Here is a 135,000-nt window from a genome sequence, read left to right as displayed (position 1 = left end):
TTCTTCCCCAGTAAATGAGAGAGAGAGCCAATTAGTCCACCCCAACGAACACAATGATTTGGAAACTCAAAATAATGTTGCCAGACTGAATTCAAGAAGTAAGCCCAGTCCAGATTTCAATGCCTATGAACTTGTCATGGGGTACGTTGTCAGACCCGTGCAGAAATTCGTGATGAGTATGGTTAATAGGTTTTTGGCACTTTTTTCTGGTTAACCTACATTTTGCTGATGTTTTAAGTGATTTTATGTATATTTATCCCTAGTTTTCAAGAGTTATTATTCCTCTCAAGTTAATTTCTCATTCAGTATTCAGATCTAGATCATTCTAATTCGATTTATTCAAGATATTTGTTACGGTATTCAATCTTACTTAATTTTAAATCTCACAGAAATTTCGTGATGAGTATGGTACAGTTAATAAGTTTTTGGCACTTTTCTCTGGTTAACCTACACTTTGCTAATGTTTTAAGTGATTTTATGTATATTTATCCCAAGTTTTCTAGAGTGATTATTCGATCCTCTCAAGTTCATTTCTCATTCAGTATTTAGATCTAGTTCATTCTAATTCTATTCATTTAAGATATTTTTTACGGTATTCAGTCTTACTTATAATTTTCAATCTTACAGAAATTCGTGATTAGTATGGTAAATAGGTTTTTGGCACTTTTTTCTGGTTGACCTACACTTTGCTAATGTTTTAAGTGATTTTATGTATATTTATCCCTAGTTTTTTAGAGTGATTATTCGATCCACGGTATATAGATGAAAAACGGTAGGGGTCATGAAATGTGTGCGCTGTGGCCAGCCAGCTAGATTGCATCATCGCCACCAACCGAGGCTTTTAACACCTTTTGGCAATTTATTAAACTTATTTGTGAAAACAGATGATTGGATATAAAATGACGTCAGCTACACCGGAAATTTAGCACAAACATGCGCGTGACACCTACCGTCTTCTTCTATTTACCGTGATTCGATCCTCTCAAGTTCATTTCTCATTCAGTATTTGGATCTAGTTCATTCTAATTCTATTTATTCAAGATATTTTTTACGGTATTCAGTCTTACTTATAATTTTCAATCTTACAGAAATTCGTGATTAGTATGGTAAATAGGTTTTTGGCACTTTTTTCTGGTTGACCTATACTTTGCTAATGTTTTAAGTGAGTTTATGTATATTTATACATAGTTTTCTAGAGTGATTATTCCTCTCAAGTTAATTCCTAATTCATTATTCAGATCTAGTTCATCCCAATTCTAATTTATTCAAAATATTTGTTGAGAGGTTTGTTCAATCTGAATCTCACTTAATTTGAGGAATTTTTCTTAGGTTGATTGTAATTTATTCTGATTCTATTCTGATTCATTCAGGATATTTATTATGATACGGAATTCGATCTAGCTCAATTTCAATCAATTTATTTATTTATTCGACTTCCAAATTTGATTCATTCAAATTTATTTATTCAACGACTTCCGACTTGACAACACCAATTTTACATAAAAATAAAATAGAAAAACAGATACCAGCAAAAATATATAAATAATATAGGCTACAATATTAGAAAATCGCAGAAAAATAACATAGAAAAAAGATACAAGCAAAAAATAAATACCTAAAAAAATAATATACCATGGGCCTAACATATTTGAAGAATTCCTCAGGTTAATAATTGTGATTAATTCCAGATCTGGTTCATTCTTCTCCTATTTATTCAAGATATTTTTTAAGAGATTCAATCTCACTTTATTTTACTCAATTTGATATTTGATGAATTACTCTTAGATTGATTTTAATTCATTTTAGATCTAGTTTATTCAAATTCTATTCATTCAGAATATACGGTAGGCCCTATTCAGTCTTACTTAATTTTACCATAGAGTTAGGTACCGTTGAATTATTGTCTCTACTTGTATCTCATTTCACTCTATTTTTGAAGAATCCCTCTTAGCATGATTTTAATTCATTCTAGATCTACTTCATTTTAGTTCTATCTATTCAAGATATTTGTCACGGTACTGAATCTTACTTAATTTCACCATAGAGTAAAGATTTATTGTCTCTGATTACTCATTGTCATTATTTCTCTCTGATTTCACTCAATTTGAAGAATTCCTCTTAGGTTAATTGTAATTCATTTCAAATCTAGTTCATTCTAATTTTATTCATTCAATATATTTGTAAAGATATCCAATCTTACTTAATTTCACCATATAGCAAATATACTGTTGAATTATCTGCTCTCATAAGGCCTACTTGTCATTATTTGTCTCCGATTTCACTCAATTTGAAGAATTTTCTCCTTGTTTTTATTGTAGCTCATTATAGATCTTATTAATTCATCCTCACTCTATTCATTTAAGATATTGTAACAGTACTCAATCTTATATGATTATAATCATCTTGTTCACTTTTACACAAGTTACGGTTTTTACTTCATGAGCTAAGTATGATACTATATGAATGAATACTATTGACTGTAGGCTATTTTCATCTGTTATTGTATTCTATTGTTTTCTATCAGGACTTCCTAAACAACTTCCAGGTAGTATATGGGAGGTCCTGGTTCTATTATAATTATGATAGTTATTTATCAAGCTTCGATAGCTTTGAAGCAAACAATCAATCGTTGTTTATTTTTTAACAGAGTTGGTACAACATATTGTTCATCTTAGACTAGTGTCTACCTCAAATTTGTAATGTTCTATGAATATTTTGTCGAATAAATTCCAATTTTGTACGGTACCTACCGTGAATTGTAATTGGTTTGTACAGAGCAAAAGAAGTTTGAGAAATTAAATTTCATCAGAGAGGGCACAATATATCTATTATGAATATTTTCTTCTACTTGAATTCAGAAAAGCTGTATACTATTTTTTTTATGAGTACATATTGTCCTTATTATCCTGTCTATACAAGTTTCATGTTTGGATTTTCTTTTTAAGTTGAGAATAAAATGTAGATATGTTTTGAATCGAATTATTTGTTTTTTATTTCATAAAACCTTTTAATCCGCATTTAGCAATAGAATTAGAAAATGAATACCTATTACAACATATTCGTATTTGTCATGAGAATATTGATGGATATGAATTTGAGAAAAATCCAAATATAAATAATTAAAAACGGATCTCAGTGGAAGAATGTTTTCATGACTCATAACGTAACATCATATGAATTAATAATTACCAATGAGAACATTGCTGAGGATTATGATGAATCTGCGTTTTGAAGAATCTTTCTGTTGTTCTTTCCCGATTATATTCATATGATTTGTAATAATTGTATCAAGAGAGAGATACAGATGGCAATTACTGAGATATTGCAATCATTCAAATGCAAATGAATTATTTATTATTATTAAACAAAAATCCAAATTAAATGCTGTAATTCACCCCGAAGACTTCTGCTACTGCAAATATTGACAATAGGGTAAACAGCTAGATGGAAATTCGATGAGCGCTACTATTCAAAAATTAATTGTCAGCCCGGGAATGACAAATAATTTTTGAATAGTAGCGCTCATCGAATTTCCATCTAGCTGCTCACCCTGTTGTCAATATTTGCAGTAGCAGAAGTCTTCGGGGTGAATTACAGCATTTAATTAGGATTTTCGTTTAATAATAACAAATGAATAAATAACTTAGGTGATCGATCATGAATTTACCGTATCTTTTCAAAAACTAACGAGCTGCATGTCATTTCAATATTTGGTTCTGAATATTTTGGATAATAGCGCTGAATTCCTTGAGAATTAACAGTTGAATATTGGTCATCACAAACTGAAAAAATAGCACATACTAACTCCTCCTTTGTTTTAGTAGATAAGGAGAATATTATGAATAGAATAGAATGTGTTGTTTCTCATGAACAAAAGTACAATATTACAAGAAAAAACACCACAAAGATATTAATTTATTAGCAAAAAGTGAGCTTGTCTTCTCGCTTGCCCTCTTGCAAGAGGATATACAAGCTGATATTTTAGTAGTTTCCTATTTTAATACCACTAATATTATTAGTTTTTAAAGATGGAAATTACTGATACATTGCAATTATTCAAATGCTAGGTAATGAATTAAAGTAGCGCTCATCGAATTTTCATCTAGCTGTTTATCCTGTTGTCAATATTTGCAGTAGCAGAAGGCTTCGGGGTGAATGACAGCTTTAATTTGGATTTTCATTTAATAATATAATATTATTAGTTTTTACTTTCTCCTGCAATATAAGCCTATTGATTGTGAGTTTCATGGTAGAAGGTAATCCATAAAAATAATATGAAAAACTCATTTTCTGGAATATAGCTTTATTTGATATCTTAAAAGTATTGAGATCAAAATTTTAATACGATCTATTCTGAACAAAATATTCTAAATGAGCTGGATTCATCTAATTAGATTTGAAATACACTATGACACCAACACTCTTGAACTCTAAACCTAGACATGAAAATGAAAATCTAATGATGTGCAATGAAATATCACAGGCATATCTTTAATCACGTAGTTTAGAAGTTTATTTAAGAAATAGAAAATTATACAGATGGAAATTAATGAGATATTGCAATTAATCAAATGCTAATGAATTAATTATATTATTAATCGAAAATGCAAATAAAATGCTGTAATTCACCCCGAAGACTTCTGCTACTGGAAATATTGACAACAGGGCAAACAGCTAGATGAAAATTCGATGAGCGCTACTATCCAAAAATTATTTGAAAAATATTATAATTATTTGGAAAAAATATTTTCCCGGGCTGACAAATAATTTTTGAATGGTAGCGCTCATCGAATTTCAATCTAGCTGTTTGGTCTGCTCCCTGTTGTCAATATTTGTAGTAGCAGAAGTCTTCGGGGTGAATTACAGCAATATTTGGATTTTCGTTTAATAATAATCAAGATAGAAAATTATTCTGATGCTACTCTATTATTTTACTGTAGTACCACGGTATGTGATGTATACAATCAACTTCCTAGGTAGGAATAAAAATAAATATCTAATTCTAAAGGGGTATCTAATTCCCCTTTTTTGTAAATTGTGAGTAAACAATTTTAAAAAAGGATACCTACTTAGATTTTTATTCTTATTTTATATACAAGAGTAGCCCTTACGAAAAAAGACAAACTATCTAGACCTATGTATTACAATTACGGTAGGCTGAAGGAAGATGTACATCCAAAACATAAATATTAATAAAATCAATAATAATTATTCAACGAATGCGTAGGTAGGTAGTTAGTCTGACTATACAGGTTCTTCATTTGAGTTGTTCAGGTATTCAGATAGGCTATCATTACAGCTCTGCATTATATTAGACAGACAGGTATAACCGGAAATGTAAATTTAAAAAAAATCTATTATTAGTTAGTTATTCAGTCATTCAGTGAAATGTAATCAGAAATAGAATGTAGTACTAAATTGATTGAGTTCTAGAGACGAATATTCATCATCTGTCACAATTCAGCCAGAACTTTGAAGCGGTTTGTCCATGTAGATTCTCAACTCGTTTCCATGTATTGTTCAAGCTCCAGAATTTGTTATCCTTGAAGAAGTATGTGGTATCTGAAAAACAATTATCGATATTAATAATCTATAACAAAATCAGATGAAAATTATTACTGTTCTGCAAAGATAAGAATATTATAAACATTCGCCCAACAAGAGACTATATATTGTATGATATATTTTATCTCTGATAAGGTTAACGTTTTTTCTCACACATTGGCCAGTAATAGTTAATTGAACTCCTCATGATCACTCATGGCAATAAAATAAACTGAAACACTATTAAATATAATATAGAAATAACTCAATATAAATGTATATCAGATTATACATGAAATCATTATTTTGTAAATATTCATAACAGTAGGAAAACAGCTTCATCTTAGCAATTATAGAAAATATATTGGAATATAGGCACAACAAATTTCAAAATTTTACTCTAATAGTAACATTGGATTAATGAGATAAAACATAAATATGCCTAAATCAAAGAAATCACATTGTGGAAAATTTACATAATTTGGAACCCTGATCCTTCTATAAATAGTTCAACTTTATTCAGTATTCAACATACAGGACTACAGTCTAGATTCCTTTTGAAACCACTCAGTGAAGCTGAAGATGTGTTAGTTTCAACATAGAATAATCTTCATCCTGTGAGTAAAATACTGAATTTAGTGGAATTGACAATAGAATCAGGGCTATCGATTAATAATACATGTATTCATTTAAAGCTGAGCTCTCTTGAAGTTCATGTCTTTTTGAAAAAGAATATACTACTACTAGATCAATATATCAATTTATTCCTCATTGATAATAACAGAGCTCTCAAAAAATTATTTAAATATTTCGTGTCATTTAAAACTGAGCTCTCATGAAGTTCATGCCTCTTTGAAAAAGAATATTCTACTAGATCAGTATATTTATTTATTCCTCATTGATAATATTCTATCAGAAAAGTAGGTACCATTGGCTTGAACACAAGACGGTTCCCATTCCAAGTTCTACAACAGTCTAGTTCACAAAGTATGGTATAACTTGGATTGGAATGTTGTATTACTTTCCTTGCCCTATTACCATAGGTAAGGAAAGTATATTGCTTTCCGAAAAAAAAATAAGGTACCCCAATTTCTAAATTTCTATACGTTTCAAGGCCCCTGAGTCAAAAAAGTGTTTTTTGGATTGATCTGTATGTGTGTGTGTGTGTGTGTGTGTGTGTGTGTGTGTGTGTGTGTGTGTGTGTTGGTTGTGTGTGTGTGTGTGTGTGTGTGTGTGTGTGTGTGGTGTGTGTGTGTGGTGTGGGTGTGTGTGTTGGTATGTGTGTGTGTGTGTGTGTGTGTGTGTGTGTGGGTGGGTGTGTGGTGTGTGTGTGTGTGTGGTGTGGTGGTGTGTGGTGTGGGTGTGTGTGTGTGGTGTGGGTGTGTGGTGTGTGTGTGTGTGGTGTGTGTGGGTGTGTGTGTGGTGTGTGTGTGTGGTGTGTGTGTGTGTTGGTGTGTGTGTGTGTGTGTGGTGTGTGTGTGTGGTGGTGTGTGTGTGTGTGTGTATGAGTGTATGTGCGTCTGTGTACACGAATCTCATCTCCCAGTTAACGAATGACTTGAAATTTGGAACGTAGGTCCTTACACTATAAGGATCCGACACGAACATTTTCGATCAAAGCAATTCAATATGGCTGCGAAAATGGAGAAAATGTTGTCAAAAAAGGGTTTTTCGCGGTTTTTCGAAAACGGCTCCAACGATTTGATTAAATTCATACCTAGATAGTCATTGATAAGCTCTATCAACTCCCACAAGTTCCATATCTGTAAAAATTTCAGGAGCTCCGCCTCATCTATGCAAAGTTTGATTTTAGATTCCAATATCAGGCTTCAGATACAATTAAACAAAAAATTTTGAGTTGAATATTGAGCATTAGAATCTCTACAAATAATGTCCAGTAACATTTTCACCTAAAATTGAAAATAAGCTCGAAATTTGGAAAATGTGATTATCCAATTGCAAACTGTTGGCAACTGTTGATTCTATTAAATGATTCATTATGATGAGATAGCAGACCTCTCGTACGGTATGTCTCCAGCATTATTGTTCTGTCACAACTGGCTCAAATCTTTGTTTATAAGTAGACTTGAGATGCGCGTGAACACTAGCGTCAGGTGATCAATTTTCATAACGACAAGGAAAGTTGTGTGAGTGCGCCACTCAAAAAAAATTTTTTTTTATTGAAAAGTGAATAGTTTCGTGTATAAGCCTGTAGGGCAATTTTGAAAGTGATAATAACACTGTACAATACAAGATGCTTTAAATGAATAAATGATTAAGTTTGTAGAATGAATAATGATGTTGTGGAATTTTTCCTTAATTGAAGATACTTGAGAACTTAAGGTATTGTCAAAAAAAATGTTTTTAAGTTTCTTCATTATGAATAAATGATGCTAATATGCTGTAGATTACTTGAGAAAGTCTAGGAATTTTTCAAATTTTAATAGTTTTTCAACTTACTGTCGTTCCATGTGAAAGCAGCATCAATTTTGGTTGGGAGTCCAAGAAAGAAAGAGATGGGACGCGGGTAGCCTTCATCCATCTTCCTCTTCTCATCGTTGTAACGCCAGTATCTGTCTTCCACGAACAGATACGTTTTGCCTTCCTTCACCATAGCTGCGTTGATTTTGGTCACGTACTGTGGTAGACCGTACTTTGTTATAGGCTGAGGACTATTCTCCAGCATATTCATGAAATCGTCGAAAACCCAGTACCAAGTTCCTGTAATGAAAAATGATATCTTCCTACAGTTACGTTGAAAAGTGGCCATTGCTGAACTGATTACAGAACGCAAAGAATCACTTTTCCGCTCTAGTGCGGGAAAAATTTTCTGCACTCCAGATTTGCAACATGGCAACGCAAAATACTTAGAGAGGTTATATGGAGCAACAGTGCAGCAAATGAAAATGAAGTTTGGTAACAGTGACTGCTGTGGCTGCTATAGTGAGCAGAGGTGCAACGAAGCACAACGCGCAAATTATTATATTAGATATTATAACCAAGGACAACATTTTTATTCATTTGACAATAAATTAAGGTTTTTATCAATAATAAAATTACACAGAAAAACATTTGATGCATTTCAGGCAATTTTTACCCCATAATTTACCCACTTTTCATATTCAATGGTAACAGTAGGAAAAACTTAATGTGAAATACGTGCGCAAAGTTCCTCTGCTGCACTCAAGAAACCATTCCGCCCTCGCCTACGGCTCGGGCGTAAACGTTTCTTTCGGTGCAGCAAACTGTCACTTTGCGCACTAGTTCACAAAAACTATTTGAGATTGATGGGATAAATTTTCTAGATTGGATTTATAATCTATTTAATAGAGTAACTGGTGTTTAGCATTTTCTAACAGTACTGAGAGATGCAAGACAATAGTAGAAGAGATAGAGAAAGCACAAGATACAGGTAAATCCTATTAAGAAAAGATAAAGAAGAAGAAGAAGAAGAAGAAGAAGAAGAAGAAGAATAAGAATAAAAGAAGAAGAAGAAGAAGAAGAAGAAGAGAAGAAGAAGAAGAAGAAGAAGAAGAGAGAAAGAAAAGAAGAAGAAGAAGAAAAGAGAAGAAAAAGAAGAAAAAGAAGAAGAAGAGAGAAGAAGAAGAAGAAGAAGAAGAAGAAGAAGAAGAAGAAGAAGAAGAAGAAGAAGAAGAAGAAGAAGAGAAAAGAAGAGAAGAAGAGAAGAAGAAGAAAAAGAAGAAGAAGAAGAAGAAGAAGAGAGAAGAAGAAGAAGAAGAAGAAGAAGAAGAAGAAGAAGAAAAAGAAGAAGAAGAAGAACAAGAAATGTTAAATTCCATGCCGAAAAATTTGATTTGACCAATCATTTTAGTTCTCCGATGTGCATCCAGTTTCTTTAAACGGCAGCCTTATCTATTCCATCCTTATTGCAGTCTCCATCAGAATCTGTAGACCCTATTTGTATTCTATTGCTTTGCAATGAAGTTGATCTATCAGTTTTGCAATTCAATTGACGAATCAATTCTATCCCATTTATTATTATCATCACATTCATCAGGGCAGCCCAATTTCAGCATGAAGCTTGTCTAGAGTGCGATTTGCATCTGATTCTTCAATGCTAATATGATTGAAGAGAAAGAGTAGTAGGCCCTATGTTTTCTCTTTCTATTTCAAATTAAAATTGTTCAGACACAATAGATAGAATAAAATGAAGTTTTGAATAATATTTTCACATAATATCTTCCTTTCGTTCATGAGTAATGGAATCGTCAAAAGCAAATAGAAATGTATGGTTAAGTACAAGACAGAATAAATTAAAATTTTGACAATTTATCACATAGAAACATTCTAAATATCTTACACAATTTGATACTACATTAATCATTATAATACTATTAGAACAATTGATTGTTCAACACTATGAAATGTCTCACAATCAGCTGTTGGTTCTATCTAAATCTATCGCTTGGTTATATACATTTATATTCTTGTAATACTATACATAACAGCAATACAACATATTAGCTCCTATACAATTATGTAGATGAGGGACCATCAGTTTAACAAAATAAACTATATCTACAAATCAACATACTTCTCTACAAAGTTTAGAGGTAACTTGAATTTTCAATGGGTGCATTATTTTGTCGACATATTTTTTTTTATAATTTACTTTCAAATGATACTGTACGTAAAAAAACATTTTGAACAATTTTTAGCCTATGATAACTGGAAATATTCGTGAATTATCATCCATAACACAATCTGAGCGATGAGGATTCAAGTAGAAGAAGAACTCAATTAATTTTTTTTCATTTATCTAAACTCATTACTAGTTTATGATAGGTACCTAAAAAGTCTAAATTTTCTAAGGATATATAGTTATAGTTGGGTGAAGAGATAGTAGAGCAACTCAATCCCATTATTTGCCAATTAATGGATATCCTGATTCACCCAAGTGATGGATTATTATCAGGAATATTAATATTGATTGTTTCATGACTTTAAAATAACGTGATAACTTGAATAAATTCGTCAATCTTGTTTTCTTAATTATTAGGGATAGGCTTCCAACAATAACAATAATTTATTGAAAATACACACCACCCCTAATAATGTATTTATAGAATCAAAACTTTATTTTCCTTTCGGATTGTTGGATTTTGATTATATGGTTTAAGGGTCGATGGTCAATATTTTAAACGTTGATAATGTATACAGTTCAACTTTGTCATTTGCAGGGATTGACTCTCTATTTCATTCAGATAAAAAATGGATTAATACATTTCTGGGTAGGTTACATTGAGGAGTTACCTGATTTATTACTTGTGAATACCTGTTACAGTTAACTAAAAAACGATAAATTACAAAATTATACAATTAAGCATAAAATAATATAACCGTTAATTATTATAGATCCCCATGCGATCTTATTATTCAAGAAATTGTTGTTAGAGTTAATAAGATTTGAACGATCAGACAACACACAAATGCAACATTAAAAATATCTTGTTACCTCCAAAGTCTTTCCATCAACATTACTAAGTAATTTAACTATAAAAATATAATAGCTATCAAACAACTATGATATAATATTTTTAATACTTCCACTGAATTAGAAATAGATTGGATAAGTACGATGCAAAATACTCCACTTGAATCAACAAAGCATCCAAGGAAAAATGCAAAATACTAATAAAAATCACATTTTGAGAAACTAATCGAATACATTCATTTCTCTACATTATTATTTTATTTTATACCCTGAAGATTTTGTAGCTTATTACAATCCAACAGTGAAATTTTCCAACTGAGATCATCTATTGGTTGGACAATCAACAATATTATTATTAACCAATTATACTCTAATTATCAACATTCCAATAAAAACTTTACTAGTCCGAAACATAATCAGAGTTCAACTCTGATCCATGCCCATCAACGAATTATTAGAAGTATTAGTTTGAAAACGGCAGATAGATTTGTTCACAACGAGAGTAAAATATGGGTAAGTTCAAATTGGAACAGTCGATCTTGTTTTAAAAAATTAGAATTTGGCAGCAATGTAATTATAAAAAGATGTTGATACACATGGAGCAGTCTTTGCAATTTATTTCCAAAACTGAATCATTCATACATTCATGATACCGTAATCGAGAGGTAATGAGTTTTTATGGTGATAAAATTTTATCTATTTTGTGAATTTTGTGCATTGTTATCACCATTGGTTTTTTATATAAAGTTTGTTGAACATGAATAATTGAAATGAAACTTTTCTTGTCCAATATTCAAGTGCTTGAACGATTCAAGGGATCGGATATAAATTGAAAGGCATGCTCAACGATATTCGCAATAAAAATTTGTCAACAATTAAAATATATGAAATAGCTAACAGAATGAGAATTATTGATTAAAATTCAAACATTGTGCGATGGTTGATGATTCGTGAAGCCCTGGTTACTTCATGAACAATATTTTCAGCTTAAAGAATAATTTATGAGTATTATTTCTATGTGATGTAATATGTGGTCTATTACAGGTACCGTATTATAATATAATATACGGTAATATTATATCATCACCTAGTTTATTAAAACGATCATATAATAATTTTACTCTGAAAATACCAAAAGCAGAAAGCTCCAGCCCACTACATCAATTTTTTGAAACAGAAAGAAATTATACCTCTCCAACAGAACTAGAGGATGAGATTCAATTTTACCATCAAAAAAGGGTAATTGTTTTAGAAAAGTGTAAACCTTATCTGAATTTGGGATAGGAACAGCAAGGGCTCACCTTATTTTTTCTCTCCCTATCATTTTTATGATGTACTTATTGTATACATCAATAGAGAATAAAGAAAGAAACAAATTAGCTCAATCCTATGTGTTGTCTTTCTTTACTCTTGTTACTTGTTTCTTATTTTATTTTGTTTCTTGTTCATTTGAATACTGTTGTATCTTGTTCACTTGTTTTGTATTGTACTGTTGTTTAGTGCAACGGGTCTATCGAGACCTAGCACGTCATAATAAAAATCAATCAATCAATCAATCAATCTTACTCGCTGATTTACTCATCAACTATCAAATTAGAAACAAGGAGGAAGGTGATTTTATTGTTCATGGAGTACACAGCAGTTTCAAGAAGTGAAAGTGTAACTATAACCAGAAACCTACCTGTTCCAAAAAATAGAAGTCTTGTGAGACAGGATCATGAACAGCGGTCAGTAGGATGTTTTCACACTGAATATAGCCATAGAGAAACAATAGCATACGTAGACATCCCATGGTATAGGGCGTTTATGTCGCAACTTTTACTGTTATCTCAAGCCGATAGTCCATGTAGCTCTCTCCCTTGAAGTTGTGTGGCACTGGTAGTCTCTCATATTGTGCCGTTCATACACTCTCACCCCAACAAAACAGTAAAAATCGACAATAATCAACAGTAATCGGCTTGAGATAGCAGTAAAAGTTGCGACATAGATTCCCTATACCATGGGCTATCTACTTACGCTATTGTTTCTCTATGATATAGCCTACTTATTGAATATGCACATTTCTATGCTAAGTAGCATGGATAAATGGTAGCATATATGTATACTATATTTCCTCTATGATAGTAGAGTATGCCTACGGTATGCGTGTAGCCTATGTATCTCAGCAGTGCTTGTCTAGCGTATTACATCCTCCTGTCAATATTATTACTCCTATTTTGAAAGTAGTTGTGCTTTAGAATGTTTTTGGCCCATACACTTAATGGCTTAACAGAGAAGTTTGTCAAAAATTGACAGGTTTTTTTTAGAAAAAGTTTCACGGAACAGACTCCTGATTATAGTTATGTTTCTGAAGCAGACCCCAGGATCTTCGATCAACCATCATAGCTCCCTCATTGAATATAAAGTGAATAGATATAGGTATAATACTCATTACACCACCATAAAATTATGAACTGATGATGAGTATTCTACCTTCTATGGTGTGGAAGGTGCCTTTCCAATAAATTCTCCACAGTCGGACAAGAGAAGTAACATTATTTCCTATAAGAGTGTTCACACATCGACAGAAGTTTGGAAGGAGAAATGAACCTTTTGAAACATGAAGGAATTAGAAATTTGTCGTTCTTCTAAAGCGTATCAAAACAGTAGTTCATTTTTAAACAATTCTTTTTGCAAACTATTTTGAACCTGTCTACAATTGAAACCTTGTCATATCCTAGTAATAACCTTGTCCATTTCATATTCGTGTAGGCTAAGTTATGCTTTTAATAGAAATAAAAATAAAAATCTTAGTACCCTTTTTGAATTATTTTATCACAACATGTTTCAACATTAATGCCATTTTCAAGTCAAAATGAATTTTTTCAATTGAAAATGGCATCAATGTTGAAACATGTTGTGATATAATAATTTAATAATTCAAAAAGGGTACTGAGATTTTTATTTTTATTTCTATTTATATCACAAGTAGCCCCATACAGAGAAGAGATAAGTTATGCTGATTTAGAAGCCATCTATGTACAACCTGAAACCCTTGTTTTTTTGCTTAGGCTTGCTATTGGCTATTTAGTTATGTGGAGGTGATTTTATCATTGACTGATAAGTGGCGTTGGATTTTGAAGGCGTATAAAAATTATATTACTGTAAAGTAATACATTGAAATGAATATTCCACTGTGAGAATAACTTTTTGGATCTCCTTCTTTTCTCTGCTTGGTTCTTGTGGAAATCATCTATGAGAACCAATCATAGAACCCTTCTTGCAGCAATAGCCTTCTCTAACTGCTTCTTGTGAAATTAATTACGATTAAAATTCAGCCGGCTTTCGTGCAACCGGCACATGGAAGAATTCAATTGGAATTTTCTTGTCACAGAATTAAGTGTTTTTGTCATTTTAATATCTTAATATTTTTATCACAATGTAATGTACCAATGTGAATGCGACTATTTATTTGATTTGTGTCAATATTTTATAATTTATTGTACAATGCATGACATCAATAAAATTGAAATTGAAATTGAAAATTTAGTCTCTTCTAGATTCAAACTATTCATTGACAAGAACAAACACTCAAGGTCCCGCTAACCATGCAAGCTTAATTTTATATTAAAATTATCATAGAATTGTTGAATACTACTCGGAAAATCATACTCACGGTACATTTCATAAAGTCCTCTGATGATATCTTCAGTGAATTGGAAAGTTCGCTTATCATGGAGTTGATAAGAACTAAACATCACACTGTTCTTATTTTGAGTGTGAGAAAATCCTAGACTATGGCCTATCTCATGGATGGCAACAGAGAAAAAGTCGGTGATATCTAAAACAAGAAATGGGGATTTAAGGTGAGATTTCAGTATTTAACATTGGAGAAATGGAATTGTACGTGTATGGAGTGCTAAAATGTTAAGTTCATCGATTACTTTGGATTCCATCATTAGCTGCATTTATTTATCAATACACTTGAATTTTAATGGGTTATTTACAATAATAGACTGTTGCTAGTTTTAAAAATGAATCAAGTTTCGAGTGTGTATGGAGTGCTAAAGTGATCAGTTCACCGATTGTTTTGGATTCCATCACGAACTACATCTATCAATTCACTTGAAATTTGATTGAGTCATTTACAATAATAGACTGCTGTTAGTCTTTAAAATAAATAAAATTTCGAGTGTGTATGGAGTGCTAAAGTGATCAGTTCACCGATTGTTTTGGATTCCATCACGAACTACATCTATCAATTCACTTGAAATTTGATTGATTCATTTACAATAATAGACTGCTGTTAGTCTTTAAAATAAATAAAATTTCGAGTGTGTATGGAGTGCTAAAGAGATCAGTTCACCGATTGTTTTGGATTCCATCACGAACTACATCTATCAATTCACTTGAAATTTGATTGAGTCATTTACAATAATAGACTGCTGCTAGTTTTTAAAATGAATCAAATTCCGAGTGGAACAATAACAGAAAGCAGAACAAAGAGAGATTAGCGTCTACATTATGCGTTAACCAATCAGAATTGAGAATGAGCGTGTACTGCATGCATCGTTCTCGCTTGTGATTGGTCCGAGCTGTTTGACACAGTAGTCGGTAGGTGGCAGCACTTACAATGTGACGATTCACACAAAACAAGAAAAACTTTCGCTTGAAGAAGACAAGATAAAAAAAGAAGAGGAAGGAGGAGTAGGAGGAGGAAGATGGAGAAGAAGACAAGAGAAATATAAGAAGAAGAAAAAAAAATAAAAAAGACGGGTGGAGAAGAAGAAGAAGAAGAAGTCGAAGGATTCACAATATGCGGATCAACACAAAACAAGAGAAAATTTCGCTTGACGAAGGAGAAGAAGACAGGTGAAGAGTAAAGAGGAGAAGAAGAAGATGAAGCAAAGAAGAAGAAGAAGAAGAAGAAGAAGAGAGAAGAAGAAGAAGAGAGAAGAAGAAGAAGAAGAAGAAGAGAAGAAGAAGAAGAAGAAAGAAGAAGAAGAAGAAGAAGAAGAAGAAGAAGAAAGAAGAAGAAGAAGAAGAAGAAGAAGAACAACAACAACAACAACAACAACAACAAGAGGAAGAAAATTTGTCATAGCTGATCAGTTGATAGTATTGTTCTTGAGGACTTACCATGCCGATTAGAGTCTATTGCCCAATTTTCATCGTTATCAAAATGAATATCGCCACTGATTCCATGATAATCGCTTGGTCCGAAAGCATGGGCGAGGATATAACCTTTTCCATCAAATGGATTCCTGTGCAGGTGAGGAGGAAAAATTTGGTACATGAAATTGGAATTTAAAGAACCATAGAATAATTTTTGATACAGTGAGATCCACTAATGGCAGAATTTGATTAACAGTGGTGTTGCTATCATTGGAAAAAGTAGATAGTGCTATCCTTTTTCACCTCCACAACGTTGCCAGGTCGTTCTTCAATGATGTGGATATATCATTCATTAACAAAGTGCTCAATCTCAAATAATTGTGAAAAGGGAGAGATTTTTAAACTTCGCTCCCGCGGTGGTAACGAAGTCAGTGTGGGCCTTACTGAATTTCCAACAAATTGCTGGAATTTGTAGCTAATTTCTAAAGGTGCGTAAAGATTTACGCGCCGCGAACATGAGCAATTCACTTTTAATAAGCTGATGCCAAGCTTTTTATACCTGTATCTTACCGTTTCTGTAAAAATACAGATATAATCAGCTGATTAAAAGTGAATTGCTCATGTTTGCGGCGCGTATATCTGTACGCACCTTAGAAAGCACAGCAACATTTTGTCGTCAACTTAAAAGATTTGATAGAGAAACAAACACTCACCCATCTCCATGACTCCCCGATTTGAAAAGGATAACGATATCTGCTTTTTCTTTGTCCGATGTCTCTATGAACTTCAACCTCGAATATTTCTCCCATTTTTCAAATGCATCCTTTATTTCAATTCTTGCCAAGTCTCTTGAGATTTTGAATGTTTCGCCAACACTGAAACAGATTAGAATGAGCGGAAAATGCAATAAAGCTTATTGTTATATCATAATTATAAGTTCTGAATTAGCCTATTCTCATTTGGAAAGTTTGAATGTTCATTCATGAAAATAATAAATCCAATAATAGAATGATATAACATGAATGGAATGAAACCCTCTCATTTTCCAGTAGCTGTATGTAGGCCTAAAGCCTAGTTTATACGATGCCAATTGGCGAGACAATTGTCTCCTCATAAGGCAACTTATTGTCTTCGTATAAACACTTCAGGCCAATTGTCTTGCCAACTGTCCCGACAATTGGCCCGAAATTCAAATGTCTCCGGGAGCCGGGAGTAGACTGAGGACAGTCAATTGGGTCCAGCGAGCCCCCCACCACTCGGAATCTCAGTTGTCGCGACAATTGGCGCCGTGTGAATGGTGTAGGCCAGTAGCGCTGTCTTGGTTTTGCCAGTTCAGTCACAACAGATGACGAGAGCTCGGACATGTTTAGCTGTCAACTGACGTGCCAATAGTTGGCACGTATAAACATCTTCTCGTTTAACTGGCCTGGCCTCCCTGGCCTCCAACAATCCGCAACCAAGTGATAACAATAATTATTGTCCAAAGACAACAGTCTCGCCAATTGGCATCGTATAAACTAGGCTATGTCTATGAACATTCGCCTGAGAATGAACTGTTGAATCAAGAGATATTGTTGAATTGAGCGCTCAAATTCTTAACGACTTTATTGTTAAACTAGTACGTTTATTCATCTTGAATTTCTGGAATTCATAAAGTTCAATTAACAGCAGCAACATAATTATTCCATTTCGAATATCAATGATGTATTCAGCATGACAAGCAGCGTCGTTTCCTTGAGAATATTCTCTTCTTTGTTATTATTTATTAATAACAATAATTATTTATAATTCAATAATTCGCATTGAATTCATTGTACTGCGGATACCTTCAATTGAGTGCCATTTAATGTATGTTACACTCCGAATGGAGTAAAACTGATCAAACTGAGGATAATCCTAAAAGTGATTCAAGTGAATAATCCTGAAACTTCAAATGGTCTAATATTCAGCTCACAAATCCTATAAGTTACTATTGAACGAGCAATTTCTGTTTTTATGTTCAGATGTTTAGACGTTTATATGTTTGTATTTCACCGGATCTCGAATACGGCTCTAACGATTCTCACGAAATTCAGAACATAGTAGGTTTATAATATAAAGATTCGATTGCACTATGTCTCATCCCTGGGAAAACTCGCTGAAGGACATTAAAAGGATAATAATTCATCCTTGGAAGAACAGTTTTCGTCGTCTGTCGATAACAGAAGATGCTGTGCCTGTGTGGGAGATCAGCTGTGTAATCATTCAAACAGCTTACCGTATTTCGCGAGAAATATTATCTAGGAACCTTAAATAGACTCTATCAAAATAATCTGATCTGTTGACATGACATGGTTTATCACTCTAAATCAGAGTATATCATAATATTCAAAGTTAATCATTATTTTACAGTTTAAAGTGATTAGTGAGTGTTGTTTTGCTATTCAATTTGGTTTGTAAACAATCTAAATTAGAACTCTCCTGTTTTTAAATATTTTGACTGAAAATTGGACCTGGATTCAAGTGTATGAAACATAACCTACTTTTTGGACCATTTATAATGTATAAATCAAAATTCGGGGAAGAAACAGTTTTGGGCTGTGCCTGTTTGTCCTTCCCCAATCATTTTGAAAAATTGTGCTCTGTTTATCAATAAATAAATAACGAGCGAGGCTCGGTGCCCCGATATTACTTAGTTATCTGAGATATCAAAAAATGAGACAAGTGTTTACTTATCTGGACTACAAATCTTAGTTAAAAATAATGTGAGCTCATATTGAAGCATGTGGCCCTATGAAGGTGATAGGCTTTATATCACTTCAGGCTACATGTAATCCTATTCCATAAGATGAAAAGGGTATTATCTTGCTGTATAGGCTGTATGGCTCAATACAGTGATATGAAACTGATTTGCAAACTTACAAATAGGTGATGAAAGCTTTGTTCCAGCCATATGACCAAGGAATTTCTCGCTTTTTACGGTTGCTCGGTAGGATGTCTGGTACACCACACCGTGGTCTTTGCATCAACTGAAAACCATGTTGAGTAATGTGTTTTAAAGTATCACTCACATACATTGAATTTTATATTAAATTTATATACAATATTTCAATTCCATCAATGAAATTCTATATTCAAAAAAGAGTTATGAATGAAGCTAGTAAGATAGATTAACATTCCCAACAATACATTCCATGCAAATGATTGTAATATTAAGCTTGTGAATCGGCTAATTATATCTCCAGAGTGTAATTTCAAAATGGATAGGCAATGTAATAATCTGATTGATTGGAATGAACTTTTAATAAAATCATCAAGTTCAAAAGACTTTATAGATTTCATAAAAGCTAGTAGTAGTCTCTCATACTAGACCGTTCTTACACTCTCACCCGGCCAATAATACACAGTAGTCGACAGTATTCAGATTGAGTGAACAAAGAATCGGCTTGAAATTTGGTTCATAAAAAGGGATATCTTCTTATGCTATATTTTCTCTTTGGTATCACCACAAAATGATACAGTATCACCACACATGGTACAGTATCAACACAATATGATCATTTTGATGAATGTGATCACTTTAAATTATCAACATAATAATATGATACAGTATAATTGCAACTTGATACACATCACCAACATTTGACACAAAACTTTCAAATAATATGATACAGTATAATTGCAACTTGATACACATCACCAACATTTGACACAAAACTTTCAAACTTTGAATGAATTCTACAAACCATGGGATATCTTCTTATGCTATCTTTTCTCTACGGTATCACCAAGAATGATACAGTATCACCACACATGGTACAGTATCAACAGAATATGATCTTGACTTTATACATAACACCAAAATTTGATACAAAACTTCCAAACTTTGAATGAATTTTATAAATCATGGGATATCTTTTAATGCTTTTTTTTCTCTATGGCATAACCACGGAATGATACTGTATCACCACACATGGCACAGTATCAACAGAATATGATACAGTATCATCTCAACTAGATACACCAACATTTGATAAAAAACTTCCAAACTTTGAATGAATTCTACAAACCATGGGATATCTTCTTATGATATCTTTTCATGATGGTATCACCAAGAATGATACAGTATCACCATCCATGATGCAGTATCAACATAATATGATCACTTCAAATGATCAACATAATATGATACAGTATCATCTCAACTAGATACACCAACATTTGATAAAAAACTTCCAAACTTTGAATGAATTCTACAAACGTTGGGATATCTTCTTATGCTATCTTTTCTCTATTGTATCATCATGAATGATGTCACCACACATGATACAGTATCAACAGGATATGTTACAGTATCATCTCGACTTGATACACGACACCAAAGTTTGATACAAAACTTTGAATGAATTCTACAAACCAATATCTTCTTATTCTTTCTTTTCGCTATCATGGGTACCGTTTATAGCCTACCTCGATAGTGGCTTCATCCAATAGGCCAGTTTGAGAGATGCCTCCAAAACTTTGCACAGTTTTCAGCGCATCTGACATGGAATTCGGATCGATAAGCGCCTGTGGTCCATCGCCACTGTCAATTTGAAGGTAGCCGAATTTCGTCATGAAATCAACCTGAAAATTACATCGAAAATGCCTATAGTCTTCCTTGTTTTTGTGATAAATGAATGAACAAATAGATAAAATTCGACTCCAGCTAACTCTCTTAGTCTCTTCATCGATATTTAGCCTTCTCTGATTGGTTCTCTTGGATTTGATCATGGTTAAAATTCAACAGGCTTTTGCGCATCCGGAATGAGAATTTAAATTTTACTGTCTATGTTGAGTGCGAATACAGCTTCAATTGTAGTATTTACTGAGAAATACGAATTGTAGTCTATCTTCAATAGAAAACTAATTATTATTTGGAGTAGGTATATCAAACGTTTTTCGAGATCCCAATTGAAGGTTTTCTGTGTGGTAGAAAGAGGAGAAGGAGAAAATTGCGTCTTCATTGTGCATCTACCAAAGAAGGTATGCCCAACGTTTTTCAAGATGCTCATTGAAGATTTTCTGTGTGGTGGGAAAAGGAGGAGGGGAAAATGGCGTCCACATTGTTCGTCGACCAATCAGAATCAAGAATAGGCGTGAACGAAATTCATCGTTTTGGCTTGTGATTGGTCAAAGCTGTTGGCGTTTGACACAGTAGTTCGGTACTCGGTAGGTGGCAGCACTTACAACGACAAACAACGCTCACCGAGAGAGAAGAAGACAGGAGAAGACGGAAGAAGAAGAAGAAGAAAAAGAAGAAGAATGATTCACAATGTGCGGATCAACTCAAAACAAGAGAAAATTTCGCTTGACCAAGGAGAAGACAGGTGAAGAGAAAAAAGGAGAAGAAGGAGAAGTAGAAGAAGGAGAAGAAGTATAAGAAAGAGAAGTAGAAGAAGGAGAAGTAGAAGAAAAAGAAAAAGAAGAATAAAACAAGAAAAAAGGAGAAGAAGAAGAAGAAGAAGAAGAAGATAAAACTATAAAAAATCTGGTGTGGCGCACTCACACAACTTTCCTTGCCGTTATGAAAATTGATCACCTGACGCTAGTGTTCCCGCGCATATCAAATATACTATTCTAAGATCTGAGACAGCTGGTGACAGGACAATAGCGCTGCAGACACACGAAGTCTGCTATCTCTTCATAGTTAATGATTTAATAGAATCAACAGTTGCCAACATTTGCAATTGAAATAATAACATTTTCTCTAATTTCAAACTTATTTTCAATTTTAGGTGAAAATGTTACTGAACATTAATTGTAGAGATTTTCATGATGAATATTTCCATTTAATTTTTTTGTTTAAATTGTATTTGAGATATTTAATCTGTAGATAACACACTCTCTACAGATGAAATATCTCGACTATGAATGTGTTCTTTTTATAAACCTGTCTACCTACCTACCTCATGCACCAGAAGGAGGTTACAAAGTCCATTACTCAAAGATGGGGTGGACCCCACATTAGTTTCTCAGGAAAAAGACTCATGCCAGTTGATAGAGCTGATGAATAACTATACAGGGTATGAATATGAAAAAAATCGGTCAAGTATTTTTGAGAAATCGTGAAAAACATGGTTTTTTGGTAATTATCTGCCATTTTTCTCAAGAATATTACGGAGCTCCTGCAATTTTCCCAGAAATGAGACTAATGTCAGTTGATAGGGCTCATGAATAGCTAGCTATCTATGGTATGAATTTGAAGGAAATCGTTGAAGCCGTTTTCGAGAAAACCGTGAAAAACATGGTTTTTTAGTCATTATCCGCCATTTTTCTCAAGAATATTACGGAGCTCCTGGAATTTTCCCAGAAATGAGACTCATGTCCATTTATAGGGATTATAAATAGCTATCCATGGTATAAATTTGAAGAAAATCGTTAAGCCGTTTTTGAGAAAAAACGTGAAAAACATGGTTTTTTAGTAATTATCCGCCATTTTTTCCGCCATCTTGAATTGAATTTTATTGAATTTCTTTTGTCGGATCCTTATGGTAAAGGACCTTAAGTTTGAAATTTCAAGTCAATCGGTTAATTAGGAATGGAGTTATCGTGTTCACAGACATTCACACATACACACACACACATACACACACATAGACCAACACCCAAAAATCATGTTTTTGGACTCAGGGGACCTTGAAACGTATAGAAAACTTGAAATTAGGGTACCTTAATTTTTTTTGGAAAGCAATACTTCCCTTACCTATTGTAATAGGGCAAGGAAAGTAAAAAGGAGAAGAATAATGCGTGAGGTAGAAGAAGAAGAAGAAGAAACAAAGAAGAAGAAGAAGAAGAAGAAGAAGAAGAAGAAGAAGAAGAAGAAGAAGAAGAAGAAGAAGAAGAGAAAAAAAAAAGAAAAGAAGAAGGAGGAAAAAGAAGAAGAAGAGAAAATTAGAAGAAGAAGAAGGGAAAAGAGAAGTAGAATGAATTTAGTTGGAATAGAATTTATGAATTAGTCTTACTTGAAGAATAATCATTATTAGTACTGTATGAGTATCATGAAAAACTACGAGAACTAGTGGAAGTGGCAGTACAATACTATGAATCCCTTACATTCAAAATTTCATACACTTGACAATTTTTTCTCTTTCTTGGGATAATTCTGACACATCATCTGACATTCAACTACATTAAATAATAACATTAGTCAACAATATCAAAATTATTTAAAAATTAACTCACATAAAAAATGAAACAAAATATAACTTACCGCATCTTTTGTAGAAAATCCACTATCCTTGTCTATCGCGATTTGTGCTTCCGTGAAAAAGTTCGCACACACCAAGCAAACAAACAGAGACACGTGTGAGAGAGAGACAACCGTCTTCACCACTTCCATACCGTACTCTCTCCAATAAACCTGACAAATTAATAGTAATCACTGACAATGAGCCTGACAAATCAGTATAATAAGCCTGGAATAAGCCTGAAATAAGCCTCGAATAAGCCTGAAATAAGTCTAGAATAAGCCTGACAAATCAGTATAATAAGCCTGAAATAAGCCTAGAATAAGCCTGACAAATCAGTATAATAAGCCTGATATAAGCCTAGAATAAGCCTGACAAATCAGTATAATAAGCCTGAAATAAGCCTAGAATAAGCCTAAAAAATCAGTATAATAAGCCTGAAATAAGCCTAGGATAAGCCTGACGAATCTGTATTATAAACCTGAAATAAGCCTGACAAATTGATAGTATCTGCTGACTATAAGCTTGACATTAAGCCTTCAAAGATGAGAATAAGCCATTCTCCCAATAAGGAGTCTGACAAACAAAACCTGACTTATTGACCGAGCTTGTATTTATAAGAATGTCGTTCTGACTCACTCTGGTCTCAAAGCATTGATCTTCCTTTCTCTCTCTCTCTTTCCCATAAGAACTTCCACTAAAGCACACTCATACGTGATTCCCCTGCGTAAAACTCAACGGATATATCTATTTTTACATTCACCTATATAAATAATATTCTTCTATATATTTATATTCAACTATATATCCACTCATAAATGCATCTATATTATCACTTCTATATTCACCTGTAGTGAGGTCCACGTTATAATGGCAGTGGAGAAAGATAGAAGAACAGCTTTGCCGATTCTCTGCCTTGCCACTGCCTTATATAGAAGATAACTGATACTGGTGTATCTGGAGTAATATTGAATGTTGATTCTTGTTGAGAATAATCAATTATATGTTATTCGCCATGAAATTATATTTCTCAACCATTGAATAATATATTTTCATGATTGGGTTTGAATATTTTGTCAATGAATTATACTCCTACATTGATAAGGAACTATCTGGCAACGTTTCAGAGCTAGAAAATGATAGCGCTATCTGCCTTGTTGAATAGAAGACAAGGATAGCAACACTAATGGCAATCAAATACTGCTATTATAATGTGAACCTCACTATATATTTAGTAATCTATAGCTTCACCTACATATTCACCTATATATTCACCTCCTACATTAATAAGGAACTATCAGGCAACGTTTCAGAGCTAGAAAATGATAGCGCTATCTGCTTCGTTGAATAGAAGACAAGGATAGCAACACTAATGTTAATCAAATACTGCCATTATAACGTGGACCTTACTATATATTTAGTAATCTATAGCTTCACCTACATATTCACCTATATATTCACCTTATTTGCCTATATATCCACCTATTTATGCACCTATATTCACACACACACACGCGATTGATCAAGCAGGATCAAAATATAATCAATTCGACTTCAATCCACTAAGAGCGAAAACTTTTTGATACTGGTACTTATATGTGAAGCACTTTATCTGACAAATTAATTCATTATTCTAAACAATGTTCCTATTGAGGAAAATTAAGATATCAGATAAATTCATTCATTATTCCGAACAATGTTCCTATCGAGGAAAATAGCCTACTTGTTCCAATCATTGGACGTCAACAGAAAGAGCGAAAAAGAGAGAGAGAGCGAGAAGAGAGTGAAGAGTGAGAAAGTGTCATAAGTTTCAATCAGATTCAAAGAACGTCAATGTAGAAACTGTCTGAAAATGTCGCACAAACTCGACGAGATTGAACGAACGTCAATAGAAACTCTGAAATTTTCACAAATTCGAGGAGATTGAACGAACGTCAATATAGAAACACTGAAATTTTCAGGAATACCATCAGATTCAACGAACGTTAATTTATGAAAAGGGGAAATAATGTCATAGGTTCACAAAGATTCTATCCTGCACAATGATGTGATCAAGGAAAAGGTTGGCTGTGAACTATGTTGGTACAAATACTTCGAAGCAGATAGGCCTAGTTTACATTCCATTATTGGAACATAATTATCATTATCACACAATTTATGAAACATTATTAGTTTATCATTATAGGAATGAAACATCATTAGCATTACCATAGAGAAACAATAGCGTAAATAGATATCCCATGGTATAGGGAATTTATGTCGCAACTTTTACTGTTATCTCAAGCCGATTACTGTCGATTATTGTCAATTTTTACTGTTTTGTTGGGGTGAGAGTGTATGAACGGCACAATTTGAGAGACTACCAGCGTCACACAGCTGCATGGGAAAGAACTGCGTGAACTATCGGCTTGAGATAACAGTAAAAGTTGCGACATAAACGCCCTATACCATGGGATATCTACTTATGCTATCGTTTCTCTATGGCATTACTATGAGAGCTGTGGTAAACTTAAGCCCTGCACTCACACATCGATTTTTGTTCGTACGATATTTTGCCGTCCTTGTGATTTCTATCAGATTAAACGGAGCATGACATACATCTGTTTAATCTAATAGAATTTATGAAGACGGCAAAATACCGTACGAGAAAAACTCGATATGTGTCTGCAGGGCTTTACACTCTACACTTCAGCTTCACACTCTACTCTTCAAACTAATGTAGTTTACAAGCCTTAACTTTTGAATAACTGAAAAACGTTATTGATAAAATCAATCTGTAAGTTACAGTTACTTTTGAATGACATTGACAAGAGTATGCTGACGACGCAATGATAAAAAGAAGAAAAATAGATAATGAATAGGTGAAAGTGAGAGAATGAGATGAGGGCAATGGAAACGAAAAGAATATCTCAGGGTAGAATGAGTGAAAAGTAATCTCTGTAAATAACCAAGACGATATTTTGTGAAACTTAAAAAATTTTCATTGAATCATAGAGGGAGTGAGAGGGAAAATTTTCCTTGATATGGTAGGGAGTGAGTAACCTACAGGGAGAAGGGAGAAGAACATTGCAAATTAAAAAAATCGGTTGTCATTTTTGAGAAAATGCTTTTTTAGTAATTATCCGCCATTTTTCTCAAGAAATTACGGAGCTCCTGCAATTTTCCCAGAAATGAGACTCATATCCAGTTGATTGGGCTTATAAATAGCTATCCATGGTATAAATTTGAGAAAAAATTGTTAGAGCTGTTTTCGAGAAAACCGTGAAAAACATGGTTTTTTAGTAATTATCCGTCATTTTTTCTGCCATTTTGAATTCAATTTTATTGAATTTCTTATTGTCGAATTCTCATGGTATAAGGACCTTAAGTTTAAAATTTCAAGTTCATTAGGAATGGAGTTATCGTGTTCACAGACATACACACACACACACAACACACACACACACACACACACACACCACACACACACACACACCACACACACACACACACACCACCACACACACACACACACACACACACACACACACAACACACACACCACACACACAACACACACACACACACACACACACACACACACACACACACACACACACAACACACACACACACAACACACACACACACACAACACACACACACACACCACACACACACACACACCACACACACACACACACACACACAGGCCAACACCCAAAAATCATGTTTTTGGACTCAGGGGACCTTGAAACGTATAGAAAACTTGAAATTAGTGTACCTTAATTTTTTTTTGGAAAGCAATACTTTCCTTACCTATGGTAATAGGGCAAGGAAAGTAAAAATATTAATGTATCATTAGTGACCCAAGTTAGTAAGTGAAAAATTAGATAGATTAGACGAGATAGATCCTTCGAAATTACTCAGTGATAACTCGAAAATTGAGTAGAATCAGGATTTCCCAATGCTTCTCTCTCTTCAATGATTCCAGCCAATTTACTGCAGTTAATGGCAGAAAATTCCTAAGAAAATCCGCGAGTCATAGATCGGTGACACGATTAGATTTTTAATGATACAGCCTACTCGTTATTATGACACATAATAAGGAAGCTATGGGAATTAATTATAGACTGAGAACGTAATCAACTTGATAGTCATGTCGTGGAGATGATAACTATCTCTCTAACCATAGAGAAAAGATAGCATAATAAGATATCCCATGGTTTGTAGAATTCAAACTTTGAAAGTTTTGTATCATACTGTGTCATATTGTGTTGATACTGTATCATGTGCGGCAATCAATCTAGCTCTGCACTAATCAGAGCAGAGTTCTATCATATTTTGGTGTTGTGTATTAATTTGAGATGATACTGTATCATTGACCGAACCAAGTGAGGTCTAAGATTCAAGTCGACGGTTTGGCATTTCTCTTAATGTTTAAATGTTTATATATTTATATGTTGCGCATTTACGGCGAAACGCGGTAATAGATTTTCATGAAATTTGACGGTATGGTTACTTTTTAAATTGCGCGTCGACGTATATACAAGGTTTTTGGAAATTTTGCATTTCAAGGATAATATAAAAGGAAAAAGGAGCATCCTTCATAAGCCAATATTAGAGTAAAATCAGACTATAGAATTATTCATCATAATCAGCTGACAAGTGATTACACAGATGTGTGGAGAAGCCAGTCTATTACTGTATTTGTATAAGGCTATAGTTTCAATCAAAGACATTAAAGAGGTATGCATCTTTAAGCTGGGTTTACACCATAGTTATTAACAAAATAGTTATAACTTAATCCTTATAGATTATATTAGATTGAACGGAAGTTGACAAACACATATGCTCATCATGTGTATGATAAGTTATGTTCAATCTAATATGATCTAAAAGGATTGAGCTATTAACATTTTTCAAATAAATTTGGTCTAATCGCAGCTTTAAGGTCTTTGGTTTCAATAATATTTTGTTTTGCAGTCATGGTTTTATTATGCGTGCCCATCAGTATCAATATTCTCACATTCGAAAAAACTAATTTAATAGGTGAATAAAATAATCAAATGAACTAAATAATGCTGGAGAAATTATAATATTTTTGATTCCGAAAAAATAATTTTCATCAGATAGAAAGATCATCACGGAACTGGATTAAATTATATCATATATGAAATTAAAATTCAAACGTGAACTGAGTTTGTTAACATTAAAACAGTTGACATCTGGTACTTGTGGAGATAAACTGCGTGAGGTCTACTGTTCACAGAACTACTAGTATTGTGTTGATACTGTATCATGTGCGGCAATCAATCTAGCTCTGCACCAATCAGAGCAGAGTTCTATCATATTTTGGTGTTGTGTATTAATTTGAGATGATACTGTATCATTGACCGAACGAAGTGAGGTCTAAGATTCAAGTCGACGGTTTGGCATTTCTCTTAATGTTTAAATGTTTATATATTTATATGTTGTGCATTTACGGCGAAACGCGGTAATAGATTTTCATGAAATTTGACAGGTATGTTACTTTTTAAATTGCGCGTCGACGTATATACAAGGTTTTTGGAAATTTTGCATTTCAAGGATAATATAAAAGGAAAAAGGAGCATCCTTCATAAGCCAATATTAGAGTAAAATCAGACTATAGAATTATTCATCATAATCAGCTGACAAGTGATTACACAGATGTGTGGAGAAGCCAGTCTATTACTGTATTTGTATAAGGTCTATAGTTTCAATCAAAGACATTAAAGAGGTATGCATCTTTAAGCTGGGTTTACACCATAGTTATTAACAAAATAGTTATAACTTAATCCTTATAGATTATATTAGATTGAACGGAAGTTGACAAACACATATGCTCATCATGTGTATGATAAGTTATGTTCAATCTAATATGATCTAAAAGGATTGAGCTATTAACATTTTTCAAATAAATTTGGTCTAATCGCAGCTTTAAGGTCTTTGGTTTCAATAATATTTTGTTTTGCAGTCATGGTATTATTATGCGTGCCCATCAGTATCAATATTCTCAACATTCGAAAAAAACTAATTTAATAGGTGAATAAAATAAACAAATGACTAAATAATGCTGGAGAAATTATAATATTTTTGATTCTGAAAAAATAATTTTCATCAGATAGAAAGATCATCACGGAACTGGATTAATTATATCATATATGAAATTAAAATTCAAACTTGAACTGAGTTTGTTACCATTTAAAACAGTTGACATCTGGTACTTGTGGAGATAAACTGCGTGAGGTCTACTGTTCACAGAACTACTAGTATTGTGTTGATACTGTATCATGTGCGGCAATCAATCTAGCTCTGCACCAATCAGGGTGACTCAAGCACATAATATGAACGTCATTAACAAACTATTCTTAGTTATAAGGCAGAAAGCAGAATTGTTATAAGGCAGAAGACAGATATAAGGCAGAATATTGTTAACTTTGGAACAAGATAGAAATAATCGGAGAAAGGAAGTGAGCATTGACAGGCTTGAAGACCTGAAAGCTTACCGATCGAATCATCATCGTTTGGGATTTTCCAAACAAGTTTCATTCATTCACTTGGCGCCTCTTTAACTGTAGAATCGTGTTCCAGTAGTAGGCCTAAATACCGTACATTCCGTTCGTCGTCTTTCTCTCTAAAAACCATCATGAATTTTTCTCTCTTCAATTCACTTTTCTCTTCTATTTTTTGTCTCTTCACTTTTAAGAAGGAAGAGCATTTTCAATGAGCGTCTCTCTCCGTCTCTCTCTCTCTTCAACCACACTGTTGAATTAAGTAGTTCTTGTTCTGGTAGCTTGATACACGCGATATTCCTGTCTTTTTCGTTTAAACCTAACAAATACAAAATATATTCTTTTTCTTTCTCTTCATACTCTATCTATTTTTTACTGTTGAATCAAGTTCTTGTTCTGGTAGCTTAATACACGTGATATTCCTGTCTTTTTCGTTTAAACCTAAAAAATACAAAAATATATATTCTTTTTCTTTCTCTTCATCCTCTATTTTATTTCACAAAGACATAATATTTTCTCTTTAATTTGCACATATCGAAGCAAGGGCTCCTCAATGAACGCCTCTCTCTACTTGTTAAATCAACTTCTATTAATTTAGTAATACACGCAATATCCTTTTCTTTTTCTCTTTATCCTCCATTTATCTCCCACACGGACAAAATATTATATTCTCTCCAATGTTATACTCCCTCAAAGCAAACGAGTTCCCAATTCACCTCTCTACCTGTTGAATCAACTCCATGTACTAGTTGTAGTGATGGATTTTCTTTCACTCTCTCTCAAACCTCTATTTCTCTCCCACAAATGCAAAACTATACGATATTCTCTCGAATTGAGCCCAAACCTCACTCAGAGCAAGAGCCTCTTCATCACATATCGCTCTGTCTCTCTCTGTTCATTCTCTATTCACTACCTCAGAGTTAAGAAGTATGTTGTCTTCAATTCATACCTCTCTCAAAACAAGGACTCCTTCATTACATATAGCTCTCCCTCACCCTCTCTCTCTCTCTTTTGGCTGCGAGAAGGTTGTGTGACAGAGAGGACTTGACCTACAGTCCTAACTTCGCCCTTTAGGTTTAGCATATAATTAATCAAACCTTCTTTTCATCCTACATTTCTTTACCAAAAAGACAAAATATAAACTTTTCAATCTAACTCTCTTTCTCTCTTGAGGTTTAAGTGTAAGAGTGGGCCGACTGCGCCCTAACTTCACCCTCCCAGGTATAAAATAAAGGCAGTCATTCTATTCTATTCTATTCTATTCTATTCTATTCTATTCTATCCTATTCTATTCTATTCTCTCTCTCTCAAAGCAAGTTCTTTTTGACATATCGCTTTCGTTTTCTTCATCCTTATTTTCCCCCCCCCACAAAAACAACATACATATTCTCCCAAGTTCATTTCTCTCTGCTCTCTCAGTGCAAGATCCTCTTTCATCATATTTAGCTGTCTTTCTCTCAATCTCCTTTCTTACTTCCTCATAGACAAAATATACTCTCACCTCTCTCAAAGCTTGTAAGAGCTTCTCCAATGAACATGCGTGAGCTTGTAACCAATAATCGGCAGGAAAGGATTAGTCACCTTGTGAAGAAACAGCTGTAAGTCGGCATTCCCAATCCAATAGTCAAGTTTCCGGTGTAGTGAAAGCTTTGTGAAGCTGTTAGACAAAAAATTCTTTCTAGTATAAGATTCTGATATTATTCTTAGAATGTATAAATTTAGGGCTTGAATAATTTAGTGATTAGGGTACTGAGATTTTTATTTTTCTTTCTATTTCTATAAAAAGTATCCCTATACAGAAAAGAGATAAATTTAGGGATATTTATATTTATTTATTATAAATTATTAATATTAATAAACTAGCCGTCAGGCTCGCTTCGCTCGCCATATCCGTCTAGCTAGGGGGCTCCGCCCCCTGGACCCCTGACTGGATCGTCCAAAAATGAGATCAGCGGGCTCGCTTCGCTCGCCTGCATGTAGACCTCAGCGGAACCTCTGTACCGAATTTGAACATATTATGTCAATTTGATCTCGAAAAACACCTGTTACTATATCGGCGTATCTTTTAATTTAACAAATTATTCCACCTCAGCTAAACCTGTGTACTGAATTTTTTTAAATATATTTCCATCAATTATTGAAAAAGGTGAGGAAACGCAGAAAAGCTGAGAAAACACTAATTTTGGCTAACTGGATAAATTGGTATTTAGGAGGTCCTGGATAAATGCATTTCAATCTTCAACTTGGTGCAACCTAACAAAGTCAACTCAACTTGATGTCAACCTGACAAAATTTTTAATTTAGTTACCAGAACAACTGTTTCGAAGAGGTACTCTCTCTAGATTATAGTTCTATATTAACATATGGTATGACATTTAATAAAATTATAATTTCAAGATATTGGAATAAGAAGAATATTCATGCTAAAAGAACTTAAACCCTTAAAAACCACCCTTAGAGTTAAAATATCGCTAAAAGATTTCTCAGTGCGCATCTAAAGGGCCAACTGAACAATATGTTCAGTGAACATACCTACCAAATTTGAACGTTTGTGGTACGGTAGATTTTTAGTTCTGCGAGTGAGTGAGTCAGTCAGTGAGTGAGTGCCATTTCGCTTTTATATATATAGAAGAAGAAGATATATATTTTAATTATGATAGTCCCTTTTTCAAAAATTGATAAAATAATTGAAAATACAAATTATAACTTGTTATAATATAAACATATGAATATTGAAAAAGGGTACTATAATTCTATTTTATGAAGAAAAGAAGATATCATTCATAGCAATTAACTCGACTTATGTTCATCTGAATTAAAAAGACAAAGCATTGATATTCAGCTGGCACTTGTAGTGAATATTTTTGTCGAAATATCTTAAAACTGAATCGAGAATGGGCGTGTACTGCATGCATCGTTCTCGCTTGTGATTGGTCGAAGCTGTTTGACACAGTAGTCGGTAGGTGGCAGCACTTACAATGACAATCAACACAAAACAAGAGGAAGTTTCGCTCGACGAAGCAGAAGAAGAAGAAGAAGAAGAAGAAGAAGAAGAAGAAGGAGAAGAAGAAGAAGAAGGAGAAGAAGAAGAAGAAGGAGAAAAAGAAGAAGAATGAATCATAATGTGCCAGTGAACACAAAACAAGAGAAACTTTCGCTTGACGAATATGAAGAAGTAGACAGGAGAAGAAAAAAAGGAGAAGAAGAAGAAGGAGAAAAAGAAGAAGACACGAGAAGAAGAAGAAGAAGAGAAGAAGAAGAAGAGAAGAAGAAGAAAAGAAGAAGAAGAAGAACTGGGTGGATCTTTGAAGTTCAAGCGATTTCTAGTTATTGAAGAATCATCTTCAGCAATAAGCCTTATTAGAATACAGTGAATCTTGTTGAATTCTATTGAAGACTGAAGGACTTTTCAAAGACAGAATAAAAAATCACACATCCATGTTAAATAATTTATTAAAAAACTAATGTTGTCTCTTATAAAGTCTTATCAATATAATATGAGCTTTGAAAGTTTTATCGATAGAAAATACATGAAAATACTTTTAAGAATAGAATATCCAAGTTAAGTTAATCTAAAGAAAATAAGATTCAATGAGTTTATCATAAACAAGAGTAATAAAATGACAAAAGTAGAAGAAAGATAACATTGCAATCCTGGATAATAATGATAGAATATTGTCTGAAATGATGTTTCATTGCTAATGAGATTTCAATTCTAGAGCAGTTCAAATGGAGATTCCAAATCCATATATTTATTTTATTCTATATTTTTTTTATTGGAAAACTAGTCTCATACAGATATTTTCGAAGTGTAAAGGGAAATACAAAAATTTAAACATGAAGATTAAATTTTAAGATTGTGGTTGAGAGGACTTGGAAGTCCTAACTCCGCCTTATAGAGAATATCCAAGTTGCGTCCCATAAAATTGGTTTACACAAGAATTTCAAGAAAATTCATCACAGAATTGAACTATCAACAAGTAGAAGAAGAAGATATGAACTGTTTCTTTTCAATACATTTTATGTTATCATTCCATGTATTCTGGGGACATCTTCACTATACAGAGCACTTCATCTGTTTGATAAAATAGATGAAGGCGAATCAATTGTCACAATACTAGTTTTGTTTATGTCGACTTCAATAATTAAAAGCTGTATCGAAGATATATATACTTTTAGGTCCTCTATAGATCGGAGACTCGTTCATTGATTAATCTAAGGTCCTCTATAGATCGAGAACACGTTCATTGATTAATCTATGTTCCTCTATAGAACGAGAACGTCTTCATTGATTACTCTAAGTTCCTCTATAGATCGAGAACACGTTCATTGATTAATCTAAGTTCCTCTTTAGATCGAGAACACGTTCATTGATTACTCTAAGGTCCTCTATAGATCGAGAACACGTTCATTGATTACTCTATAGATTGAGAAGACGTCCATTCATTATTAAACGATGTTCAGAATGAGTTAAATCGATGTTAGATACTTTTTTATGAATGAATTTCTAATAATAGTAACGGGATCGGGAGTAAGCAGAACGGGAAGAGGATGTGTCCCTGTAGCAGCGATTAAGGGCGTTTCCTGAGTATCCAGGTGGACAGGTGCAAACTGCAACGTGGTTCCTTGCGTTGCAAATGGCGTCGACTCCGCATTGGCTTACACACACTGGCTTGCACTCGTAGTTGATACAGTTCTGGTCGGATCTGCAACGCAATGACACGGTGTGTTACAAATTTGATACATTTGTTTCAACTTTTTCCGTCTCCAATGCTGAGTTGGTAAAGTGTGACACAGTGTAAAACTTAATGAGAGAATAGCTTGAAAAATTGCTCCCTCTTTACTTCTATCAGAACACCCTGAGTCCAGTAGAGTCTGTCCTGAAAATCTTACTAAATTGAGTTGGATCTTCTTGATTCTCAAATGCGAAGCAAAGAAAAATAGGTAGAAACATCTTGAAGCCAAGCCTGTACATTTTCTTAGAGCACTTCGATTGTATATACCGCGAAACTCCTCCCTACATGTTGGTAAGACTTATGAGGGGATTCCATGTACTTTTCAGTGTAATTTTTTATTCATTTATTACAATATTACATATTCATAGTAACATTACTTATATGCAAGCTCTTTCTAGCATGGCCGTATATGGGAGTACTGAATACACAACTTATGAATTATGAACAAAATGAGACACAGATGTTGTCAATACCATTTCAATTTTGTTTTACAAAAGGTCCATGGTTTCGGGGCTACACCTGCCCCATCCTCAGCTAAACTGGTGTTTTGAATAGGCTACATAATTATGAATTACACAACATGATACTGAATAAAAAACTATGAAATTCAACAAGAAAGGAGTGATAGTGTTTTTACTATTACTTATACTATATTTCTATTACTGAGTTGTATTTTTTTTTTTTTGAAGAAGTACGACCATGATTATTGATTTCATTAAATAATCATGAATTGTTTAAATAAATTGGGTACCTTGCTATTATTGATATTGATACATAAATTGTTTGATAATTATAATATGTCAGTTGGAAAAGTGAATCGATTTTTTATTCACGTATTCATTTGCAATGTGTATAGAGTGTAAAATGAAGACATTCATCTATCAATCTATTTAATCGAAATCTGCCGGGCTGGATGTGAATAGTCCCATTTGAACTCATGGGAATCATAGCTTACCGGCATTCAGAGTCAGATTGGCACTCTCCCCTCTGACATCCACTGAGAGCATTTCCAAGATATCCTGGCAGACAGGGAAATATACAAGTGTTTCAATGGGACTATTCATACTCGTTTAGCCCAGCTCAGTGTGAATAGTCCCATTTGAACTCATGGAATCATAGCTTACCGGCATTCAGAGTCAGATTGGCACTCTCCCCTCTGACATCCACTGAGAGCATTAAATAAATAATAGAATAAATAGATGTTTATTTCCCCAAAAAACTTAAACTACTACCTACATCAATTACAGAGAATATAAGATAGTTTACAATTACATACAATAGTTAGTTTCAAAAGAAATTGTTATCAATGTTGGTTTGAGACAGGGTTGTCCTCTCTCACCAACTCTCTTCAATATTTATGGGAACGACCTTTGTAGGAAGTGGAAGCAACAAATTCACCCAGGTATACAACTAACACACAATATTGCTGTCAATTCATTATGGTTTGCAGATGATCAAGTAATATTGCAGGAATCAGAAGACAATCTGCAAAGAGCAATATACCAACGCCATCTCCTCAGCTCAGAATATAATATGAAGATTTCCTTGCACAAAACAAAAGTGATGGCGTTTCTGGGGAAGTCTCCAATACGTTCTAAAATAGTTCTCAACAACAGAATACTGAAACAGGTATCACATTTCAAATATTTGGGATGTGATATTACATACGAGGAAGACCACAACTTGAATGCAAAAATTAACAGATTCCAGTACATATGCGGAACTATTAACAGAACTCTCAAAAATAAAGCCCGAAAAGAGACGAAACTCGAATTTTATAAAGTAATGGCCGTCCCTACACTTTTGTATGGCTCTGAAACCTGGGTACCAAAGATAAGGGAGTGGAGCAGGTTACAGGCGGCCGAAATGAGATTTTTAAGGTCAGTGAAGGGATGCACCAGAGAGGACAGGCTTTATAATATCGATATCCGTAGAGAGCTCAATGTGATCTCTATACCTCAACAAGTTGACGAGAATCGACAACAGTGGAGAGAACACGTTGAGAGAATGGGAAACGGAAGAATCCCGACAGCTGTCATTGCTTACAAGCCAGAAGGGAGGAGAAGTATTGGCAGACCAAGAAAAAGGTGGGAGAATGTTTGAAGGCGGAACAGCTATCAATGCCTACCCCTGTAAGAAGACGACAAGACGACGAGTTAGTTTCAGAAATTTCTTATAATGTGTCTTCTACATCTTTAGTGTTTTATGTGCGGAAATTGACCCACTCTACCATGGCGTACCATGTTCTTTCTCGGATGATGGACATTCAGATATAGTGTCGTTCATGGTGTTGTTGCATAGTCTGAGTTTCACAGGTTCATCTGTTTGGTGTGGTTCATAGTGGTTCAACTGTCTGACATGAAAAGCAATATTGAAGTCATCCAATAGGTGTTTTTTACTCACTGAGATGAGCTCTGTCTTCATAAATCAGTGCTACTTTGTAAAAATTATAAATAAATAATTCATTTGTGTTGGCTTCACTCCAGTCATTGAGTCTACATACTGAAACTTCCTCGATTTGAGGCGTCTTCGCGAATTTTAGAGGAAACCCTGGATGTTGTGAGACTCCTCTGATGTATTCATTTCGATCACTGATTCTATTTACTATGTCTAGTAAGGGGAGAACCGTAAGCATTATATTGCACAGTACTGGAGACATTCAGTCATTGTTGGTCTCAAAAATCAACTTAATTTTCCTTGTATACTCATTTTGAACTACGTCCATCTTGAATAAGACTATAAGCAGAGAAACAAATCTATTTATTTTGTATAAGGCTATAAGCACTACAAGCCCGAACGGAGGAACACCTCTTACCAGAGTCCTACAATAGTTCCAGTCCAGGCTTGATGTTCTGAGAGCCTTGATTTGGCACCCCAGGATCTACAGATTGAAGAACTGTCAATCAAAAACAGTTCTATTCTACTATTTTAGAATATATAGAACGAGCTGTAGTCATCTAAGTAGTCTACTGTAACAGTAGGTTATTGGTTAACATCAAAGATTAAGGTTTAAGGTCTAAGGTTAATATGATATTGAGGCAACTGACGTTTCTCGAAGGGCCGACAGTAGACGAAGGGATCGCCCGTCATGTCCTTAGGGCAGCTGCAGATGGCTCGTGTGCGGTCTCGCACATTGCAGTCTGCGTTCTGGCCGCACTGTCCGGCGCAAGGGTTCACACAGCGCGAGGCCGAACACATCGGCTTGTTGTAGGGACAGTCCTCGTGCACCACACACTCGGCCGAGCATGACACGAATGGGTCGCCGAAATAGCCCTAGACACAAAACAGTAATGGATAAATATCGATCTGATGTAGCTCTAGGCACAATTCAAAACAGTGGTGGAAAACTATTGATTTGAAATAGCCCCAGGGAAAAAATACTGGTGAAGATTAATTTTCAATTTACGTTATTTACACAACTACAAAATCAAATAAATGATAGGGAGAGAAGGAAAAGATTGTAACAAAACTGTTTCCCTCACATAACAGTGATGAAAAACTATTTATTTGAAATAGCTCTGGCAATCAAATACTGCGATAGTAAAGATTTATTGATCTACTTTAATTCCACAAAAACAATATCAAATAAATGATAGGGAGAAAACCAAATGATTGTAACAAAACTGTTTCCCTCACAAAACAGTGATGGAAAGCACTATTAATTTGAAATAACCCTGGCAAAAAATACTGTGATAGTAAAGATTTATTGATTCACTTCATTTTCACAACCACAATATCAAATAAATGATAGGGAGAGAACCAAATGATTGTAACAGAACTGTGTCCCTCACAAAACAGTGATGGAAACCCATTGATTTGAAATAGCCCTAGGGAGGAAATACTTGTGGAGATATATTGAATTACATCATTTTTTCAAACATCACACAATCAAATCACTAGCAAACAGTAAGACAGTCCGGTCCCACAAGATGTCAAATTATGAAATGATAGCTCAATAATGAAATTAATGACTTAGGCGTTATACGAGCGCTAACGCGGCGTTGGCAACGTTGAACCGAGTTCTACACAGCGTTCTTAGTGCGTACTATGGAAGTACTATTGCCCAGTTAACGCGACATAACGACAGCGAAAACGCTGCGTTTTTAACATGGGCCTAAGTCACGATCTGCACAGAGACGAGTAACACTTTGGTGCTCATTATGTCGAAGAATATCGTGCATGAATGTCGTTCAAATTACAATGAATTGCGTTTGTACTTATTCCCGGTTTCACCAAGCTTGGTCAATACATTTGTACAACATTTTTATGGTTGAGAAGTGTGCACTGGAATCTACGATACAAACTATATTATCAGCATGGAATTATAATATGTTACAGTGCGCTCGTTATAAAGTGTACTGTACCTGATTAGATCATGTTCAAATGTCTTGACCGAGCTTGGTGAAACCGGATATCAACAGTGTCGTGTCGTGTCATGTCGTGTCGTGTCGTGTCGTGAACCATGAGCCACTAGTGTCGAGAGCTTCATGACACAGTTATGGCAGTAAAGGAGAGAAGAAGTGCAAATAAAATGTAAGATATGCAAAGTGTCTTCAGCCCTAATGGTTTAATTTTATTTCAATTCATTCTTCAGAATCCTTCTGACCGTCTACATGAGGTGTATAAGGATTTGTCAATGATTTCTTGTGATTGATTGGTGAATGATTTGTTGAGATTGTTATCAACGTTCTACCTTGCCAGGGTTATCATACTGTCTGACAACTAATTCTCATTCAACAAACCAGAGATCTGAACCAGCATATTCTCGAATTTTATTTTAATTTTTCTATTTTATTCATTGTGGATGATGCCCACATGAGCTTTTTGCTTGTGCATGCGTTGAATGTGTGTAGGTAAATTGAGATGTTGTAACTTCCATGCAATCGGCGATATTCGAACCCACGAACCAGGTGGTGCTGGCAGACCGAAGTTTACAATGCTCCTTACCACAAGACCACCCTGGCCGGAATAATAGAATAGAATAGAATAGAATAGAATGACTGCCTTTATTTTATACCTGGGAGGGCGAAGTTAGGGCGCAGTCGGCCCTCTCTTACACTTAACCCTAATGGGGTTTTCTGTACGATGACCGATCTTATTTCTATTTCAATTCCAGTAGCAACTTATTTGTGAATGAAGATATTTAAATTTATATTGTTGAACTAACCGGTGGACAGGAGCATATAGCACGATGATTGCGCACTTCACAGTTGGCAGTAGGTGCGCATGCGCCCGAGGCACAGGGCGAGGTGCACTTGAAGTTGGAGCAAGCCTGGCTGGGACCACAGTCTGCGTCAGAGTCACATTCGTGACGACATCCTTGCAGGGGCGAACCGAAGTAGCCCGGAAGACAGGTGCACACTGGACGATCGTTCACCACCTTGCACTGTGTGTTTGCGCCGCATGGGCTGGGGTGGCATAGCTCCTCTAGAATAGAAAACCAATTATACTAGTAGTTCTGCGAACAGTAGACCTCGCTCATGATTACAACTCTCAATCTAATGAGAAGGGCCAGTAAGTACACTATATTATTGTGTAGATTTAGCCATGTCATCTATTATTTTCTCCATTGAAAGTGCTAGAGACACTGTTTGCAGGGATACCGGCCTTATCAAGGAGGTACCTTTATATCGTCTCCATATTCACAATATAAACATATATTACAACTTTTCTAATAATTAATTATAAGAAATCGGTCAACTGACGGAAAAATGGAATATGCAGTAGGCAATTTAGATGATGAATCGTCTCACAGACGATGGTGAGATGGAAAATGATTCTAAATAAGATGGGTTCGTTGATGACAGACAGGAGGTTACTAATGATGTTTTTCATGAAAAGTGGATTCAATGTTATGGCTTGTTATGGCTTGTTATGCCTATGCAGAATGTTAATGCTCACAAATCGGTCTCCGATCTCATACCAAAAGGAAAACAAAAGACTTGACACTGTAGAGCGACACAAAAATGCACAAATGCGAAAAAGTAGGAACATGAGTTGCTGTATCTTCAAAGATACTTTTGAGATTATTCTACGGTTTTTTAAATATTACAAAAAAACCGGAGGTCTTACCAAAAATCGCTACACATACGTATCTGTGCCTTTTTTCAAAGTAATTGCATACCAAATTTCATCCAAATCGGACAATAACTGCGACTGTAACTGCGGTACAAACAAACAAACAAACAGACAAAAGCCGATCGAGTCGAAACTAAGACATCAGCTTCGCTTCGGTCAATAAATTCAGTTTATTTGCCAAAAAATATAAGCAACCTCACAAAGTAAGTGAATACATAGGTAAATAAATTGTTCAGTTACTAGATAGCAAAGTTTACCTAGTAACTGCTTATCAGTAAAACCTGGTTTCAATTAGTGGAGTTAATGGTAGAGTTCCCTGGGCAAGTACTAACTGTCTTGTGAACTCTCCCAATAAAAAAACATTCATAGTGGAGTACTAGTTTTGAGGAGAGTAGAGTGGTATAGCACCTTGGGATAGTACTCTACCACCGCTTCTCACTCTACTGTACCACTACTATTCTAATGAAACAGTCTCGAGCTAGTAGAGTAGAGTCACTCTAGAGTAGAGTACATAAAAGAGATTAGTACATTATTACATTTCAAGATTAGTTCTGTTCACTAGACAACACACTTTACCTACTATTCTCAATCGAAGTGAAAACGACCAAGTAAGTAGAGTGGAGTTAGCTCGGTAGAGTTAGCATGCCAGTCACTCGACCACTAACTCTACTAGTGAAAACCAGGATTAAGAGACAATCACACATGCTACTGTGTTGAATGAATGTATATCATCATAGAGAAACAATAGCGTGAGTAGATAACCCATGATATAGGGCGTTTATGTCGCAACTTTTACTGTTATCTCAAGCCGATTACTGTTGATTATTGTCGAATTCTTCTGTGTTGTTGTTGCGGTGAGAGTGTATGAACGGCACAATATGAGAGACTACCAGTGTCACACAGCTTCACGGGAAAGAATTACATGAAATATCGGCTTGAGATAACAGTAAAAGTTGCGACATGAACGCCCTATACCATGGGATATCTACTTATGCTATTGTTTCTCTATGATATCATAATTATTATCTTATCTAGTTGTGCTAGGGTTCCTATGATTATGCAATCAAATAAACAATCATAATTTTCTCAAATCTTTTTTCAAAAACCTTCGAGATTTCATATCAATGACATCTTTGATAACAGGAATCAACATGGAAAATACAAGGAATTCGATAATTCATAGAATTTAATCGATATATCACACGAAATAATGATCAAATATTCGGCTATTTAATGAAGCCCATAGCCAAGTTTTCGTTTCATAGTCGTTTGAAATAACGGCTCCGGTAGTATTCCCTACAGTTTGGAGCAGTCACAACTCTTATTTATTTATTTATTTATTCACATGTAAATACAATTCAGGTAAAAACAACAGGCATTTGCCCAAAACTGCTTCAAACCTTAATTTGGAATACACAGTCTAAAGGTTATGCTACTTACGTAACTTAAATCATAATTCGTACACAATTTTAAGTCCAAAAAATGTATCTACTACAATTTTGAATTTATTAGATTGATCAATCTCCAAATACGAATCCAAACAAAACTCTTCCTTCACAATTCCTTATGACCTTCTTCCTGTTGAATGACTTCTTACTACAAATAATTTTCTCTAATTCTCTACAAATAATCCTCTACACAGGTGATTGGATAAAATATTTGATAGAAACATTACCACATTGAAAATTATGAATGATAAAAATGAATTATGGTGATAATCTGATAATAGCCTAGCTGATTCCCGAACGGCAACCCAATCAGCCAATCGTAGAGCTTCCTGCCTTGCCGACTCGTCCGCCGCCAGTGCAAGAACGCCTGTGTAAACGTTTCATGTGGCTTGGCCCTAAGAGATAGCATAAGCTGTCTACAACTTCATAATCTTAATGGTTGGAGAATGAGACTATAGAAGCTGTTGGAGCACAACCATTATAAGGCCTCTTCAAACATAAGGTGTGTTTTGGTTTGTGCATAAATGCCGTCGTCGACCACCACAGGGTGAATATCAGACAACAATGCCTGTCGTCTTCGACTGCAGAAGTTTACGCACAAACGAAAACCCACCTTACGCTACGCTGAAATCCGTGTTCGAGAGATTGAGTACTTTATTTATGTAGATTGCAATATATATACTGGCTTATACACTTATATACAATAGCTTACAATACAGCAAAATTATAGATGAATTTACGAAATATAGACTAAGAAAATAATTATTGAACTGTATATGATATGAAAAAGCAATTTGTAATATAATAACTATAGATAATTATCTTATAATACAGCAAAATTATAGATGAATTTACGAAATATAGACTAGAAAATAATTATTGAACTGTATATGATATGAAAAAGCAATTTGTAATATAATAACTGTAGATAATTATATTGTTATGCATCTACATAAATTGGCGGAGCTTTGGACATATCAATGTCCATTCTTCGGAAAGAATATTAAAAATATCCTTCCCACTAACTCTCTACCAAAGATGTAGCCGTCCAATCTCCCAATATTGAAAGCTACGCTGAGCTGACGTGAACAATACACATTCGTGTCTTGGATTTAGAATTTGGAGATAGGAGGTATTTCAGTGTAGCGTAGAGTGAGAAGAAACTCATAAAAGTATCATTCTTTCTTTTCTCTATGATAATGCATACCTGGATCCCTCTGACGACACGACACGAGCGGATCGCCAGTGTAACGGGCCGGACACGTGCAGACGGGAATATGATTGCGTGCATAGCACTCTGCATTCACACCACACTGGCCGGCGCATACGTCAACGCAACGGTAGTCACGGCAAGTGCGGGAGCCTGGGCAGTCATTGCTGTCTGCAAGCACATCAATCAATCAATCAATCAATAGATCTTTTCATTCAAGACACATTACTCAAGGCTAAATCATATTATAATCATTCATCATAGACTAAGTTGAATCATTTTCTATTCAGCCCATAATTGAACGAGCGTTAGCGAGATCTCACTTTTGACTTACTGAAGGCCAAAGTCGTTGTCCGTCTGTTTGTATGTTCTACAATGATAACTTAAGAAAGGATTGATCAATCAGCTTCAAATTTTGAACACATATTCCTCGAACCTTTTTACAGGTCAAGTTCGTTGGATAACAGAATTGACTCACTCCTTCGTCCTTTTTCAGGATATGAAAAAAAAATTGAAATTGCAAGAGAAAAAACTGTGTTGTGATTTATCATTCAGTCAACTGAAGGATTGATTGCATGCAATTATGCAATTACAACAGTTTTCTCATTCATTATATGCGCTGACACATATTATGATTTTAGCTGGTTAATTTACAACTTTTATATCAACAAAACTGATGCAGGTTGAGATGAGATATCAATGTGCGGCTTTCGCCATTAATTTTCTCTTGGAATTCTGTATTGAAATCATTTATCATGAATTTGGATTCATTTGAGGGACAAAGATGTTGAAGCGACAGAGTAATTTTTGAAGAGTAATTATTTCAAACAATATGAAACCTACTGTCAAATCATTCTTGTAGAAGAAATGTTAAGCTGTTACTATAATTTACACCAACTCTATATAGTTGAAAGTTCGCGTTTCAAAGATTACAATACAACAGTTCTTGGGCGAGTTCTCCAACCCAGAGGGTCACTAGTAATACAATAAATGTAACATTGGCTGGGTTATCAAAAATGTAGGCGAACTCACACAGCAGCAGACAAACAAAGTTGAAAAGAACAAGGAGAAGAACAACAAGAGCTATCAGTATTACACAAATAAGTGTAGAATTTCAGTAGAATTGGACCCGCAAAATGGTGTCTACTTATGCGTCGACCAATCAGAATCGAGACTGGGCGTGTAGGCCTACTGCTTGCATCGTTCTCGCTTGTGATTGGTCAAAGCTGTTAGACACAGTAGTCGGTAGGTGGCAGCACTTACAATGTGACGATTAACACAGAACAAGATAAACTTTCGCTTGAAGAAGAAGAAGGAAAAAAGAAGAAGAAGAAGAGAAGAAGAAGAAGAAGAAGAAGAAGAAGAAGAAGAAGAAGAAGAAGACGAAGAAGAGAAGAAAAAGGAGAATCATTAAATTAATACTGGAGCTAGAGATATACTAGCTCTTTGTCTAATAGTATCCTGGTTTCCTTCAATTAATAATTAATTCTTTAATATTAACTTATTGATTCATCCAATTGGAAAATTGTAGATGGAATTTACATAATATAGACTAAGAAAATAATTATTGAACTGTATATGATATGTAAAAAGCAGTTTGTAATATAATAACTATAGATAATAATCATATTGCATCTACATAAATTGGCGGAGCTTTGGACATATCAATGTCCATTCTTCGGAAAGAATATTAAAAATATCCTCCCCACTAACTCTCTACCAAAAGAGAGAGGGAGAAGGAGAGAAAGATGTCTTGTAGGTGTCAAGAGTAGGCGTTCCTACATACATACTTGGTCATGCTGAAATAATAGTTATGGACAATTCAGAAAATTGATATCTTCCTTCATAAACTGGAGCCAACAATAAAGGGAAGACCAGTTATTGGAAGTGTATGAGCTTCACCTATTATGCTAATTCAATATTAAATGCTGCGTACATATAATTTAAAAAATCTACATACAGTACATAATAATGATCGGATGAAAATAGTGTTATAACATTCCAAACGCGTAATCAATTTGATTATCCTCTACTTGATAATCACTAACATTAGCTTATAAGAACTAGCCGTCAGGCTCGCTTCGCTCGCAATCCGTCTAGCAAGGGGGCTCCGCCCCCTGGACCCCCGACTGGGTTGTCCAAGAATGATATCAGCAGGCTCGCTTCGCTCGCCTGCATTTTTCATTATTTGAGCATTTTTATCATATGTTAGGACGATCCAGTCGGGGTCCAGACTAAACGTCTGGCCAACGGATATGGCGAGCGAAGCGAGCCTGACAGCTAGTAATATAATTTCCCAGGATTGAAGTAGCAGTGCCCAATAAATTTTTTCGCGATAAATGCATTTAAATCTTCAACTTGGTGCGAACCTAACAAAGTCAACTCAACTTAATGCCAACCTGACAAAATTATTAATTTAGTTGCCAGTTAAACAACTGTTTCGAAGAGGTACTCTATCTAGATTATAGTTCTATAGTAACATGTGATATGGAAATTTCAATTATAATTAAGAGATTGGGAGAAGAAGAATATACATGCTAAAAGACGAACTTTAAACCTTTAAAAACAACCCTTAGAGTTAAAATTTTGCCAAAGATTTCTTAGTGCGCCTCTAAAGGGCCAACTGAACATACCTACCAAATTTGAACGTTTTTGGTCCGGTAGATTTTTAGTTATGCGAGTGAGTGGGTGAGTGAGTGAGTGAGTGAGTCAATCAGTCAGTGAGTGAGTGCCATATCGCTTTTATATATATAGATGAACGCACTAAAGTGAGATGTAATTCACATTGTCAGAATTCCTTGTTACATTTCTAAAGCCACGATTACACCAAAGTTATTAACAAAATGTTTATTTTTCTGTCCTCATAGATCCTATTAGATTGAACATAGCTTATCATACACATGATGTGCATATGTGTTTGTCAAGATCCGTTCAATCTAATAGAATCTATGAGGACGGAAAAATGAACATTTTGTTGATAACTTTGTGTAACGCAGCTTAGGCCTGCATTTTCCAGTTATTTCATTCTATTCCTATAAATTACAATAATCACAACACTGTATCATCTACATCTTTTATTGATTCTGTTCTATAATATGTGATTGATTCGACATTGAATCTTCTATTTTCTTATTTTTTTCAATTTGGATTCCGATTGTTTCTCCACTTGGCGTAATAATAACAGTGAAGAATAAATAAACTATCGCACTATTCTGTTGTTTTAGTCAATTATTTCTATGAAATTAAACTATCTAGTTCACAGACTGCCTGGAGTACTTTCGGGTGTCAGGCACCCATTTTCAATGGTAAGTCTCTGAGACTAGTAATTTTTATTGATAATCAACATAAGAATGAATCAATATCAATTCATATTTGAAAACACAAATTTAAATATTTCAACCACTTTTTATTATTATAATAATATTTAAATTTGTGTTTTCATTTTGTGAGGTGGGAAAAAAGAAAAATGTAATAGTTTTGGTCGTTCAGGGTTTTGATAATAACGAATCAATAAATTATTCATTGCGAATTAGAATTAGAAAATAATTATTGAACTGTATATGATATGAAAAGTAATTTGTAATATAATAACTATGGATGATTAGATTTGTTTTTGCATCTACATAAATTGGCGGAGCTTTGGACATATCACTGTCCATTCTTCGGAAAGAATATTAAAAATATCCTCCCCACTAACTCTCTCTAGAGAGAGAGAAGGAGAGAGAGATGTCTTGTAGGTGGCAAGAGTAGGCGTTCCTACATACATACTTGGTCATGCTGAAATCACTAGTTACTGGACAATTCAGAAAATTGATATCTTCCTTCATAAACTGGAGCCAACAATAAAGGGAAGACCAGTTATTGGAAGTGTATGAGCTTCACCTATTATGCTAATTCAATATTAAATTGCTGCGTACAATATAATTTACAAAAATCTACATACAGTACATAATAATGATCGGATGAAAATAGTGTTATTACATTCCAAACGCGTAATCAATTTGATTATCCTCTACTATTGATAATCACTAACATTAGCTTATTAAGAACTAGCCGTCAGGCTCGCTTCGCTCGCCATATCCGTCTAGCCAGGGGGCTCCGCCCCCTGGACCCCCGACTGGGTTGTCCAAGAATGATATCAGCAGGCTCGCTTCGCTCGCCTGCATTTTTCATTATTTGAGCATTTTTATCATATGTTAGGACGATCCAGTCGGGGGTCCAGACTAAACGTCTGGCCAAACGGATATGGCGAGCGAAGCGAGCCTGACTGCTAGTAATATAATATTCCCAGGATTGAAGTAGCAGTGCCCAATCAATTTTTTCGCGATAAATGCATTTAAATCTTCAACTTGGTGCCAACCTAACAAAGTCAACTCAACTTAATGCCAACCTGACAAAATTATTAATTTAGTTGCCAGTTAAACAACTGTTTCGAAGAGGTACTCTATCTAGATTATAGTTCTATAGTAACATGTGATATGGAAATTTCAATTATAATTAAGAGATTGGGAGAAGAAGAATATACATGCTAAAAGACGAACTTTAAACCCTTAAAAACAACCCTTAGAGTTAAAATTTTGCCAAAAGATTTCTTAGTGCGCCTCTAAAGGGCCAACTGAACATACCTACCAAATTTGAACGTTTTTGGTCCGGTAGATTTTTAGTTATGCGAGTGAGTGAGTGAGTGAGTGAGTCAATCAGTCAGTGAGTGAGTGCCATTTCGTTTTTATATATATAGATGAACGCACTAGAGTGAGATGTAATTCACACTGTCACAATTCCTTGTTACATTTCTAAAGCCACGATTACACCAAAGTTATTAACAAAATGTTTATTTTTCCGTCCTCATAGATTCTATTAGATTGAACATAGCTTATCATACACATGATGTTCATATGTGTTTGTCAAGATCCGTTCAATCTAATAGAATCTATGAGGACGGAAAAATGAACATTTTGTTGATAACTTTGGTGTAAACGCAGCTTTAGGCCTGCATTTTCCAGTTATTTCATTCTATTCCTATAAATTACAATAACTACAACACTGTATCATCTACATCTTTTATTGATTCTGTTCTATAATATGTGATTGATTCGACATTGAATCTTCTATTTTCTTATTTTTTTCAATTTGGATTCCGATTGTTTCTCCACTTGGCGTAATAATAACAGTGAAGAATAAATAAACTATCGCACTATTCTGTTGTTTTAGTCAATTATTTCTATGAAATTAAACTATCTAGTTCACAGACTGCCTGGAGTACTTTCGGGTGTCAGGCACCCATTTTCAATGGTAAGTCTCTGAGACTAGTAATTTTTATTGATGTATTTATGTATTAAGTTAGCACAAACAATACAATGATCGGAAATAGTTATTTGTGCAACTAGTGCGCAAAGTGACAGTTTGCTGCACCGAAATAAATGGTTACGGAATAGCTTCTTGAGTGCAGCAGAGGAACTTTGCGCACGTATTTCACATTAAATTTTTCCTACAGTTACCATTGAATATGAAAAGTGGGTAATTATGGATAAAATGATGGCTGAAATCCAACAAATGTTTGTGTGTGTGATGCTGTTATTAATAACAACCTTAATTCATTTAAAAATTAATAATCCAATTGAAGTTGAAAATTCTCAGCCGAAGTTCTCATTTTTATTCATTCAAGAATCAGAAAAATACAGATAAAACAAAAAATTCGCATTCAAATACACGCCAACGCAAATACACGCTGGTTGAGATGACTGCAAAATGACTGAACCGACAAGCGCGCGACCTAGCGGGAAGAATCGTACCTAACTTCGTTTCATCCAGCTAAAAACAGTATTCAGATATTTAGAATAATATGATTAACTAGAATTACCGAAAAATACTATAAAAAAATTGCAATACAGTGTTACAGAGTATGAAACGCTTTACTCTCAAGGCTTACATCTTTTTACAAAGAATGTTCAACTCCAAAAAAAGGTTTCTATTATTTTGATTGCCATATAGACTACTATATACGATAGATATACTACAGATATTCTGTTACACCATATATACTACAGACAGGTAACAGATTATTGATTGACAAATAAATAGAATAAGGAAAATATGGAATGAATTTTAGGACTTATGGAAAACCTCTACCAACAAAGTTATTAGCTTGTCTGCCCTTAGAGTTTTTTACAAGCTGCGTTTCAAATTTCAAGTTCATATAGGAAGAGTGAGTTGAATTTAAAACTCAATGGCAGGGAATGAAACGAGATTTACGAATCAGATTTTACATCTCATCATAGAGAAGAGAAATGATGGCATAGAAATTATCATCGTTTATGCTATCTTTTCTCTATGATCATATATAAGTTTCCCTAGGAAAAATATGTTAGCATCGTCTAATAATTCTGATAATAGAACACATCTAATCATCTCTTCATCATATAATCAACATATCTCAGAGTTGACTCTAATATAGTAAGGTCCACGTTATAATGGCAGTATTTGATTAACATTGGTGTTGCTATCCTTGTCTATCATTCCACAAAGCAGATAGCGCTAACCTTTTCTGGCTCTGCAATGTTGCCAAGTCTGTCTTCAACGATGTAGAATTATAACTACTCAAGGCAGAGACTCGGCAACGCTGTTCTCCTATCTTTATCCTCTTCCATTATAACGTGGACCCCACTATAGTAGCTATAGTGAGGTCCACGTTATAATGACAGTATTTGATGAACTTTGGTCTTGCTATCCTTGTCTATCATTCGACAAAGCCGGTGGTACTATCCTTTTCTAGGTCCACAACATGCCAATTATGTTTTTGACAGTGTAGAAATAAAATTAATTAATGCAGAGAATCGGCATCGCTATTCTTCTATCTTTATCCACTGCCATTATAACGTGGACCTAACTATAGTTACAATATTAAAAATTAAAAATAAAAACACATATTTCTTTTGTTAAGACGCTTTTTTTTGTTATATAATTTATTTTGTTCTTATTTTATTTTACTCTTGTTTTTTTCTCAGCTTTATGTTTATTTTAAATCTAATTTTTTGAATGAAGAACGTTGTAATGTTTCAAGGAGACATATAAGGGTTTAACCTGTTGTCTCCATGTATGTATTTATGTAAATAAATAAATATTGTAGATATCTGATCAGTTGAAGAAGCATCACTGATACAATATTGTTAAGTGGTGTAGTATCATCTAATATAATAAGAAAATAAAACATGAATAACTGAAGAATACGGATATGGGTACTAAAAATACCTGATGGATGACAGTTGACTAATGAGTCTGCTTAAAAAGGTAAGGCAAGTTCCAGGGTCACGTATTACGCAGATTATCTCAATCTTTGCAAGTGAGAAAACAAACATCTGTTGTGCCTGCATTCTTTTCCATTAATGGGTCTAAGGTTATCAGTTACCAAATTCCAGGAAACATATCGAGTAGTTTTTGGCCCGGTCGCACAAAAGCCGGTTAAATTTCAGAGAAAAAGAATTTCAGAGAAGGCCTTTTTGATAAGACGGATTCTCTGATTGGTTCTCGTAAAATTAATTACGGTTAAAATTTAACCGGCTTTTGTGCAACCGGGCCTTAGTGATATGTATCATTGAATGTTTTGTTCAGCTTCAAGCCATATCAATTTGAAAAAAAATATCAATTTTAAACACGATTAAAATTCAACCCGCTTTTGTGCAACCGGCACATTGAGTTTGAATTTAAAATAAATAACTGTGAGGAATGTTTTCGAAGCTACGATATCGTAGCCTACCAGTCAACAGTTTAGAGAAGTTTGTATGAAAAAGGAGGATTTTCGAAATATTATATCATATTGGTCTAAGAATTCAAACAGGGACTTTGTAGAATATCTAAAAGAAAACTTGATTGTGGAATTGCTGGATCAACATGAAGTACAAAAAGTCTCATAAATTTTTCTAAAATTCTTAACAAAATATAAGAATTAAATCGTACAAGCCTATTAATCTTCTGCCTGTCTAGTCTAAATTCAACTTGTATCATTCATCAAAAACTGGAATATGATGTTTTAATATAGTTATTTGTGCAACTAGTGCGCAAAGTGACAGTTTGCTGCACCGAAAGAAACGTTTACGCCCGAGCCGTAGGCGAGGGCGGAATGGTTTCTTGAGTGCAGCAGAGGAACTTTGCGCACGTATTTCACATTAAGTTTTTCCTACAGTTACCATTGAATATGAAAAGTGGGTAATTATGGGTAAAATTGCCTGAAATCCATCAAATGTTTTTCTGTGTAATTTTATTATTGATAAAAACCTTAACTTATTGTCAAATTGAATAAAAATGTTGTCCTTGGTTATAATATCTACTTAATAAGGTGCTCGTTGTGCTTCGTTGCACCTCTGCTCACTATAGCAGCCCAGTCACTGTTACCAACTTCATTTTGATTTTGCTGCACTGGTGCTCCATATAACCTACTAAGTATTTTGCGTTGCCATGTTGCAAATCTGGAGTGCAGAAAAAATTTTCCCGCACTAGAGCGGAAAAGTGATTCTTTGCGTTCTGTAATCAGTGCAGCAATGGCCACTTTTCAACGTAACTGTAGGAAAAAAGAATTTCAGAGAAGGCCTTTTTGATAAGACGGATTCTCTGATTGGTTCTCGTAAAATTAATTACGGTTAAAATTTAACCGGCTTTTGTGCAACTTAGTGATAAGTATCATTGAATGTTTTGTTCAGCTTCAAGCCATATCAATTTTAAACACGATTAAAATTCAACCCGCTTTTGTGCAACCGGCACATTGCTTCAAAAAAAATTATCAATTTTAAACACGATTAAAATTCAACCCGCTTTTGTGCAACCGGCACATTGAGTTTGAATTTAAAATGAATAACTGTGAGGAATGTTTTCGAAGCTACGATATCGTAGCCCACCAATCAACAGTTTAGAGAAGTTTGTATGAAAAAGGAGGATTTTTGGAATATTATATCATATTGGTCTAAGAATTCAAACAGGGACTTTGTAGAATATCTAAAAGAAAACCTGATTGTGGAATTGCTGGATCAACATGAAGTACAAAAAGTCTCATAAATTTTTCTAAAATTTTTAACAAAATATAAGAATTAAATCGTACAAGCCTATTAATCTTCTGCCTGTCTAGTCTAAATTCAACTTGTATCATTCACTAAAAACTGGAATATGATGTTTTAATAAAAATATAACAGTATTAATACGGATAACTAGTAACGGAAATAATACAAATACTTATAAGTAGTTGCGGTCACCATTGTTTATCCATAAAGACTCACCTTCAAAGTACCTTTCCATCCACTGCTATTTGAAAGAATCATCAAATTACAAAAAGAACAATAAATTAGTTTTCTATTATTGGTTTAGTTTGAAAATTAATATGAAAAACAAGAAGCATATCATTTGTTATTTCGGTATTATTATTCGTCAATTTTATTGGATCTTACAATAATTTATTTTAGTTCGCTTGATAGATTTTTGTTACAATTTAACACAAGTTATATGAGTTCATTCTGAACTCCTGAGAGTTATTCATCGAATAAACTGGAACTTTATCATATTATTGAGTATTGGCAATTAAAATTAAGTTATTCGAGATTTTTTGGCTTTCAGAGATTCATTTGTTCCACAAATAAGCAAATCGAGAAATGAATCATCAATAAAGAGATTTACAAAATCTATTGGCGTTTCTCCATGAGATTCAACATTCAGTTGACAAGATAAGATGGAAAATAGAATAACCTGTAATAGCCAACATATTTTTCAATTATCAGAATAAGACGATAATCTTGCATGAGTTAGTAAAAACATGAGATCTTTCAAGATTATTTTTCCAGTCTGTTCATCGATTGTAACAATTTGGAGAACTTTTCAATCACGATTGATGATATTCAGCATTAGTTAAGATTCTGTAAGATGACAACCAGATATTATATTTATATTATATTACATTGAAAAGATAGATCCACTTGATAGGAACTGTTAGAGAGTGTGAGTAAACATAAGTTTCGTTTGTTGTTATCCTCAGTTTTTTTCTTCCATGAGCTTAGTCTGTCGATAGTAATATTGATAATAGATTGAAAGATTGTCTAAATCATCCGATTAGTGTCTTATCTTCAGTTTACTTACTATATTTTAATGACAGTAAATATTGATAATTGGTTAACGGATTGTTTAATGTGAACAGTTTTGTTGTTTCGTTTGTTATCCTCAGTTTCCTGACAATTATTTAGTCAGTCATTTTTTATTGATAAGTTTTTAATGAGTCAGTAGTTATTATTCCAATCTGTAAGTATATTGTCAATAGTTGAATGATTGTTTGGAGTCTAAGCTTAAAGGCCGGTTTCCAAGCTCGGAATTTTAGCTAAGTTCTAGACTTTAAACAGCTGGAGTTAGAAAATTATTGGCTTTCCGAAACGGGGCGTAGTCGTACTTTTTTACTTTCCTCGCCCTACTACCATAGGTAAGGAAAGTATTGCTTTCCAAAAAAAATTAAGGAACCGTAATTTCAAGTTTTCTATACGTTTCAAGGTCCCCTGAGTCCAAAAACATGATTTTTGGTTGTTGGTCTGTGCGTATGTGTGTGTGTGTGGTGTGTGTGTGTGTGTGTGTGTGTGTGTGTGTGTGTGTGTGTGTGTGTGTGTCTGTGAACACGATAACTCCATTCCTAATCAACCAATTGACTTGAAATTTTAAACTTAAGGTCCTTATACCATGAGGATCCAACAATAAGAAATTCAATAAAATTCAATTCAAGATGGCGGAAAAAATGGCGGATAATTACTAAAAACCCATGTTTTTCACGTTTTTCTCAAAAACGGCTCTAACGATTTTCTTCAAATTTATACCATGGATAGCTATCCATAAGCCCTATCAACTGACATGAGTCTCATTTCTGGGAAATTGCAGGAGCTCCGTAATATTCTTGAGAAAAATGACAGTTACTAAAAAAACATGTTTTTCACGATTTTCTCAAAAACGGTTCTAACGATTTTTTTCAAATTCATACCCTGTATAGTTATTTATCAGCTCTATCAACTGGCATGAGTCTTTTTCCTGGGAAACTAATGGGGGGTCCACCCCATCCTTGAGAAATGGACTTTGTAACCTCCTTCTTGTGCATAAGGTAGGTAGAGCAGTTTATAAAAAGAACACAGTCATAGTCAAGATATTTCATCTGTAGAACAGCTGTTTTGACGACTTCTAAAAATCATCGAATTTCACAATTTACACAAAGGAAAAAGTACTCTGAAAACAATTATAATAAAAACATTATAGTAGTCTGATCGTAGTTGCAAATATGTTGCCGCCAATCGTCATTATGTTATTCCCCTAAATTATGCTCGTTTGAGAATGAGGCTTGCAGTTCAATGAGCAAGGAAAGTTGTGTGAGTCATCCGATTAGTGTCTTATCTTCAGTTTACTTACTATATTTTAATGACAGTAAATATTGATAATTGGTTAACTGTTTAATGTGAACAGTTTTGTTGTTTCGTTTGTTATCCTCAGTTTCCTGACAATTATTTAGTCAGTCATTTTTTATTGATAAGTTTTTTAATGAGTCAGTAGTTATTATTCCAATCTGTAAGTATATTGTCAATAGTTGAATGATTGTTTGGAGTCTAAGCTTAAAGGCCGGTTTCCAAGCTCGGGATTTTAGCTAAGTTCTAGACTTTAAACAGCTGGAGTTAGAAAATTATTGGCTTTCCGAAACGGGGCGTAGTCGTACTTTTTTACTTTCCTCGCCCTACTACCATAGGTAAGGAAAGTATTGCTTTCCAAAAAAAATTAAGGAACCGTAATTTCAAGTTTTCTATACGTTTCAAGGTCCCCTGAGTCCAAAAACATGATTTTTGGTTGTTGGTCTGTGCGTATGTGTGTGTGTGTGGTGTGTGTGTGTGTGTGTGTGTGTGTGTGTGTGTGTTGTGTGTGTGTGTGTGTGTCTGTGAACACGATAACTCCATTCCTAATCAACCAATTGACTTGAAATTTTAAACTTAAGGTCCTTATACCATGAGGATCCACAATAAGAAATTCAATAAAATTCAATTCAAGATGGCGGAAAAAATGGCGGATAATTACTAAAAACCCATGTTTTTCACGTTTTTCTCAAAAACGGCTCTAACGATTTTCTTCAAATTTATACCATGGATAGCTATCCATAAGCCCTATCAACTGACATGAGTCTCATTTCTGGGAAATTGCAGGAGCTCCGTAATATTCTTGAGAAAAATGACAGTTACTAAAAAAACATGTTTTTCACGATTTTCTCAAAAACGGTTCTAACGATTTTTTTCAAATTCATACCCTGTATAGTTATTTATCAGCTCTATCAACTGGCATGAGTCTTTTTCCTGGGAAACTAATGGGGGGTCCACCCATCCTTGAGAAATGGACTTTGTAACCTCCTTCTTGTGCATAAGGTAGGTAGAGCAGTTTATAAAAAGAACACAGTCATAGTCAAGATATTTCATCTGTAGAACAGCTGTTTTGACGACTTCTAAAAATCATCGAATTTCACAATTTACACAAGGAAAAAGTACTCTGAAAACAATTATAATAAAAACATTATAGTAGTCTGATCGTAGTTGCAAATATGTTGCCGCCAATCGTCATTATGTTATTCCCCTAAATTATGCTCGTTTGAGAATGAGGCTTGCAGTTCAATGAGCAAGGAAAGTTGTGTGAGTGCGCCACACCAGATTTTTATGATAATCTTTATTATCTCATTTCTATAATTGGAAACGTTTTTACTTGACGAAATAAAAAATCCTTAAACAATTCAAAATAGCTGAACCTTTACAATATTTCCTCTTTATTTTATTTTGTGTTCAATTTTCTAGTTTTTTTGAAATTTAATTTAAACATGGACTACGACTACGCCCCGTTTCGGAAAGCAAATTTTCTGACTCCAGCTGTTTACAGTCTAGAACTTAGCTAGATCCCGAGCTCGGAAACCGGCTCTTAATGTCAGTAAATGTTCATAATTGGTTAACGGATTGTTTAAAGTAAACAGTTCGTTTGACTCGTTTGATATCCTCAGTTTTCTAACAATTATTGAGTTGGTCATTCTTGATAGATAATTTATTTTAATGAGTCATTAACTATTATTCCAATCTGCAAGTGTATTGTCAGTAGTTTAATTGAGTTTAATAGTTATATTACCATATTTAATCTCTTGTTTCTAATTGATAGTTTTTCAATTCAAATTTATTCATTCAAGTAAGTCACAATACATTCTGGTCTATACACGAATCCATAATAAATTTTCAATGAGTTAGTAGTTTTTATTCAAATCTGTGTAGTTAATTGATTGTTTAAAGTCTAAGTTTAATAATGTAAGTTCATTTATGAGAGTAGTCTGAGTTTATGTGAGTTAATTTAATCTCTCATTTTTAATGGATAAATAATTAAACTTGAATTTTAAAAAAGACTTTTGAAGTGAAAATACACTTACTTTACGATAGATGATCTTACTACGATATATGATGACCAACAACAGGTCGAAACGATCGTCACTACAAAAGTAAGTGTATTTTCACTTCAAAAGTGTTTTTTAAAATTCAAGTTTAATTTCAACAGTGAAAAAGTATGGATATACAACAGAGTAATCACGCCGATAAATAATTGTTCTAATGAGTCTGTAGTTAAATCTACAGAGTCTCATTTAAATCTGTGAGTTCATTGTCAGTAATTCAATGATTGTTTAGAGTTCAAGTTTAATAACTTCATAATTTATTCTCTCATTATTTATTGATTATTGTTTTAATAAGTCATTAGTTATTATTCAAATCTGTAAGTTTATTGTCAGTAGTTAAATGATAGTTAAGTGTGTTCTGTGATTTGATTGCGTGATAGATTTATCTTAAGCTTTTCACTTTTGTTTGTTTTCGAGGACTAACCAGAGTCGTCACGGTAGTAAGGCTGTCTTAGCCGGTTGGAATAGATTGAATAATAGTTCTGAGGACTTCTGACGGGTCTTGGACTGGTAGGTGTATCAGAGGTGCTATTTTCGTTCGAAGCCGCTAGAGTTGAGTTGTCTACCGCTGAAAAAATCCTGACATGTATCGATTGTGGATTGTGTTGATAGAATTTGTTATAAAAATGTGTTGTACAAAATATAAAAGAGTTGAAGAATCGAAGATGTATACATTAAAGAATATCTCCACATTTCTTGTGCACCTGGAGTGTTGATAGAATGTGTTTGACAAAATGTAAGGAAATTCAGAAATGTCTTCAAATTGGTTGTGAATATGGAGTGTTATGAGTGCCAATAAGAGAAAATGTAGATTGATGAGACGGTATATTTGGAAAAAAATAAGATTGAATTAATTCTCGAACAGATTCTCACATTATCGTAATTCCCTATCAAAAAACTTCACCAAGAGCTAAACATTTCAATTTTTTATCTTACTTGAAGCTTGAATTATACCATAGAGAAGAGATATAGTGAGGTTCACATTATAATGGCAGTGTACGATTGACAATACTGTTGCTGTCCTTTTCTATCATACGACAAAACAGAGAGCACTATCTCTCTCTCGCTTTGCAATGTTGTCTATTTGCCAGAATATTTTGTATTCACTTTTGACAGTGACTGTACAAAAGTGACCAAACAATTCTCAGCCGCCATTTTTTTTTCTTCATTCTATCAAAATACTTGAGTACACAAGTCGTATAATTGATTTAAAATGTATTTTTGAAACAATGAGATAATTTTTAAACATTACCGTATGATAAACACAAATTAAAATACCTGAAATGACATTTTAAAAGTTGATAACTAACCATCCTAGACTTCATCCATGCTTCAGTTAGCCCACCCATATAGATTAGACCTACTCGTACCGGTATAAATAATATTGAAAAGTTATTTAAGAATTAATCCATTGAAATTACTTATTTTTGAATAGGATTTATATTTTTCTATTATTCTTAAAAGAAATTGGAGTAGAATATCTACCAAATAACTTAATTTCTGTTGTTTTGAAATTCAGATTGTTGTGTCACAGCTTTTCAAATTAGCCGCCATTTCAGGTTTGTATAAAAATAAAAATCTGATCTCAATTATGAAAGCAAATTTTTGAATCAAATTATGAAAAAATATATTTCCTTGATTAATTTGACATTAAATTAGTTATTTTATCAAGGAAATGATAATTCTTATTAGATCAAATTTAATGGGATGAATTGAGTAACAGCTGTGTACAGTCAGTGGCAAAATGGAGAGACTTGGCAACGTTTTTCTCCTATCTTTCTTCACTGCCATTATAACGTGGACCTCACTATAGCACAAGAAGATATTCCATGGAATAGGAAGTATATGTTTCAAATTTCACTGTTAACTCAAGTCGACTACTGTCTATTATTGATGTTTTGGCCGGGTGAGAGTGTGAGAACGGAACAGCATGAGAGACTACCAGCGTCACATAGCTTAACCAAAAACAAATAATATATGACTATCGGCTTGAGTTAACAGTGAATTTTGAAACATAAACGCCCTATACCATGATATATCTTCTTATGCTATCTTTTCTCTACGGTTATACTAAGTATTCTTGGAAGTCTTAAAAGTGTAATCACATAAAATATCCAAAAATACATCATACAGATATCTGTTGTAGGAACAGATTTTTGGGTATCCATTGACTGAAAGTCATCCAAACTTAGTGCCGGTTGCACAAAAGCCGGTTGTATTTTAACCGAGATTAATTTCACGAGAACCAATCAGAGAAGGCCTTCTAGAAAAGACCTTCCCTGATTGGTTCTCGTGAAATTAATCACGGTTAAAATACAACCGGCTTGTGTGCAACCGGGCCTTAGTGATAAATATCATTGAATGTTTTGTTCAGCTTCAAGTCGTGACAATTTGAGAAAATCTATCAACTTTGAACAACTGAGATTGAGTTTTATCAACTTATAACGCTTGTCATCCTACATAGGCTAATAATGTTCTTTTCATAACTCCAAGTGAAATGAATGAATCATAAATATGCTTACCATTAATGAAAGGAAGGACTGCCAAAAGCATCAACCCCCATAATACCGGTACCTGTAACAGAATAAATAAAAATCAGTTTTCTTTCAACAAATACGATGATGATTATAAGAGGAAAGGAGTAATAACTAAAGTATTACAATTTGAAAACGATTATAGCATGAGCATTGTTGAATTGATGAAGTTCTTTTAGTTTCAGGTACGGTTTAATCAAAGTTCTTTAGTTTCATGAAGTTCTTTTAGTTTCAGGTTTATTCACTTCATTTTACAATTTTACAAATTCATTCAAAACTGAATATCTTAACTCATGTACTCCCACTTTTGTACAATAATACTTAGAAAAGAAAATCATCCATTCCTTGATAAGAAACAATAATATTAAAGTTTACTTTCCTTTCAAATCGTCGAATAATTTTCTAATAATTTATAAAATTTGCATTACTTTTAGGGGCGCTACTGGACTCCTCCATTATTCTAATGGCGTTTCTAAATGCAAAAATATAGCCAATATTTATGAATATTTGCATTATTTTTAGGGAAGCCAATGGACTTTCCCATTATATTTTGATGACGCTACTACATACAAGGAAGACGGGATCATGTTATTATAACCACACCTGTATTGTGTGCAAAATACAATACGACCTTCACAATAACCAAACCACAAGCTGAAAAATATTGACATCTATTAGTTGACAATAATTGCACTTATTGTGGGAAGACACAGTTAAGGCGTAACGTACAGTAAGCAGGCTTTACGTAGGTAACGTTTGTGCAATACTATACAGTACTATTTCGGAAATGAGACAAGGCCTAAACTATTATAATAGGCGTAGTCCTCCAACTCACTGTCTACCTGAATAAATTTCAGAGATATTAAGAAGGAACGGAAAGATAAAGAAGAGGGAAAAAAAAGAACAAGAAGAAGAGGAAGAAGAAAAAGAAGATGATGATGATGAAGAAGAAGAAGAAGAAGAAGAAGAAGAAGAAGAAGAAGAAGAAGAAGAAGAAGAAGAGAAAGAAGAGGAAGAGGAGAAACAAGAAAAGAAGAAGAAAAAAAACAGAAGAAGACAAGGGGAGGAGGAGAAGAAGAAGACGAGGGTAGGAGAATAAGAAGAAGAAGGAGAAGAAGGAGATGGAGAAGAATAAGATTGATTGATTGATTGTTTTTATTATGTGCTAGGTCTAGACAGACCAATTGCACATCAAAATATTTATTGTCATACTTACTCAATTGCAGCTGTTCTCCATGCATTAAATCAAGCCGGTAAACAGCTGTTTGCAGAAAAAGAAAACATGTGATTTTCATTACAGCATACTACACTGTAAAGAGATCATATGTTTTCTTTACAGTCGAGTATGTTAGGACTCTACTGAGGCCCAATAACATCTGAGTAATTAATATAGGCTTACTAACTCAAATAATTAAAGAACTCATTTGAGGAGTTTCATAAGTTATAAGAACTCATCTGAAATCTTATAATTTAGGGATTTATTATTTTATTTGAGCTCGAAGGGTCTGTCTGTTATGAACTAGGCGCTACAGGCTAGGTCATGTTTATAGAATGCAGTAGCTCGAGCAGCAGCAAGTAGTGGTTTCTTTTTCTCAGCAATATAATTCTTTCTCAGATAAGTATGACAAAACATATTGTACGTAACTTGCACGGTAACGTATTTACCGCATTCATATGATAATTATGCCCTCAACTACGTTTCGGGCAGAAACAATCATACTTATGCGGTAAATTATCGTTACCGGACTTGTTACGTAAAGTGCTATTACATCAGGAATATTATAAGTAGCATGAAAAAAAATAATACAGAATATAATGATATTCTGTATAGCAATACAGAAATTATATACATAATATAATTCACGCAAAAAAAAGATATAAGACTAAGTCGATATAATATAAGACTTAATAGAATATAATCAATGCAATAACTATAATATAGCTATTATTATTAACTATAATATTATTTTGTATTGTCTTAAACATATTATGTGTAAGACAATACAAATAATAATGGACTGGAGACTAATTTTATAATGATAAAGGAACAAAAGTGAACCTTATGCAATATTCAACTAAAATGCACAATGAAAAATAAAGAAGAAGAAGGAAAAGAAGAAGAAGAAAGATATATTGAACTACAGAAAGTCGCTATAGTGAGGTCCCCGTTATAATGGCAGAGGAGAACTATAGGACACATACTTACCTAACATACACATACCATACATAGGACACATACCATACCTACATAGGACACACACCATACCTACCAATACCCGTTGGGTAGTCTACATCAATTCCAGAATAAAAAAAATGAAATCAATAACAACTAATACAACTTAACACACCCAAAAAATGAAACTAATAGCAGCCAATACAACTGGACACACCCATTGACCAAAAACCGATTCATGTTTATCTCCTACACATTGGTGCAAATCTCTCCCACATGATTTATTACGCGTTTTGCCTAAATAAGAGCAGCTACCGCGTGGGTATAGCTAGACGAACAATGCAAGAATATCGAGTCGAATTTTGAGACCAGCCTGCCCCAATACTGAATACATTAACCTATTGAATCTCAAGTGGTATCAGAAGAGTCTCTTCCTCAACCTTCCAAGGTCGGCGCATTTGAGCAATTAATCTCCAGGAGTGTTTTGTTTAATTAATGGAAATCATTCATGAATCCTACGCTGAAAATGGATGAGAGGTGCGTGTGCGTGTGTGTAAGATCGAGTTGAGGATACACAAATTACATAATTGAATTGGTTTTGTTGTGTGTATTAATTTTTATAACAATCGTGGGCTTAGAATATTAATTGATGGTCAGAATTTAATTAATAGTGTATAATGTAAGACTGAATTTCCTACAAAGTTTGAGAAACATAGTTTGAATAATAGTGCACACTTTATGGCTTCTATAGTGAACATTTGATTTGATTAGAGGACAATTTCACAAAAATAAAGAGAAACACAGGGATATAGAACCTATTTTTACTTTCCTTGCCCTATTACCATAGGTAAGGGAAGTATTGCTTTCGGAAAAAAATTAAGGTACCCCAATTTCTAAATTTCTATACGTTTAAAGGTCCCCTGAGTCCAAAGAACTGGTTTTTGGGTATTGGTCTGTATGTGTGTGTGTGTGTGTGTGTGTGTATGAGTGTATGTGCGTCTGTGTACACGATATCTCATCTCCCAATTAACGGAATGACTTGAAATTTGGAACTTAAGGTCCTTTCACTATAAGGATCCGACACGAACAATTTCGATCAAATGCAATTCAAGATGGCGGCTAAAATGACGAAAATGTTGTCAAAAACAGGGTCTTTCGTGATTTTCTCGGAAACGGCTCCAACGATTTTGATCAAATTCATACCTAAAATAGTCATCGATAAGCTCTATCAACTGCCACAAGTCCCATATCTGTAAAAATTTCAGGAGCTCCGCCCCATCAATGCAGATAGATTCCTAATTATCAGGCTTCAGATACAATAGAAACAAAAAAAATCAAGTGGAGTAGATTGAGCATGAAAATCTCTACAATTAATGTTCAGTAACATTTTCACCTAAAATTGAAAATAAGCTTTAAATTCGAGAAAATGTGATTATTCAATTGCAAATTATTGTTGATTCTATTAAATCATTCACTATGAAGAGATAGCAGACCTCATGTGTGTCTCCAGCGTTATTGCCCTGTCACCAGCTGGCTCAAACCTTTGAATAGTAGACTTGAGATGCGCGGGAACACTAGCATCAGGTGATCAATTTTCATAACGGCAAGGAAAGTTGTGTGAGTGCGCCACACTAGATTTTTGAAAAACACTTCACTCACAAGGGCTACTTTTCAACAAATAAATAAAAATTATATAAAAATCTTGTAATAAGAGCAGACTTCTAGCCCTTACTATTCCATTCCCGAATTTGAATTGAAAATTTTTCCAAAAGAGTTTATGAAACACAAACACAAATATTTGAAACAGATCTGTTGTTTCCCTTCCTATCATTTTTCAGATTTTGTGTTTGTGTCATGGAACGAATAAATGAATTTGGAAATAATTTATGAGTCTGTTGAAATCTTTACAAATGCTACACCATTCAACAAATTCTTTTCCGTCATGTTTTATTGTTTCCTCAATTGTTATTTTTTATCAATCCTTATATTTTTTTTATTAACCTTTTTTTAGTAAGCATGAAGTATAATAATTTAAATATGATTCCCCAGTTTGTGATGATTCACTTTCATTTTCTAGTCTTTGATAAGATGTTTTTCCTTTGTTTTGCGACAAAACATGTTTTTATACGAGCTGAGAATTGGATAACACGAATTTTGGATAATTTCAATGATCTGCATTTCGTAAATAACAGACAATCTTCAGCCAAGTTTATTCATTTATTAATATTCATCCATTAAGTTCCGAATGCAGAGATGATGTTGGAGTGAATAAGAATAATGAAGAGATATAATGAATTGTAGTGAGTTGAGTGAACGGAGGAAAAGAGAGAGCATTTGACGGAAAAGGAAATAAATAGATGACGAGAAAGTTATGACCAATCATAATCGAGAATGGGCCTCCATGCATCGTTCCCGCTTGTGATAGGTTGAAGCTGTTTGACACAGTAGTCGGTAGGTGGCAGCACTTGCAATGACGATCAACGCAAAGCAAGAGAAGTTTTTGATCGAAAAAGAAGACAAGTGAAGGAAGAAGAATGAGATTGGATTAGATGAGAGTTCCTCATTCACACAAGTTACAGTATATTCTGGCTAATACACTAATCTATAATGCAAAAAAGGAAAGTATTGGCTTATACACGTACGGGATAGGAAATTCACGAATGACACATCATCTCGTCTGAACTACTGGACTGATCAACTTGAAGTTTTTCATAGAGATTCTTAATTTACCGAAGATGGTTATAGGCCTTTTTTAAATTCTTCAAGATTTTCATTACGTCAAGTTTTCAGTTTGTCAAGATTTAAATTGGATCCTTGCGGAGCACGGGTTACTTACAAGTAATATAATGAAGTATTGAATGAAAAAGATTAAGAAATTGTCAAAAAACCACTGATTTATTGATAATTAGAAAGACCCGTTTCGGTTATTACACCATTGTCCATCTCTGATAAACTTTCGGTCTTTCTAATTATCAATAAATCAGTGGTTTTTTGACAACTTCTTAGTATTTTTCATTCAATATGAATAATTACCACAATATCAACTTCTCAACTACACAAAAAATATAATAAAGGAAAGAATTGGCTTATACACGTACAGGATAGGAGATTCATGAATGACGCATCATCACGTCTGAACTACTGGACTGATTAACTTGAAATCTTGCATATAAATTCCTTAATATGTACCGAGGATTGTTAAATGCCTGTTTCAAACTCTCCAAGATCTCAGTACATCAAGTTTTCAATAAGACCCTAGCAGAGCACGAGTTACCTGCTTGTCAATCATATACCTGTATGAGACAGGGAAAAAGGAACAGGCTTAGAGATTATAAAGAATCATATAGTTATGAGACTGGAAAAGAACAACGATAGTGAGGTCCAAGTTATAATGGCAGTGGATGAAGATAGAAGAATAGCGATACCGATTCTCTACATTGATTAATGATATTTCTATACCGTCAAAAACATAATTGATATCGTTGGGGACCTAGAAAAGGATAGTACCACCGGCTTTGTCGGAAGATAGACAAGGAAAGCAAAACCAAAGTTGATCGAATACTGCCATTATATCGTGGACCTCACTATAGATTAGAAATCATAAAGTTGATAGAGATTTATTGAAAGAATCCTATAAGACTGAAAAGCAACATGACGCAATTTTATTACAATTTTCAGTTGCTTTCCAACCACGCATATAACTTTCACTGCTTGAGTTTTCATAGGGCAACACCCAGAGCCCAACCACCCACTCTATGCAAATTTTACAATAATTTACGACCCGATTTTGCAAATTCCAATTTTGACCTGATCGATTACAACACAGCCTGTATCTGTCTCAATCCCAATGAAACGCGATCAAAATATTTTGCAATTAATTAGAAATTATACCCACGCTGGAAAATTTTTCGAAGTTCCTCTATAGTGAGGTCCACGTTATAATGGTAGTGTTTGATTAGCATTGGTATTGCTATCATTGTCTATCATTGAACAAAGCGGATAGTGCGTTCCTTTTCCAGCTCCACAAAGTTGCCAGATCGTTTTTAGCAATGTAGAGCTGAAGAGATATCTCGCTTTGCTCTCTTGACAGATCGTCTTTTAACAATGTAGAATTAATAAAGAAGAAATAAAGATCAGATTGGCACAGACAAGAAGTTGCATAAGGCAGTTGCACCCAATCTTATGGAGTAGAAATATCCATAAGAAAACTAAGCACAGGATATTCAATACCATCGTGAGAAGTGTAATGACTTATGGTGCAGAAGTGTGGGTGACAAACAAGAAAACTAAAAGTAAAATAAAAGCTGTCGAAATGGAGTTTTGGAGAAGGTGCTGTGCTTTGACCAGAATGGATAAAGTGAGGAATGAGGTGATCAGGGACAGAATGAAGGTGGAGTCTGATATAATGAAATTCATAGAAGACAAGAGGTTGATGTGGTATGGTCATGCCAGAAGAGCTAGTGCCAGTAAGTGGATTGGAATAGTGACAGATTGGAGTCCGTTGGGGCGGAGGAGAAGAGGAAGACCAAGAAGGTCTTGGAGGGATGAAGTGGATTAGGCTATGATGATGAGGAATTTGAGAGATGGGGAGTGGGAAGACAGACAAGGATGGAGGACTCGGCTAAAACAAGGAAGACAGTAAAGTACTGTAAAATCCTAATTTATATATATATATTGTGATGAATCTTTCAAATAGACCTCATGAGAAGAGAGAAAATTGTGATTACCTTTTAAAATGAAAGAATTTGCTAAAGGAATAGTTAGCGACCGAGCGATAAAGCTTACTTATCAATAACTGTATATTAGATAAGAGTACCGTTCTGTACTGAATATTTTCTAGGAAAATTATTCAATCCAATTATAATTATTTTGCAAATAAAACACAAATTGTTTATGAATCGCTCACTGATTTTGAGGTTACACTTTATTTACTATCGATCAGATGTTTTTAAAACAGTTCGAACGCAGCTGACTGATTCAAAGTATTGTCAAATGTCATGCTAGCTTCACGTAAGATATAATACCATCTCTAAAAAATTATAAAACTATCAATAAAGGACCAAGAATTTCAAATAAAAAAATAAAATGTATGTATTATCGTTGAAATTATTTATTATTTAAGAAATTATATTATATGTCAGGTCTTATTGTAACTAACTAGGTCATAGCATGAAATTATATTATTGATAAAACGGCAGAAATTAATTATAACAGTCTCAAACCTAATAAAAATTGTACAAGAATATTAATTCATTAACGATTTAATTCAACTGAACCACATGGTAATTAAATCTCTTTGGCAAGCCTAAGCCAATCATAGTGCATAGAAATAGCACCAAAAAGGTGATCGTTTGAAAGCAACACATGTTAATCTGTTATCAGACAACAACCCTGCCTTATCATTTACGCTAGCACATGTACATTGTATGAGAGGAACTATGTCTATAAGATTCAGCAGTTTTAAGAATTACATGAATTGAATTATTATTGTAATTAAAGGAATTGTATTCTACTGCTTGCCACTGACGTCATGTCTACGTCACAAGCGTTCTACCAATGGCAAATTTTTATGCAAATTATTACATCGAGAATCTGAGAAGAAAGGTCTAGCCAAGAAGCTGAGAGAAAAGACAGCACTTCCCTTTTGAAATCCTCACCGTGCAGATCTCTTTTTATAGTTACCAAGACCTATTTGTGAAAATTTCTTGTTCGATTTTAAATGTTCTATTCGTGAGCCGATATTTTAGGCCAATTTATTTGTTATTTGTAAATTTCTGTTTTCATCAATCGATAAATTAGAAGTTTAAAGTAAATTATCTCATAATTAATTTGGTGAAGGAAATATTAAATTAAAATTCCCCACGTGCTGAAACTGAAGCCTGGATTGCCGCCGATCAAACGATTTTTGATCTGAAGAAGAAAACCACGACCGCCAAGGAAATTCACGTGAGTTATAAGTTTTAAAAGGGGCCCCAATCTACGCTTCGAAAATATTTCAGTGCAGAAAAACATAAATTTTTCTTCGTTAAATTATTGGCCACGCCGACAAGCGCTTTAGCATTTAAGAGCCTAGAATTTATTCATATTTAATTTATAAGAATTTGTAGTTGATTAACTATCCTCCGCTGCCTGAACCACGACCCCGAGCATTTTTAAAAATATTTTATAATTCATTTTTTCACTATTTTTTCAAAACTGTTCAATTTTATCAATCGTAAAATTCTGTCGAATCACGCATGGTATCATGCAAGCACAAGAAAATTTTTAACTATTCTATTAATGCTAAATTATTATCAACCTGTAAATCAAATTCTGAACCTGCACTGTATGATTACATATTTTATTATAATATATTTCAGTTTTGTTAATTCGCTTTCTGAGTTCGATTATTTCTTAAGCCTGTCAATTATTGTGTCTGATACGTTCTATATCATCAAGAACCGATCGAATGCGATCATTGGAATAATTGAATTAAGCTGGATACTGGAACAGGTCTAAGTGGATGTAGCGAGTGGGGTCAGATCGAGATATTTATTCTTTGTCCTTACCTGCTCATATATCAGCTTTTATCTGTTACCTACCTCGACTTTGGAGCGAACACATCAATTGTACAGCAGATGCAGCCGGAGATCATATAGATTCCTACAATAGAGCTTAAAACCCGACAAGACTCTGTTCTCGAAATATATTCTGAACGATATTTGGTCCAAATACCGTATTTTAATCCTTCAGAACTTATTAGAGACGCAGTCCCGTAAATTATCTACATCGGGATTTTTGCTCTACCTGTATGATTTTGTATGCTCATTCTTCACAGGTAATAATTTTAAGGTATCCGTATTCAGTGTTTAGCGATCGCTACACTGCTTATTAAAAATTTCATCATTATACAATTTGTCATTAGAGGAATCAAGGGTGAGCGAGCGTTTAGGCCTCCCGCGATTCCGACAATTGTATTGAGTCTTGTAGTGAGTCAATCAGTCTGGTGTTCATTCAGCGTCCTCACACGCCATTGCAAAATTTATAGCCGCTACACCATTGACTCAGTACAAGATTCACTCTACATGTGTGAAGCCTTCAAATACCGCTCCACAATATATATATAGAATTAATAATTAATTATCAAAATATTTCATCTCAATTAGGAAAATTCATTATGAAATTATTGAAAAATATAATTTCTTGCTTGATAGGATATAAATTGATTATTTTAAACGAGAATGAACAGTTGATATTACATCAATAAACCTGTATCAGCTACCCTCCATAGAAGGCATTAACAAGACAGAGGCAACGGCAACGTTGATCTCCTATCTTTCTCCACTGCCATTATAACGTGGACATCACTATAGTTACACACACACCAATTTTGGACATTCGATTTTTTTCCGTCTTTATGAATTTTATCAGATGAAACGGAAGTTGACAAACATAATCTTCTGTTTAACATCATCTGTTTAATCTAATAGAATTTAGAAGGACGGCAAAATATCGTACGTCCAGAAATCGATGTGTGTGTAACTGGACTGCCGGTTGGTTTTCTCCAGATATTTAGGATGCAGATTACTCCTTTATTTGAAGATATCTTAGGTCATCGTGGAATCAATCACGATTAAAATTTAACCGGCTTTTGTGCAACCGGCACAATGCATTGTTAATGCGATAAACCCTTAAGAAAATCCGCAATGAAGGAGTAGGGTAGGCTACCCGCACAACTCATATATATATTACTACTAGCCGTCAGGCTCGCTTCGCTCGCCATATCAGTCTAGCTGGACCCCCGACTGGATCGTCCAAGATTGAGATCAGCAGGCTCGCTCCGTTCGCCTGCATTTTTCATTTGAGCATTTTTATCATATGTTAGAACGATCCAGTTGGGGGTCCAGACTAAACGTCTGGCTAAACGGATATGGCGAGCGAAGCGAGCCTGACGGCTAGTAATATAATATTCCCAGGATTGAAGTAGCAGTGCCCAATCAATTTTTCGCGATAAATGCATTTAAATCTTTAACTTGGTGCCAACCTAACAAAGTCAACTCAACTTTATGCCAACCTGACAAAATTATTAATTTAGTTGCCAGTTAACAACTGTTTCGAAGAGGTACTCTATCTAGATTCTATAGTAACATATGATATGGAAATTTCAATTATAATATTAAGAGATTGGGAGAAGAAGAATATACATGCTGAAAGACGAACTTTAAACCCTTAAAAACAACCTTTAGAGTTAAAATATTGCCAAAATATTTCTTAGTGCGCCTCTAAAGGGCCAACTGAACATACCTACCAAATTTGAACGTTTTTGGTCCGGTAGATTTTTAGTTATGCGAGTGAGTGAGTGAGTGAGTGAGTCAGTCAGTCAGTCAGTCAGTGAGTGAGTGCCATTTCGCTTTTATATATATATAGATTAAACAAACATGTTTGTCGAACATTTGTTAAGTTTGAGCACGGCTTAATAAGTGACTTGTCAAAAATTGAGGATATTCTAACAACACGTCAACAACTAATAACTTATTCTCAAGGAAGTATCGGACATCTCAATTTGAATTTCAAAATGAGATGTTACCGTACTCAAGTTCAAAGAACAAGAGAACATTAGTCGGCAAATTATGCTTCCTTGAAGAAGAGACAACATATCGTAGAGAGTATAGATGCTTTAGTACTGAAAGGATAACAACAGAAAAAAGTAGCTGATAATGGAGTAGACCTAGTTGGTTCCTAAATTCGTTTACATTCACGTTAGTTCGAAAATGTTAAAACAGAAGGAGACACAAGAAATACATAGCCTACTAAAGTAGAACATGAAGTGAACAACTACAAGACTTAACCTATTGCGGACTATGTGTAACCTTATCTAAATTTGGGAGAGGAATAGCACAAGGTTACCTTATTATTTCTTTCCTTATCATTTTGATGATGTACTTTTTGTATGAATCAATAAAGAAAGAAAGAATATAAAAGTGCGATTAAGTACATTTTGACTTATGTATAAATAGTTATTTGTGCAACTAGTGCGCAAAGTGACAGTTTGCTGCACCGAAAGAAACGTTTACGCCCGAGCCGTAGGCGAGGGCGGAATGGTTTCTTGAGTGCAGCAGAGGAACTTTGCGCACGTATTTCACATTAAGTTTTTCCTACAGTTACCATTGAATATGAAAAGTGGGTAATTATGGGTAAAATTTCCTGAAATCCATCAAATGTTTTTCTGTGTAATTTTATTATTGATAAAAACCTCAATTTATTGTCAAATTGAATAAAAATGTTGTCCTTGGTTATAATATATACTTAATAATTAGCGCGTTGTGCTTCGTTGCACCTCTGCTCACTATAGCAGCCACAGCAGTCACTGTTACCAACTTCATTTTGATTTTGCTGCACTGTTGCTCCATATAACCTACTAAGTATTTTGCGTTGCCATGTTGCAAATCTGGAGTGCAGAAAAATTTTTCCCGCACTAGAGCGGAAAAGTGATTCTTTGCGTTCTGTAATCAGTGCAGCAATGGCCACTTTTCAACGTAACTGTAGGAAATAAGAATAATATATTGGAACCGTTTCGGGCTTAAGCCTGTGATATTTTCTGAAAGTTGTGTTATGTTGAATAATTAAATAAAGAATTTCCAAAGTTTCAAGTTTTGTTTGCAAGACAAAATATGAAGGAAGATAGACTTAACTAGAACGAGGAGGTGTCTCAACAATGCCGATGCAAAACAAATACAACACATTTGTAAACAATATGGAGGTCAGTATTCCAATTATTGCAGCAAGTCACAAATAAAAAGTTTTTTGCTGAGGGTGATGCCCACATGAGCTCTAGGCTTGTGCGTGAGTAATGAGGTGAATGATAATGAGATATGAATGGACCTACAGTTTTAGGTGGGCTCCGAACCACCGGGAAGCGATTTTACAACTCATGAATCATGTCGAGAGGAGTTGGCTCAAGGGGTCACAATTTGTAAACAATACAGAGGTCAGTAATTAAATTTTTGTCGGAACTGAGTTACATTCAAGACATAAGAATATGTAACTGCTATTTGACATAATGTAACTGCCTGAAAAGCAGTCGTTAGGTCATGTCAGAGGCCCTGAAATTGATCAGTTGCGACCTGAAAACTCTGACACTAGACCTGAGCCAGCCAGGTCACTCGATATTATTATTATTATTATTATAAGAATTTAATAAAAAGCCTCCAGTGTGTTCTCTAAGTGTTTGAGGTGGGTTTCCTGAGACAATTAGCCGTTTGGGCTGTGATTTTTGTGTCATTTGTAGCTTTAATATAATAAAGACTCTACTATGATACCGTACAACAAAAATGAAGAGGTCTTTTGGCCACACAGTTGACTCTGAAGATGCTTCTTTATGGGATTCATCTTCTCAACAACAAAATCACAATAAAATAATCGACGAAAATAGTAATCAAAATTTTGTGTCAACAACACAGCAATCGACGAATGTGTTGTAGTTATCGAAAACAGAAAATAATCAACATGACATGTGAGTTCCAAGATGCAGTGAAGTTATACATTGAGATGAATAAGGTCAAGCTTAAAATGGGCATAACTGGTGACAGAGTTAGCTTCCTACAGAAAATTGAAAAATAGTGTAAACTTGTAACACTTTCCTTGAACTGGCCTTGCTCAATATTTACGTGTGTTGACTGTGATACCTACATGGGAAAATGATGTTCCATACATTATTGACCTCAGCCAAGCTTACATCAAGTTTATTTTTTATTTTTTTCATCATTAAATGATGAAGAATTTGATCATTTCTCGAATTATAATATTTGTTGTTGTTGTTGTTGTCCCACCTTCTTCTCACTGATCAATGAAATGAATAAATGATCCATGGAGAAAGTATAGCATATTATATGCTATATTTTTTCTATGGTAATACCAATAGTAGTAACACAAGGTATTACCATAGAGAAACAATAGCATAAGTAGATATCCCATGGTATAGGGCGTTTATGTCGCAACTTTTACTGTTATCTCAAGCTGATAGTCCACGTAGTTCTTTTCTGTGAAGCTTTATGACGCTGGTAGTCTCTCATAATGTGCCTTTCATACAATCTTACCCGGTCAAAACAGTATAAATTGACAATAATCGACAGTAATCGGCTTGAGATAACAGTAAAAGTTGCGACATAAACGCTCTATACCATGGGATATCTACTTACGCTATTGTTTCTCTATGGTATTACTCAACCATTTTAAGGTAGGTATATAACATAATGTATCAAATAAATAAGATATTGTCAATCAATAGAAAACCAGCACATCAATATTAAACAAATAAATTGGAATATTTGTTATCATTCATCAATAATTTTTTTAATAGAATTCTTGAAGTAGGCCTATTCTTAATCGATCTCCAACAAATCAAACTATAGAATGTAGCCAGCTAGAGGGACTCTAGCCAGCTTATAATTTCTCATATAAATCTGATCTCAACTATTATTGTTGAAGTCGGATTTTAAGTTAACAGTGCTGTCATTCCAACTCCAATGACACACATCTCCACATCTGTATCTTGACATTGAAACACTTTTCCAAGTATGTATCATCCCACTTCCACGCAATTTAAATAAGCACCTGGGTCGTTTGTTGGCATGATAATCAGCACCTTCCTACTTTTAATTCAGCATTTCCTAGCGCAAATCTGGCTTGTAACTTTGAAAATCCGATACACAAATTGCTAGATCATGATAAGTACCTAGTGATGATACTCGCAAGGAGAGCTAAAATTACTAGATCCGGTGAAGTAACTAGTGATGATACTTGAAAGGAAGGTGTGAGAGCTAAAATTAGATGCCACATGAACTTGGACTGAATAATAGCTTGGTGTAGAGCATAGCTTCCATGTGCTGATAGATTTTTTTTGGAGTTGTATTCCGGAACTTGTTCTTGATAAATGCCTTGACTTCAAACTCATCGAGTTCAAGTAAGACGTGGAGAATCCATGTAGATCTAGAATTAAATATTGGGAGAGATTCATGACTTATAATGAGTTATAGCTGCATGGCTCATGAAACCTAATGAATTGATCAAGAGATTTGTACCACTATGCCAATAATATGTTAAAAGTTTGACTTCTTCTATGGAAGACGTGTGTATGACAAAGGATTTAGTACAGTAGCGTACAATGCTTCATTTTTGAAGATTATTAAATGAGATGAATTAGATTTTCAAACGGATGATACATGAGCCGAGACTAGAAAGAGTTACAATTGAAAGAATTGATTAAATATATTGGTTTAAGCAAATCTTCATGTAGGTGTATTATTATTAAAAATCTTGATGCATTTTTTAAAAATAAATTCATTTTGAGGACATTGAAGTTCTGTGAAGTTCTCTTGGAATAGTAGTCAATCCATGAAGAAATGAACATTAAATAATATATGAACATATTATGTGTAATATAATATACATATTTCTTAAAATATGTGTATAAATCATTCTGTACTAACAAAAATAGGTAGTCTTCCTGCTTAATTTATCAAATTTGTTCTATTCTGTCCATGGATACTGAATCACTTTGCTTCGAGATTCTGAATATCATACAATTTTTGAAACTTATAATAACAGAATACCCATTGTTTCAACTTTCATTGACATTGAATTTCATCTTCTTGCAAACCAATATAGATGACTCATTTTCATATACATAATAGTTCTTTTATTGAATGATTGATCATCACAGAACGTATTAGACAGTCTAGCAAATCAGATAGTGAATTATTGAAATTAGCAAAAGCCTTGTTGTACCCTTTATTATTAAAAACTTTAAAATATTACAACAATGACTAGTTTCAACCCTAACTTAGGTCATTTTCAAGTTGAAATGTAGAGAATGAATAAAGAAGTATAATATGCTATATAATATGAACATATGCTTATTTTTATATATTTATTTTCTACATTTCAACTTGAAAATGACCTAAGTTGGGGACGAAACTAGCTGTTGTTGTTGGAATATTTTGAAGTTTTTAATAATAAAGGGTACTAAAAGGATTTTATATTCTTTTTATTAATTTGAACAAAAGTAGTCCATGTAAGTGAAGTGTTTTTATGAATAATTATTATCGAAATATCTACAAAGCACCTGAACATGATACTAAAATCATTTGGCTTATACAATATTTGATTGCTATTTATAGCCATACGTTCCTCATAAGGTGCGTACAGATATACGCGCCGCGAACATGAGCAATTCACTTTTAATCAGCTGACTATATCTGTATTTTCACAGAAACGGTGAGATACAGATATAAAAAGCTTGGCATCAGCTGATTAAAAGTGAATTGCTCATGTTCGCGGCGCGTAAATCTGTACGCACCTTGTACGCTGACTATATCTGTATTTTTACAGAAACAGTAAGATACAGATATAAAAAGCTTGGCATCAGCTGATTAAAAGTGAATTGCGCACAGCGTAAATCTGTACGCACCTTTACAGATTAAAAATGCAAAGTCTACAATGATAACCATCACAATACACTTGAAAAAATATGACTAATAGGCCACGAACAAAGTGACACTACAGAAGCTCTAGGCACATGACACAATAATGATCAAGAATAAGTCAAGTAAGCTCAGACTGCAATACCTTTTTTAGTCACACCGTAGAATCAATTCGAATCACAGGGATTCCCCGCACTGGTTGAAAAGAATAGATTAACGGATGAGATCCTGGATAAGTTTGTTGGAATGATTGATGATATTTGATCTAAGAATAGCTTATGGAGGATGGACTTAGTTTTCCTCAACATGGTCAAAAGTTCGTGAGCTATTAATTGGAAGGAACAAGGAAATTAGACGAATATGAAAATGTATTCTATGAATGAATCTCTGATTCCATTCAGTCATTTTATCAATAGCGTATTGAAATTAGCCGTGGTGTTTCATTTTCTTTCCTCACACACAGACTCGTTCCTAGCTTAGGAGTACCATTCGATGGAATAAATTATTTTATAATTTGCATTTCGAATGTTCATAACATATTGCTTTTGAGAATAAAAACTTTATTCATTCATTCAGTCTTCTTATTATGCCGGGAAAAGAATGAGAATTACAGTGATCGGATTTAAAGGTGCGTACAGATTTTCACGCGCCGCGAGCATGAGCAATTCACTTTTAATAAGCTGATGCAACGCTTTTTACATCTATATATTATACCGTTTCTGTAAAAATACAGATATAGTCAGCTGATTAAAAGTGAATTGCTCATGTTCGCGGCGCGTATATCTGTACGCACCTTCAGACACAATCTACTGTTTCTACTAAGATTTTTGAAATGTCGTAATTATTTACCGTACTATATTGACTAATATGTGTAAATTGTAGTGTGTAGTAGGCCTATAAGTTTGACTGTGACAGTTGAGTTCTTCAAATTGATTTTTTTTTTCAATGAATAATGACGATTGTCTCAACGTATTGTATGTTTTATGACAATAAACGATGATTTGATTTGAATAAATGTTGAGTTCTTCAAATTGACACAGTTTTCATCAACTGTGTTTATTCACTTGTCTAGACCAATCTAGAGACCAAACAAATGGAGTGCAACCTGATCAAGTCTCATGAAAATTGATCCTGGTGTCAGTGTTTAAAATTTCATTTTTGTGATGTCAATGTTGGACCTGTCAATTATTTTGAACCACCAACATGGACAAATGACAGTGTGCCAAGGAAACAATGGTTTTACTTTGACATTGAACGTTTTGTGAATTGTAAACTGCACTTTTGAGTGAACACAAAACTTGTATACAAAAAGCTATGGATCAAAACTTTTCAAATAAATCAGAATTGAGTTGATAACAGTAGTAGAATGAATTTATAAGAATTGAGTTTATTATAAGAGTAGTAGAATGAATTATGTGTTAACGTTTGCCCGAATTTTAGCTTATAAGGTTTGTTGGAACTAGCTTTATATTTTACTACTTGTTACATCATGTAATACATTTCTATCCATCATAAACGTTCATAACAATATTAAGTAGTGATAGAGAATTACACCTTGCAATTGCAAAAATAGTTGATATAACTGACATTCCATGGGAATGATTTTAAAATAATTATTTTTGCAAAATAATATATTTCGCACCTAGAGCAGAAAATGAGATTTTTCCGGCTCGAAATCGGTTTTCAAGTCCGAGGCCGTAGGCCGAGGACTAGAAAAGATTGAGAGCCGGAAAAACATTTTTGCCCGTGGTGCGAACGCTATTTTCCGCCACACACAAAAATAAACAATATATATATATATATATATATATATATATATATATATATATATGAAAATAGATGTTTACTAAGCACTACCGAAAGCAGAAGTGGAAGGTGACAGCTCTAGCAAATCTGAGGTAATCTGAATATCAGGAAATTGTCCAAGTATTTTTATTTTTTATTCTGATTTGTCTAAATAGCCTAAAAGATGATGTTCATTATGTGGGAGGTTGAATTTATACTTTTTCATTCTTTCAAATGACAATAAGATGATATTATTATAAATGTTTTAATTAATGAATAATGAACACAAATAATGAAAAGTTTTTTGATCAGCTGTTTTTTTATCACCTTTCTTAGTTCCATGTTAGCGGCTGGAAAGGTTAGCCTACTCTTTCCAGCCTAGGCCGGAAAGAAACCAGTTATGACGTCAGACGAGAGTCGTCTGCAAACAATGTCTTCCAGTTCTACATAGGGACTGGAAAACAGCTGCTTTCTGTGCAGTGTGGCGAAAAAAAAGAATATCAACTGGCAATTTTGAGTGATGAGTTAAATGATAAGATAATATAAAGGATGAAAGAAAAAATATCTCAGAATTGAAGAAAATTTTACTATTGTACCTATTATGAAAACTTTCACAATAATAGTGGAGAATATTGCACAATATTCTCATTGAAAATGCATTCAACATTTGAGGAGTTTCAATTGTTATGGTATCCGAACCAAAAACTTATTCAATTTTATGAAAATTAAACATATTTTCAACTATTAGTTGGAAGATGATGACTATGGGTGTTGAAACCTGTTTGTGTTTTTCTCCAAATAAATCATTGATATTTGATTACATTTCTATGTTTTTGTTATTAGTTAGAAGTTGAATATTTACTTCAAATCAATCACTAACTGAAGTAAATTATATTCTATCATTTCCATCAAAATACTACAACTTTTCAGCCCAAGTAGTACCTACAAATTTACAAAACTTTAAACCACAAATTTCCCACATTTACTGCTATAAAATGATAAACTTTCAATAACATTGTAAAATTATAATAAAGTTTGGATAGTTTACCTCCATCACACTAGTTAGTTGTCCCAGGAAGGTTGAAGCACGATTGAGTCCACACCACGAATGTGCATCTCTTTGAAAACTTTTTGATCTCCGATTGTCCAGATAAGTTGGTGGGGGAGAGTGAGAAAGAATGAGTGATAAAGAGAAAGAAAGAGTGTGTGTGTGAGAGAGAGAGAGCTTGAGAGAGGGTCAAGCAGCTTGGCAATAGCGGGGAGGTAAGGACGCTTAGATTCACTTCAAGTATCAGCATTTTTATATGGGAAGTGTTAGGGCTATTCAAACTGAAAAAGCTGACAGAATAAATTGAGCAGTATCTCACTAGAGCCACCCAGCATCCAGAGGTTGGACATTTTTAATACCTACGTATTCGAAAATCTCAGATTGTTATCTTTGAGCTGAAAGATGTGTGCTGATCTTCGCTTTTCTTTCTCTCTCTTCTACTTTCCAAGCTATCTTTTCTCTCTCTCTCTTCCTTTGCAACGTCTTCGCGCCACTCCTTGCTTTTCATGAGTTTTCCGTCCTTGTCTTGTCCTCCTCCTCCTCCTCCTCCTCTCTCTCCTCTAACTCCACCAGTCTTCCCCTCTGATCTGCCCTGCCCAATTACCTTTTCATTATCACTTTGAACCTTTCTTGACATTTAATTCTTCTTCTCTTCTTCTTCTTCTTCTTTTTATTCTGGAGTGATCCGTGGTCTAGTGGATAGAGTGCTTGCGTAGCAGCATAGAGATCCCGGGTTCGAACCCTCTCAATACCAAAAGTTTTTTAACCAGATCACTCCCGTGTTATCGGATAAGCACGTTAAACTGTCGGTCCCGGCTATGACAGTCATAAGGCCCATTGACGGCTTAAATTATATTCAGGCGGTGGGACCTTCCCGCAAGGGACTCCCCACCAACAAAAGCCATACGAATTTACTTTTTTACTTCTTCCCCTTTCTTCTTCTTCATCTTGCTCGTTATTGTTCTTCTACGTCTTCTTCTTCATCATCATCTTCTTCTTTCTGTCTTCCTATTTTTTTTCTTCTTCCTGTTCCGATCGTGTGTTGATGGGAAAGATAGCTGAAGTATAAGTTATCTTTTTCAGAAAGTCGACAATATTATGAGTTATCTGTTGAAATACCACCGATTTATGTAGTTACATCACAATATTATTATATTATCGATAATATTCTAATGGAATCCAATCTTCGCTATGATTGATAGTTTTTCAAACTTTGTCAAATTCATCTAATAAGGTTATTACAATAAATTATGTAGCATATAACCCTAGATATCTTTTCTCCAAAGCTAAACTGTGGTTTATTGAAGATTAGTTTATAAGCAATAATAATATACTCTAACTTACTGTACATGAATGAAGAACTTTTCTTCTTCTTCTTCTTCTTCTTCCTCATCAGCTGTATTCTTCTACTACTTCTTATTCATTCACAACCTGTCATCTTCTTCTTCTTCTTCTTCATCTTCTTCTTCTTCTTCTTCTTCTTCTTCTTCTTCTTCTTCGATCCAAAGTTTTGGGCTGAATCGTCGTTGTAAGTGCTGCCACCTACCGACTACTGTGTCAAACAGCTTTGACCAATCACAAGCGAGAACGATGCATGCTGTACACGCCTATGCTCGATTCTCATTGGTCGATGTCTGATTGGTGAAAATTTCTCGTCATCTATTTATTTTATTCTTCCTCTAATTCTGTCTCTTCTCTACCGTTCACTCAACTCACTATACTATCTATTAAATCTCTTAATTCTTGTTCACTCCAACATCATCTCTTCACGCGGTACCTTCTCATTCGATGAATTGGTGGATTAAACTCCAATTTATTCATTCGGATTCAGTTAATCCGATCAAACACAAATTATTAAGATAATTTGAATGATAGAGTTCATTGAAAATCTCCAGTGTTTTCAATCAAACAAGTTCTCTCTTATTCACCTCCACCTTTCCAGCAGTAGCCGTTGACAGAGTATTTCAAATTTCTTTATCAATATATAACAAAACAAAATTGAACGTACATTCTAGAATTGAAAATGAATCAAAGTAAGAGTAAAATTGGTTAATGAATCATATTAATCATAATGCTGGAGAGTTTTTAAAGAGTTAGCAAAGATAGGTGATAAATAACTGAGACATCACTGTAATCAAAGACAAGGAGTTTTGAAAAAATTGAGGTACATATGAATATAAAATTGATTTTTCCTACAGTTACATTGAAAAGTGGCCATTGCTGCACTGATTACAGAACGCAAAGAATCACTTTTCCGCTCTAGTGCGGGAAAATTTTTTTCTGCACTCCAGATTTGCAACATGGCAACTCAAAATAGTTGGTGGGTTATATGGAGGATTAGTGCACGAAAACAAAAATTAAGTTGGTAACAATGACTGTGGTATACCTCACTGCACGTTATAATAATATTAAGGACACCGAGTTCGAGGACAGTCACCACATTCAGCACACAGCCGCCCCGCCATTCAAACACACATACATTATTCTATTTTATTTATTAATAATAAAATCACAGAAAAACATTTGATGCATTTCAGGCAATTTTACCCATAATCACCCACTTTTCATATTCAATGGTAACTGTAGGAAAAATTTAATGTGAAATACGTGAGCAAAGTTCCTCTGCTGCACTCAACAAATCATTCCGCCCTAGCCTACGGCTCGGGCGTGAACGTTTCTTTCGGTGCAGCAAACTGTCACTTTGCGCACTAGTTGCACAAATAACTATTGTATTACTGTTATCTTGAACAAGAAATTTTGAAAAAAATTTGACACGTTTAGTCACAGTGCTTCACATAGCTGCTTGTGATGCAACTCACACTGATTAGTCATTGAATTTAGACATGTCATCATAAGGTTCGTAATCATGAATTTTGAAGAATTAAATCATCGATCTATTGAATATTAATGAAATATTATATTTGGACATAAAAATTATTACCTCATAATTTATTCTTATATAAAATATAAGACCAGAGACGCCCCACAGAATCATAATCTTTTGGAAGATTATAATATACCTTTTCCTACAGTTACCTTGAAAAGTGACCATTCCTGCACTGATTACAGAACGCAAAGAATCACTTTTCCGCTCTAGTGCGCAAAGTATTACTTTGCCTACTGTAATCCTTTGCGTATTATCTTGCAGCCATCTCAATCAGCTGTTGACGTGTATTTTGAATGCTAATTTTTCCTATCTATATTTTATGATTTTCAAATGAATGAAACTGAGAACTCATTAAATTAATAATTTTGAATATTATTAATTATCCATTATATCGAATAATATTTTTTTCATTCATAAATTGATTGGTTGAAAAAATATTTAGAAAATAAGATTTACTCAAAATTATTCAAATTTTCAAATTAATTGGATAAATTAATTTTAAATTTGAATAAATTATCGGTTATTGAATTATTCAATTGGAGTATCAAGTTTAAAATAAATTAAAGTTGTTATTAATAACAAAATTATACAGACAAACATTTGATGGATTTCAGTCATCATTTTACCCATAATCAACCACTTCTCATTTCCAATGATAACTGTAGGAAAAATGTAATGTGAAATACGTGCGCAAAGTTCCTCTGCTGCACTCAAGAAACCATTCCGCCCTCGCCTACGGCTCGTGCGTGAACGTTTCTTTCGGTGCAGCAAACTGTCACTTTGCACACTAGTTGCACAAATAACTATTTCTAATTCAACTTGATAAATTATAATATTTTTATACTGGAACTTGAAATCTCCATTCGAGAAAAAAACATCTTTTGATCTCTTTCATTTTATCATATTCATTTTCCATGTTGATTACACAATCTACAACAAGATATTGGCGCAAATCTATGAAAAACAAGCCAACTATTACCGTCTCCGTTCATCAAGTACCACGCATAATTTAGCTCGCTTTGTTTACCACCTATGTTGCTATTATTAAAGCGCGAGCAGGGGGTCAATCAAAGCAACAGCCGTACAATACCGTTTTCATTTTTATTTTTTTTTCTGTGACACACCTAACCGAATGACTGGTGCTAACCTTTGTAGTTAAGATTATTTTGTTGGTTTTTATCTTGAACGCCTATGTCTGTTTATAGACATAGATGTGGAGAGAATATGTGTGGCTGGAGGAGAAAGAGACAGTGTGTGTAGAGAGAGAGTGTGTGTGTGTGTGTTTTAGAGTCAGATAGAGAGTGATTGAGAGAGAGTGCGACATGTGGAGAGAATCGTTAGTGTATGTGAGGAGATGGGAAAGAGAAAGAGAGAGAGTGAAGTTTGATTAGGAATATTAGATTGGAGTTCTTTATTTATGTACGTTATAATATTTGAGAGAGAGACTGAAGGTAAGAGTAAGAGATAGTAAGTGAGACATGTGGAGAGAATCGTTGGTGTAGGTGGCTGAGAGGGGAAAGAGAATAAGAGAGAGAATGAATGAGTGAGCGAGAGAGGATCAGTGATGAAAATAGCATCCTTGAATAATATGGTGACCTTGGCCTTGACTTGACACCCAGCTGATCGACTCTAGTGTACGGACAATCCTCAATTGGACGCCCACATCTGAAAAAAAAGATCTTGAAAAACAGATCTTGCGCGCATCTTAACCACTCCTCTATCATTGGCTGCTGTTGGAGGTGGATAATCTAATGAGAGAACTTGAACTGAGATTTATTTTAAACTGTCAGTATCATCTTGAACCAATCTTCAGAACGTCTCAAACGTTATCATCTTCAATCAATCATCTAAACGTCTCAAACGTTCTATCATAGAGAAAAGATAGTATAATTATCTTATCCCGTATTATAGGGTACTTATGTTCCAAATTTCAATGTTAACTAAAGCCTATTTTTTGTGAAGATATATGTGTGACATTGGTAGTCTCTCATACTGTGCCACTCTAAAGGTGCGTACAGATATACGCTCCGCGAACATGAGCAATTCACTTTTAATCAGCTGATTATATAAGTATTCTTACAGAAACGGTAAGATACAGATATAAAAAGCTTGGCATCAGCTGATTAAAAGTGAATTGCTCATGTTCGCGGCGCGTAAATCTGTACGCACCTTTACACTCTCATCCCAACAACACAGTAATGAGCTTGAATTGGAAAAAAACGGCTTCAAATTTTTAACCAAAACGACCTATATCTTCTTATGCTATCTTCTTTCAATAGTTCAATAATCCTCTAAAAGCTCAAACTTTAGGGTTTCATTTCAGTATAATCTTCAAATAGCAAACTCCTCTAAACTAAAAGTTCAAACTTCTCCGCGTCATGTGAAAACATTACAGTACATTATTTATACAAATCTTGTCTGTGTTTACAGTAATACAGGTTTGGAACTCACCTAGAACTGTAGGTTGATTCATCTCTCATCATCATCCGCCTCATCACCCACGCACAAGCCTTGAGCTCATGTGAGCATCACACTCAGTAAAAATAAATAAATAAATAAAGAACTCATCAATTGTCCCTTGATTTTTTTAAATACTTCACATAGTTGCTTATGAATACATGTCTAATTGCAATGACCAATCAGTGTGAGTTTTGTCACAAGCAACAATGTGAAGTATTGTGACTAAACGTGTCTGATCATGTCTTGTCTTGACTAACTGGTGTGCGCCTGACCTTATGCGCCGCCAACACTCGCATTGCACTTTTGATCAGTTGATACAATACTCTTATTACATCTGTATCTAACTGCTTCTGTACAAATACAAATATAAGCTCAGCATCAGCTGATGAAAAGTGAAATGCGCGAGTATCCGTGGCACATAAGTCTGTACGCACCTTTACATACAATATTGTGGCCCGGTTGCACAAGAGCCTGTTAAATTTTAACCGAGATGAAATGCCACGAGAACCAATCAAAGAAGTCTTCTTTCCAAGAAAAAAACTAACCTGATTGGTTCTGGTGTCACTTAATCATAATTAAAATTTAACCGGGCTTGTAGTTCTAAGCATGGAACGTGCAAAATTTAAAATAAGTGTATGAAAACTCAAAGTTTATGAAAACGTAATATATTTATCAAATTTACACAAAAATGAAAAACAAAATCAAAACGTGGATTGATAATATTGCATCAGATTTACATTTACATTGTACAGTGTTTATTGTTTATTACTTCAAATAAATTTCAGTTTTACTTCAATTTGATTTTACTCCCTTCAATTTCCTCAGCATCTTCCAAATCATACTTCCTAAACTTCTGCACCAGATGCTCAGGAATTTCCAGATCCAAATAATCGTTCACTCCAATTTCGTCCTCGGTTCTTATCAGGATATCAACAATTTTCTCAGTGGCGATTTCAATGGCTTTGTCAGACGAAGTACTATGCACTTCCTTCAGAGCAATATAAACGTCAGACTCTCTCAAGATGATACGCCCGCGTTTTGTTGCACAGAAAATAAGCAACGTATCAAGCACCAGGATACACAACTCGGGGTCCATTGATTTCTTACATTCTTCTATATGATTTGCGTTGTCGTATTTGATTGAGTTGACTAGAGCGAAAAGCGCTGATGTGAAAAGCTGTACTACAGGTCCATCTAGAAACAAACCGTGACTGTCTTTGCTAAGAGATAGATTCCTATACAACGCTAACAACCCTTGTTTCCTACATTTATTTTCCAAGCCTAGAAGTTCCACTGAGTGCAGGGTCTCCAAGAAATACTTCTTAAACTTTTTCCCTTGTCCAATAATATACGACCTGAGCACTGTATCCTGTGCGAAGTTGGCAAGAAAATGCGCTAAATAATCTAAATTACACCCGGATTTATTGAAATTTTCTTCGAATAACACTTTCATGAATTTCTCTAAAATTTCCCCGTTAAATTCTCCTTTCAGAACTTCAAGACAGGAAGGATCTCTTGAAATATTGGACAAGATCATACAGCAAACATCCGCCAGTTTAGAGTTGCAGTCACATATGTTTTCAACACAGCATTGAACCAGTGATGATCTTACTGAGTCTCTGAGACATGGATGATGTGAAGCACACTCGACCAGCGACCGAGAACCCACAGAGTGTGATGATCTCACATGAGACATGGAGTCATTGGGACATTGATGTTGTGAATCACATTCCACCCCAACAATCGACCGAGAGTGTGACGAAGGGTTCACCACTGATGATCTCATGGAGTCACTGACACATTGATAATGTGAAGCACATTCCACCCCAACAAGCGACCTAGACCCCACAGTATGTGATGAAAGATTGACCAATACCGAGCCAGCTTTCAATGAGAGATCGTTTTTCAATCTCATCAATCTGACCAGCTCTGGATTGATAATATGATACACTTTCAAAAATTCGTCAATCATTGCCTCAGTACCAGACAAGGACAGAATCTCGTTACAGGCTTCCAACTTCAGTTCATCGTTTCCTTTGGAAAACAGGAGAGCTAGCTCTTCTATGGGCGTTTTCTTCTCCATGGTTACTTGATTTAGCTACCGGGAAACGTCAAGAGATATTTTCCTGTCCACCTGTCACAAAGGAGACATCTATTATTTGTAACGATTACCCTAGAGAAATAATAGCATACTTAGAATTAGAAAAAATAGCATACGAGGAAAACCCACAAAGTCCATAAAAGTAAATTTTTCAGGAAATCAATTTCTAATTTCATAATTTCTTTGTAGTGATTTTCTATAAAATAATGTTATACTGCAAGAAATTGAATATCCTCCATTTGTTTGATAATTAATTATCAAACATTCATAGTTTATAGAATAAATTTAAAACTAATGATAAATCAAAGTTTGTAGAAATTGGATTTGGTGCATTTTCCTTGTACGCCCACGCTCTAAGTATGCTATTATTTATGATATAAATGTCATATACTGCAGGAGCGTTTCTTCCTTGATGCAGTTTCATAATATGACAAGCAAGTAAAGTGAAGTAAGTAAAGTATCCTATGATATAGGTCGTCTATATATATGCTCCAATTTTCAAGTCGATTTTTTGTTAACTCAAGCCGATTACTGTCGACTAATGTCTATTATTACAGTTTTTTCGGGGTGAGAGTGTAAGAACGGCACAGTATGAGCGACTACCAGCGTCACATAGCTTCACAAAAAATAACTACTAGGACTATCAGCTTCAGTTAACAGTGGAAGTTGCAACATAAACGCCCTAAACCGTGGGATATCTATGCCATTACTTTATTTTTCCAGTTTTCAACCCATTTTATATTACTTTTGGAAGCACTTAAATGTTACTTTTTCATGCCATGTTATACTCTTAGGTGGGCCGTCCACTGGAACCGATTTCGTCCGAACTAGCATCGGCCGAAAACTACCGTACGCTACCGAACAACCCCCCAACAAAGAAAGGAATAGATGCTCTTCCATTACAACAGGCTCATACGGCCGTCTCCGGCCGATCAATTTTTGGATCCGAATCGAATGGGATTTTCCGGCTCTATCCGGCTGAACTAACTAGTCGAGCTGAGACAACAAAGTGTTCCTAACCTAAAAATAGCCTCACAGTCTTATTTGTTTTTTTAAGTTGTTCTGTTTTATAAAGTTGTAACTATGGACAATGAAAAGTTGATAAATTTGGTTCAAGAGCATGCTCCATTGTGGGAAATGCGAGACAAAAGATATCATCGTCGTGATGTTCAAAGGAATCTGTGAACAAAGATTGCTTGATAATAAATAACTTATTTAGTGGATGTTTGTTGAAGGTAAGATTATTGTAATGATTTACTAATTTAGTGGATATTTGTTTATTCAATTTTCAAAATCTCAATATAATCATTGTTTATGAAAAATGTTGGTGGCTATGATAGTAGTTAATTCAATAATTGGCAACTAGACTGATGTAAACGGTTCCAATGGACGACCATATTCGGCCGAATTTACGGCCGGCAGATTTGTCCGACCCAACGGCCGAACGGATCGGTTGAAAACGTTTCCAGTGGACGGTTATCTTTAGAGTCTGTGACTAACTGATTATTGTGCGGCTTATTAATGAAGGATCTTGTTAAGAATGAATTTTCGCTTATGATGTCCTTATAGATAAAATGAATTAGAAGTCTAGTGAGTTGATGTTAAGGGGAAGGATAATACAAATAAAAACTAATTGACCGTAGAGATCAAACCCAAAACCGGTGCAGTAATGGAGTTGCAAAGCTCCAAACCACCATACTCACCTGGATACCGTACTCTATTGGATATTTTGGTAAAAGTAATACAAAATAGATATAAAGAATGTAAAATATCAAGTATATTATGAACAAGAAACTATAAGTTTGATGCAAGTCTCTAGCTCAAGTTTCCACATGCATTAAAGTCAAGCATTAATGGAGATAAGTCTAAAAATATAATTAATGTAATAATGGAGATAAGTCTAGAAATATATTTTTAAATGTAATAAAGAGTATTAGTTATAACTGAATAATTCATTAATTAGCATTTGAATAAATATTATTTTACATTAATCAAGTTATTTCAACACTAATAAGTGAATTTTTTACTTTTGATGAATAATTTTTTGTTGTAAATTTTGAACAAGATTTCGATGAAGTCAAACTATTTATTACCAAATATTGAATTTATTACATTTCAAGCTTGTGAAAACAGTGTAGAAATTTTTTCTACAGAGACTCCGACATGTCTACAAGGAAACTACTTAGGGCTAAAAGTAAATTAGAGAGTGATCCGTGGTCTAGTGGATAGAGTGCTTGCGTAGCAGCATAGAGATCCCGGGTTCAAACCCTCTCATTACCAAAAGTTTTTTAACAAGATCACTCCCGTGTTATCGGATGGGCACGTTAAATTGTCGGTCCCGGCTGAAGTATGACAGTCGTAAGGCCCATTGACGGCTTAAATTATATATTCAGGCGGTGGGACCTTCCCGCAAGGGACTCCCCACCAACAAAAGCCATACGAATTTACTTTACTTAGGGCTGTGCAAAGGCTAAAAATAAATTTTCTACTGGTGATATTTTTCAAAGTTTTTCGATTTGTATACTATCAAGCTATCAAAATTAAAAAGTTTCTCGGGAAAACATTTTTTTTCGATCATTACTTTCTGAGATATGAGCGCCTAAAGTTTAAATTTTTGTGCCAGAGCATTTCAAGTTCGGTGAAAGATAAAACCATGAGATTTTAAGGATAGATTCTTCATGGTATTGTTGATCTAATAAAACGAAATTTTTTTGAAAATATCATTTTCTGAGAAAGTTATTCAATTTACTAAAAATGACCAAAAATAAATTTTAGTTGAGTTATTGATATTTTCAGAAAATTTTTGTTTTATTAGATCAACAATACCATGTAGAATCTATCCTTAAAATCTCATGGTTTTATCTTCCACCGAACTTAAAATGTTCTGGCACAAAAATTTAAACTTTAGGTGCTCATATCTCAGTTAGTAATGATAAAAAAAAAATGTTTTCCTGAGAAATTTGATAGCTTGATAGTATACAAATCGAAAAACTTTGAAAAATATCACCAGTAGAAAGTTTAATTTTAACCTTCGCACAGCCTTAAAGAACAAAGTTAAAACTACATGCACTTCTTGCGAAATCAATTTTATAATGCAGTTATGTCGCAACATAATTTAAATTTCCCAGTCGGAAACTGTCTCTTGAAATGCATTTATTTCACAACCAATTTGAATCGTGTTTAGACCCTATCCATTTCCACAGCAAACCTATGCATCAATGCATGCAAGAGATGTTGGAAATAGTGTTGAATTTGAGAGAATTTTGTAAGTTACAGACCATTCTATGTCTTGAGCAATATCCTAAATGAATAAATTAAAAATCGACCTTCGATCGTTTGGAGAGGCTCTTGTCTCTAATAAGAGAAATAGACGCCCAATCTGAATGACTATGGGAGTGTCCCATACAAGTTAGAGATGAATGAGACGAGGAGTTAATTTGGCAAGTAATAATATATGAAATGACAATAGATAGCCATTCATCAAGTCGAGGTTTACTGACTCTATTGTGTGGTGATTTTGGAAAAACATGAAATAAAGGTTATCATTCATATAAAATCTGATTATTATCAGATGGGCTATTGATTTATGTTTGATAAATGTCTTCTATCATTAATGGAAACAAATATTTATAAAATAGAATTATAGTACCCTTTTTCTATGAAATCTATAAAATAATAGATTAAAAATGCAAATTATAATAACTAGTGTCAGTGATCCACACCATCTTCAGGTTTAAAAAAAAATTAATGAAACTAGTTGTTATATTTTAAATTTCCAATCTATAATTTATTAATTTAAAAAAAGAGTAGGCTACTATTATGAATGAAAATAACAGCCCTGAATTCATTATTTTAAGAAGAAATGAATATGTTTTCAAACAATATATAAACTGCAAATTAGAAACAATTTGTAATTTTTAAGCAATAAATGAAATTGAAATTTTCTAGAGAAATATTTATCAACTTGTACTTACAAATTACTGATAAGACAAATGCAGTTCCTTTTTCCGTTGGAGTTAACAAATTCATGATATGAAAGCTGTAAGTTTCAAAAATATTAAGTTAGTGATAATATATAAAAATGCAAGTAGAGATATTAAAGGAGAGCTTAGTCATTTGATAATGAATGAAGTATAAGGCCGGTCACTCACCGATTAGTCAAGGCAAGACTAGTCACGTTTAGTCACAATACTTCACATTGCTGCTTATGCCGCAACACACAATGATTAGTCATTGCATTAGTCATTGTATAAATTAGAATTGGAACCGTTTTGGGCGTATAAGCCTGTGGTACTATTTTCTAAGCTGTTTAATTCTCATTGATTAAATAAATATAAAATTGCAATTAGACATGACTCCATAATCAACTATGTGAAGTATTGTGACTAAACGTGACTAGTTTGGTCTTGACTAATCGGTGTGTGACTAGCCTAAGATTGGAAAACGACAATATTGAAAAAAGTATTTCTACTACAGCTGTAGACAACCTATAAGAATTTTATAATATTCTCTCAATATTAGTTTTTTTATTATATAAATTGTTGAAGTGTTACAGTAGACCTACATGATAGGTATATTTATTTTATATTCAATTTTCTTAGAAAAGTTTCAAGTCAAACAACAAAGAATGATATTAAACTAGAATGAATAATAATTGAATAATCCCACGTTTCTGCTTTATCTATCTATCAAGTAGGTTAATAAATATTATCTGATGGACATTCCTTTATTGAAAAATAAGCAAATTGACAACAAAATACAAATATATCAGTAATGACTAATGAATGAAAAGTAAACGGTGTAACATTGGAATAGTTAAATCCAAGAAATGTTTTAGAACTCAATGAATCATTATAATATCATCAATTTTTGTTCAGGTAGGTAGCTAACAACAATAGCTAAAATGGGGCAAGATTTTATCTATAGTTTTTCTTGTGATATAAAGGTTTAGACTCACAATATATTAATTTAGAATTTTATTAAAATTATGTATTTAGGGCAACCTACTTAGGCTATTTTCATTTATAAAATAACATTATAATAGGCCTACAGTTTTTTGCAAAGTAATTAATATAAAGTAATATGTGTTATTTTATATTAATTACTTTTCACAAAAGGGTACTATGATGTTATTTTATTAATAATTTAGATTGTAATTCTAACTTTAATTACAGTAGAGCTAACTTACCTCTTCTAAGTTACTGTAACTACAGAGATAACACTAAAAGATAACAACGGGATGAAGTTGGCTACTGGTGCAAGATAAAATACAAATATAAAAGTGATAATTTTTTTTTAATTTAGTTGACCTATGACATTTTATTGATTAATAACCGATTACTGATTAACAAAAATTAATAACCAAAAATTACTGTATGGCTAAGTGCTAAACATTTTTTTAGGAAATACCTACTTGGAAAAGATGACAGTAGATTTGAAGTGTAGCACCAATTTAGGGAATCCAGATTGTTTATAAATTAATGTAATAGAAACCGTACAAGTTTTTCTAAATCATGTCATGTCTTACTTTTTATCATGCCTCCTTTTCAGGATTTTTTGGCATAAGAACATAACCTCTTTGAATCTTTGTAAATTCAACATGACCGCATTGTTGAATTTCAACAGGTGTAGAAACAGCTGATCGAGTTACGTCACACACCATGTGTGTGATAGAACTAGCGCCAAAATATGAATTTGCGGATTTTTGTTGCTGTAGAATTTATCAACGGATAGTGCTGCAATATAATGTAGAATATCTTGCAAAAATATCAGAATTTTTACTGGAATTAATAGATTACAGAAAATAGAATTGAGAAGGTATAGAATAGTATTATAAATAGGAAGGTCATGATAGGAATTATGATAGGATGATAGAAAGATACCTATAGGATAAATAATATTGATGATAGGTACAGTTTTTTATAATGAAAGTTCATGAATTACCTCTTATAATAATTATATTGATCTTTTCAAGCTATCAATTTTATAACTATCCAATGATCATTGCCATATTTTGAAAAAAAAATGTGCACAATCTAGTACATTTCGTGAAATATCCCAAATATATTGTGACATCTCAATAATCATTGACTAGGTAATTTTTGGTAGCATCAATAATATGTTCTAAAATAGTCTAGTCTCATGTAAAATTGAATCTTGAGTCTAATGCAACCGTTTCCAAGTTCATATATTCAATGGTTATTGGATAGTTTTTTTAATGTGCACAATTCAATACATTTTATTGAATATCCCATAATTTATTGTAATATTCCAATAACAATTGGCTGAATAAATTTTTAGTAGCACCAATATGTTCTGAAATGGTCTAATATTATGTAAAATTTGATTAAGATTCTAATCCAACCAGTCGCAAGTTCATAATCTTGAATGATGTTTCAAAATTTACACACTAAAATTCAGTGAATTCCATAAAATACTCCAGAAATTATTTTATTATTCCAACAACCATTGGCTGAATACATTTTTAATGGCACCAATTATGGTCTTAAATGGTCAAATATCTTGTGTGAATAATCAAACACTGGATAAAATTGTAATAAAAAATATACACTTTATTATGAACTCACAAAAATCACAGTTAAAACAAATCTCTTACAATATAAAGTAGCTCATAATATTATAGTAACTTATCCACTCGCATACATTATTCTATTCACCTAGGCCTACTCACAATAAAACAAGTAATCTCAAATTATTGGGACATTTATAATATCTGGAATCCTCAGAACATGATATGTAAATAACTATGAAATAGGCAAGGAATGATACATACAGTTATTTATTTGAAACAGTTTATTTTTGATAATGAAAAGCTCTCCCTAAAAATATATGATTCTAATAATGGATGAATAAATTATTAATACTGTATTTTTCCGTTATGGTTACTCTTGATAATTTTTTTTCCAATCACTTGATAATGGCATTATTTAGCCGAAAGATGTTGTGAATAAATAATTTTAAAAAGGGTACTCGGATTTCTATTTTTATTTATACTATTAATACTGCCTGAGTTGTCTATTTGAATAAATAAAGAAAAACCTGTACGACAGTATTATAATAATATAAGAAATGCGTTCAATTTCACACCATAATCTTCAAAGAGCACCACATAACTTAGAAATTATTGTCAAGATGAGGATTATCGATCGTTTGAGAGGAAGCAATGCAACAGGCACATTAACAATATTATCTACTGTTACTATTTTATTAATCAATTCGATAAAATATCAGATATTTGTATTCATCAGAGATTTTATTACTCTGACACCCACCTTTTTGGTAGAGAGTTAGTGGGGAGGATATTTTTAATATTCTTCCAAAGAATGGACATTGATATGTCCAAAGCTCCGCCAATTATGTAGATGCATAACAATATGATTATTATCTATAGTTATTATATTACAAATTGCTTTTTCATATCATATACAGTTCAATAGTTATTTTCCTAGTCTATATTATGTAAATTCATCTATAATTTTGCTGTATTGTAAGCTATTGTATATAGTGTATAAGTCAGTATATATTGTAATCTACATAAATAAAGTACTCAATCAATCAATCAACCCAGACAGTGAATTAATTTAGTTGTTTGATAAACATTCACTAAGAGTTTTATTTCTATCTCTAGAAAATTATTGTTTTTCATCATCCATAAATTCAATTACCTTTTGTCTACAATCGAGACTAATCATGTAATTTTCTTATGCTTTTCTTATAAAAAAGACTGAAGTTGTGTATAATTGTAGGTTGAATAAGATAACCAACCTACTATAATATACTGATGCATTCATCAAGTAATTGTTCGCTCTTCTTATAAAAAACTGATGCGTAAAATTTCACACTGTCTGATATCATAGATTGAAAAAGATGATAATTAACATACTACAATACGGTATTGATGCATTCATTAGGGATGAATTTAATTGCGTAAAATTTTACACTGTCTGATATCGTAGATTGAATAATCAACAGACTAAATATACTGATGCATTAAAGATAAGAAGTGAACAAATCAAATATGAAACAACATTATTTTAGAAATTTAGTTGAAACCGACAACAATATTTATAATAGAAGCATTCATTAGGGATGAGAAGTGAATACTTGGTGAAAAGTTAATAGCTAGGTACGGTAGCCTACTTTAGAAAAATTTCTTGATTGTACAAACAATTTGAAAATTGAGCATCGTCAGTCTAAAATTCATAGGATATTTTCAGATCAGAAAATACTCTGGCCCAACCCAATTTCCACATCTAGGGAAATTCTCTGGTACAGAGGGTAGATCATTGCTGTTCCCAACATGGAGGATAACATCCAGGCCTTGGGACCAGTGGGCTGCTTTCTGATCATGCAGTAGCCAGTAACCTGGAAAAATAAAATATTGAAGATAAATATTAGGATAAAACACTTCATTCATATGGGCTACTTTTTAACAAATTAATAAAAACAATATACAAATCTTGAAGTATTCTAAGTTAGGGTACTAGTTGTTGAACTATTTTAAAGTTTAATAAAAATAATAAAGGGTACTTCAAGATTTGTATAATTGTTTTTATTAATATTAGGATGAATATTGAAGGAATTGGCTAACATGTAGAAAATAATAGATATAGATAATTAAAGTGATATTTTCCTTCAACCATGAATAAAAATACTACTTTTCTTCAATAAATGAATAGATGAGTCGATAAGCTATAGAAAGAAATTGCAATACAGAAATAGAAGGAAAGAAAATCTCTACTACATAGAGTAAAGAATACTACCATATTCTTCTGTCTTTAATTCAACATAATTATCCTTCAGTTTTGGACACTTGTTCATCAATGGATGCTATGTTGAAGTAGAATAGTTATTGTGCAACTAGTGCGCAAAGTGACAGTTTGCTGCACCGATTGGTTTCTTGAGTGCAGCAGAGGAACTTTGCGCACGTATTTCACATTAAGTTTTTCCTACAGTTACCATTGAATATGAAAAGTGGGTAATTATGGGTAAAATTGCCTGAAATGCATCAAATGTTTTTCTGTGTAATTTTATTATTGATAAACCCTTAATCCTAAAATCCTAAAGTCCTCGTTGTCCTTGGTTATAATATATAATGAATAATAATTAGCGCGTTGTGCTTGGTTGCACCTCTGCTCACTGTAGCAGCCACAGCAGTCACTGTTACCAACTTCATTTTGATTTTGCTGCACTGTTGCTCCATATAACCTACTAAGTATTTTGCGTTGCCATGTTGCAAATCTGGAGTGCAGAAAAATTTTTCCCGCACTAGAGCGGAAAAGTGATTCTTTGCGTTCTGTAATCAGTGCAGCAATGGCCCTTTTCAACGTAACTGCAGGAAAAAATAATATATTCAAACACCAAGATCCATTTAAATATTATGATCGATAACTGATCTATTCTGTGTTTATTTTTTAGTGCATTCTCTGCCATTATTCATTATTATTTTTTTAAAGAATCCCCACCTATTGGTCGACAGTGGAACCAAAATCGATAAATGAATGAAGAGGTCAAACATAATATTATGAGTTTGTTATTTAACGCCATATTATTGAGAAGAAACATAATTTCAATTATTATGATTTTGTATTGATTTCTCATTCTATTCTTGTTCCATGTAGCCTAAAACATGATATTTTTTATTTATCACTAATTTCTTGATCACATATGAAACTAGTTACTTTCATGACAAACTCTATTTCATCCCAAATTTCTAAACATTGTATAGGCTACTCTTGAATAAAAATAAAAAACTAAGTACCCTTCTTTAAAATTGTTCACTCACAACATGTTTCGGCTATGATGTCATTATCAAGTGAATAAAATTGAAATTTATTTCTCAATCACTTGATAATAACATTATATAGCCGAAAAATGTTGTGAGTGAACAATTTTGAAAAAGGGTACTTGGATTCCTATTTTTATTTCCATTGTAGGACTATGATTAGTGCTTATATTCGGATATAATGAATGAATACATCGTTGCTTACCTGGATTATCAGCCCTAAACCTCAATACTGCAATTCCACCAGGTGGCACAGGTACTGTATCCTTGATAACAGGATCTTTGAGGTTCTTTTCTAGAAGTCCTCCCTCAGCATTCAATTTCCTGATGGTCTCCATGCTGTTGTCTGCCAATCCTTGTTTGGATCCCACCACGTAGAAACTACCTCCATGCATGTGGAACACATGTTCGTCTGTTAGGTCATCACCTCCTGAAATGTGAATAAAGAGAGTAAAATAATACAGTCTGACCCCAGAGTGTAGAATAATAATTTATATAGAATATCCCCAATCCAATTTTCACATATTTATTTACTGTGTCTTTACTGTAACTATTTCATTTTTGGAATTTTGACTCAAGAAAATGCTCTTTTTCTGCGACATGTGACAATCAATTAATCAATAATCCTTTATTGTCATAAAACACAAAGTGTTGTTACAAACGTCAAAGTTACAATAAAACATTCAGAAAAATTACTACAACAAAATTAGAAAATATTGATGAATAGCAGTAATTATGAATAAATACTAATTATTGAACGAGCGAAGTGAGGTCTACGATTCAAGTCGACGGTTTGGCATCCCTCTTAATGTTTAAATGTTTGTATGTTTATATGTTGCGCATTTACGGCGAAACGCGGTAATAGATTTTCATGAAATTTGACAGGTATGTTCCTTTTTCAATTGCGCGTCGACGTATATACAAGGTTTTTGAAAATTTTGCATTTCAAGGATAATATAAAAGGAAAAAGGAGCCTCCTTCATACGCCAATATTGGAGTAAAAATCAGACTATAGAATTATTCATCATAAATCAGCTGACAAGTGATTACACAGATGTGTGGAGAAGCCAGTCTATTGCAGTATTTCCATAAGGTCTATAGTTTCAATCAGGTACTTGTGGATGAGAATACTGCGTGAGGTCTACTGTTCACAGAACTACTAGTTAAAACGTGGTTTACTTAATAAATATACAAAGGTAGGCCATATCAGTATTTTCACCATAAGTCACAAAAAAGCTGTTGAGTTAAACAGAAGAACACTAACTCTATTCAAAAAATTCTCTAACAGAATAAAGGCATTTCTATAAGTAAGCCTTTTATGTTGTGTGATTTGAATAGTGAGATAGATACTCAATAGGTAGTCTTACTTCAGGGGCAATCTCATTGAATAACTCACTAGACATGTTTCTCCACTTCCTATGGGTACTTGCATATTGGTGAAAATCAATTCTGACATTAATTTAGCCTGCTTCTAGTTTAATAAAATGTGAGACTGTATGGTGGACAAGAACTCAGAAAAAAGAATGAGATGGGAGTAATGGGTACTCTAGATGATTTTAAGAGTCTTCTACAATAAAATGATAGAATAGAAATAAATAAATGAATATTATACCTTTATCGATCCATAGCAGTTCACCCTAGAGTGTAATGGTATGTCAATGACATGCACACACTGACATGCACCGGCTTCATCCATGCAATACTTGGGTCGCTTGTTGTCACTGCACAGTGAATTCGACTCCTGTAGATCAGCTGATTGGCTCAGCAGTGGTGATGAAGGAAACATGAATGTAATGTTGTTTATTCTCGGTTTCAGGAGAGGATCTGCAAGTTACATAACACAATAATTATTATGATTATTTATAGGTTATTACTAGTAGTTCTGTGAACAGTAGACCTCACGCAGTATTCTCATTAACAAGTACCTGATTGAAACTATAGACCTTATGGAAATACAGCAATAGACTGGCTTCTCCACATATCTGTGTAATCACTTGTCAGCTGATTCATGATGAATAATTCTATAGTATGAATTTTACTCTAATATTGGCGTATGAAGGAGGCTCCTTTTTCCTTTTATATTATCCTTGAAATGCAAAATTTCCAAAAACCTTGAATATACGTCGACGCGCAATTAAAGAAGGAGCATACCTGTCAAATATTTCATGAAAATCTATTACCGCGTTTCGCAGCAACATATAAAAACATTCAAACATTTAAACATTAAGAGAAATGCCAAACCGTCAACTTGAATCTTAGACCTCACTTCGCTTGGTCAATTATAGATCTATAAATTATAGCTTTGTTGTAGTTCAGACAATGTATTGAATCCGTAAATATTTGGAAAGTCTTTACTTTTCTTGGTGTATTGAGGAATGAATTTCACTCCTGAGGAGAAGCTTTATCAGGAGTGAAATGCATTCCTCAACACACCAATAAAAGTAAGTCTTTTCAAATATTTACAAATGTAACTCAGTGTCTGAACTACAACAAAGTTTTTATATAGTGTTTCGTCATGGAAAGCAAAATCAATTTCGTAAATTATATCAACGAAGTATATCATAATATTTACTCTCACTCATAATTATGATATTTGAACAACATACAATATCTTAGGGAATCTACAGTGTAGGCCTAAATTACACTTGTCCTAATATGGATATAATATCCCTTGAAAGACATAGGTAGCACCTGGATATCCAATCAATATTTCCAATAGGCTAACTATTGGTGTTCAACTAATGACTTTCAATCATTGAATCATCAAATCATGCCATATCCAGCTAAGAGAACGCTCGACGATGAATGAATGAATTATTCACGTTTATTGGGTATGAATAATTGAAAAATAGGCTACGAGTTGAATATAATTATTGAAAATTGAATGTTTTCACTATCCAACGTAAACTGTGAAGTTGAAATTTCAAATATTTGTAACATGTTGCTTTTTGAGAATAAAAACTTTTTCATTCATTCATCCATTTAAACAAATTATCAATAAATTAATTCAATGAGGAAGTATTCATGTATGTTCTATACTGAATTAATAAAAACAAAATAAAACTCTAGTACCCTTTATTTTTTAAACTTTAAATTAGTTCAACAACTAGTTTCGACAGTAACTCAGGTCATTTTCAAGTTGAAATGTCAGTTTTTGAAAAAATAAAGGGTACTACAAGATTATTATGATATTTTTATTAATTTGTTCAAAAGTAGCCCATGGAAGTGAAGAGTTTTTATTTTCTATACGTTTCATTTTTTGCTTCTGTAGGATATTTTCTGCAATACCGGTACTTTCAAGCCAACTTGCAACTTCAGTAACTTGATTGAGTTATTAGAAATTAACAGTAAGGCATATTTCTCAATTAGTAGAGATCAATTTTCCAGATAAAAGAAAGTCATAGAATGGGTGAAAAGTGTTTAGCGTGTTTTCATTGTTCCTATAGTGTTTAAAATTATATATATTCCACACTTTCTCCTTAAAATTTATGGAATCAGGGCTACTTATTTTTATTTATAAAATAGAATTATAGTACCCTAATATAAAGGTTACTATAATTCTATTTTATAAATATTTCACACTGTTCATCATACCGTACTACTTCAGCTTCTATGATTTAGAAAAAAAATCATAATTTGGTTTTCTTCTTTACTTATAATGAGCAATAACTTGATTAGAGTACTTATGAAGGTAAGCTCAGCTTAAGTTATATTTAGGTGAAATAAAAATGATGTCAGTTCCTCATAATTCATTTGAGCCAAACTTTTAATATATTTATAAGTTTATAGATTGAACATAGTCCTATTATTGATACAGATTGATACCAAACGATAATAGATTTTTATTTCTCCTTAATTAAATGGAGAAATTCCACAATATATTGTTCATAGTCTAAATTGTATCTAATATTTTCTCTATTGTCAACACACATCAATTTACGTGTACCGGTATATTTGCATTTATAAAGTTGTCAAGTGAGTTTTCATACCTGGAAAGTCAGTGTTGCTCGGAACACTCACAAAATCAAATGGTAAATACAGCGTGAGATCCATCTTCTCTGCGGCCAAATCCCTTGGCAATTTATTCACAGATTTTATGTTTGGCAAACAGATGTGATCAGACTTTGAACACTCGTTTTCTGTCACAGTACTCAGCACCTAGAGAAAAAAGTAAAATACTCTTAGACCTTATTTTTTACAACTAAATAATGATATTAGAGAAGTCAGTTTGTTAAACTAGATATAAAAACTGGACCTACAGTGACTTTCTCTTCCATATCGACGTGAGGCTCAATCCCAATATCTCTGCTTAAACTATTATATTGAATGCAATGACGGATGACATTTGTTTCTCGTTCTCAAATTTTGCTTGTATTTGTTCTCTCTCTCTCATTTTCCTCTCCGATTGTTCCCTTCTCCCTTCTCTTCACTCTTCGTTTCTTACTTCTCAAACTCTCTACCAGCCTACTGCATTAAAAATCATAGTATTTAATATTTTCGTCCTTTCATCCTATTTAGCATACTCCTATTAAGCTTGTTTTTTATCAGCCTTATTGTTTCAATAAACATTGTTATTGAAACAGTAAATAGTTTAACTTGATAAGTCAAACTATAACTTAATAAGTTAAACTACAACTTAATAAGTTGAAGTTGATCTTTTACAATGCCAAATAAGTTGTCACACTTATTGTGTGATCCCACTTAATGAGTGTGATCTCATGATCTTATACATTGAGTTTTATTGTTTTTGTATTTTAATTTTCATTGTGTGTTTGTATTGAATCAAATTTTAATATTCAAAATAAGCAGATGAAAAACCATTAAGATACAACTTGTACTTCATAGTTAATTATACAATTATTCTTATGATATTTATTCCAAATTAATATTAAAATATTTGTGTTGCTGAGTGTAAATTCCTTCACGTTATTAAGTTTAGTGTGATTACTGTAAATAATTCTTTTCCGACTATTGTATTGTTTGCTCTATCCAATAAATAAATATATTAAGTGTCAATTTCAATAATAGGTTTTTTCAACAGTCAAGTCCAATTTTCTATGCTCTACCTTGGTTTGAGGAACAGCCGCCTCTTCATTGAGTTGAGATGACCGGGAAGGCTCCTTGGGTGGTCGGAACATGTAGTCTATCAGCGCATAGGAAGAGGACTGTCTGTGACACGATGGTCTGGTCTCAGCTTTCAGCCATAAGACAAGGATTCAGTCTGATCAGCTGTTAGAACAAAATCTATTCGCTCTCCTGCAATGAAATATTTATTATATAATAATATCGGGGCACCGACTCCGCTGTTATTTTTATTCATTGATGAACAGAACACAATTCTCCAAAATGATCGTGTTTATATTTCACAGCTGGCTATACGTCATCTTATGAATTTCGGGGATGCGATATTTTGATTTTTCACATACTCACTCGCTCACTCACTTTTTTACTATCTACAGCTGTTTCAGCCAAGGATGAATTATCCTTTTAATGTCGTTCAGCGAGTTTTCCCAAGGATGAGACCTAGTGCAATCGAATCTTTATATCATAAACCTACTATGTTCCAAATTTCGTGAAAATCGTTGAAGCCGTTATCGAGATCCGTTGAACATAAATGACCAGATATAAAAATAACCAGAAATATAGATACAGAAATTGCTCGCTCAATATAATTGGATATTCTTACTTGACTATTAGGAGCACAATAGAATATCAAGTAATCTTTTATCACATTTCGACTAGTTTCAACTCTTCAAGAACTATTTTCAAGTGTAATATTCTATTGAGTTTTAATACTTTCTGTAGCCCTGATATGAGAGTAATTACTTTGACTATTAGAATAAACATCAAGATCTATTTTTGTATATTACAGACAGCACAATCTCCGATTGAAAATTTGGTTGCTAGATGGGAAGTCCATATACTCTAACAAATCCTGTTATAAAATATAATATTGTCATCTTTAGTGGATATTGACCTGGAGCAATGATAAGCGACTGAACCATCTGTGGCTCGATGGGATGACCGTCCATTGCGATCACCTGCAGCCGATGTCTCTCAACCTGAATGGAGACGGGACACCCCACCTGGCTGCCTGCATATATCACTCGCATACGGTGCCGTCTGCCGCCCGTCACATTGAATCTAGTCGACGCGTGCTTGTAGTCTGCATCATCACTGTCCGATTCCATCTACAACAAAAAACTGTGCGTTAAACTGTCTGTCTCGGCTGACAAGTATGACAGTCGTAAGGCACATTGACAAGCCTTATCTACAACATGATAAGGAAACTGGAATTTATTTGCCAAATAATTTGAAATTGAAATTTATTTTAAATGTTTTAATTCAAGGCTACTTTGTTGTATTTACCATAAAAATCATATATTTTACTCATTTATAGAGAAAATCTTTCATGGAGAAGTTCACAAAACTCTTCACTGAATGTAAATTCCAAAATATAATAGTAATTTTCTTATTATTATCAAACGAAAATCCGAATTAAATGCTGTAATTCACCCGAAGACTCCTCCTACTGCAAATATGACAACAGGGTAAGCAGCTAGATATGGACATTCGATGGACTAGATTGGAATTTCCATCTAGCTGTTTTTCCTGTTGTCAATATTTGCAGTAGCAGGAGTCTTCGGGGAATTACAGCATTTAATTCGGATTTTCGTTTAATGATAATATTAGCTCATTAGATTTGAATGATTGCAATATCCCAGTTATTTCCATCTGTAGTAATTTTCTCTACAATACCAATATTTATCTACAATACGAAATCCGAATTAAATGCTGTAATTCACCCCGAGACTCCTCCTACTGCAATATTGACAACAGGGTAAGCAGCTAGATATGGACATTCGATGGACTAGATTTTTTTCCATCTAGCTGTTTATCCTGTTGTCATATTTGCAGTAGCAGGAGTCTTCGGAGTGAATTAAGCATTTAATTCGGATTTTCGTTTAATGATAACAATTAACTCATTAGATTTGAATGATTGCAATATCCAGTTATTATTTCCATCTGTAGTAAGTTTATTCTACAATACAAGTCTAAAAACCTACTTGTCTATTTTCTATGGGTTACCTTGGTTTGAGGAACAGCTGCCTCCTCATTGAGTTGGGATGACCTTGAAGACTCCTTGGGTGGTCGGAACATGTAGTAGATCAGCGCATAGGAAGAGGACTGTCTGTGACATGATGGTCTGGTCTCAGCTTTCAGCCAATAAGACAAGGATTCAGTCTGATCAGCTGTTAGAACAAAATCTATTCGCTCTCTGCAATGAAATATTATTTATATTATAATATCGGGGTACCGAGCTCCGCTTGTTTATTTTTATTCATTGATGAACAGAACACAATTCTCTAAAATGATCGTGTTTATATTTCACAGCTAGCTATACGTCATCTTATGAATTTCGGGATGCGATATTTTGATTTTTCACATACTCACTCACTCACTCACTTTTTTACTATCTACAGCTGTTTCAGCCAAGATGAATTATCCTTTAATGTCGTTCAGCGAGTTTTCCCAAGGATGAACCTAGTGCAATCGAATCTTTATATCATAAACCTACTATTTTCCAAATTTCGTGAAAATCATTGGAGCCGTTTTCGAGATCCGTTAAACATAAATGACCAGATATAAAATAGCCAGATATAAAAATAACCAGAAATGTAGATACAGAAATTGCTCGCTCAATATAATTGGATATTCTTACTTGACTATTAGGAGCACAATAGAATATCAAGTAATCTCTTATTTTATCACATTTCGACTAGTTTCAACTCTCAAGAAACTATTTTCAAGTGTAATATTCTATTGGGTTTAATACTTTCTGTAGCCCTGATAATGAGAGTAATTACTTTGACTATTAGAATAAACAATCAAGATCTATTTTTGTATATTACAGACAGCACAATCTCCGATTGAAAATTTGGTTGCTAGATGGGAAGACCATATACTTAACAAATCCTGTAAATATATATTGTCATCTTAGTGGATATTGACCTGGAGCAATGATAAGCGACTGAACCATCTGGGCTCGATGGGATGACCGTCCATTGCGATCACCTGCAGCCGATGTCTCTCACCTGAATGGAGACAGACACCCCACCTGGCTGCCTGAATATATCACTCGCATACGATGCCGTCTGCCACCCGTCACATTGAATCTAGTCGACGCGTGCTTGTAGTCTGCATCATCGCGTCCGATTCCATCTACAACAAAAAAACTGTGCGTTGAACTGTCTGTCTCGGCTGAAGTATGACATTCGTAAGGCACATTGACAAGCCTTATCTACAACATGATAAAGGAAACTGGAATTTATTTGCCAAATAATTTGAAATTGAAATTTATTTACCAATTTTTTAAAATGTTGAGGAGCTAGAAAAGGATATAGTGCTACCTGCTTTGTCTAATGAGAGACAAGGATAACAACACCAATGCTAATAACATAGAGAAACAATAGCATAAGTAGATATCCCATGTATGGATAAAAGGACTTTTATGTCGAAACCTTACGTTATCTCAAGCATATAGTCATGTATTTCTTTTCCGTGAAGCTTTATGACGCTGTTAGCTAGCATATTGTGCCGTTCTACTCTTACCCGTGAAAACAGTAAAAATTGACAATAATCGAAGTTAATCGGCTTGAAGAGTTGCGACATAAAAGTCCTTTTATCCATACCATGGGATATCTACTTATGCTATTGTTTCTCTATGTTATTAGCATTGGTGTTGTTATCCTTGTCTCTCATTAGACAAAGCAGGTAGCACTATATCCTTTTCTAGCTCCTCAACGTTGTCAAAAATATGTTTTCAAGAATTAGAAATATAACTGATTAAGGCAGAGTATCGGCAATGCTGTTCTTATATATTTATCCACTGCCATTATAAGATGTGAACCTCACATAGTGTTTAATTTATATTGAGAAAATGTCTAATGCCGCACCCACACGTTGGCCCAATGAAGGCCATGTCGACCAGCGCCAGTGTGTGGATGCCGGGCTCTCCAGCTTCATTGGCCTCGTAAGGAATTGCACCTTTACCAGGCTGAACCAGCTTACTGGGCGAGTGACTGGACCAACGTATTGGACTAGGCATTGAGATACTAGTAGTTGAGTGAACAGTAGACCTCACGCAGTATTCTCATCCACAGTACCTGATTTGAACTATAGACCTTATGGAATACAGCTATAGACTAGCTTCTCCACACATCTTTGTAATCACTTGTCAGTGATTTATGATAGATAGTCCTGATTTCCACTCTAATATTGGCGTATGAAGGAGGCTCCTTTTCCTTTATATTATCCTTGAAATGCAAAATTTTCAAAAACCTTGTATATACGTCGACGCGCAATTAAAAAAGGAACATACCTATCAAATTTCATGAAAATCTTTTACCGCGTTTCGCCGTGAATGCGCAACATATAAACATTAAAACATTCAAACATTTACACATTAAGAGAATTCCAAACCGTCGACTTGAATCTTAGACTCACTTCGCTCGGCAATTAATTGGACTAGACATCAAGATATTGATAATTGGTTTAAATTGAATTATTTTTTTTTATTTGATAATTCATTCAAACTAATTCAGTAATCGTAATGTATTACTATCCTTAGTCTGAGCCGGCCATTGATGAGAAGTGTAGCAGAGTTGGTGTTGGTTGCCTCTCTCTTATCAGGGGTGGGGGCATAGGCCACTCACTTATGACCACGATGTGGTTGGGGTCATCGACGTCATAAAGCTGTCTCTGGACCTCCCTCCTGTCCCTTGTCGTACGATTAGTGGACCGAATAGTGCGTCTATCTGGCCGTTACCTTCAAAAATACTCTCGATAAACATCAAATTGACATGAAATTTGAATTAAATATTTGTTGAATAATTAATGAAAGACATACAGCTGTCTCTGCACTTTCCTTCTGTCTGCGTGTCGTACAATTAGTGAGCCGAATAGTGCGTCTATCTGGCCGTTGCCTTCAAAAATGCATTCGAAACATTAATTTTAAGAGGGTCTCATCAAAGCGAAACTATTAGAGAGACTATTATACAAGAGAACAGGCAGCATAGCATTACCATAACATAGCTTAATGGGCAATATCTTTTTGACGTAGTCATGTACTTTAAAAAACACTCGTCAACAGGATCAAGAAACGAAACACATGTCTACAACACCAGATTTGGAAGGATCGAGGAGAGGCATAGATTGAGATAACAGTAAGAGTTGCGACATAAAAGTCCTTTTATCCATACCATGGGATATCTACTTATGCTATTGTTTCTCTATGTTATTAGCATTGGTGTTGTTATCCTTGTCTCTCATTAGACAAAGCAGGTAGCACTATATCCTTTTCTAGCTCCTCAACGTTGTCAAAAATATGTTTTCAAGAATTTAGAAATATAACTGATTAAGGCAGAGTATCGGCAATGCTGTTCTTATATATTTATCCACTGCCATTATAAGATGTGAACCTCACTATAGTGTTTAATTTATATTGAGAAAATGTCTAATGCCGCACCCACACGTTGCCCAATGAAGGCCAATGTCGACCAGCGCCAGTGTGTGGATGCCGGGCTCTCCAGCTTCATTGGCCTCGTAAGGAATTGCACCTTTACCAGGCTGAACCAGCTTACTGGGCGAGTGACTGGACCAACGTATGTGGACTAGGCATTGAGATACTAGTAGTTGAGTGAACAGTAGACCTCACGCAGTATTCTCATCCACAGTACCTGATTTGAACTATAGACCTTATGGAAATACAGCTATAGACTAGCTTCTCCACACATCTTTGTAATCACTTGTCAGCTGATTTATGATAGATAGTCTGATTTCCACTCTAATATTGGCGTATGAAGGAGGCTCCTTTTTCCTTTTATATTATCCTTGAAATGCAAAATTTTCAAAAACCTTGTATATACGTCGACGCGCAATTAAAAAAGGAACATACCTATCAAATTTCATGAAAATCTTTTACCGCGTTTCGCCGTGAATGCGCAACATATAAACATTAAAACATTCAAACATTTACACATTAAGAGAAATTCCAAACCGTCGACTTGAATCTTAGACCTCACTTCGCTCGGTCAATTAATTGGACTAGACATCAAGATATTGATAATTGGTTTAAATTGAATTATTTTTTTTTATTTGATAATTCATTCAAACTAATTCAGTAATCGTAATGTATTACTATACCTTAGTCTGAGCCCGGCCATTGATGAGAAGTGTAGCAGAGTTGGTGTTGGTTGCCTCTCTCTTATCAGGGGTGGGGGGCATAGGCCACTCACTTATGACCACGATGTGGTTGGGGTCATCGACGTCATAAAGCTGTCTCTGGACCTCCCTCCTGTCCGCTTGTCGTACGATTAGTGGACCGAATAGTGCGTCAATCTGGCCGTTACCTTCAAAAATACTCTCGATAAACATCAAATTTGACATGAATATTTGAATTAAATATTTTGTTGAATAATTAATGAAAGACATACAGCTGTCTCTGCACTTTCCTTCTGTCTGCGTGTCGTACAATTAGTGGGCCGAATAGTGCGTCTATCTGGCCGTTGCCTTCAAAAATGCATTCGAAACATTAATTTTAAGAGGGTCTCATCAAAGCGAAACTATTAGAGAGACTATTATACAAGAGAACAGGCAGCATAGCATTACCATAACATAGCTTAATGGGCAATATCTTTTTGACGTAGTCATGTACTTTAAAAAACACTCGTCAACAGGATCAAGAAACGAAACACATGTCTACAACACCAGATTTGGAAGGATCGAGGAGAGGCATAGATTGGATTTATTTAAGAAAAAACACTTTTTATGGGGAGAAAATTTTTCAATATACTTCCTAGAGAGTTGAAAGAAATAGAGGAGTTTGAATACCTACAAAAAAAATTAAAGGAATATTTGGTGGGACTATCCCTATACTCTTTGCAGAAGTATGTCAATTTGACTGCAAGATTTTAGAATCTTGTTTTTTATCAAAATTTTTGACTTCTTTATGTGTAAAGGATGGTTTTGTGACGATATTGGTGTGCTAGTAATAATCTTTCATTGAACCTAGAGAAAATTTCTGATATTATGTTTACCTAAATAGAAATTCAAACAATGAAGTAGGGACTGAACCTTTAAAATTGTTAGGTATTATTGTTATTGATCCCAAACTTAATTATAATTATTGGCAACCACATGCAGAGTTCATTATTAAAAAATAGGAAAGGGACTCTACTTGCTGAGAAAGTTGAAGTTTACTGTAGACATTAATGTATTATTGAATGGTATTTCTCTCAAATACAACGTTTACTGTGTTATGGTATACTATTATGAGGCTCTAGTACTCATATCTCGGAAATATTTATATTACTATCGTATTTTTCATAAAACTTTAAAGTTAAAAAACACTCACATTCTTTGATGTAGCAAACCAGAGAATCAAATCAAATTATTATTTTGCCACATCAAAAATGTGAGTTTTTTCACTTTAAAGTTTTATGAAATACGATAGTAATAATAATAGTGAAAACAAGATGGATAACCAATACGGTAACGAATTTTTATATACGGTACTTCAAAAGAAAGCAATTGGATTGATTTGTGATGTTGATTTGAGGACTCATTGTAATTTTTTTTTTACAAATATGGGAATATTAACTGTCTATTCTTTGTATGTATTATCACAGTATTCTGTGTATTCTGCTGAATTCTGTGGTATTATTTAGTGTTAGTTATGTACATAGTAATCAGGATTTTTTTAAATTAAATAGTGATTTCCATGGATATAAAACCAGGAAAATGAATAATATCAGAATTCAACAGTTCAATTATTTAGTGTTAGTTATGTACATAGTAATCAGGATTTTTTTTAAATTAAATAGTGATTTCCATGGATATAAAACCAGAAAAATGAATAATATCAGAATCAACAGCTCAGGTTCACTACTTCTCAAAAAAATCTTCCATACAATCTGTTAAACTGTACAATTCATTACCACTATAGACATTAAGGCATTGCCTCTTACATTCTTTGAAAGGAAATTGAAATCTCCACGGTTGGAGTTGTAACTAGAAAAGTGTTAGCAAATCTTAGTCAGATGGGAATATTGAAAAGTGCAAAATATGCCATGGAAAAAGCAGTTGTTCTTAGCACAGCATCCATTGTGAGATCATTTTTGAACATTTCAGTTTAGTAATGCACCAAAGTGTTGCAGAGGCCGACTTTGACTGCAATAAACACTCACTTGTCATGCGAAAATGAAAATAACAATAATAATAATAATAATAATAATAATAATAATAAGGGGTTTCATACTGGCATGCCAAGATGGAGTCATCAACACCTTGTCATACCGTAGCAAAGTAATGCACATGCATGTCCCAGATATCAGTTGCAGGGTGTGTCATAGAGCACCAGAAACGATCATGCACATCCTATCATCGTGCTCTGTTCATGCAGCTGTGGGCTACATCCATAGACATAATGCTGCTCTGCGAGTGCTCTATTACCATCTTAGACACTCATATGGTATTGACAAAACACCAGTGCTGCCTTATGCCCCAGGGGAGATTGAGTCTGTTGTGGGGAATGAAAGGTGCCGAGTGTATTGGAATTACTCATTCTTCACCACCAGGCTTTTAAGAGCCACAAAGCCTGATGTTGTCCTCCTTGAGTTAGTGGTAAAGAAAAATGTATGTAATCGAGTTCTCGGCACCAGCTGAAGGCAACATTGTCAGCAAGGTGGAGGAAAAACAGGCAAAATATCAAGACCTATTAATAGAGCTGCGCAGGCTTAACCCAGGCTACTCCATAAGAATGGTGGTGTTGATTGAAGGAGTTTTAGGTGGCATGAGACCCTCGTTTTTGGTGAACCTTAAAACCATTCCAGCCTGTGAGAGAGCTGCTACTGCACTCGCAGGTCAAATGCAGAAGGCTGTCATCCTTGGTTCATTACATCTACTCAGGGCAAACGATTTAATGGTAACGGACCCAGTATGATTGTTTACCACATGGACATGTGGAGCAATCACTCTGGTAAATCGCTTGTCACTCTCCTTTGGGGGTCGGAGCCCAGGGGAAGAGTGGTCAAGCAAAACCTCAAACAGGATAATAATAATAATAATATCGAGTGACCTGGCTGGCTCTGGTGTCAGAGTTTTCAGGTCGCAACTGATCAATTTCAGGGCCTCTGACATGGCCTAACGACTGCTTTCTAGGCAGCCGGGACTGACGCCTTAACGTGTCCATCCGAAACACGGAAACAATGTCTATGATAATAAACATTCTTATTCTTATTCTTAGAAAATATACTGTACTGATAGGATGTGATTGAGTTTGTGGATTATTGTGATTGATTATGATTGATTGTAACTGACTTTTATGGATGATTGTATTTGACTTTGTGTTTTTAACAACCAGTATGTATCTGCCACAGATGAGTGCCCGCTTGCGAGGCACGGAATTTGTACTGGAAAGTGGTGTGCGCGGGGATGGGGCATTGCGTTACCATGGCAACACCATCCATGTAGGGGGTCTCCTTCTGTGGCTGGCCTCGCCAGTGGATGGCCACTCCTTGGCCTGGTATCCTATTGGTCACATCCACCACTAGGATGTCGTTCTCACATACCTGCACAAAAATGATCAATAATAATTATGCTACATAAATAATTTTATTTCCATCATAAATTTCATTAAACATTCATTCTAATTTTTGGAAATTATGTGGCCACTTTGACAGTTGTGTGGTCATTGTAAGTAAATTCAAATTCAAGTTGTTTATTTGCATTTTCATCCGTTTACACTAGTAGTTCTGTGAACAGAAGACCTCACGCAGTATTCTCATCCACAAGTACCTGATTGAAACTATAGACCTTATGGAAATACAACAATAGAATGGCTTCTCCACACATCTGCGCTGTGTAATCACTTTTGTCAGCTGATTTATGATGAATAATTCTATAGTCTGAATTTTACTCTAATATTGGCGTATGGGAGGCACCTTTTTCCTTTTTATATTCCCTTGAAATGCAAAATTTCCAAAAACCTTGTATATACGTCGACGCGCAATTAAAAAGGAACATACCTGTCAATCTCATGAAAATCTATTACCGCGTTTCGCTGTAAATGCGCAACATATAAACATTCAACATTCAAACATTAAGAGAAATGCCAAACCTTCGACTTGAATCTAAAGGCCGGTCCAGACGCTCCATTTTGTACAACGTTTTAAATCCGCGCAGTTTTAAGACGGAATGAAACCGTTGCAACTTTGAGCATCCAGACGGTACAGTCTTGACGGTGCAGTCTTGTATTTTCCGCTCAGTTTTGTGTGATATCACCATGGAGGAGGTTCTTCTGTGGTCAATTTTCGCCTGCTGTATTGTAAAAAAAAGATTGGAACACATCAGAGGAACCGTTCGTTCAAAATGGTCACGGAAATGGCTTTTAAAAAGGCGGGACTTTTCCCATATAAGATTATTGCGTGAATTACGTGACGAACCTAATGATTGGCGAAACTACTTTAGAATGGACATGGACACGTATATTTACTTATTGGAATTAGTGACACCGCATATATCAAGAAAGAAAATACTTGTATGAGAGTAGCAATATAACAAATGAAAGGCTAACAGCAACTTTAAGATTTTTGGCAACCGGCAGACGTTACAAAGACCTGGAGTTCACAACAATTATATCAAAACAATCGCTAAGTGAAATCATTCCCGAAACATGTGAAGCTATCTACAGGAGCTGAAGAAGGATTACTTGAAGGTAAGAAATATTGTTATTTTCCATAAACGATTTATTATTTAATTGAACATTATAAACTTTATTATTGTAGAAAAGTTATTATGGTAGCAATAGAAATGCACGCAAGAATACTTCAGTTTGGTTGAAATGATGACAAGTAGGTTCCAACGGGAGATTGGGCAGGGGCTTGGTGGGCGCGTGTCTGTACATCTTGTTCACCTTGCTGTGGGATGATTCATGAAACTGCCGAAATTTTCCCAATTGTTTCATACTCCTGAGTGTGAGGTATTTGTTCTGAGGCGTAGTTATGTGGCATAGGCTGCGGCTGCTGCGAGAAGGAGTGGTATTGTCGGACTTCTGAAGAAAGATTTTGTTGCATTCTGATTTGATGTGGCGTATTCTGTTAAGGCCAATAATTCGTGGCATTCATTGGACCAAAATGCAGCAAATCGAAATACCACAGAGATGGCTTGTAAATTTCGTCCTCTCCAGCCGCAGATCGAATCGATTTGTTTACCTTTGCCAATTCTTTGCGATAAACGCTTCTCAAAGAATTGATTTTCTTCGCCACTGTCTCCCTGCTCGCGTTGACATCTATTTCTTTGAACTTTTCAACCAATCTCTCGTACGCTCCCTCCTTTTTGTTCCTGTCACTGTACTCTTTGGATTTAACTCGCCAAATGCACGGAAAACTTTCATAAAGTGAAATAAAATCCGTCAAAAACTCGCGAGAAGATTTGCCGAAAATCTGCCATGGTCGGATGATTAGAGAAAACTGAGGAACAAAACGGATTGGAAAACGGAGTAAGTGTCCACACGCAACGACATGTCTGCGCAGGTCACGGTTTTCAGAGCTCACGAGCTCAGTTATCGCTGCAATTGTGCAGTCCTCCCGACGGACTCAAAACTGCGAAGTTTTCCGGTCCACACGCAACGTTTTGTCTGCAACGTCTTGAACTGCGGATTTAAAACGTTGTGTAAAACGGAGCATCTGGACCTGCCTTAAAGGCCGTCCAGACGCTCCATTTTGTACAACGTTTTAAATCCGCGCAGTTTTAAGACGTTGCAGACAAAACGTTGCGTGTGGACCGGAAAACTGCGCAGTTTTGAGTCCGTCGGGAGGACTGCACAATTGCAGCGATAACTGAGCTCGTGAGCTCTGAAAACCGTGACCTGCGCAGACATGTCGTTGCGTGTGGACACTTACTCCGTTTTCCAATTAAATATAAACTCCGTTTATAATGTTCAATTAAATAATAAATCGTTTATGGAAAATAACATATTTCTTACCTTCAAGTAATCCTTCTTCAGCTCCTGTAGATAGCTTCACATGTTTCGGGAATGATTTCACTTAGCGATTGTTTTGATATAATTGTTGTGAACTCCAGGTCTTTGTAACGTCTGCGGTTGCCAAAAATCTTAAAGTTGCTGTTAGCCTTTCATTTGTTATATTGCTACTCTCATACAAGTATTTTCTTTCTTGATATATGCGGTGTCACTAATTCCAATAAGTAAATATACGTGTCCATGTCCATTCTAAAGTAGTTTCGCCAATCATTAGGTTCGTCACGTAATTCACGCAATAATCTTATATGGGAAAAGTCCCGCCTTTTTAAAAGCCATTTCCGTGACCATTTTGAACGAACGGTTCCTCTGATGTGTTCCAATCTTTTTTTTACAATACAGCAGGCGAAAATTGACCACAGAAGAACCTCCTCCATGGTGATATCACACAAAACTGAGCGGAAAATACAAGACTGCACCGTCAAGACTGTACCGTCTGGATGCTCAAAGTTGCAACGGTTTCATTCCGTCTTAAAACTGCGCGGATTTAAAACGTTGTACAAAATGGAGCGTCTGGACCGGCCTTTAGACCTCACTTCGCTCTGTCAAGTATCAATTACAACATGTAAAGAATTTCTGTATTGTCTACATATACATTTCAACATAATTATATTCAATTATATAATCACAAATTCATAAAATACATAATAAGACACTGAAAAAGGTTAGTAACAATTATTTTTTAAGACTAGTTTTCAGAATCCAATCGATTTGGCTCAACATGACTTGATAACAAGTAATTTAGTTATCTATTTATCAGCTATCATTTTTTGCAAAATCCTCAGTTATCAAGCAAGCTACTAGCTTATTACTTGGTGTGCAAATATAGTGGAGAGGTAAAGGTAGCTTAAAGCTTGAGAGTGTCAAAAGGTAGGCGCACACAGATCGTCATCGGACGGACGGCACGCATCGGACGATTAGATTTGATGCATTGCTTTCAATTGGAGTGCGCATACCTATCCGCATCGTAAAGGTATGCGCACTCCAATTGAAAACAATGCATCAAATCTAATCGTCCGATCCGTCCGATGCGTGCCGTCCGTCCGATGACGATCTGTGTGCGCCTACCATCAGGGTGTGATCACATTGAACACATGTATGTGCAAGTGCATGTCAGATCATGAATGAGCCGAAAGACAAAATCCGTAACTAGCATATAGCTACTGCTCTATAGTGAGGTCCACGTTATAATGGCATTGTTTGATCAGCAATGGTATTGCTATCCGCTTGTCTATCATTCAACAAAGTGAATAGCCCTATTCTCTTCCTCGCTTTGCTCTATTGCCAGATCGTCTTTTAACAATGTAGAATTAAAAATGTATAAAAAAAATATTTCATCTCAATTATGAAAATTCATTATGAAATTATTGAAAAATATAATTTCTTGCTTAATAAATTATAATTGATTATTTTAAACGAGAATGAACAGTTGATATTACATCAATAAACCTGTATCAGCTACCGTCTACAGAAGGCATTGACAACAACTTTGGTCTGCTATCTTTCTCCACTGCAATTATAACATGAACCTCACTATAGAGGCAGATCCTGAGTATCAGTTTGTTGATTGTTGAAGCCATAATTTGGCTATCTATATTGATTCCGGAATAGGTATGTGATTTGTTCTTATTGAAGTGTGATCACATTGTATGCGTATATGTGAAAGTGCACGTCAGATCATGCATGAGCCAAAAACAAAATCTGGAAAGTGCCATTAAAACATATATGTTGTGATTATTAATTTTTCGTTCAATAATAGTTATATATTAATTAGCATTTGAATAAATGCATTCTCTATTTAATTCCATCTGTAACAATATATGTAGTGACTTGCATGTAGCTGCTTGCAAGTACAATGCTTATAATCAATTCACTCGTAATTTTAATTCCAATTATATTGTCTGATTTTTTGAATTTTCAAGCTACATTCTTAGATGAAAAGCTTACTTGAATGGCAGGACCTGGTAACTGTCTGTTTGCAGATAGGGTATACCTTGGAATGCCATCAGCAGTCAGGCAGTCTTTCACATCACAGTCTGATACATTCTGATGGCAATCGGCGCACCAACTGAAAATAATGCAGTTTTCAATTGAAGAAAATTACTAGTACCCTTGTAACAAAATGTATCTTGTAAATGTATTATTGTAACAAGAGTAATAGTAATTTTCTATACGTCAACATTCAAGTACCTCTCAGGTAAAGCTTCACTATGGTGCAAATTTCAGCCAAATCTGAGATACTTTTTGTTTCAGTGTGTTTCACGATAGTCCATGGTGGTAGTCCAATTAAAAATACTTTTTCCTACAGTTACGTTGAAAAGTGGCCATTGCTGCACTGATTACAGAACGCAAAGAATCACTTTTCCGCTCTAGTGCGGGAAAATTTTTTCTGCACTCCAGATTTGCAACATGGCAACGCAAAATACTTAGTAGGTTATATGGAGCAACAGTGCAGCAAAATCCAAATGAAGTTGGTAACAGTGACTGCTGTGGCTGCTATAGTGAGCAGAGGTGCAACGAAGCACAATGCGCTAATTATTAGTATTAGATATTATAACCAAGGACAACATTTTTATTCAATTTGACAATAAATTAAGGTTTTTATCAATAATAAAATTACACAGAAAAACATTTGATGGATTTCAGGCAATTTTACCCATAATTACCCATTTTTCATATTCAATGGTAACTGTAGGAAAAACTTAATGTGAAATACGTGCGCAAAGTTCCTCTGCTGCACTCAAGAAACCATTCCGCCCTCGCCTACGGCTCGGGCGTAAACGTTTCTTTCGGTGCAGCAAACTGTCACTTTGCGCACTAGTTGCACAAATAACTATATCGAAGTATTTATTCAGTTTCCAAGTGAGTGTGGTATTTTTAGGAAAGAAAACAATGATTGAAACTAAATCAAAACACAGCATATGTTGTCTTTTTCCGTATGTTTCTATCTCATCATAGAAAATTCTACATCCCAGAGTCAACATCTATTCTACAGTGTATTTGAGAATTGGAATCCTTTTTGCCTCATGAGGACTGCCACAGCCTACTATATCCAAAGTAAGCCATGGGACTGCTGAAGATTTATACCGGTACGAATAAAAAACCAATACCATATTTCAAGATCATTTAATCAAATATTTTGGTTGAAATTATAATGTTATGCAAAAAATATATTTTCCAGACATTGTTTTCAATAATTATTACTTGCACAGTCATTGAACTTATAGAATTGATTCTTATATTGAGATTTTTTCAAAAATTCATGAATCCAATGTAGGCCTATCTTATTAAAGCCAGGTTATGCTTATTCATTTGCTATTGTATTCTATCCCATAAACCTTTTAATTCACTAAAATCTTCATTTATTTTCTAGGCATAGGCAGAGACAAGAAATATAGCTCCTTATGCTCCCTTATCTATGGCATAGGCTACAGTATTATAATCACATACTATATTTGGTAGTGTAATTTCATACCGTACATGAGGATAAAAATAAGTTGCAACTTGAAAAGTTAATAGTCTTGAATGGGCATGTGAAGCTTGTTTTTTGCAGATCTAGAACAAAATAATAGAAAAATTTCTCTATCTTTTTCAACTTCAAAGAAGGATAACAATATAACTGACCTTCCCAGTAGTTGATGAGATTCCAGTGATAACTTGACCCGACAAATCATCGGCCAGTCCAACTCATGGCAGGGTCTTTCACAATTCGCATGGTACAGTTCTGGAACAACAGGAATATTTGAATAAATGAATTTATTTCCTCCTCAAATTACAAATTACAAAAGTAGAAATTAAATAGTATCTTGGAAATTTTAATAAATTGGGATGAATAAACTTATCAAAACTACATAAAGCTATGTAAAACATGTTTAAATATTTCTCTGTTGTATGAAATTATTGTGATATGAGTCAATTATTATTCATTCATATTATAGTGTATCATGATTTGTAATATTGTCAATGAATGAAATAAATAAATGATAATAGATTTTCCAACAACTATTGACGTTCATTACCTACAATCAAATATTTGTAAATATGAAAAGGGAAATTATGAATTTACTCTTCTTGAAATTTTTATTGATCAGTAATTATTGATAATATATTCATTTTTATTCATTCAATCAATAATTATGGCTAATATAATTGATTTATATCTCTAATATAATTGATTTCTTGTAAGGCTCGCTACAAGTATAACTGATTGAAGGAATGATTTTTGTGTACGATTGCTATAGAACTATAACTATAAGATATCTATAGAAAATTAATGACTGTCTATTTCCATCAAGTTGACTTTTAAGCAATCACTGTATCTAATAGATGGATGTTAGGATACAGTGACATTCAATAGCCTACTATAGATTTCCTCCATATACTCGGAATGATACTCTATAATGATAGGAAGAGAGTAATGATAAATACATTAGCAATTATAACTTCAAGGTGCTACCTGTTGCAGAGATTGACAAACCTGTAATTATCACTGTCACTATAAGATTAGCCTCGAAATAAATCTCTGGAGAGATGCGTCATCACCTAATCAGCCATTACGCGGTATTTTCAGGAGTCATGCAAACTATACGAGTGTTGGAATACATGCAATAGCCTATAATATAGTTATTTTTCAACCAGCAATATTGGTGTTTCTATTGTTAATTCAACATGCAAGTTTTCTTTTTCTTAAATGGTTTGTCATTCCTAGATCTTCGGCCTTCAAACTACTTACGTTACTTCCTTCAAATTGCATAAATCTAGAGAATATAAATTCTCTTAGAATCTTAAAATATTCAAAGACTAAGTTACAATATTTGATACCCAATTTATGATCGAATCTGTATTATTTATAGAATAATAAGTGAGATTGAATGAATACATTAATATGTACATCAATCATTAAATCATGTATCATTTGGGAACAGAATAGTTTTGGGCTATGCCTGTTGTTCTATCCCCATCATATTCATATGATTTGTAATTATATCAACGAACGAATAAATTAAATATCATTCTTGTATGATCAATGGGGAATTAATAATGATCACCTCCCATCAAATTAGAAGATCTTATGGTTATTTTTACAACTATAGTGAAGCTTTCTCCACTCAGTATTTAAATAACGATTTTTTTTCTAGTAAGATGAAACTCATATCCATTGTATAAATTAATTTATACATTGTTTTAATAAATTAATTTATTCATTATTTCATGAATGAATTCATTCATGTGGTTTACAATGAGTTCAACTTTCATGAATGAATTGGATTTGAGAGAGATTCTTTGATAATTCAAATATTTTTGTCCAAACCTCTTCTTTTTATGTAAATTATAATTATAAACCAACTTCAAGCTTTCTTAATCCTAAATTTAGTAATTTGTAATTTTCTCATGATTCCGTACATGGGTTTCAAATCCATATTAAATTTAAATAATTTATATTTTCTATTTAAAGTTTATTATATCAATAATCATTTTATTTTTGTTTATATGTTTTTGAGATTTTTTTAATTCTATTTTTATTTTTAATGTAGGTGTAGTGTTAGGCTTCACTAAATGTCATGTCTCTTGAAAATCTCAGCCTAATAATTGAAACTGAATACGTTAATATATTATATCAATTTATTCCTAAACAGACTATGATTCAAGTAGAAACAACGATAAAAGATGTTATGCACATACATTCTAAACAGTGACTTCTTTAATCTAAATCATATTTCAAGAATTTATGTATTTAATAAATGTAGAGGAAAAATAATAGTCTATGTTTTATGATAATTTGGAAAAATATTATTCATAAAATATATAGCATTGAGAACTTTGAAAAATTTATAATTATTATTAAACGAAAATCCAAATTAGATGCTGTAAATCACCCCGAAGGCTTCTGCTACTGCAAATATTGACAACAGGGTAAACAGCTAGATGGAAATTCCAGTTTAATAATAATTGAAGTTGCTTTCCATGACGAAACACTATAATAACTTTGTTGTAGTTCAGACACTGTGTTACTTGTAAATATTTGAAATAAGTACTAAAAAAAGTATTAAATATTTGAAAAAAGTACTAAAAAAAGTATTAAATATTTAAAAAAAGTACTAAAAAAAGTATTAAATATTTGAAAAAAAATACTCCAACAAAAGTAAGTGTTTTTTCAAATATTCACAAGTAACACAGTGTCAGAACTACAACAAAGTTATAATAATAATTATTAATTCATTAGCATTTGAATTATTGCAATATCTCAGTAATTTCCATATCTGTAGTTTGACAAATTAACTGTAGTATTATGTACCCACGATGAGCTTTATTAAAAAGGTACCTACCGATAATTATGGAATACATATTCTACCGATCTTTATTTGATCAGAAAATACTAGGCTACTTTTATATTGTACTGATGTTGGGTGTAATAGGAAACTCCCAGAGTCCCATGAATTTCGTCACGCTCTGATTGTCAATGTTGTTGATATGATGTAACATCACCTACAAAATTACCCACTATAATTTGATCAGTGTGTCTGCAATCATGTCTTCTGTCTTTCTTCCCATAGTGGTGAGTAGCCTGTACTATTCAGACCATGACAGAGATGCATATATGACCTATAACAGACTTTGCTGAGATCACGGTATATCAATCAAATCAAATCAAATCGTTTATTGCACAAAAATATATACAGAATACAACTGAAAGTAAATTGACAACTTTGTGCTACACGTCGGCAAAAGAAAACTTGTACGCCGACGTGGAGTCTTAATATAACTTATTCACTTATACATCAATATTAATATATAAAATGATCCTACAATATTATAATATAGGCTAATAGTAATTAACATTCAACCAACTAAATATTCCATTCTAAGAAATAACAATAAATTAAAGATATACATAAAGCTGAATTTAAGATTCATACAACATCAATCAATATTAAACCAAATCATTAATTGAATAAAAATAATTTTCTTTCACCCAGGTATGGAAATCTTTTATTTTAGGCTTCTTTATCAACCATCCTCTTGGAACTTTATTATAGAGTTTATTTCTCAAATATGAAATACTTCTACGGGATAGGGTACTATCAACTCTTTCAATTGTGATTAAGTTTTGAGCGACTTGTCTAGTTACTCTTTGAAAATTTTGAATATTTTTTAATTTGAGCACATGTTTCTTAATAGTCTTTAAAATGAACAATTGTCTTATAGTGAACAGATTGGAATTTTGAAACAATGTGACACTTGGGAAATCTCTCGGATACCTCATTATTGTTTTGATAACTAACTTTTGTAAAACAAATAGAGGTTTTAAAGTTGAATCAAAAGTTCCTCCCCATATAGAATTACCATACTGAACTAAGGATTGGAATAGAGCAAAATAAACAGATTTTAGTAATTTTAGACTCAAAATACTTCTAAGCATGTACATTTTTAAATTGACCACCCTTAATTTTCTACAAAGGTAGCTAATCTGAGGTGACCAGCGTAGATGCTTATCAACAAAAATACCAAGATACTTGTAATTGTTTACACTCTCAATAACCTCATTGCAAGAATCACATGGATACCTGTTACAAGCATTATTCAAACAAAGCCTGTTTATATCTAGATCTCCTCTTGTTGTTGGACTGAAGGTCATACATTTTGTTTTACCAAGATTTAGTCTCAAATAATTACATTTTAGCCACTGAGAAACCTTATAGTAACCCACTTTTGTTTGCTTGATAACATCTTCCCAGGAACCTTCTTGGAAGATAAGTGCTGTGTCATCAGCAAAACAAATTGTCTTAGACCCAACTGAGTCCAGTACACTAGGCAGGTTATTAACATAGATCAAAAATAAAACTGGTCCCAATACAGTCCCTTGAGGTAGACCCCATGTCACATCTCTAATCTCACTGTTACTACCACCACAGCTAACGATTTGGCTTCTACCCCTTAGATAACTTTCAAAGAAATCTAACTCTATTCCTTGAATACCAATATTAGATAGTTTCTGGATCATTTTATCATGTGGTACTGTGTCAAAAGCCTTGGCCAGGTCCAGAAACATTACCAAGGTTTTTTTATTTGTTTTGAAACCATTGTATATTGTCTCAGTTAAGGACTCCAATGCATCCTCTGTGCTTCTACCCTGTTGGAAACCAAACTGCCTCTTATCAAGGATTTTATTAACATCTAGATATTCAACTAATCTTTTCTTTACCAATTTTTCGAAAATTTTAGAAATAGAACTTAGCAAGCTAATTGGTCTATAATTTTGAGGTATTTCTTTACTCCCCCCCTTGTGTAAAGGAATAACTTTTGCATGCTTGAAATGCAAGGAAAGTATCCAGATGAAAAACAACAATTGAAAATTTCTGAAAGAGGTTTAGAGATTGTGTCAGTTAATAGTTTTAGCACGCTGTTGGATATGTTATCCCATCCAGGTGCCTTATTATCATTCAAACTTTTGATTACTTCCTTGATTTCTGTTTCAGTAACAAAATTGAAATTAAATGCATTTTCAATATCTATTGTTTGTTCCAAATATTGATCTTCATTCTGTCCATGTATATCAATTTCCTGCGCTTGATTTATACCTACATTCACAAAATAGTCATTCAAAGCATTAAGATCTTGATTTACATGTAATTGTGAATTCTTATTTACCCCAGTAATTGCTTGATTTATCACAGACCATATCTTCTTAGGGTCACCTTGAGCTTTATTTATTTCTGATTGATAATATAAATCTTTTGCTTTTCTAATTAGATCTACTATTCTATTTCTGTAAGACAGGAATTTCCTTCTCAGCTCTACATTAAATGGTTCATTTTTCAATCTTTTATATAATCTATCTCTTATAGTTATGGACTTTAGAATTCCATTGGACATCCAAGGTTTCAAATGTTTTTTAGTTAAATTAACCTTTTTAATAACTGTTGCTCTACTGATGCACGTTTTTACATTATTTACAAATTCATTTACTAATGTTTCAATACTTCTATTCGCGTCAATCTCCCAATTCATTAAAGCACTCTCCTCTAACAACTTTTCTTTATTAACATTCCTCACTTCAATAAACTTACATGGCTTACTAGATCGAGAACAAACATCTTTTTTAATTGATGCGTGAAGAGCAGTCGCATAATGATCAGTAATTGACATTTCTAATACAGCAGTTTTTAATGAGTCATTATGTTTGGATTTAGAAAAAATATGGTCTAAACAAGTATTTGAAGCAGGTCGAGTTTTTCTATTGACAAAGGACTCAAACCCATGCGAACTCATAATAGACAAATAATCATGCGTTTTTTTAGAGTTACATAACAAATCAATATTTACATCACCTATCACTAATGAATAATCAAAGTTAAAGCATGAACCATTCATATAATTATCAAGTTGTTCTATAAATAAAGGTATACTTGTACTAGGAGATCTATAAACGGATGTTACTAAATATTTATTATTTTTAGTTTGCAGCTCAACAGTTAAGAAAGGATATTCGTTTGGACTATCAATTTTTTTCGAGGAAATACTATTAGCTACATACATGACAATTCCATCTGAACGATTCAAGGAGTTACTTTTTATATATAAATTATAGCCATTAATGTTTAACAGTGATTTTTCTTCTTCAGAAGTCCAGGTTTCAGTAAAAATTAGAACCTCAATTTTGTTCTCATGCTGTTCAAAATAATGAGAATTTGATCAAAATTTCTTTTCAAACTTCTTATATTTAAACTAAAAATATTCAATTCATAATTAAGGGGCTGGATATAGTTCAAGTATTCATCGGTACTTTCACATTCCCTAACACTGTTAATACTATCTACAAATTGCGTGAGATCATTCATAATAAATGTTTAATCAAACCTGTAGCAACACTTTATTCCTCTCCGTTGATAACTTTTTTCAGATGGTCCAGTCCCTTGACTTTGAATACAGGTGAGCCCTCCGACTTCTTAGCGCACATTTGTGAACCACGAAACCAGACGAATTTCCAATCATTTTCCCTAGCTAACACACGAGCGGCTTTCAGTTCTTTAGCACTCTTGGCAGTCAGCTGATTCATTAGCCTGAAGTGTCCGTTCGGCAGGTTTCTGTTGATTTTTTTCACGTCGATTCCGGGGCTGCTCCTGCTTATGGTTTGGAAAGCCGTCATCCATTTGTCCCTCATACTCCTTCTCACGAACCTGACGACAATCATCGGTGTAGTCTCTCGGTTCATGGATGGCAGTCTGTGAGCGACGCTGATTTCGTTTGATGAAAAATCAGACACTTGGAGAGCACTGGCTACGCCTTGTAGGATTTCGTCCATGTTTTCGTTCTTTGTTGCAGGTATACCGGTTAATAATAAATTTTCCCTCCTGGTATATTCTTCTAATATTTCATTTCTCTTAGAAAGAAATTTCACTTCTTCTTTCAATTTTTGGTTTTCAGTGATTAATTGTTCATTAGCTTTTTTGATTTCTCCGATATCCGATTTGAAACTATCAAAACTATCCGAAACAATTTTACTGAGTGAGTTAGTTCCCCTAATTGTTGATCAATATCTTTTTTCAACGATTTTGAAAACTGTTCAAATAAAACAGTCATTTTTCGCATTAAAACATCACTTTCCATTTCACTCTCTTCTTGTCCTGGTGACACAGACACCTGTTTACAAGCACTGCACTTCCATTTATTCCGATTATCCTTGAAAGTTTTTTGAAGCTCTTTTCGGTTAAATAGTGGCAGATGTAATGACATTTTTGTTTACACGAAGCACAATTATTGAGTCTTCATCACTGAAATTGCCGAGGCAAACGTTGCAGTTATTCATATTTCAAACGTATCTATAATATGCGAGCTAAACAGAATACGAGTTTGATGAGTAGACGGTCACGATAAACAAGTCAGTACACTCAATAATAGATAAGCTGCAAACAATAGTACAATTCACTCCTTGTCACCACAAACACGTCCGCTCGTCACCGCTGCTCGACTAAGACTGAAGGTATATAGAAGGTATTCATATAAATACCGTGACTGAGATAGAGCTCTTACAGTGGTTCTAAATGTAGTTAACTCCAATGAACAAGCAACATCAATATCCAGCTATATAGTGAAATCCACGTTATAATGAATGTGGAGAAAGATAGGAGAACAGCTTTGCCGATTCTCTGCCTTATATAGGGGATAGCTGATACCGGTATATCCAATGTTATTAGCTGTTCATTCTTATTAAGCCGTGTCCACCACACTGAACAAATGTTCGGCAAACATGTTTGTTGAGGAGCTCAGGGACAAACATTTTAAAAAGTTTGGAAAACCATTGTTTGTCAAACAAAAAATTACTGTTTTTCCAAACATTTTTCAGTGTTGACAGCTGTAAAACATAAAACCTGACCTTCCGCACTTGCCTAATATTTTATTTGGTGATGGGTCCACATTGGCCACGGGCAAACATTGTTTGTCAAACATAATAAAATTTGCCCAAACTTTTTCAACAAACATGATTGTCGAACATTTTTTCATTATGGACAAGGCTTTAAAAATAGTCAATAAATCATATTTAATTTTTCAAGAAGATAATATATTCTTCAATAACTAGTAGTTCTGTGAACAGTAGACCTCACGCAGTATTCTCATCCACAAGTACCTGATTGAAACTATAGACCTTATGGAAATACAGCAATAGACTGGCTTCTCCACACATCTGTGCAATCACTTGTCAGCTGATTTATGATGAATAATTCTTTAGTCTGATTTTTACTCTAATATTGGCGTATTAAGGAAGCTCCTTCTTCCTTTTATATTATCCTTGAAATGCAAAATTTCCAAAAACCTTGTATATACGTCGACGCGCAATTAAAAAAGGAACATACATGTCAAATTTCATGAAAATCTATTACCGCGTTTCGCCGTAAATGCGCAACATATAAACATTCAAATATTCAAACATTCAAACATTCAAACATTTAAACATTAAGAGAAATGCCAAACCGTCGACTTGAATCTTAGACCTTACTTCGCTCGGTCAATTAAATAATACATTCAATAATTGACATTCTGTTTATGAAATAAATCTTCACAATCAGATTAAATATTTTGTTAATTTATTATAATTCTACATTGTTTAAAGCGATCTTGCAAGAAGCTAGAGCTGGAAAAAAATAGTCCATCTGCTTTATCAAATAATAGACAAGAATAGCAACACCAATGTTAAACAAATATAATGTGTACCTCACTATATAGCTATAGATGAAAGTTTTTCAATGAACCTGAGACTTGAGACGAGCAAAAGAAAAATAATAATTAGGCTATAGCTAGTACTCCTGAGGTTTTTTATGAAATTGAAACTCCATGTATCCATTTATAAAGGTACCTTTATCACCTTTATTATCACCTCTTATTATCTTCTTGATCTGATGTATAATATCGGTCCTACAAAATTATTTCTTTAATATGTGAATATTTCTTATATTATAGTGATAATAATGTGAAAAATTTCATCTATGTTTGGTTTTGAAGCATCTAAATTTAAAATTATTCTTTGTGAAAATAATTGAGGACTGAAAATTTTGTGAAGTGAACAACTACAAGACTTAACCTATTTCGGACTATGTGTAACCTTATCTAAATTTGAGAGAGGAATAGCACAAGGTTACCTCATTTTTCTCTCCCTATCATTTTTATGATGTACTTATTGTATCAATCAATAAAGAATAAGATAAAATACACCGAATCAGATGAAAATGAGTGACAAAAACAGTTGAAGATTCATTTTCAAACAGAAAACAATTATTGTTCATCAATTAATGATTTCATTGTAGAGAAACATCATCATTGAGTGAAAATTAATCTTGTCTAAGTGAATAAATTTGAAGTTATTTTATTTTATTTTTTAAATAAATAAATAGATAGGTGTATAAATATGTTCTGCAACTTCTGTTCGCTGTAAACCATGCTCTACTAATTTATTAATTTATTTATTCATTTATCACATTGTGTATAAATACTTAGCATGAGGAAAGGCACAACAGGCTCATGCCCAAAGCTGTCCCATTTCCAATTTATACTATATATTGTCCAAATCAAAATGTTGGTTATGTCACTTTCACTTTTCAAAATACAATTTAAGCTCTTCAATACTCAGATAAACGAACTACAGTATTTTGCTATACTTTACAATAATTACTGAGTATGATCACAGATTTAAGAGCTGTTTGTTTCTTTTGTCTATGAAATAACAAAAGTAGGTATGATGCTAGCATTGACCTGTATCCTATTGAGCACAATGAGTTGTTGAATCAGCTCAATTAATTGACAATGCCAGCGGAATATCCTATTGTGCAACAGTTACCATGCCTTGTTTCACCGGTTAGAATCTAATAGATTTGGTAAAAAACGCTTTCTTGTTTCGGAGCCTCACGACTTATAATATAGCATCTTCTATCACTATTAAATAAGTGGTGAAAAAGAGTATTGGGCTCACATGTACGTTAAATAACAACAAAACTGAAATAGGATGCCACTGCCAGAGAGTATTAAATGAAATATAAAGAGAATGATGGAGTATAGAGTATAGGATGATATTTTTATTTTGTATTTTTAGCTGGTACCGTACAATGGTTTGTAATAATATTATGTTAATCACTTGAACAATTAATTACGACATAGCAGTCAGGTATTTATATAAATAAAAGCTATTAGATTCTACTTACATTAGTGTAGCGCTTTCGGACACTAGGCCCTTCATCAACACTCATCAACTTCAGTGTTGATGAAGGGCCTAGTGTCCGAAAGCGCTACACTAATGTAAGTAGAAGCTAATAGCTTTTATTTATATAAATACCTGACTGCTATGTCGTAATTAATTGTTCAAAGTGATTATTTAACAAGCAGTTCGTAATGGAATCAAACATTGAAGAATATTATGTTGTGCGAAATAAATTAATTTTTGAATTGAATTGAATTGAATTGGAAAAAATAGATATAAAGTATAGAGTGTAATACAGATATAGAGAATGTGAACTGCACAGTAACTGACCTGCTCAACCAAGGTTACTCATCTAGAGTTTATGTACTAGTACTATCATAGATAAAACATAGTACCGGTACGGTACTTATATTTTTCTAGGTCGGGTAGGTAAAGGTAATAATTCTTCCAGGTACCTTAGGATTCACTATCTGTGATCTCTATTATTGGTCTACGGTAGGCCTCCTACGACAGTATTTACTTTCATTTATGTGATTCATAGATGGAGCATTGTCTGTTGTATCTGTAAAATAATCAACGTTGTGGGCAACATTTAATTGTCGGTCCCGGCTGAAGTATGACAGTCGTAAGGCTATGACGGCTCAAATAATTATATATTCAGGCGGTGGGACCTTTCCGCAAGTGACTCCCCCACCAACAAAAGCCATACGAATTGACATTTTTTTGATATTGTGGTATGTTATTTTTCATCTATTATGTTATTATTTTCTAATTTAACTAAATCTTCGTTCAAATTATCCTGATTTTAAAAATAAATTCAAACTAGTTCTAGAGGCCAAGTAAACTCTGCAGTCTTAATCAGTAGTGAAATTAATTTCATTTTCTAATGCCAAAAATGTGAGCAGTAATTAGAAAAATAAACTTTGTTGTAGTTCAGACAGTGTGTTACTTGTAAATATTTGAAAAAAAACTTCAGGAGTGAAAAGCATTCCTCAATACTCCAAGAAAAGTAAGTGTTTTTCAAATATTTACAAGTAACACAGTGTCTGAACTACAACAAAGTTATTATATAGTGTTTCGTGATGGAAAACAACATCAAAGAAAAATAAACTTTGACATAATCGAGTTGTTAAATTTGTCATAAGAATCTATTTCATTCAATAATTCAAAAAATCATCTTCTCATTCATAGTACCGCATACTCTATTCCAACTAATCAATCCAGAACACTCTAATGTTTTTAAAAATATGTCAAAATTATTCTAACCTGAAAGGCCGGTGCTCTACCATGGTTTATTAGGAGTTATGTATTGTTGTTCTAGTACCTAACCGCTTTAATATTATAGAAGTTGAGTTTGGTGTCATGATAGGAAGACAGGGTGCCAGTATTCTACTCTGGTTCTACATAGAATGTCAAAACTTTGACAACCTATATAACTGGATTAGAATTCGAACCCGTAAGTTATAAAAAGATGTAATTCATTCAAGGCTTCAACAGAAAAATATCAACTCATCATCTCAATAAATAAGCTTGAATTTGAAGATGATGTTCAAATTTTGTTCAACTCACTGGAAATTGAAGTGAGACAAATGAATAGCAACTATTATAAAATATAATAGTCAAATTTTTGCCAATTTCTTAGTCTTTTTCATTCAATATTATAAAATATTTTACTTATTACTCAATGCTTCAATAAAAATATAAGAACTGATTACTAGGTACGTTAATTGAAATTAAAATTTAGGATTTTAATGGTTGTAATAAATCAGGCATTAGAGTGAGATACATCGATCAACTCACCAGGCATTGGAGTGAGATACAAGACGAAAGCTGCCAATGAAGCTACACCCAGTATCACCGAGGTTCTGTGGGCAACAGTTATTATCACACCCACTCCCATGTTGGAACAAAGTACCCAACAACTTTCTCCAGGAGTCGACAAAAAGTTTGAGTCACTTCACTGACGTCGATTTAAATGAACAATTCATTCATTTATTTATGAAAATATTCATTCCCAGTAACCACACTTCACTGTTAATATTATTGTTTGAAAATGTTATTGTCATGTTGAATATCCTCATCTAGTCAATAGTCTACACTAAACTTTACAATATAGTCTCTACACTTCACTTTACATTATTCCACCACTGAAAAATTTGTTTTCTCAATGAAAAACACTTTTACATCCATGTTGAAGGGTTCCTTCTATTTATTATTATTTATTGCCAATTCATAAATTAATTATATTCATATATTACAAAATATAATAATTTGACCAATTTTAAAAATATAAAAACAATAAACATAATTTATTTTGTAAACAAAATATTATTAAACTAAATAAAATACCTATTACCTAACTATTAGCCTACCTTATTCATAAAAGCCATGCATTGGAAAAATTGATTGATCAACATTCAATATAATAAAATTATAATATAAAATAAGACGGTTTGTTTTGTCAGTAGGCTATAAAATAATATGGAAGTTGATCAGAATGTTGAATATGAATTTGAATATTTATATAAATTGTTTGAACTAGGTAGGCTATGCTATTGCGCAGTATTGTGTCAATCTAGATTTTTGATTCATCCATTCATCAATAACATAAAAAAATAATCATAGAATTGATGGGAAAGGAAGCACAGGGTTAAAGCCTTTAATATTCCATTACCGAATTACGATTAATGATTAGCCTAAATAGGGATATAAGGTGGTTTAGTCAGCCTCTGAATTATATTTGAAATATTGATTAAAAATATTTGAAATGTCTTCTATTTTGCCAGTGGAATGAATAATATTATCAATCACATTTACAATATTATCAACTTATATTATCCTACAGTTTTTTACACATTTTTGTGTTATAATTGGGAAAAATGTTTGTGGAATTTTATAGGCTACATTAATTTTGGAGCAGGAAGAGGGAACTGGATGAAAATAGAGAATTCAGCAGTAAAATATTGCTTACTGCTTAGCAAAATAGTTGCTGATTGGAGACAGCCAACAATAAATATTCACGCCTCAGTGATTTGAAAAATGGTGCTAAACATTCGAGAGAAGAAAGTTAAGATCTGAAATAATTTGGAATGAAACTTGAAATAAGGAAGCTCACTCTCAATAGCCTCTGCATTGTAGTCCTCTTTGCGAGGGAACTTTCTCCAGTGGTAAAAAATAGTATAGATACTTTTATTACAATACCAGTATGATATAATCTCAGTGAGAGATTATCAAGTTAAATGTTTCTGTATCCACTTTATATTATTTGATTGATTCACGAATAGTGAAGTTCATAATTCATTCCAATAATATTATTATGGTAGCCCTCTAAGAAGAAAAAGAGAGTACCTACCGGTATTTCAGATTTTTCAACCAAAATGAGATGTGTTTAGCATCTCTTTGGATACATTTCACGTATTTTAGAGTAAGATCATATTATAAGTTACAGTTTAACCAACAGTTTATACAGTGATTTATTAATATTGAAATATTGAAAGATGTTAAACCTCTCTGCCAATTGGTACCTAATTATTAATTGTTAAATTCACAGTTACCGGTACTGTGTATTCTTCGTCCCACACAGAAAACACCAAACATGTAGAAGACACATTATAAGAAATTTCAGAAACTATCTAAAATATTCTGTAATATTGATGTAGTAGTTTTAGTTTTTTTTTTTTGGGAAATAAACATTTATTCATTCATTCATATAGTACAACAGGAACTAAAATTGAGGTGATTCAGAGTTTATATTTTATTTCTCAGTGCTGGAGTATGATTTTAAAGGTAGAATGGATTCATATTATGTCATCGAGTTTTGTATTCTTGTGACCTGATTATGGATGACGGATTGTTCTCAGCTTGCTCAGTAGGTAATGATGTTTCATAACACTTATTTTTTGAAGGAGTTTTTCTTTTGCTGTTTTGCAATAGTGCTTATTCTCAAATCTGATGGGAATGTAATTGGTTAGTATATCAAATAAATGTAATGGGATAGATTAATTTTACTTGCTAGCTTGAATGATAATAATAATATTAGATTATGAATTGTTCAAGAGCTTCAAAATGAAAACCCATACTGGATTGAAGACTTTTCAATATAAAGTCAATACGGTATATAGGTACATTTTTCATCCAATTGTGTTGAATTTATAAAGTAACATATCCACAATAGAAAACATAGAAGCTAAAGGTTTTAATAAGTGATCATCAATTTTAAATCATCCAAATGTATGAAAAAAATTCTACCAGCAGCATAATTCATCTGTGAAAAATCATAATTTATTAATTTTTTTCCAATTTGATAGAGTAATTAGAATAGTAGTTAGTATTGATTTTTCATAAAGTAGTGAATGAGGAACATTATAATATTTTTATGAGTTATTCCTTCAACACTATTATATGAACTGAGACTTTAAGGAAAATGCTAAATGCTTAAAGGAAATGCTAAACTCCTCTTCCATTTCAATATGAAATAGGTATTTGAATGGAGTGTGTCTCTATAATATATCGACCTAGCGACTTTATCCACAGCCCTTTCTACAATTTTGAGGATCTAATTTTCAAAAAAGTCTTTACCATTCTCTTTCCAATCCAACTTTAATTTTGATTAAATCAATCTAAATCTATTGATTCTTAAATTTGAACTCTACTTTAGTAATTGATTTTGAGTAGGGTAGGCCTTTGCTGTATAATATTGATATCTTTACAATGATTTCTCTATTGCAGTCCAGTATTTTTTCTATAAATCTTCCTAATACGCAAGCTCACGATCAGACATTAGTCTTGTGAGCTTCAAGTTTCCTTGTACATTTATTTTCAATCATAAATATAATTATTTTATAATGAGAATATTAACCCAGAGTATATATACTCATTCCTTTTGATTAAGAGTGTAGACCTACCGTACTTCTAAAAACTTCAACAAAATATTACACTCATCACAACCTGAATCAATTTTTGTCAACATCTTCCCTGAACACAAACATCACTTCTTAAAAACAACGATTTCACAAACACAAAACACTATTAATTATTTTAATATTATATAATTATTTTATATAAACATAATTAATTAATTTATCACTATTATTTTCTTCTATCACTTCATTATTCTTCTATTTAGCTTCACTTCTTCTATTACATAATTATTTCAATTTTTAGTGGATTATTTCCACTACTATACAACACTATTTCCACATGCGCCAACTAAACTTCGGTTCTCACGCGGCAGATAGACCTTTTCATGGAGGGTGCGCGCGCATAACTGATTCCAACGAAAGTGAGAGTTGAGATCAACACACCAATACACAGACACACTAACACTGAAACACGCCAATACAAAGAGACAAGCACGTAAAGCTCAGTTGAGTTCCCTTTCCGCGAGTATCAACTCTAGAATACTGTCTACAGGTTACTGTCTACAGTCAGCTGAGCTTGGCTCCAGAGAGGATTGTACTATACTGTTTAGTTTTTGTAAGGTTGAACATTACGCGATGACTATCCCTCCTCCACACCCCTCTCATCGTAACCGCTAAGTAAGGAAGTGAACGGAGGGGAGGGGAATGATACCTGACATCTCAGATCTCACTCCTTGCCGAATTCTTATCATTTGCTTCTCTCTTTCTTGTCGAGTTCTTCTCATTTAGAACGTATCTCAATGTAATCTGCATCAATGTATCTCGCATCTCACTCATTTTGTCAAATTTTCATATAAGAATCGGGGACCGAGCTTCGCTCTGGAGTACAAAAGCATGAAAAATTTATTACGAAAGAAGAAATTATAATAACATTCATACAGAAATGTTCCATCTAATAACAGTAAATTTAGATTAATTCCCAGAGGAATGCAAAAATTTCCCTCACAAAGGCCCAGTTGCACAAAAGCCGGTTCATATAAAAATCGGGGACCGAGCTTTGCTCTGGAGTACAAAAGCATAAAAAATGTATTAAAAGAAGAAATTATAATAAAATTCATAGTTCATACAGAGATGTTCTATTTAATCACAGTAAATTGAGATTAATTCGCAGAAGAATGCGAAAATTTCCCTCACAAAGGCCCAGTTGCACAAAAGCCGGTTAAATTTTAATCCTGATTAACTTCACGTGAGCCAAATCAGAGAAGACCATTTCAAAAAGATGGATCTACTGGAATAATCAGGATTGGAAATAACCCCCTTTTTTGCAGCCGGCACTAAGTACCTGATGAATGATTACAAAAGTTCAACAGCTAAGTCATAATTTGACACAGTCCCCACACATGAACTCGCTCTCCACTTCCATCACTAACAGACGACGAAATAATTATTATCAGATGTTTTTCCAAGGATGAATAATAATTATCCTTAATGTCCTTCAGCGAGTTTTCTCAGGGATGAGACCTAGTGCAATCTAATCTTTATATTTAAACTACTATGTTCTGAATTCGTGAGAATCGGTAGAGCCGTTTTCGAGATCGGTGAAATACAAAATATAAACATCTAAACATCTAAAATCCAAACATAAACATCCAAACATCTAAACATCTAAAAATCTAAAGATAAACATCTAAACATCCAAACATCTAAACATCTAAACATCTAAACATCTAAACATCTAAACATCCAAACATCTAAACATCCAAACATCTAAACATCCAAACATCTAAACATCCAAACATCTAAACATATAAACAGAAGTTGCTCGTTTAATAGTATAGGTTGTCTAATTGCAATGACTAATCAATGTGAGTTGCGTCACAAGCAGCTATGTGAAGTATTGTGACTAAACGTGTCTGATCATGTCTTGTCTTGTTGACTAACTGCTGGTGTGCGCCTAGCCTTTTAACTCTGGAAGGAGTTCTCATTTAGAACGTAATGGACTATGATGATCAATCATCTGTATGAGTAGGCTCAATCAGCCTAGTTCTAGTTAATCTTTATAACGAGGTGGGGGGTTTGGACGCTGACTGCGTTCTTGAAATTTGAAATCAAATCTTGGGTGTCCCAAAAAAGGTCAGCATTGTTTTTGATGAGTACTTACGAATTTTCCTTTGTAAAGGGGATTTTAGCTGAACTTTTCCTTAATTTAGGAGCGGCCTGTCTTTATCACCATCACTTCTATTTGCGTTTTTTCTCATCATCAAACTTATCTCATATTCTTCATTTTCATTCTAACATCACCTTTCATTTGTCAGCTAGAGTTCAGTCTTCTTCGTTTTCCTCCTTTTCTTCCACTTTTTCCACCTCTCTCTCTTATTTCACCTCTCATTCACCTGCTGCTCCAACACGTACCTGTCTTCTCCATCTTTGTTAGCATCATTACCTTACTCCACCTCTTATACTCCTCTACCCATTCCATTATATCCATTCTCCTCTATTCTATCCATTATTTCAACTGTTCCTTTAACGAAAACACAAATTTAAATTGTCAACCACTTTTTACCACAATTTAAATTTGTGTTCATTATGGAAAAGTACCACAACATCACTCACAACACAACTGTAATGTTCCTTTAGATCCACATTTTCATTGTCTTGTTTTCTTTCCTTGTTATTATTTCCAAAATAATTTTTGTAGTTTTTAATTTTCCTTACACTCAATCCATCTTCATCAAATCCACTTTATCATCTTTCATCTTCTCCTTTACCTCCATCTCTCCCCTCTTCTTTCTTTTCAATCTGTATTTTTCTCGAATTTAGTTTAATATAATATTAATTTTCATAATTTAGTTTATTGATTCTAAATTCAGCGAATTACGCCAGGCCCTCACAAACACAGGCTTAAGCCTACATGTGAGTCTCTGAGTGAGTCTCTCACAATGTAAGGGTATATATAACCATAGAGAAACAATAGCATAAGTAGATATCCCATGGTATAGGGCGTTTATGTCGCAACTTTTACTGTTATCTCAAGCCGATAGTCCACGTAGTTCTTTCCGTGAAGCTGTGTGACGCTGGTAGGTCTCTCATATGGTGCCGTTCATACACTCTTACCCGGTCAAAACAGTAAAAATCGACAATAATCGACAGTAATCGGCTTCAGATAACAGTAAAAATTGTGACATAAACGCCCTATACCATGGGATATCTACTTACGCTATTGTTTCTCTATGCCATCACTCACTTCTATCTGCGTTTTTCTCATTATCAAACTTATCTCATATTTCTTCATTCGGACTTTAGCTCTCATTTGCTTTTGTTCAGTCTTCTTCGTTTTTTCCTCGCATCTTTTTCTTCCACTTTTTCCACCTCTCTCTTATTCACCTCTCATCACCTGCTGCTCCAACACGCTGTCTTCTCCATCTTTGTTAGCATCATCACCTTACTCCACCTCCTACATTCCTCTACCCATTCTCTTCAACTTTCATGAATAATATTCTTCCTCCCAAAAATAATTCTTGTAGTTTTTTTAATTTTCCAACACTATATCTCATCACACTCACTTTATTATTATTATCACACTCACTTTATCATCTTCCATCTTCCTACTTTACGGAGGTAGTGCTCAGTCTCCCCTCTTTCTTCTCCACCTTATTATATTTCCCTACTCCTCCTCCTCATGCTCCTTCCCCCCCTTTATCCTTATACTTCTCCTCCTTCACCACAACATCTCCTTCACTCCTCTTCATCCTCCACCACCTCCTCCACCTCCTCCCAATCCTCCTTCTCCTCCTCCCCATCATCCTCTTCTTTATTTTTCATCACCTCCCCTTCTCCAACTCCTTCTCCTCCCCCTCCTCATATCCCATCACCTTCCACTCCTCCTGCTACTCCTCCTTCTCATCTTACTGATACCAACCACTACTCTCTCATCAATAATAGCAGGGAAGATAACATTTATATCTCTATAACATTTATTTAACTCTATAACATTTATATCTTCTCACTGATGATAGTCTCTGTAATCATCAATAATATCAACTCCTCATCAATAATATGATCTGTAATTGAATGGAATTCCAGCCTCACCGGCTGTCGTGAGCTCTTGACTCAAGTGAAAGTGACTGGTAGAACCACAAAAGACTTATGCCGATGATATCTGTAGATGAAGAAACATAGGCCATAGATACACGTGATTCAGACTGCAGACAAAACATATGTAATAAACAGCTACAATATCTATTCAACCATAGTCATATAGTAACTGTATAGACAATCAACAGCGTGTGATGCTGTGATGAAATACCGTTCATCCAATCGATAGAGTAGCAAAAACTTCACGTAACAAATTACA

At 33.9% G+C, this 135,000-nt stretch overlaps 6 protein-coding genes across 8 annotated transcripts in view; 1 reads left to right on the top strand and 5 right to left on the bottom strand.

Annotated features, from left to right (window-relative positions):
• Positions 1 to 602, top strand: part of LOC111058390 (arp2/3 complex-activating protein rickA) — a 10,068-nt gene extending 9,466 nt beyond the window's left edge. For both annotated transcript variants that reach the window (XM_022345916.2, XM_022345915.2), the window contains exon 4: positions 1 to 602. This exon is cut by the window's left edge and continues 628 nt beyond it. In XM_022345916.2, coding sequence (XP_022201608.2) covers positions 1 to 214 — 214 coding nt within the window. In that variant the 3' untranslated portion in view covers positions 215 to 602.
• Positions 603 to 4,838: 4,236 nt separating this feature from the next.
• Positions 4,839 to 29,844, bottom strand: LOC111058394 (matrix metalloproteinase-15-like). Its single transcript, XM_039436028.1, has 9 exons — positions 29,810 to 29,844; positions 23,325 to 23,474; positions 20,543 to 20,698; positions 18,995 to 19,101; positions 16,807 to 16,968; positions 16,118 to 16,242; positions 14,660 to 14,819; positions 8,005 to 8,288; positions 4,839 to 5,562 (listed from the first exon to the last, which is right to left on the bottom strand). The coding sequence occupies exons 1-9, from the start codon at positions 29,822 to 29,824 to the stop codon at positions 5,447 to 5,449; spliced, it is 1,275 nt and encodes a 424-aa protein (XP_039291962.1). The 5' UTR covers positions 29,825 to 29,844; the 3' UTR covers positions 4,839 to 5,446.
• Positions 29,845 to 33,250: 3,406 nt separating this feature from the next.
• Positions 33,251 to 43,474, bottom strand: LOC120348759 (keratin-associated protein 5-1; the record flags this gene model as incomplete). Its single annotated transcript, XM_039436027.1, has 5 exons — positions 33,251 to 34,521; positions 35,507 to 35,580; positions 37,570 to 37,824; positions 39,719 to 39,978; positions 43,285 to 43,474. Coding segments are annotated over 5 exons (978 nt in total), but the record flags the coding sequence as incomplete, so codon positions are not given.
• A 13,679-nt stretch (positions 43,475 to 57,153) lies between these two features.
• On the bottom strand, positions 57,154 to 77,877 carry LOC111053828. Its single transcript, XM_039436887.1, has 3 exons — positions 77,750 to 77,877; positions 59,272 to 59,323; positions 57,154 to 57,317 (listed from the first exon to the last, which is right to left on the bottom strand). The coding sequence occupies exons 1-3, from the start codon at positions 77,753 to 77,755 to the stop codon at positions 57,169 to 57,171; spliced, it is 207 nt and encodes a 68-aa protein (XP_039292821.1). The 5' UTR covers positions 77,756 to 77,877; the 3' UTR covers positions 57,154 to 57,168.
• Positions 77,878 to 83,744: 5,867 nt separating this feature from the next.
• On the bottom strand, positions 83,745 to 90,795 carry LOC111053829 (protein HGH1 homolog). Of its 2 annotated transcripts, XM_039436883.1 has the most exons (4): positions 90,611 to 90,795; positions 89,172 to 89,236; positions 84,903 to 85,230; positions 83,745 to 84,812 (listed from the first exon to the last, which is right to left on the bottom strand). In XM_039436883.1, the coding sequence occupies exons 3-4, from the start codon at positions 85,177 to 85,179 to the stop codon at positions 83,884 to 83,886; spliced, it is 1,206 nt and encodes a 401-aa protein (XP_039292817.1). In that variant the 5' UTR covers positions 85,180 to 85,230; positions 89,172 to 89,236; positions 90,611 to 90,795; the 3' UTR covers positions 83,745 to 83,883. The 2 variants fall into 2 exon arrangements, with proteins under 2 accessions (XP_039292817.1, XP_022196452.2); XM_022340760.2 differs by having other exon boundaries at positions 83,745 to 85,230.
• Positions 90,796 to 93,034: 2,239 nt separating this feature from the next.
• LOC111053830 (laccase-25) lies at positions 93,035 to 131,215 on the bottom strand. The gene is given in 14 exon segments (XM_039436888.1): positions 93,035 to 93,582; positions 95,208 to 95,432; positions 96,615 to 96,638; positions 96,641 to 96,826; positions 98,992 to 99,160; positions 100,069 to 100,208; positions 100,211 to 100,258; positions 100,980 to 101,193; positions 106,208 to 106,413; positions 109,422 to 109,632; positions 114,048 to 114,168; positions 115,725 to 115,824; positions 127,588 to 127,934; positions 130,707 to 131,215. Coding segments are annotated over 13 exon segments (1,896 nt in total). The 5' UTR covers positions 127,688 to 127,934; positions 130,707 to 131,215; the 3' UTR covers positions 93,035 to 93,430.
• Between the last annotated feature and the right edge of the window lie 3,785 nt (positions 131,216 to 135,000).

This window comes from Nilaparvata lugens, chromosome 10 (assembly GCF_014356525.2).
Source record: "Nilaparvata lugens isolate BPH chromosome 10, ASM1435652v1, whole genome shotgun sequence".
In the NCBI taxonomy this organism is placed as follows: domain Eukaryota; kingdom Metazoa; phylum Arthropoda; class Insecta; order Hemiptera; family Delphacidae; genus Nilaparvata; species Nilaparvata lugens.
The sequence above is the reverse complement of the archived record's forward strand: the minus strand, read 5'-3'. Positions and strand labels throughout refer to the sequence as shown.

Excerpts from the sequence above, each read along its gene's own strand:
- LOC111058394 (XM_039436028.1), bottom strand. Across the intron at positions 19,102-20,542 it reads TGGATGAAGCCACTATCGAG|TTGATGCAAAGACCACGGTG; the intron begins GTAGGCTATAAA and ends CATGGTTTTCAG. Across the intron at positions 16,969-18,994 it reads AAAGCTTTCATCACCTATTT|TGTTGGCGAAACATTCAAAA; the intron begins GTAAGTTTGCAA and ends AATCTGTTTCAG.
- LOC111053828 (XM_039436887.1), bottom strand. Across the intron at positions 57,318-59,271 it reads AGTCCTTCCTTTCATTAATG|CGGTAGACAACTCAACTCTA; the intron begins GTAAGCATATTT and ends GGATTTTTTCAG.
- LOC111053829 (XM_022340760.2), bottom strand. The coding sequence starts at position 85,179 with ATGGAGAAGAAAACGCCCATAGAAGAGCTAGCTCTCCTGTTTTCCAAA.